This window comes from Marmota flaviventris, chromosome 4, assembly GCF_047511675.1.
Source record: "Marmota flaviventris isolate mMarFla1 chromosome 4, mMarFla1.hap1, whole genome shotgun sequence".
Taxonomy (NCBI): domain Eukaryota; kingdom Metazoa; phylum Chordata; class Mammalia; order Rodentia; family Sciuridae; genus Marmota; species Marmota flaviventris.
The window spans coordinates 121,581,794-121,725,972 of NC_092501.1; the positions used below are offsets into that span (position 1 = coordinate 121,581,794).

At 37.9% G+C, this 144,179-nt stretch overlaps 2 protein-coding genes and 1 long non-coding RNA gene across 10 annotated transcripts; all 3 read left to right on the top strand.

Moving 5' to 3' along the window:
* The first annotated feature begins 4,325 nt into the window (after positions 1 to 4,325).
* On the top strand, positions 4,326 to 61,800 carry Naa16 (N-alpha-acetyltransferase 16, NatA auxiliary subunit). 6 transcript variants are annotated; one of them, XM_027928807.2, is made up of 20 exons: positions 4,326 to 4,621; positions 9,539 to 9,623; positions 11,261 to 11,365; positions 13,977 to 14,134; positions 16,210 to 16,344; positions 22,170 to 22,323; positions 24,895 to 25,014; positions 28,278 to 28,373; positions 32,978 to 33,084; positions 37,957 to 38,029; positions 40,539 to 40,708; positions 41,036 to 41,188; positions 45,821 to 45,949; positions 53,583 to 53,796; positions 54,791 to 54,984; positions 55,615 to 55,723; positions 56,441 to 56,539; positions 57,036 to 57,179; positions 59,786 to 59,883; positions 60,465 to 61,800. In XM_027928807.2, exons 1-20 carry the CDS (start codon positions 4,568 to 4,570, stop codon positions 60,660 to 60,662), a joined length of 2,595 nt encoding a protein of 864 aa, XP_027784608.2. In that variant the 5' UTR covers positions 4,326 to 4,567; the 3' UTR covers positions 60,663 to 61,800. The 6 variants fall into 6 exon arrangements, 5 of the variants coding, with proteins under 5 accessions (XP_027784608.2, XP_071467571.1, XP_071467570.1 ...); XM_071611470.1 differs by having other exon boundaries at positions 11,261 to 11,361; positions 14,105 to 14,134; XM_071611469.1 differs by lacking the exon at positions 56,441 to 56,539.
* A 29,301-nt stretch (positions 61,801 to 91,101) lies between these two features.
* Positions 91,102 to 103,868, top strand: Rgcc (regulator of cell cycle). The gene is made up of 5 exons (XM_027928933.2): positions 91,102 to 91,335; positions 91,890 to 92,075; positions 100,089 to 100,196; positions 101,987 to 102,049; positions 103,470 to 103,868. The coding sequence occupies exons 1-5, from the start codon at positions 91,293 to 91,295 to the stop codon at positions 103,475 to 103,477; spliced, it is 408 nt and encodes a 135-aa protein (XP_027784734.1). The 5' UTR covers positions 91,102 to 91,292; the 3' UTR covers positions 103,478 to 103,868.
* Positions 103,869 to 108,146: 4,278 nt separating this feature from the next.
* Positions 108,147 to 137,840, top strand: LOC114087434 (uncharacterized). Of its 3 annotated transcripts, XR_003581822.2 has the most exons (4): positions 108,147 to 108,273; positions 124,027 to 124,133; positions 124,951 to 125,063; positions 137,781 to 137,840. It is a non-coding gene; the product is annotated as an uncharacterized lncRNA (long non-coding RNA). The 3 variants fall into 3 exon arrangements; XR_003581820.2 differs by lacking the exon at positions 137,781 to 137,840 and having other exon boundaries at positions 124,951 to 126,758; XR_003581821.1 differs by lacking the exons at positions 124,951 to 125,063; positions 137,781 to 137,840 and having other exon boundaries at positions 124,027 to 124,182.
* Positions 137,841 to 144,179: the final 6,339 nt, after the last annotated feature.

A 144,179-nucleotide genomic window follows, 5' to 3' on the forward strand; every position in this document is an offset into this window, starting at 1 on the left:
ATTGTTTAGACAACCTATATTTAGGAGAAGAGGAGTTGATCCAGGACTTAGCAGATAACTAGGAAGTAAGTCAGAAGGAAACCCAGGGTACAATAGAGCTTTGGTGACCTAATGAAGAGAAATTCCTGAATGAGAGAGTGGCCCACTGTGCTACTTCAAGGTAAAGGATACTGTGGACTAAAAAAAATCTTTGAAACTGACCAATCTTAAAATGTATGCTCCATGAGGGAAGATTTTTTAAATTTATTTTTTAGTTATAGTTGGACACATACTTTTATTTTATGTATTTATTTATATGTGGTGCTGAGGATTGAACCCAGGGCCTCCCACATGCTAGGGGAGCACTCTACCCCTGAGCCATAACCCCAGCACCAGGGCAGATATTTTTGACTTGTTGTAAATACTCAATGATAAAAACTGAACAAATGAACTGATGATATTTCAGAAAATACTTTAAGAACACTGTTGGATGAAGAAGCTAAATCTTAAGAAACAAAGTTTTGCCACTTTGCATTTTCTCGTCTATTTTCCCCGGGGTATTCAGAGTGATCTTTTTTAAAAATAAATTCAATCACGTCACTCTCTTGCTGACATGCTTCATTGGATTCCCATTGAACTTACAATATGGTATGGTTTGGATATGGTTTGTCCCCCAAACATTCACGTACCAGAAGTTTGGTCCTCAATGTAATTAATGGTGTTGAAAGGTGTTAGGACCTTTACAAGGTATGACCTAATGGAAGGTGACTGGGTCATGACTCCAGAGTGGATTTCTTCCCCAGAACAAGCAAGTGGATTATTACAGAAGAGCAAAAGAACAAAACTCACTCCTCCCCAGTCTTTTGCTTCCTCTCCCATCCTGTTGACACTTCTCTTATACTAGAGTTCCTGTCGTGTGATACTATCTACCACGAGGCCCTTGCTAGAAGCTGATGCCAGAGCTATGTTTTCGAGCCTGCAGAGTTCTGAGTTAAATAAACCTTTTCCTTTATAAAGTCTCAGGGGTTTTGTTATAGCAACAAAAATGGACTAAATCAGAACAAAAAAACAAAACAAATTAACAACAACAACAACAAAAAACCCCAAACAACTTTGCCTGAAATGACAAACCTGGTTTACATTTTTAACCAAACTGCATGTCACTTCCCTTCTCATGCACTATATTCTAGCCACTCTTTGAATGTGAGAATAGAGACAAGTTCTCACCTGCCCCTTTGGTTCCTTGATCATGCCAATCTTGTTCCTACATTAGGGCATTTGCACATGGTTCAATTGGCCTAGAATATGCTGTCCCAGCTTTTTACCTTGATAGCTCTATTCTCATGCTCAGATTTCTGTTCAGTTATTACCACCTTCCCAGAGGGTACTTATTCCTGAGAACTTGATTTAAGGAGTCCCTTCCTTGGCCCCCATTGCCCTCACATGACTTCAATTTATTCCCCTCATAGGACTACTCACTGTCTGGTGTTATCTTGTTTTCTCATTTATGTGTTTATTGTCTATTTCCTCCCACAATATGCAAATTATGAAACAGTAACTGATGAATAAAAGTTCAGGAAGAGCAAAAAGGGAATGGAATGGATAACTCAAGGGAGGAATGAGAGTGCCATTTTTTTCCCCTCAGAAACAAGAGCAAGGAGAGAAGAAGGGAGCAGAAACATCAGAGAATTTGAGTGGAATTTAGTATGAAATCCAGTAAATTGTTTTCCCATCAGTCTTTACATGGCTAAATTGGTTGTGGGAATAGCAGCAAACTTCTTAATTTTACCCTGCCAGCAGATTCTGCAAGATATGTTATGTGCATAGAATGAAGAAAATCCTTTTCCTATTTTTTTTTTTTTTCTCTTTGGATCTACTAGGCTAAGCAAATAGAAGAACTGGCCCATATCATGTATGCCAAAATTGCTTTGGGAACTGTGAAGATTTTTTTAAAATTGTTGATGGACTTTTACTTTATTTATTAATTAATTTATATGTGGTGCTGAGAATTGAACCCAGTGCCTCACACATGCCAGGCAAGCACTCTACCACTGAGCCACAACCCCAGCCCTGTGAGGGTTTTTATAGAAACTATTGCAGCTATAATTTAATGCTGATTCGAATTGAGGTACACCCTGTCTGAAATACCAGGAACGAACAATTGGTGGAAGTCCATGATACCTTCAAAGAGGCTTTAGCTTTCTTTTTGAGAAACATCGAATTCATATTTACACAGCATTTTAAAAAAATCATAAGCTTTGAATGACTAAGCATTGAATTCACATAACCTTGTTGTGAAAGAGATTATAATAATGTTATAACTCCATTTTCTGTTGAAAGGTGGAAATAAGATTTTTCTCCAGAGTAAACAGGAAGTCAGTAATAAAATTACAGCAACTGGTTAATCTAGGCCTTCTGATTGTGCATACATTACATCTTTTATATACTCTAAGGTTTGGGGCTCACAACTACCAGCAGCACAACTGGTGTTTTATTTTTCATTATCTGACCGCCCTCCTTACCCTCACTCTATATAAGCTACCAAGGTATGCATGCATAGTGCGTGAAAGTGAGGAAAATATTCATTATGAATAATTTATAATTACTCACTTCCCAGTGTTTAGGATTGTAGGTTTCTTTTGTGCTACTGTGCTTCCCTGGAAGATGTGGAGGCGGGATGTTGGGGATCCATCATGGGAAATGGGAGAAGTTGGTAGTGGTAGAAGGCAGCAAAGTACAAATGATGAACCAGCATGAGCTGGCCGATTTAGAGAAGAGGGAGAGTCACAATGAATAAGGGTGAAGATTTGGCAGGTACCACAGTAAATGGAAACAATGATTTGTAGTGACTAAGGCTGGATGAGGCCCACAGAAAATTTTCATAACAGATAAATATTCCTTGTCTCTAAGATATTTACAGTTAGTACTATGCTTTTCTCCATTTTGTTTAAAATTTTTGTTGTCATTTTGAAACTGGCCTTGAGGAAAGGCACAGTGGCTTTGAGCTGGCTGATGTATATTATAGAAAAATGTCCTATAAGGTCTGGGGATGACGTGACTAGAGCACTGGAGCTTTAGCTTGTCTCAGTTTTAACCCTTTATTAATAATTAGATTATTACAGAGGATGTAGATAAATTGAGAGCCAGAGAATTTTCAGAAATTAACAATGCCACAGTAATAGGTACTGTGGGTAGGTACTGTGGAAGTGGTTGGGTTTGAGGATACTGTGAGCAAGGACTTCTTTGTATTTGCTGGCTGTTAGGCAGTCCTCAGGTACAACTCAGTCATATTCCCTAAAAGTCCTTCTTGACTTCTTCCTCTCTAATAGCTGGAGTGCCTATTTTCAGTAGAGAAGACATAGGCCTTCTGGATTCTACTTTTTATAATAGTCTCTTCCCTATTTTAAAAGACTCCTATGATGCCTACTTTCTCCCATTTCCAACCAACTCAGATGAGAGAGAAGAAAAATCAAATACCAGCTCAGCACTCATTACGACCTATTAAATGCAATTAAGCATCAATCACTCTATAGTTTCATAAATATGCACAAGTTACCATCCAAGATATGTATTTATGTATTTAATATTTAGATATGCCTTAATACTAAAGTAACGTTGTAGATGCAGTTATTCGTGTTACAAATGTATATCTGTATTTGTCTAGACACAAACATTACTATCATTATGCTCTTTTATTTATTGTAGAAAGTATCCCTGAATTCGAAGATCCTGAGTTTGAATCCTGTTTCTATTATTATAATTATGTTATTATTATTCACATGGCTTGTAAGAAGGGAACCTAGGGAAAAGAAGAGGTAGATCTGGAAGATTCATGGCCCCATAAAACCATCATAATTCCCACTGAAAATGGTAGGTGCTCTAAATGGCTGGGAATATTTTTCTGAAGTTTCTTTCACATCAAGTTGCTCACTTCAAGGCCTGCCCATGTGTCCTCACATAGGCGTGACCATTTTCTAGATCTGCACTGAAAAGAGAAGGCCCCTCTTAAGAGTCTAAATAGGGCAGGGAAGGGAAGGAAAACAAATTTGTCCTACATGCAGGTTCTATTATGTGAAGAGCACGGTTTAAGTTGCTGAGAGAGGAGAAATGTAAAAATATCTGACTCGGGAATAGCCTACGTTATCTTGGGCCAGAAGCGCAATTCAAGCCAGTGTTTTAGGGTTTATGGTGCATGATAAGCCCTAGGCACTCAGTTCTGGTGACAGCAGCCCCAGTCCTTTGCCCTCTCGCCCCCGCCTCCCAGAGCGCTTCGGGATGCTGCGCTCTGCGCGTGCGCCCAGCCCCCGGCGTCCCCGCCCGCTTCAGCTCCAGGGGGGCGGGCCCTAGCTGCCATCTTGCAGCGCGCGGGAGCGCTCGTCAGAAACTGTGGCCAGAGTTAGCAAAAGCGTGTCCTGCATAGATTCTTTCCTTTGCCAGTCTGCCAAGCAGCCCCGCCCTGGCTGCCCAGCCCCGAGTCTAGGCTAATGCAGTAACCCGTCTCTTGCGGCCCTACTCAAAGCAGCGACTAGTTCTAGTGCCTACCCCTGGGGAAAGAGACGCCGGACAGCCAGTCTCACCGCCGGCCGCGATGCCAAACGTGCAGCTGCCGCCCAAGGAGAGCAACCTCTTCAAACGCATTTTGGTGAGCGGCCAGAGGGCCCAAGGGCTCCTGCGGTGGGCGGGCGGTGGCGGCGGTGGTGCGGGCCGGGCTCGGTCTCCGCTGCGCTCTTTGTTTACCTCAGAACCCTCGGAGCCCGACTTCCCCGCCCCGCGGGCGACGAGGCCGCCAGGGCCGCTCCGCGCTCCGGCCCTCCTTCTGCAGCGGTGCGGCTCGCCTCGCCTCGCCCCTGCCGCGCGCTTTCCAGAAACTTCCCGCAGTCCGGGGACAGCGTTGGTCCCCGGGTCCTCTGCGGCGCCTGGATCCTCCCCTGTTTGTTTCCCTGGTCTCCCCCCCCTCCCGGGATTGTTCCTGGGTGCTTAGTATTTACTTGATGACACTGCACCCCAATACCTGTCAAAGTGGGAGCGGTCAGCTGGTGGGTGGGGACCCTGATTGATTAAGGTTATGGGAAAATTAAGCCCAACTCTCTTTGGGAGAGTGTTTTCTTGTTTGTAATGTACTGTACTTACCCTTGTTGAGAAGTGAATAGGTGACTCGAACTGCACTTTTAAGTTGTCAGAAACTGGAACAGCTGTTTGCTTTTAACTCGTAAAACCAACTGGTTTTGCACTTGAGAGCATTTATTTTTGTTTCCGAGCAGAAACTTGAACAATGACTCGATAATGACACCGCTGCTAAGCCGACAAGGGGTTTTCCTTGGGCTGTGTGCCCGCGTCCCTGGGTCCTTCACAGTTTTGCAGGTTGCGTCCTTACAGGGAGGAGGGGAGCCTTTGCTTTTCTCAATAGACCCTGGAGAGACAGTACCTGAAACTAATGTTGTTAATTGATAGCTGTCTTTCGTAGTCTTGTCTTTTTATCTGAAATCAAGTTGTGTAGTTGCGGAACAAGCGTTTAGATTTTAAGGGTGAATATGTATTGAAAGCATGTGTTGGCTAAATAGCGGTTAAGCTGTTGCTTGACTTGACTATAAATAAAATACTAATTATAGAATATTTCCACATATTATCACCGACTGATAAAAATTCATAGATATTCAAAGCCAATAAAAACAACAGTCTTTAAAATGTTAAGAATGATATATAATAGATGGGAAGAAAATTTTAAATCTTAATTTTATATGAGCTTAGTGTTGAGCAAACCATCAGAGACAAGTGTAAAAACATAAAAATACTAATGATTAAAGCATGACTGATTGCTTCATTGGGCTTCGTATGTTTATTACTTTTGTTTTTCTTATACCCTTCTATTTTATTCATTGTGAAATTGGAGGAATGAATTTCTTTGCCCCTTCAGGTTTTAAAAATTTTTTGTCCAGGAGATCTGAAGCATTAATAAGAGATCATCTTGGATTTAAGGCCATTTGGCATTGTTTCTAAAAGAGGATACTTCTTTTCTCTCTGTATAAGTATTTTCTAGTTCAAATCATGTATCAGCATACAGAAGAAAACATTTCCATAAGTTATTACACTTAGGTTACAAAAAGATAATGATGCTACTGAAGTAACTTTATCCCCAATAAATTGGGAAATGTTGGGGAAAACATTTTCTTAACTGGGCATATAAAATGTTTACTATAAAGTTGCATGAATTGGGGAGGATGCTGAAAAGTGAATGATTTTATCATTGCAATTGCAATAAATGTGGGTAAAATTTTGCTACAACAAATTCCATGGCAAACAAAAATTCCTATTAAGAAATTATTTTTATAAGTTTTGTTAATGTAAGCACTAACAAAGTGCTTTGCCACCAACAGTAATTTTTTTCTATTAATTATCACTATACTTAAACACGTTCATATAAATTACTCAAATGGCTTATTACATACTCTCTTTGGCTTATATCTGTCTTATTCCCTAGACTGGCTCTCAGCATTGCATTGTATTAACTTTGGAGCTATTTCATGCTCTCTTTTATGATAAGACAAATCAAACTCAGGAATGGTAAATGACCAAGTGTCTAAGGTTCTGAGTCAGGTTAATAATAAAGTTGGACCCAGAATCTGTCTTTTTTTTTTTTTCTTCTATTAAGTGTGCAATAAATAGTTCCTTAATGAACTTAGACTCCTTTACTAGAATACTTGGACTCCAGAGCCAAACTACCTGTATAAGAATTGTGATTTTGACCCTAGCTTGGTAAGCTCAATAACTATCTCAGATTCTTCATCTAAAATGGAGTATCATGTATCTCATAGGCTTTCAGGAACTTAAATAAAGATTAATTGAGAACTGTGCCTGACACACAGTAAATGTTCCCAGTAAAAGTGTTACTTAACACTTGGTAAGTCAGAAAAAAATATATAATATTTTTCTTTCCTTCTTCCCCAGTGGTTCCTTCTGTGTTTCCCCTCCCCACATTCTTGTCATTTGTCAGGTGAACTCCAAGTCCAACTCAGATTGTTTTTCTACAGTATTTTTAGAATAAGTAATATATTCACATGGTTGAAAATTTAGGTTTCTTTACTATCATTATATTACAGACATTTAGTTTCCTTCCTCAGAGGCAATCAAACTCAATTTAAACATTCTTTTCTATGATAACTTTTAAAATTCACCCTACATTGAACCACTGTTGCAATGATTTAACCATGTCCTTATCTTTTGTATTTTTTAATGTGTGTTTGGGTCTTGGTTTCATTCTTGAAATAGCAAAGACTTTTAATGGAGTGTTCTAATATTTTTCTGTTATCACACGTTTTGCTTTTGAATTTTCAGTTAAATTCTGTGGCAGTGTTGGTTGATAAGTTTCCTATTTGCTAAATGTCTTTTTTCTTTATCTCCTATTAAAGTAAAAATACTCAGATTCTAGAACAGTTTGGCAAAAGATTAGGTAACAAAAGTACACTTATGTTTTAAGTGATATAAATTGCCATTTTGCTTTGATTTAGGAGGTTGTATTTATCGAACATTCCAATTTGTCTAGGTCATGAAAGTGCTATGACAGATGTTTTTATGCTAGACAAGACCACTTCTTTCTTCGAATTTAGGCGATAGTGGGAAACAGATAATAAATAGGCAATGAATAAAGAAAATTTTGAAATAATATAGCACTATAAAGAAAAATATATGTAGTGGTGGAAGGATAGGAGGGTAGCAAATTAGCTAGCATGATCATGTCAATGTGTAAGACTTGTATAATAAGAAATCAGCCATGGGAATATCCCAGAAAGAACATTTCAGGGGAAGGAACACAGTGTAGAAGCCTTAAAGTGGGGTTAAGCTCAACATCCTGAGTGATAGAACATCCAGTCTTTCTGAATAGCATAAGTGAGGAAGAGTGAAAGAGATGACAGGTTCTCTTGATCAGTGCATTGATCACTTAGCCTGAACTGGTAGCATTTAGGAATAAAGATGTTGCTTATGCTTGTGTTGGGCTAGTGATGGTCTTTGGAGCTAGACCAGAGTTTTCAGCTAAGTTGAACTACTTATAAACAAGTTTTTGCATTCTCAAGTTTCAGTTTCCACATTTGCAAAGTAGAAGTAATGATATCTACCTTAAGGAATTGTTATAAGAACTAAGATGGCAGAAAGACTAAAGATAAGTGCTGACGAGGATATGGAGAAGAGTAAGTACCCTTGGACATTGTTGGTGGGGATGTAAATTAGTACAGCCATCTTGGAAAACAGTATGGAGGCTCCTCACAAAATATCCAAAGGAAATGAAATTGGTGTGTCAAAGAGATATTTATCTTCGTATGCTCATTGCAGCCTTGTTCACAACAGCTAGTGAAAACAACCTAAGTGTCCATGAACTAATGAATGGATAAATAAAATGTGGTACATATTCACAATAGAGTATTATTCAGTCATTAAAAAAAAGAACAAAATCCTGACATTTTCAGCAGCATGGGTAGAAGTGGAGATAATCATTAAGTGAAATAAGCCAGACACAGAAAGACATATTACTTATGTGAATAATATTGAAAAAGTTGATCTCATACAAGTTGAGTAGAATGGTAGTTACCAGAGGTCAGTGGGAATTGTGGGGGCAGGGGATGAGGAATGGCTGAACAGTGGGTACCAAGTTATAATTAGAGAAGAGCAGGAAATTCTGGTATGCTGCTGTAGAGTAGGTTGACTGTAAATAATAATAATATACTGTGGATTTCAAAAAGCTAGAAGAACGGATTTTCATTCATAAGGAAATGATAAATGTTTGAGTAAGTAAATGTTTAGCCTAATTTAAGCATTTTGCAATGTATGTAGTATTTAAACATTTGATGGTATCCCATTACTATATATAATCTTTATGTATGACTTAAAATACAAATAAAGCTGGGTGTGGTAATGCATGCCTGTAATCCCAGTGGCTCAGGAGGCTAAGGCAGGAAGATCTTGAGTTCAAAGCCAGCCTTAGCAATTTAGCAAGGCCCTAAACAACTTAGCAAGACTCTGTCTCAAAATAAAATATAAAAAGGGCTGAGGATATAGCTTAATGATTAAGTGTCCCTGGATTCAATCTCTTGTACCAACAAAAAAAAAAAAAAAAAGAGAGAAAGCATTAAGATATGCCAAGTTTTGTACAGATACATAGTAATAATTCAGTAAATGTCATTTTTTAATGTGTGTTTTGGGTCTTAGTTTCATTCTTGAAATAGCAAAGACTTTTAATGGAGTGTTCTAATATTTTTCTGTTATCACACATGTTTTGCTTTTGAATTTTCAGTTAAATTCTGTGGCAGTATTGGTTGATAAATTTCCTAGTTACTAAATGTCTTTTTTCTTTATCTCCTATTAAAGTAAAAATACTCAGATTCTAGAACAGTTTGGCAAAGAGTAGGTAACAAAAGTACACTTCATGTTTTAAGTGATATAAATTGATTACAAGTCTTGTTTTAGACCTTATTTTGGATCTTGAATTTAGAATTTATATGATGCAGTGAAAAGGTGCTTCATTACGCATTCATTTTATAAAATAATTTTTGTTCATATTTCTTTGCAGAAATGTTATGAACAGAAGCAGTACAAAAATTGCCTCAAGTTTTGCAAGATGATTCTTTCGAACCCCAAATTTGCTGAACATGGAGGTATTGTCTGTTCAGAGATTGCCCTAGAGAAATTTGATTCCAAAATCAGATAGGATACTTAAAAATGAAAGAGTACTTCCATATTCCAAGACCTTGCAGTTCTCTATTGAGTTCATTTTTAGCTATGCTTCATATAAGTCTTATTCTAGACTACTTTATTATGCTTCAGTGTTTGTAGTATCTTTAGGTGAGATGTATTGGGAAAATTGGATGAGGTAATTAACAGGCTGAATATCCCTTATCTGAAATGCTTGAGACCAGACTATTTTAGATTTCAGAGTTTTTGAGAGTTTGGAATTTTGCATAGACTACAAGTGAATATACCTTATCCAAAAATCTGAAATCTAAAAGTTGTAGAATACATGTTGAACCTATGGGTGCTCAGAAAACTTTGACTTTTGAGTTTTTTGTATTAGGGATGCTCAACCTGTTCAAGTTATAGGCCTGATTTTTGAATAGAATTTGTTTAGACCTTGATTTTCTGTATATAAAACTAGGACAATATTTATAATACAGAAGTAGTGTGAAGATAGTCATATGTGTTTTATTCTTTGGCAGATGTGCTTTTATACATCTGCTGACCTTTTATATAAATATGGTACTGTTGATCTACCATTAGATTGTGTATATTGTATTGTTTTTCTAGCACTGGTGTTTGCTTCATCCATTTTCAGTGTTTTTCAAAGGATCTGGGTAGTCAAAAAAATAGGATTCTGTGTCATAGCAAAACTAGTTGAGGTCTCTGAACAACAGAAGGAATTCTTGAAAACACTTTATTGGGAAAATAAGCTGACCCTTGCTTACTTTTGTAGTAATGTTGAAGGAAATGAATCTTCCATTTCATGGAATTTTTGAAATTTAAAACTTAGTTTCAAGCTTTTTAGCTATGGAACCTTTATCAAAATGGAGTCTCTGGAAAATATGTAAGAGAGATAAGAGATGTTTGGTTATTGGGGTCTGGGCAGCTGGATCACTGAGTTCTGAAAATTCCAAAGTCTATGGCACTCAGTTTGAAAACCGCTGTTTTTGTCTATTCCCTTCTGTGGATTATTGAGAGATTATTTTATTCTAAACAATCCTTATTTATTAACTTGCTAACTTATTCACTCCTGTAGTCCCTATGTTCTTGAAATTCAAGCTGATGTTAATTAGCTAAGAATTAGTTGAAATTCTGTTCCAATATTGAATATATTATTTAAGTTCTGTCTCTCTCTTTATTAGGTAGATTCATTGTTTTTGTGAGATGTAAATTGGATGATGATTGGCTAGAATTGATCTCAGGGAAAGCTGTGGAATAGTGAGTTGTAATACATTTAATTCAGTAGGACCTAAGAGTCTGCTTTGTTAATTTTTTCTGTAGGATATCAACATTTTTTATAGTTTTGAAAGGACAGAAAGCATTTGAACAACTTAATTATAACCTAAGGAGTTTTTAGAAAAGGATTTGGATTAAACTTTAAGAAAATACTTAAGTGTAGTTTTATTTTTTTGTATTTGTAGAAAAGTTCTGAGATTAAAAAGATGACTAGTGTAAGCATTGAAGCAGTATCAATCCTTCAGTTTTCAAATATTAAAATAGTGCCAAGAGAATAATTTGAATATTTCATGTGTAAATAGAGGTTAACATTATTTTTCAGAGACTTTGGCTATGAAAGGATTAACATTGAACTGTTTAGGAAAAAAAGAAGAAGCATATGAATTTGTTCGTAAAGGACTTCGTAATGATGTCAAGAGTCATGTCTGTATCCTTTTATAGTAATATAGTTTATTTTACTTATTTACTATTTTTTCTCTTAATTCAAACTAAAAAACCTTTTGTATGAAAACTTTTAAATCTACATAGAAGAGAATCCAGTGAAGTCTTTGTAACCATTACTCATCTCTAATAATTACTGACATTTTGTAATTTCTAGTTTCATCAGTTTCCTACCCCTTGTTTGTTTATTGGTGTATTTTAAAGAATCCCTATAAAGTGTGTATGTGCATATTTACTTTTTAAAACAGGTTTGGCTTTGGGTGTGACTTAGTAGTAGAATACTTGTATAGCATGCATCTCCATGTGCTTAGTCTACCTAGTATCCTAAAATCATTTATGTCCAGAATGAAATTCTCACTTTCTTGTATGAGGGAACCACCATTTCTTTTTTTTAGTTGTTGATGGACCTTTATTTTATTTATTTATACGGTGCTGAGAATGCAACCCAGTGCCTCACACATGCTCTACTGCTGAGCCCGAGACCCAGCCCCAGGGACTACCAACTCTTAACAGTTCTTTTTATAACATTTAAACATTTTTTTCTTTGTAGTTGTAGATGGACAGAATGCCTTTATTTTATTTATTTTTTTTTATGTGGTGCTGAGGATCGAACCCAGTGTCTTATGCATGCTAGGCAAGTGCTGTGCTGCTGAGCCCCAACCCCAGCCCTTAACAGTTCGTTTTAAATAAATTCTTCATTTACTTCTTTCTTTTGCCCTCCTACTGCCATATAACACTTACACCCTACACCTAGATTTTTGCAGCAGTTGCAAGGACTCTGTTGAAATTGATAATGCACATTCTTTAAGATGTGTGTATAGGCGTGTTTTTTAAAATTTTTTTTTTTTGTAGTTGTAGATGGACAGAATGCCTTTATTTTATTTGTTTATTTCCATGTAGTGCTGAGGATTGAACCCAGTGCCTCACGCATGCTAGGCAAGCACTCTGCCACTGAGCTACAGCCCCAGCCCCAGGTGTGTTTTTTTTTCAGCTGGGTGTTGTAGGAGTTAAATCAGTTATCTTTAGGAGTAAGGCATAAAATTTAAGAGTACTGGAAAATAAACAAGCACCCACCCCTTCCTTCAGTGTTATTTATTTAATATCAAGAAAGACACTATATTGATTATTTGCTTGGTTTCTGTTGACGCACAGGGACATAGCTGTTACTTTACTGAAATATTTTTGTTTTAATTTTTTGGTACTGGGGATGGAACCCAGGGGTGCTCCACTACTGAGTTATAATCCTACCCCCCATTTAATGTTGATATTCTACATATTTTATTACTTAAATTTTTAGCTATCTTGAAAAATGTATATTTTCACTGATCTAAGAAAAGAGAATGTAAATTAGGAAATTCACAAGTATCAAGGACACATGTATAGTATTTTATGATTTAAAATTATACAGAAATGTGTAGTTTTTTAAATATTCATTTATTTTAATTAGGTATATATGAAAGCGGAATGCATTTTGATTCATTGTACACAATTGCAGCACAACTTTTCATTTCTCTGATTGCCTACCCCTTTTTATTTATTATTTTGAGGCAGGATCTCTCTAAGTTGCCCTTGCTGGCTTTGATGTTGTGATTCTCTTAACTTCAGCCTCTTGAGTAGCTGGAATGATAAGCTTGTTTCACAATGCCTGGCTACTTCACTGAATCTTTACAATTGTAGTTTTCTTTAGATAGTATTCCAATATATTTTTTAAAAAAGTATTTTTAAAAAATGGATCATTGAAAATGATTTTCATTTCTTTTGCCTATGTATATTTTTATTCACAGTCTTTTTACTTAGTGCTCTTATATCTTAAATTTTGCATTACAATCTCACTTAGCAACTAATATTGAACATGAATAGACTTACTAGTGTTTTCACATATTTAGCTTAGTGTTCTTCCAAAATACTAAGTACTTATTTTCTATCCCAGTGCCTACCCCAGAGTGAAGAGAGAGGGCATGTAAGTATGATAGTTGTTGGTTTTTTTTGGCTCCAAGATCTGTTAAGACTTTAATTTGTGGTCTTTATTATCACTAGTGAACTTAGTGATATTTTAGATATTTTGCATATTTTAGAATTCATTGAATGTAAACTTGTTTTAAAAGATAATTGCATTCTGGGGCCATCACTCAGTGGTAGAATGCATGTCTAGTATGTGTGAGGCATCCCTAGAACCATAAATAAATACATAAAATAAAATAAAAATTAAGCCTTTTTGAAAAAAAGATAATTGTGATTTTTGGGTAAGTAAATTTTGAGGCCACTGGGATAAAAAAAAAAAAAGTGAGGGAATAGAGGTAGAAAAATGTAAACAACTTTTGCTAAGAAGTTTCTAAAGTTAGGTAAAAGTTGTAGAAAGTTTCAAGCACATCGAAAAATGAAGAGAATTGAATAATGATCTTCTGTGTGCCTGTCACTCAGTTTCAACAATTTAACAATTGTCAGTCAAGTTTCATCTGGTTTCATCTTCATCACCCCTCATTGTTCCCTTTACTCTGATCCTAGATCATTCTGAAACAAATCTTAGATAAAATATCATTTTGTTAACATTTTATATTCTGGTTTCTGTGAATGTCTCTATTTCCTTAACTTAATAGGTTGGCATGTATATGGGCTCCTGCAGCGTTCTGATAAGAAATATGATGAAGCTATTAAGTGTTACCGAAATGCCCTCAAGTTAGATAAAGATAATTTGCAAATTTTGAGGGATCTTTCTCTGTTGCAGATCCAAATGAGAGATCTTGAAGGTTACCGAGTAAGTACTTTAGTTTTAAATGTACGTTTTTTTAAAACCACAGATTAAATTTAAAAGGATGAGAATTCAGAATGTGGTGAGCCTAAGCCAATATTGTGTATGTTTGATTGATTAGAATCTGCAGCAGAAGGGGAAGTCAGTTGGGACCTTCCAGCAATAGTAATTATGAAACTTTATACCTGAGCATCAAATAAGGATAAATGATTTATTCATTTAATGCTTTTTTAAAAGAATGTCTCATATGTGCAAATGCTACACTTTTGTGAGTTTGACATTCAACTTTTGTAATTGAAATTAAATGTATAGATTTGTTAGCTTTATTATATGTTAGTACATATAAAATAACTTGAGAAGGATTGCTATAAGTCAGTCTTCCTGTAGTTTAGACCTCTTCAGACAATCTTCAGCTCTGCTGGGCATCTCCACATGCTTACACCACATAGTATCCTAAAATCAGTATGTCCAGAATGAAATTCTCACTTTATTATATGAAGGAACCACCAACTCTTAACAGTTCTTTTTAAATAAATTCATATACTTCTTTCTTTTGCCCTCCAACTGCTATGTAAAGCTCAGACCCAAACCTAGATTTTTGCAGCAGTTGCAAGGACTCTGTTGAATTTCATAATGCACCATTCTTTAAGGTGTGTGTATAGGTGTGTTTTTCTTCAGTTTGTAACCTGGGTGTGGTGGGAGTTAAATCAGTTATCTTTAGGAATTTAAGAATATTGGCAAGGCAGTGGTTGTTAAACTAAATTGTGAAATAATTTAAGAGAGTTATCGTGAAATAAGTTAAAAAGGAACTGGTGGTGAAAGCGAAAGATGTGGGAAACTTTAGTGGTATTAAATAACAAAGGTAGAAATGTCACCAAGGTAGAGCATTGGCAGGATAGGAACTGTGGTTAGAGTTTGATAGGTGGATTTATGATTTCTGAGTGGCATATGAATGTTTAGGGTGTGGTTGTGAAAGTGGTTCCCTAAAGCAGGGTGGAGAAGGAGATGATTAAAGATGAGGAAATCTTGGAACTAAAATGATAGGTTATTGGGTAGGTGACCCACATTAGTGTTGCATTTTCCCAGGCTAATGGCAGAATTTGACAGAGAATAAAACCACCCAGACTTAAGAAATGAGAGTGACAGAGAAGTAACAGTGAAAATAAGGGATAGAGTGATATAACTTAATGTCATATGTTAAAGGCAACAAGACACATATGAGGGCAGAGTCTGAGGAGTTTTGTCAAATTTCTTTTTAAGGGGCTGGGGTTGTGGCTCAGAGGTAGAGTACTCGCCTAGTATGTGTGAGGCACTGGGTTCGTTCCTCAGCACCACATAAAAATAAACAAAGATATTGTGTCCACCTATAATAAAAAATAAATATTTAAAAAAAAATTTCTTTTTAAAATAAAGGATCTGAAGGGGATCTCTCTGTGGATGGATTCACTTGGCACTCTTTTCAACCATCTAACAACAGAGTTGTGGAAACTAAATGTGGCATTTTTCCTATTCCTTTGCAGTTAGTGTTCTTCATGTGACCTGTTTCTCCAAGCAGTGGCATTTGTCTAAAACTTGGAGAAGTGAGCTTGGAGTTATGGGTTTGTGTAGGGAGACTGAATTTCTGCTAGGGTAGATACCTCTTCTGGGCCAAACATGGTGGAATTTCTGGTGTTTTGTCCTGAAATAGTATAGGACTTGAGCTGTATTACAGTAGCATTGGATGTATTTCTGTTGTGAGAGTCCGGTCAGTGATTGTTTCTCTGGCTTTATCCATCCTATTTTTGGACTCAAATTTAACAATGTAAATATATTGTAATTTCAGATGTTTTAAAAATATCTGTTATAATAAACTACCTTGGTTTCTCTTAGAAAATGTTTAGTCAGAGGAAAATTTTGTCATATAAAGGTAAGAAAGTTTTCAGTGACAGCTTTACTCTTATTCTGGAACTGGCATTTGTTGATTCAATTCATTAGAAAGGTGTTAAAAGTATTAGATCTTTTCTTAAAGCTCTGATGAAATATAAACATTTTAGAGAAGGTTAAAAAGAGCTAAAACAACAACAACAAATTTTTTTTTGAAGGAGACAAGATACCAGCTTCTTCAGTTGCGCCCAACACAGCGTGCTTCCTGGATTGGATATGCCATTGCATACCATTTACTGAAAGATTATGATATGGCACTAAAACTACTGGAAGAATTTAGACAAACTCAGCAAGTAAGAGCTTCATTTTAATATATTTTCATACCTTCCACAACTGAAAAAGAGACTTCTAAATTGCCCTGCTCCCAAATTTGAAACCTATGGAAAAACTTGAAAAATTTTCTGACATAGTTGGAAAAATTTTAAATGTAAAATTCTTAAAACAAATAATATAAAAAGTCTTATGCTATAATGCCAACGTATCCAAATGGTAAATAAAATATGTAAAAATGAAAATAGTTGTAGAATTGTTACTCTGTTATATATTATTTATGTGGAAAGATTTGTAGCTCAGTGGTTGAGTGCCTGCTTAGTGGGCTCAAAGCCCTGGGTTTGATCTCCAACAACCCAAACCCCAAAGCATGCATATATATGTGTATATATATGTGTGTGTATGTATATATATATGCACATATTTACATACATACAGTCATGCATTTTTTGTTTTATATATAAATGCATCCTAATATATTTATATATAAATTAGAAAAATACAAAAGCATGTACTATATATCATTAGAGAAACGAAATGTTAACATTTTGCATAATTGCTCCAGATTTCATTAAAAAAGAAGTTACAGAAATAGGTAAATGCCTTTCATATGCTTCTCCAGTGGTAACCACTATTCTGAAATTGTTCTACATCATTCTTTGTCATGTTTATTTTATACATAAATCTATAAAAGATACAAACTAGCCATGTGTGGGTGGCATGGGAGGGCCTCTGGAGACTGAAGCAAGAGGATGAGAGTTCAAAGCCAGCCCCTGCAACTCATCAAGGCCCTAAGCAACTCAGTGAGACCCTGTCTCTAAATAAAATATAAAATAGGGCTGGAGATGTGGCTCAGTGGTTCAGTGCCCCTGAGTTCAATCCTTGGTACCAAAAAACCCCCCAAAAAACAAAAAACCAAAACTTTTTTTTTATGTATTTAAAATGTAGGGCTGGAGTTGTAGCTCAGTGGTAGAGTGCTTGCATAGCACCTGTGAGGCACTGGTACAATCCTAAGCACTGCATAAAAATAAATGAATAAAATAAAGACATTGTGTCCATCCACAACTAAAAAATTATTTCAAAAATATGTGAATAATGCAGTTTTTTTCATTCAACATTTTTAAAGACATATCCATGTTAATACATGTAGGCCTACTTTATCCACTTTTAATTACTGTTTGGTATTCCATTAGATAAATAGTGCTATGGTGAATATCCCTTGTCTACTGTTTCATTGGCCATATTTGTAAGTTTGTCATTAGTGTAAAACTGAAGCTGGAATTGAAGAGTTTTAGCTCTTTGCATATCTTCAGCTTTGCTAGACCTTGTTTTGTCACACTCTGAAGTAGCTCTGTTTATTAATTTTGCTATTCTGGGAGAGCTGTACCACTGAGTTATGTCCCTTGCCCTTTTGATTTTTATTTTGAGATAGGGTCTTGCTAAGTTACTGAGGCTCCTGGCTCAGCTTCCTTGTAGCTGGGATTAAGGGTATGTGCCACAGCCCTTGCCAGCTTTACTAATTTAAATGCCCACTAACAGTGTTTTATGGTTTTTGTTTTCCTGCATCTTTATTGACACTTGGTATCAGCTTTATTAGTCTTTACCAATCTTGTGGGAATGAAGTTTATTTCCCATTTTTCTTTTGTGTTATCTTGATTATTAATAAGGTTAAAGGATATTAGGGCAAGGGATACTGGTCTATAGTTTTCTTTTGATGACTGTCTGGTTTTGGTATTAGTATGTACTGGCCTTATGGGATAAGTTGGTAAGTATTCCCTCCTGTTTTATTTTTTGAATGTATTTGTAAGGATTGTTGTTAATTCTTCTGTAAACATTTGGTAGAATTCATCTGTGATACTCTCTAGTTCTGACCTTTTCTTTGAGGAAAGTTAATTGATTACTTATTCTTTACTTGTTATGTGTCTATTCACATTTTTTAAAATTTCTTCTTGAATCAGTTTTGGTGATTTATGCTTTTCTAGAATTTAGTCCATTTTATCTAGGTATCTAATTTGTTACCATGAAATTTTTATTGTATATATATTTCATAGTGGTAACATCCTTTCTTTCATTCCTTATTTTAGTAATTAGTCTTCTCTCTTTTTTTTTCTTGGTCATTCTAGCTAAAGTTTATTGATTTTGTTGATCTTGTCAAAGAACCAACTTGTACTTTTGTTGATTTTTCTCTGTGGTTATGTTGGGGCATTTCTTCAACATTCAACTTGGAGAGTTTACAACATTGCCTTAGCTTTCACTTCCTGCTTGTGCAGAATCTAAAGATCAGGAAGAGGTGAGCACTTCAGGACTTCTCAGCTCTTTCCTAAGCATATGCACATGCCATGTGTGTATATGATTCTTGGAGATATTACAGAGTCTTTCAGATTCCCTATGGTCGACACCTCAGTCCTAGCTTGTCCTTCAAGGTTTTCGGATACCATCTTTTTTTTTGTCTGTTATTCATTGCTTCAGATACTATAAAGGTGAAACACTTATCCATAATTGTTTTTAACAAACATCTCCCCCCTTCCCGAGGTTTTTGCTCTGATCAAGCTTTGAATGTGTGGTCTTCTAGGGAATCATTGGATCTTTGTGATTCTTTGGGGATGAGGCTTTGAAAGAGATCCAGCTTCTTCTCTCTTTTTGCTCTAGGGGCTGCCAAACTGCTTCAGAAATGCAGGCTCTTATTTTTTAATGCTATTTAAGAGAACATGGAATATGACTAGGTCAAGTTAAAATGCTACAAAGCTCAGTGTTGTTATTGAGCCTTTGATTAATTTCCAGAGTTGTGAAAAAAATTGATTCAAACAGGTTTTTCCAGTTCTTTGAATTGCTTTTATGGAGGAGTGAAGTTTTGGAGGTCTAAACTCTTACCATTTTTTTTTTTTTAGCATTTATTTTTTAGTTGTAGGTGGACATAATACCTTTATTTTATTTTTACGCAGTGCTGAGGATCGAACCCAGTGGCTCACGCATGTCAGGCGAGCACTCTACCTCTGAGCCACAACCCCAGCCCTAAACTCTTATGTTTTTGTTGATGTCCTTCTCTTTGTATTTTCTTGAAGAAAACTTTTACTTTTAGCAAATTACTATAAAGGTAAGGGGTGTGTGTGTGTGTGTGTGTGTGTGTGTGTATGTATGTATGTGTGTGTGTGTTTGGAATGATATCCAAGCTAATTTTATCTGCTAGAATCATTTTTATCTTTTACTAAGTAATTCTCAGTACAGAGCCCATATATAGTCCTTTATGTCTCCATTCCTGTTTTCAGTATTATTTTCCAGTTTTTGTTGTGCTAGATAGATTAGGATATAGCCCTCTTTTATCACCTTACCATCTCTTCACTATTCTCATGTAATTATTTGTGTAGTTATATGAATATTTTGGTTCTTTAAGTAGTTATCTTTAATCAATTAGGGAATATATTTACACCTCTGACTGATGCCAGCAACTATTTGCAGTATCTCTTTGTTCTCCACATTGTAACTTGAGGATACTGAGGCATGTATCCTTCATTTGTGCTTCTTGCCTGTCTCTTAACTTCTGTTGTCTCTGATCTACTTTAAAAAATTTTTTTTTAGTTGTTGATAGACCTTGATTTTATTTATTTTATACATGGTGCTAAGAATTGAACCCAATGCCTCACACATCCTAGGCAGCTACTCTATCACTAAGCTACAGCCCCAGTCTTTGATAACATTTAATATCTGTTTTGTAACAATAAATTTTTATACTCTTTGTCTATAGGTTGATTTTTTAAAAATCTTTTTATAATAGTCTTGAATTCACAAGAATTTGCAAAAATAGTACAGAGTTATCTTTTATCCAATTATACCTAAAAGATAATTATTATATAACTATAGCACATTGTCAAATGATAACCATAGCAAATTATAAATTTATGTCATTTTTGGAGACTCAGGATTTTTCCCAGCATTATATGAGGATTCCAGTTTGTTTATATCCCCAAGATTTTATTGTTCAATTTTTGATGAAGGCATTTTTAGTATGTAGTACTGTCTTTGTTTTAATTTACATTTCTGTGTTGACTAATGATATTGCATAGTTTTATTCATGATCTTATTTGCCGGTTGTATTTTTTTGAGGTGTCAAATCACATTTTTTGTTTGTTTTTTAAAAACTTGGGTTGTTTGTTTTATAGTTGACTTGTACGAATTTTTACATACTCTGAATACAGTTTCCTTATCAAATACATCATTAGCAAATATTTTCTTCTGGTCTGTAACTTTTTCTTTCATTATTTTAATAATGCGTTTTTTAAAGGAAAAGTCTTAAATTTTGATAAAGCCCAGTGTTTTCTTTTATACATGTGTTCAGAAAGATTTTCTCCAGTTCTTCTAAAATTCTTTGTAGCACTCACATTTAGGTCTCTGATCCATTTTTAATCAATTAATTAATTAATTTTGGTTGTAGATGGACACAGTATTTTATTGTTTTTATGTGGTGTTGAGGATCGAACACATGCTAGGCAAGTGCTCCACCACACCTCTGATCCATTTGAGTTAATTTTTGTGCATGTTAATTAGGTGTGTGGGGTAGTTTCTGTATATGGATATTTAATACTCCCAACATTCTTTCTTTCTTTAAAATTTTTTTTTTCTTTTTTCGGTACCGGGGATTAAATTTGGATACTTGGCACTGAGCCACATCCCCAGCCTTATTTTTTGTATTTTATTCAGAGACAGGGTCTCACTGAGTTGCTTAGTGCCTCACTTTTGCTGAGTTTGGCTTTGAATTCGAGATCCTCTTGCCTCAGCCTCCCAAGCTTCTGGGATTACAGGCATTCACCACTGTGCCTGGCCCTTTTTAAAAAAATATTTTTAGGGCTGAGGTTATATCTCAGTGATAAAGTGATTGCCTAGCATGTGTGAAGCACTGGCTTCTTTTCTCAGCACCACATTTTAATAAATAAAATACAGGTCCATGGACAACTAAGAGAATATAAAAAAAATTAAAATAATATTTTTAGTTATAGATGGACAGTACCTTTATTTTATTTATTTATATGTGGTGCTAAGGATCAAACTCACTGTCTCACACATGCTAGGCAGTTGCTCTAACACTGAGCTATAAATCCAGCCCAACATTATTTAAACATTACCTGTTCCCCATTACATTGCCTTGGGGAAAATTAGTGGACTGGAATAAAAGAGTTTATTTCTGGATCTTTATATGTATGTCTGTCTTTATACCAGTGCCACACTGTCTTTATTACTGTAAGTTATAGTAAGTTTGATATTTGAAACACTTGTCCTTTTGACTTTTTTTCTTTTTTACTGAGATTATTTGGCACAGTTTAAAATGTGCTTTGCATTTTGTTATGAATTTCAGGATCAACTTGTCAATATCTGTGAAAAAGCTTGCTGAGATTTTGATAGAGATTGCATTAAATTTATAGATGAATTTGGGGGAGAGTTGCCATCCTGACAATAGTTTTTAGTATTTAGACTATGTTTCTTATATTTATTTCTAAATACTTTGTTCTTTTTGATGCTACTGTGGATTAAATTGTTTTACTGGGTTGTTCATTGACTCTACTAAACTCCTTCATTGGTTCTACTAGTTTTTTTGGTAGATTCCTTAGGATTTGAGCCATTTTTAATACCTGAGTATAGGATTTGCTGACCACTTGACCATAGACAGACATCACATGCCTTTATTTGTTTTGAAGACTGTATTAATTATCTATGCACTTAATCACTCTTTATTTGTAACTGCTATGGGGTGCTTTTTAAATCTGTAGAAAAGATTCTGAGGAAACAATTTTATAAAAGATCTGTAATTACTTCATGTAATTGTGCAAATTAAGATAATTTGGTCATTTTTTTTTAGGTCCCTCCCAACAAAGTAGACTATGAGTATAGTGAACTGATACTATATCAGAATCAAGTGATGAGAGAGGCAGATCTATTTCAGGAATCTTTGGAACATATAGAAACATATGAGAAACAAATATGTGATAAACTTTTAGTGGAAGAAATTAAGGGTGAGTCAAATTTTTAAATTTTTCTTAATGGCCTCAATTAAAGAAAGGAATAAAAAAATGTATATTTTATTCTGTCCTACACTTAAATAACACTTCCTATGTATTAGGTAATATTCTAAACATTTTATTATTAAGTCATTATTAAATAATTTAATCCTCATATCAGCCATATGATGTCATTGTTGATAGATTTTAGAGATAAGGGGATTAATGAACATGACTCCTTTTAACTACTGTACTCTGCTCCTACTTGCTAATGTATAGCCCTTGAATCATTTAGTTTTATTGTGATTAGTATTAGTGCCAATATAACTATTGAAAAAATGTGATTTAAATGACATGCTCAAATCACAGTGCTTGATAAGGTGGGTAGTGTTGAATTTGGGTCTAAATTTCATTTTCTTAAGCAGAATGTTATGCTGCCTTCATATCAAATATGTATATCCGTATATAGTAGAATACACTGAGGAAAATAAATGATGATACTGGGATTATCACTAAAGTATTATTTTCATTATAGACTGATTATGAAAGCATGATCCTTATAAATAGTTTTAACGTTCATCAGTAGATGGTCTAACAGAGGTTTTCAGAAGCTTTGTTACCTGTTCTTCAGTAATACTGTATTAAATAGAATGTCCAACTAAGTTTCATAAAGTTGTAGCACCTCTAAAACCTGCTAAAAACAATGGCTAATAGCTCATACTTTTTTTTTCTATTTCTGTGTTTCATAGTATGGCATTAATTAAACTATTTTCTTTAATATTTTAGCATATTTATGATGAGTATTATTTATTTTTCCCATTTTATAGTTGAGGAAACTGAGGCTTTGAGAGGTTGAGGACTTGCCCGAAGTTACCCAGCCTTTAAGTGGTAGAATTAGTTTCCAAACACATCACCACATCTTTCTGACTCCAGAGCCCTTACTTAAAACAAAACAAAACAAAAGTAGACTTTTTGGTGTTGGGTTTACTCGCCCAACATCATGAAAACGAATAGATCTTATTATTCAAAACAGTTTTAGATTTATAGCAAGATTGAGCTGATGGTATTGAGGATTCCCATGTATCCCCTGTCCCTACAGAGCTCAGCCTCTCCCATTCACTTTGTATGGGTTTTGACAAATATATAATGACACATATCCACTGTTATGGTATCATACAGTGTGCTTTCATTGCCCTAAAATTCCTTTGTGTTCACCTGTTCATCTCCTTCTCCCCTAACCCTTGGAAACCGCTGATCTTTTTATTTATCCATAGTTTTTGCTTTATTATATGTTTTGAATCATACAGTATGTAGCCTTTCTAGATTGGTTTCTTTGACTTAGTTATATTCATTTAAAAGTTTTCCACGTTTTCCCCATATGTATATATTAGTACATGACCCCTTATTTTTAAATGGTATACTCTTCTCTTGTTAATATTATAGCATGTGAGTATAGTTTTTATTGTGATTAATGCTAATACCATTATTGTTGATAGTACTATTTTTCAGACTCTTGGTAAAACATGGATAAATAATTAAATATTATGATCTCTTTCTTATTCCATTATCTGCAGTTGATGGGAGCAAAGAAAAAAAGACATTTTTTTTCTGATATATTTTTGCTGTGTCATGATTAAATCTCAGCATTCACAGGTTGCTGTTCTTTCTCTCTCCTATAACATCAATAGGGAATGTATAAAAAGTAAATATGATATGGTGAGATCATTTATAGTTTTAAAACTTCTGCAAATTGTTGCATAACCACATTCATCCATATATTAGGATAATTTGGGAGCCGATAATCTGGAATATATAGCTAGTTTTCTGTATGACTTACACAGGCAGGTTATGTTATTAATTTTTATTTTTCAGTGTTGTTTGAAATTGATTGGGAATGGAAACTGTTGGGGACAGGAATTTGAGGTGTATTCATTTTTAAGAATCTTTCTTTCATCTTGGATTAGGTATGCTTTGCATTTCCCAAATCCACATCCAATTTTTGTGACTTAGTAAAAAGATTTGAATCTTAGAGGTGACTTGCATATGGACTTGGCTTATGTGGTTTGTTGCTATGAAGTGTGTAGTGTTATAATTTTACTAAGTTAACATTTCCAATTTTAGTGACCTAGAAAGGAAACTAAGAATTGAATGGAGAATTGTTTAATATATGAACTGAGCAGGAAAGATACATTTAAATCTTGCATTGTGAAGGTAGACATATTTCATGAGAATTATTTGCCAACCTAATTTTGCTGTTAGAGGATCTTTATTTAAAGCCCATATAAAAACGTGTGTGATGCAAAGATTTTTTTTAACTAATTTAATATACAAGTATGTTTAGGGAGTAGGAGGAGTCAAAAGCTAATGTTAGTATGGTAGAATGTGTAAACGAAGGTTTATTTTTGAAGGCAAGCTGTGAATTCATCTGTGTGTTGTTAATATAAACTGTAACATGCTTCAAGGATGGGTTTGTAGAGTTCTATCTTTCATAAACATCTATTCACTAATAGTGAATGCTTAGAAAATGGCATCAGAAAAGTTTAAACATTAAAGTTTAAGTAAAATGAATGTGACTTTTAATTTTAGGGGAAATTCTGTTGAAATTGGGAAGATTAAAAGATGCTAGTGAAGTATTCAAAAACTTGATCGACCGGAATGCTGAAAACTGGTATTATTATGAAGGTTTGGAAAAAGCTCTACAACCTAGTATGTAATGATTTTTCTCTTCTACCATTTCTTAACTAGTGTTTGAAGTATAAGATGTAAAGGACAAATTATTTCAACATCAGCATTGTTTTTCCATTTGTTAAAATTATAGGTTAAATGTGGAGGTAAAAACTAACTCGAATATTTACACTTAAATGATAATGCTTATAGATAATTTTAGGTTCCCTTTAAAATCTTACTAATTAGGGTTGGGGTTGTGGCTCAGTAGCAGAGTGCTTGCCTCGCACATACAAGGCACTGGGCTTGATCCACAGCACCACATAAAAAAAATAAAGATATTGGGTCCATATATAACTAAAAAATATCTTTTAAAAAAATCTTACTAATTAATACTAACTAGATGGATGGAAAAGAAAATGGGCATTCTCTTTCTGGGAAAAGTCATAATTACTTAAAATCATTAGAGGTTTGTTACCCTCCACTTTTAAATTTGAGAAGTGGGCCAAAGAAATCTTGCTGAGAGTATGAAATGTATTTTCCTAGCTGAGTGCAGTGGTACATGCCTGCAATCCCAGTGACTCTGGAGACTGAAGCAGGAGGTTCACAAGTTTGATGTTAGCTTCAGCAGCTTAGCCCCTGTATCAACATAAAAAGGCTGGAAATGTAGGGCAGTATTAAAACTTTCCTGGGTTCAATCACCAGTACCGTGTCCGCCCAATAAAGGTTATTGGGTAATTTTTTTAAAAAAGTAGTTGTCATATTTATTCCTAATCTAGAGAATAATAAGCCATATTTTAAAGAATTTTTATTCTCCACTATTCCTGATATAACAAGTCTTATAAATGTAGTTAAATTAAGACAATGAGACCATTTGAATTTCAAGGACACAATACCTTTATTTTATTTATTTATTTTTATGTGGTGCTGAGGATCGAACCCAGGGCCTCTCACATGCTAGGAGAGCGCTGTACCGCTGAGCCACAACTTCAGCCCCAGCAATTCCTATTTCTAAAATTATATTTGCTTATAGATAAATACATGTCTGAAATAATTATGAAACTTTATTTCCTTTAATAGTTGTTTTTAGAGAAGTTGCTAGAATTGAAATATTATTAGATCCATAATCTGGAAAAAAAAAACAAGGTAAAAGTTATGTCTGAAGGTTAGAAATATGAAATTCCTGTGGTTTTTCTTTTAACTACTAGTTCCTGACACTGTAATTTAATGAAAAAATATTTAAATGCAGTAAAATAAATGCACATGTTTCTATATCAAGATCTTTGGTTACTATAAAATGTATTGATTACAAAACTAATTGCACTACTTCATCTTTTTAAGTTCCTTAGGACCTTTTTTCCTCATGGTAAGGTCTGGAGCTCCAACTTGTGACTTCAAATAGGGCATTGAAATGGTCTCATTGTCTTTTTTTATTTTTAATATTTATTTCTTTAGTTTTTAGGTGGATACAGTATCTTTATTTCACATTTATGTGGTGCTGAGAATTGAACCCAGTGCCTCACGCATGCTAGGCGAGCACACTACCACTTGAGCCACATCCCCAGCCCAAATATGTCTTAGCCAAACTTTTTTTTTTGTGGTGGTGCTGGGAATTGAACCCAGGGTCTTGTGCAGCTGCTGGGCAAGCACTCTACCAACTGAGCTACATCCTTAGCCTTATTGTCTTAATTTAACTACGTTTATAAGACTTGTTTTATCAGGAAAATGGAGAAATTTTTTTTTAAAATACAGCTTATTATTTTCTAAATTAGGAATAAATATGACAACTACTTTAAAAAAATAACCAATAACCTTTATTGTGAGTTTTAGTGTGAGGATCCTTCATATTTTGTGAAATCTCCAAATTGTTAATAGAACGTGAAAAATTAGTTTTCAGTTATTCTACTTTTAAAAATTCAACCATAATCGAGCTCCAAAACAAATTACTGAGGGAAGGAATGAGTCTACACAAAGTCAAATATTATCTCTCAAAGTGAGGTGTTTTTCTTTTTTTAAAATTTGAACTCATGGGCACTGGACCACTGAGCCACATCCCTATCCCTGTTTTGTATTTTATTTAGAGACAGGGTCTCACTGAGTTGCTTAGCACCTTACTTTCGCTGGGGCTGGTTTTGAACTTGAGATCCTCCTGCCTCAGCCTCCTGAGCTTTTGGGATTACAGGCATGTGGTACCATGACCAGCAAGATGTTTTTCTTGATATTAAACACTGCCTTTACTGTGAAGATACTTATTTGCTAGCACAAGGTTTATTCTTACATTTCTGTGGTCTGGATTAAAATCTTAGGTTTAAAAGAGGTTTGTTTGCTTTTTCTTAAGATTCTGTAAGTTGTCTTATTGCTTGTATAAAATAATCTCCCTTTGTAAATTATGCAAGGTATTGTTTTAAGATAATGAGAGATACTTAGGTCTTACTCTGGATATTGCTGTTGCACAATAATACATAGTTGACATAGATCTTCTATGTGGTACTAGAAAATTAGATGATTCTTTGAAGGGAATACAGTTTCTCTAAGAAGTATGTTTTATATCAGGGAGAAATAGTTGCCACTTTTCTGGATAATGGGTTCTTTATAATGGAGTTTCATTGAAGATTTTAAGTGTCAAAGCAACCGTGGAAATTTACTCATCTTTTAAACTATAAACATTCATGACTATGATCCTAAAAATTTTGTTTTTTTAAGCCTAATCAAACTAGTCAGTTACTTTTAGGGAGATGTATTTAGTCTTCATAGGTTTAGAGTGTTTGCCTAAGATATATTTTAAAGGATGTGTTATAAAAGCTTTCTTTTTTTTTTCAAAGAGAGAGAGAGAGGGAATTTTTTAATATTTATATTTTAGTTTTCGATGGACACAACATATTTATTTTATTTTTATGTGGTGCTGAGGATCGAACCCAGCGCCCCACGCATGCCAGGCGAGCGCGTTACCGCTTGAGCCATATCCCTAGCCCTAAAAGCTTTCTTTTTATGGATTAGATGCTAAGGAATGTAAGAACAGTACAACTTATCTTTGTATGATTTGAATGTATGTGATTTGAAGTAGATGTAGGCTAATCTGTTGTGATGAAACAAGTGTTGGTTTTCTCCAGAGATTGAGTTTAAAATGGTGATTTACTGATTATAGTGTTTCAGCACCAAAGAATTTTAAATATCATTCTTGACAAAATTGAGAGCAGGTGTAATATTGATAACATACTTTTATAACATTATTTTAAAAGTTTGTTAGGTATTTTATTGTAGGTAAGAGTTATGTTGAAATAAATCTCATACATATTTACTTATAGGCACTTGGGAAGAAAGGCTTCAGATTTATGAAGAAATTAGTAAACAACACCCCAGAGCAATATCACCTAGAAGATTACCTTTGAATCTCATCCCAGGTAATATTAGGATATCTTTTGTAACACTAATAATTATTTGTCAAAAATTACTAAACACCATTCATTTTTTTAAAAAACTTTTTTCTGATATACAATTTATGTCTGTACCAATCTCGTGAGTGGGAATAATCGGTTATGAATTTTATTATGCATATGTTAATAAGAATGCTATACTTTAGTGTGTAGCTACATGTTTTAAGTATCTGAAGTTATCTATACAAAACTGTTTGTTTTTAAACCTTTATTTTATTTATTTATTTTTATGTGGTGCTGAGGCTTGAACCCAGCGCCTCGCACATGCTAGGCGTGTGCTTTACTGCTGAGCCACAACTCCAGCTCCCAAAACTGTTTTTCTTATGTGACTTAATAAAACACCATGATATTCTCTAGAATTGATGACAGATTATGTGATATTATGGTTTAACTGGTAAAATTTTGAAGTTTTCTAATAAGCATATATTCAAAGAAAGAATTGTAAGCTCTTTGTGCCCACCAGTGTTTATGAGAATATTACCGTTCTTTTGAAGATTTCTCTTTTCAGAGTTAACCATTTTCCTGAATTTTGCTTGTTACCATGACTTTGAAAATTATCATGTTATTTATAGGGTTCCATGTATTTTATATCCTTAAAAACAAGAATGTTGTACTTTATGTGAATTGATTTCTCATTTTATGTGAGTTGGAGTACTAAGATATGTAGTCTATGACTTGCTTTTATCACACAATAGTATATATTCATGATCTTGAACAGAAATATTGCATGTAGTTGGGCTTGCATTTACTTTTGGGCTGTATGGGAGGTAGAGGGTATATTAGCTCATCTTTGTTGATGATTTTATTTAATGGATTGTGGTTTTGTTAAAGTCTTTGTTTTTATGTAAGCACTTTAGTTAATGAATTATGGAGACTTTTGGCTTTTTGATTTTTGGTATAAATCAAACTCTAGAAAGATAATACAACTTTAAAAAAATCACTGTTTTGGGGTACTGGTAGTAGGTAGAGTATATTTTCTAATGAATTATCATTTATAGTAGATTCATTTGTTTAATTGGGTTATAATTTTATTTTTATCAAAAGATTCATGAAAATTAATTTTTTTGTCTACTCAATTGGAAAGTATCTAAAATACCTCTTAGAAACATATTGAATTAGATAGGAAATAGGACTTATTTAAAAAAATCATTTTCCACTAGTGCATTTTCACAGATGATGAATAGTACTCAAATTGTCCCCCTTTTTGTATTTTGGTTTTGTAGAATACTGAAAGCAGATTTTCCTAGGAACATTGAGTCTAAGTGGATGTTGGTAGCCCTGGGGAGGTTACTAATGTGCTGGGATATTCTTCAGCTTAAGTTTGGGCAATTCTGAATCAAACTCAGCAGTCAGGTTTCTGTAGGACTGCTCCGAACTTTTAAGTACATTCATGTGAATTTCTGAGATGGGAATATACTATGCAGATAGAAGCATTTTCTTAATTTTTTCATGGAAGTTGCTTAGGCTCACATTTCTATATCTTGTCCTTCTTTTCCCTTTCCTCTACCTTTTTAAAAAATAACTTTTTGAAATATGATTCAGATGCCACACAATTTACCTTTTCAGAATGTGTAACTTATTGTTTTCGTATATTCATAAGATGGTACAATCATCATCACTATGTGGTTTCAGAAGTTTTCATCACAGCAAAAGAAGCCACTTACCCATTAAAAGTTATAGTCATCCCCCCTCACTCTCTGGCAATAACTAATGTACTTTCTGTACCTGTGGATTTTTCTGTTTTTGACATTCCATGTAAATGGAATCATACCATATGTGGCCTTTTGAATCTGGCTTCTCCTGTTATTATTCTTAATATTCTTTTAGTCAGGAACTTTAAAATACATTCATGTGCCTCTTAAGAAAAAAAAAAAACACCTTTATTTAGCTCTAAGTTTATAAGGAAGACTTCTTTGTTTTATTTTTCCTATTTGAAACATGGGGCTTCAAATTTACACTGTGAAGATTTATTTCCTCTTCAGAGAAGTTTGTTAAGAGCTCTCAGTAAATGGCAGTACATTGTAGGAAGTATATTTTTATTCAAAGATCCTGGAACCAACTATTAATTATAAAGTGCTGTTTAGGTTAAAGTGAAACCACTGTTGACACTCTGAGACATTTTCTCTTTGAAATATTAGAAGTATATTTTATAAGATTTAGGGTTAAGAGAAATGATGGCATCACTTTCAGCATGAATATCACTATGAGGTTCTGAAAATATACATATTTACAAAGCTCTGGTAAATCTACATATATATGTATAAATAGATATATAGATGTAGGTATAATTACACAAATGTATAATTATATCTGCCAAAACTGGGTATTTCATGAATTTTTTTGCCCATTTAACAATTTTTTTTCAGTTTTTTAAAAATTTGTTTTAATTAGTTACATATGACAGTAGTAATATTTTTATGTATAGTAATAAAGGCATTTTGACATTATCAAAGGTAGCAAGAAGCAGTAAGATTTTTTTCAAAAACATTTGGAACTTGAGAACACAAGATTAATTGTTTTTGTTTATTTGTTTTTTTGAGATTGGCTCTAGTTTTGTTGCCTAGACTGGAGTCGATCTCCTAGGTTTAGTGATTATCTCATATCAGCTTCTGTAGCTGGAACTATAGGTGCATACCACCATGCCTGGTTAAGGTGAAAGTTTTGATTAGGGCTTTCCGCAGTAAACATAGCAGAAATCCTGGGAAATTCTTCTATACTTGCCAGTATTAAATTCTGTGAAAATAATGTAGGGATAAAGCCACTTTTCAAAATAGCTAGTTTAATTCATCTTGTTCTATTATTCTTCAGTGACTGAGGGATAGAGAGAGGGAAGGTAATGATCCAGAGTTTGAAACAGAATATTCATTAAATTTTGCTCCATTGTTTAGAATAAATTTCCAGTGAATCACACAGCCTGATCTTGCTGTCTGTGCTAACTATTTGGGCAATGGTTTTGGGGGCATCAATTTTTATGTGGGTCTATGCTACAAATCTAGAGAATTAAACATAGTACCTGTGTAGTCAGATAAACTGTTGTGCGAACTGTAATGATATACAGGCATGTAATGGTTAATGATCTGTTCTCCCTAAAGTAAAACTATGGAGGTACTAAAGAATTATTACAGAATAACTAGGAAGAAAGGAGATAATTTGTTTTAGGGGAAAGCTTTTTTTTTTTTGTACAAAAAGAAAAAAAGACATTTTGCAGAAAAGAAACTGAAGATTTTAGTGAACAAATTATTTGTTCATAATACACAAAATAAGGAGAGAAGAACATTCTCTAAGCTATAGCATTTCGTACTATTTGTCATAATATTAACTTTGTCTTTGTACCAGAGGAGGTGTTGGAAGGATTTGATCTCTGAAACTACTCTTGGTTTTTAAGAAAGTAATGATGTAGATTTAGCTTAGGGCAAAGGTTTGTATTTTCTTGATATTTTGTGGTCTTTAAAAGACTAGTATTTTGTGAATGAGCTAACTAGAGTAGAAGTTATCTGAAAATAATCTTTATAATAGATTTAAATTTTTCTTTCAAATTTTTATGGCATCTGATTATACTGGGTATGCATGTTTTCTTCAGTCAAATTCAACAAAATAACAACAGAATAACTGCTGCAAGTTAAAGTTTTGTTGTACAGTGTTGTGACTTATAAAGAAACTTAGAAGATTTTTTTTCAGTAGTCTTTAATTATAGATCATTCATGATGTGGTTTTTAAATGATTGAGTAAATCCATGTCATTTTATATTGATTTTTTACTGTCATGTTTGTATATATTTGTATTTATAATTAAAATTATTTTAATATTTTCAAAAAGTGACACCAAAATTTTTTGATAGGTTTTATCAATATTAGGGCAATTATTTACTTGATGTTACAAATAGGGTATTTATTTTAATTTTTATGTTTGAATGCCTCAGAGCTCAGTCTAAACATATATTTATCGTTCTTTTATTGTCAGTCTCATGCTAGAATAAGTTCTATTTCTTAAAAAAATTTAAAATCTTTGCTGTATCACTTGTACCTGAAAGAGTGCTTGGTATATGGTAGGTGCTTGACATGTGATTGTGGATTGGATAAATATTTACGCTAATCACCGTCATGATTTGGGAGAACATTTGTAAATACTTTATAGTGACTAGAAAGAATTTTGGCTTCTACTTGACTATTGTTCTGGTTATCTGCTGCAGAATGCTTTAGATATTATTTGCAGGTTTTTGAGCTATAGACAGTAGACAGTATATGCTACTCAGAAAATACAGTTGCCATTGTGGTTATATTTAGGATGATTAGTAGGTTGTGTTTATTCTCTACTTGAAACTGCATAAGCCTTTTGTTTACTCATCTTTGAAGTATTCCTTGATTATTTTGAACTTAGATCCAGGGAAAATATAGTTGCCAACTGAAGTATTGATGTTAGGCTTTTGATGTAGCAAAAATAATGCTGACTTTTTAGGCTTTAAAATTGAACCAGGGGAACACTGTTTCTGAGGAAGCTTTATTTTTATTTGTAAAATCATTTAAAGAGTTGATTACATCAATCAAATATAACAAAGTATGTTTTATTTTTAGGTGAAAAATTTAGAGAACTAATGGATAAGTTCCTGAGGGCGAACTTCAGTAAAGGCTGCCCACCCTTGTTTACTACTTTGAAATCTTTATACTGTAATACAGAAAAGGTAAAATTTGGTATTCAGTTTTTATAATGTGTTTTCACTAATTATAGGATGGTTTCTATGTAGTATGCTATATTTTAGTTATTCTCTCTATTCTAGTAATGTTATTCACATTTAGTCTAATAGTAGATGTATTGAAAATTCTGTGTATACATTGTATAAGTAATATCAAAGGAAATGTTAATCTGATATTCTGAGAAAGTAAAAGCTTTGTAAAAACTAAGATTATTACAAAGGTTATTTTTTAATGGGTATATTTTTCTAATAGGATTTAAGATTTGACATTATTACTAGAAGTCTGTGTTTGACTGTTCCATGATTCATTGTCTGTTATTTTATAGTTATGATTATAGATTTTTCAGTTTGTAATGTGTGCTTTTAAAGTTAGAGCATGGATAATAGAATTAAGTGTGACAGTAAAATGCCATTTGATCAATAAGAGTACAAATGACTAATTTTAACAAAAAAGCTACATTTAATAAGTATAATTTTAGTTAGTTCTTGAGTAAAGTACTTTTCCACTTTTTAAATTAGAAAATAGGCACTTTAATCTTGGTTGTGAATTGGAAACATTATTAGAAGACAAATTATACTTTTTATTTTCAAGCTTTTTTTTTTTTTTTTATTAACTAAGGTCTAAAACTTTATAGTCTTTTCTGTGCTTAGAGGTTTTTTTTTTTTTTTTTGTGATGCTGAGAATTGAACTCAGGGCTTCTTGCCTGCTAAGCCAGACCTCTACCATTGAGCTTTGCCCTGTAGTTAAAATTTTTTAAAGTTGGATAAAGAAAATATTTTATTTAAGCCTTTTATCTGTTCATTTAGCTTTGACTCATAATTTGTAAATTTGCAATAATTGTGAATAATAAAATGTCAAAAACTAGGCCTGTGATTAGTATAATTAATTTTTACATGAAGTTTTGAGGGACACATCAAACTGTATGCATAACATAGCAGTTAGTGAGATAATGATAATCATATTGTATTCCACCGTATTGCATTACTCTCAGAGAAATTCTGGTGTAGTGCAGAGAGCCTTGCTTTAGAATCATACCTGGTTTTGAACTCTTGACTTCATCACCTACTTGCTTGAATTGTAAAATTGGGAAAGATAATAAAGGGTTGATGGGTGTTTTAATTGGATGATATTAAATGATTGATTCAGAAATGTTCAAGAAATGGTAATTCCCTTTCTCTGTCACCACCTGCAGCCCTCACACCTCATTTCTGAAAGTAGTTACCGTCACTTTATTGTTGTTGTTCTTAAACAGATTACCTTTGTAACTAGCCCTTTCAAAGCCAAAAATTATCACTACTAATTAAGCATTAAGCAGAAATAAACCCAGCAATTTGGTATTTAGTTTTCTAATTTGGATGAAGAAAAAGAGGATGGTTTCAGTGGGCTTCATGTTGCAGTAATACTTTAAACTTGTAATTTGTATATGTGGTATAAAAAATTGTGTATCAGATGTGATTTTGTGGAACTTTGTCTCATTATAAGGTAATAAAGAAGTCTTTTAATGCTTACAAAGGAAAGCTGGCTAGGCACAGTGATATCCTAGCAGTTTGGGAGACTGAGGCAGGATGATCACAAGTTTGAACCACCCTGGGCAACTTAGATTGTGTCTCAAAATTAAAAAATAAGAAGAGGGTGTAGCTCAGTGGTAGAGTACCCCTGGGTTCAATCCCCATTACTACACCCATCAAGGAAAAGAAAAAAGAAAAGCTGCTCAATCATTTAGGAAATGATCTTTAATAGCTATAGTATTTTTCCAGGTGAGATTTTAATAAGGATAAAGCTTCTTTATCTCTATCACATATATCTGTTAGAAGAAAATATTTCAATTAAGGGAATGTGGTCAAATTTGGGAAGTTTTTCAGTTTGTAAATGGGGAATCGTGTTAGTTTTCTGTTTTCACAAAATAGCCAAGAAAAACAAAAGAAAGAAAGATTTGGTTTGGCTCATGATTTCAGAAGTTTCCATCCATGTTTGGTTGGCCCTGTGGCAAGGCTAAATATCATGCTGGGGAGTGCATGGTAGAGCAAAGCTACTCATATCAAGGGCAACCAGTGTGGAAAGAGAGAAAGAAAAACGGATGGGGAACCCAGTATTACCTTCAAGGACACACCTCCACTGACCTAACTTCCTTCAACTATGCCCTACCTCCCAGCAGCATCCTTAGCCTTTGAGACATGAGCTTTCAGGGGACTTTAAGATCCAGATCATAACAGGGATATCATTTAAGTTGTCCGTTTTGCGTCATTAAGGGTTTTTTTTTTTTTTTTTGGTAGTTGTTGATGAATATGCCTTTATGTGGTGCTGAGGATCCAACCGGGTGCCTCACAAGTGCTAGGCAAGTGCTGTGCCTCTGAGCTACAGACCTAGCCCTTGAGGCTTCAAGTTTTATTGTGGTCTTAGATAACCTAATTTAAGTGAATTGACCTTTCTGGAAGCAAAGTGCTATTTTCGAGAATAGCCATTACATAATAATTTTTTCCATATTATATACTACCTAATTGAGTTATAAATGGTAAGAATACTTGAATGAAGTGGATTCTTATTCTTTAGTAATACTCCTGTTCATGGGAAATTAATTGGAAAACTACATTTTAATTATTGGATTAGAAATGACTATAACATAAATCTTTGAGATTTGAGAAATATGCCTAATTACCAAGAAGTTCAGCACTCAGGTTTTTTTATTTAGATTTATGTGAACTTTCAATTATCTTGATTTTTTTTGTTAATTATATCCTTTGAGGTTCTGAAACTGATGTTTTATTCAGTAGTGTTTATATTTCTTTATTAAATATTATGTGTAACTTCAATATATGTTTTGTTTCTAAAAATTTTTTAATGTTGTATTTTTTAATTATTAAAATTGACTAACAGTATGTTTTACTCTGAAGATACTATATAAAACCTGTTCTGAGTGCAGTTTTTACAAACTGCCAGGAGATGGCACTAGAGATTCATGAAAAAAATAATTGCCTCCAAAAGTTGAACAACTTGAGTATTACATTTCTGTGCTTGTAAAAAGTTTTTTAAGTTATATTTATTCTAAGTGAGATTGGTGGTGTGGTTATGATAGGTTAAAAGATATTACTTTTTTTTTTTTTGGTACTGGGGATTGAACCCAGTAGCGCTTAATCACTGGGCTGTATCCCCAGCCCTTTTTCTTATTGTTAGTTTTGAGACAAGGTCTTGATATGTTGCTTAGGGCCTCACCAAGTTTCTGAGGCTAGCTTTGAACTCGACATTCTCATGTTTCAGCCTCTAGAGCCTTTAGGATTACAGGCGTGGGCTACCATGCCCAGCAAAAGATATTACCTTTAATTTTGTTTTCTAATAAAAATCTTTGTAACATTTTTATTAGTGGTTCTCAAGCTTTTTATTGTGATCAGAATTAACTAGTGGGCTTATTAAACATGGATTATACCGAATCAAAGTTTCTGATTCTGTCAGTCTTGGGTGTGGTCCAAAAATGTACATCTCTAACAAGTTAGTATGTGATGCTAAATCTTGATGACACTTTCAGAAATAGTTAAGAATAATTCCTTTAATTTCCAAATCATGAGTTATTTAATCTTCAAATTTTAGTGAAAGAAATTATGATAAAATGAAGCTCTCATTTGTTCATTTTGTTGATATAAAAATCACATATTTATGTGGCGTAATGTGGAAAATTTAATATGTATATATACGTGTGTATACATAAACATACAATGTATAATGACCAATTAGGGCAGTTAAGATTTCCAGCTTCTTTTATTTTTGTTTATTTTTTTAGTTGTAGATGGACATAATACCTTTATTTTGTTTATTTATTTTTTTATGTGGTGCTGAGGATTGAACCTAGTGCCTAACATGTGCAAGGCAGGTGCTCTACCAGTAAGCCACAACCCCAGCCTGATTTCCAACTTCTTAAATATGTATCATTTCTTTATGTTGGAAAACTTTGAACTCCTCTAGTTCTTTATAAAGTACATAATAAATGGTCATGAACTATAGTCACCTTGCTTTACCTTACTCTGCTGTACAGCATTATAACTTATTCCTCCTAATTGTATTTTAGTACGGTATTTACTTTCCCTCTGTCCCCCTCCCCTCTACCCATCCCAGCCTCTAGTGATCACTGTTCTATTATGTACTTCTGTGAAGTCAACAGTGAGAACCATGTTTTTAAATTAAGCAATCTTTGTGTTTTTTTAAGACTGTATCTACTTTATACCACTTTGATCATTCATTCCTTGATGTTTCACTAAAAATATGGTGTATCTAGTTTTCTCACATCCTGTTTGTTTCACATTTTCTCCACTGATATATAAGTTCCATCTTATATCTTATTTCCCCATTGCCTATACTAATCTTACTAGTGAACTTTAGACATTTTTATTTTCATTTCACTTGATTTTTTTTCTAGGAGTGACATTTTAGAAAATTCGTATATTTATATGATGGCTTTTAGCTTTACAAAACAGAAAGCTAAAAAGCTAAAAAGTAAACAAATTAATAAAATTATACAAATGTATTTGTTGGCACAAAGTAGGTATTATAGTGATAATTTGACCTTCAAAACCTCAAACAGCTTCTTGAGATAAGAATTTATTGAGGTTTGCTGTTTTACTTTTCATAAAGACAGCAGTGTATTTTCTTTTTTCTCACTCTCTCCCTGAAGTCTTATTGGGAAAGGGGAAGAAGCAGTTAGTTTGTAGTTCTGAATAAACTGTATATTATTCTCCAAATCGAATTTAATCTAGTGATTAAAAATACCTTAACTAAAAGATATATATACATACACATATACATATATATAAAATCATGCATGGTACTCTTGATACTCAATAAAATAAATTTTAAAAATGTTTCTTTAACAGGTTTCTATAATCCAAGAACTTGTTACTAATTACGAAGCTTCTCTTAAAACGTGTGACTTTTTTAGTCCTTATGGTAAGTTTAAATTAGATTGAATTGGAATTTAATTTCTCATTTCAGTCCATTTTTAATCATAGTAATACCATTTTATGTTTATTATGTGTGCGCTACATAATAGCTACTTACTAAATAGTTTTTGAATTAGTGAATGAATGAAATGAGAGTACTTTCAATCTTATTTAATTTAAATTTTCCATAATCCTGTGAATGAGAGTTAGTTCTGTTTTAACACAAGGAAACAGACTTGAGAGGTCCAAGATTGTGTAGTCAGTTTAATTGAAATATAGTTTCCTCAAATCTCTAAATTCTCTACTTTTTCTACTTTGTATTACTTTTAAGTATGTATAATGTCCTTTTTCCCCTCTTTTTTAGGGGTATATGTAAATCAAAGTAATTTAATTTAGAGAACCTCCCTAGCATGTTTTCAGTCACATAGATGGTAAATAACGTTAGTTTGGGTTCTTTATGTGACTTTTTCATGTCATTATTCTTTGAATATATTTAAAGCAAGTTCCATACATATTGTTGCACCTATAAATACCTTGTGTCTGTTTAAAACTCAGGATTATCTGTTTTGGTTGGTGCATCCGTAATCCTACTGACCTGGGAGGCTGAGGCAGAAGGATCTTGAATTCAGGCCAGCCTGGGCAATGAATAGAGATCTTGTCTTAATTTTTGTGGTGCTGGAGATCGAACTCAGGGCTTCATGCATGCTAGCAAGCGTTTTACCACTGAGCTACATCCCCAGCCCTAGAGAGACGTTGGCTTTAAAAATAAATAAATAAATAAGTACATACATAAACAAACCATACAAAGTTGACTTCATACCATAATATCTAATACTTAGTTAACATTCAGATTTCCTCCATTATCCAAAATGAAATCTTTGTATAATTGGTTTATTGAGTCCAGATCCAGTTACTGTCTACATTTTGCATTCAGTTATATTCTTAAATTCTTTTAATATAGAGTAATAATTTCCCCTCCCCTTAAAAAATGCCTTTTGTTAAAAGGTCATTTGTTTATAGAATATCCTGTATTCTAGATTTGGCTGACTTTCTTATGTTATCATTTAATATATTTTACTGCCATTCATATTTCTTGTTATATAGATGGTTAAATTTATAGGCTTGCTTGAATTTGAGTTTTATTTGAATACTTTACAGGTGGTTTTTTTGTGCTTGATGTATGACATCGGGAGTCATGAGGCATTCTGGTTGTCTCTCTTTTGATGTTAAGATTGATCAGAATTACTTGTCAGCCTAATGTGCCTAAAAGGTTCCAGATGAACCTCTGACCTGAGGATTTTAGCAGCCATTGAAGAGTATTGCCTAGATTCCTTATTTCATTCTTCTGGTCATTTTTTCTTTATTTATTAGCTGGATTTTTTTTTTTTTTTTTTGGCAGGGTGGCGGTGCTGGGGATTGAACTTAGGGCCTCAGGCTTGCTAGGCAGGGGTTCTACATTGAAGTACACCCCCAACCCTGGAATTCTATAAATAATTTTATTTTATCATATATTTAGTTCCCTTGAAATACATTTATGTAAGAGGAACAGGTTAATTGCTTGACTGTTTACTTTTGTTATTTGTGTTTTAATTAATTTAATAGTGTGTTTGCTCTATTGTCTTGTCATTTTATTAGTTAAGTATACTAGGAGACCTTCTGTTTGTTCTCATGTAGTATGGATGATTGAACTCTTTTTACCTCATGTTAGACTGATATATTTTTCTCTTCTGAAATCCATTTTGAGACCTTCTTTATCTGGTCTTCTATAGCTTGAGGGTATAGGATGCTGGGTGGAGCAGGATAGAGCTCAGCTAATTGTAGGTATCTGACAGCTTTTGATAGAGGGCCTAACCTGTGTATTCGCTTGTTATATTTTTGTCACATGGCAGGGATATTCCACCTTGTTAGGGGTGTATCCTCTTCTGGTGAAGCCTACCCTTCAATTTTGTGTTTCTCTCATTTGGTGTTAAAGCATAGAAAATACTAAGCCCTGGCAGTTTGGGTGAAGTCTTGCAGTGGTTGTCTCTTCTACAAGTTACCTTTTTTGACTTTTCCTGAACTTGTTGCATTTTGCTTTGAGCCTGAGAATTCACAGAATGAGATTGATATTTTATTCTTTTCCCAGTACCATTTCTTCTTTTTTTTTAATGTTCAGAATTTTTTTATAACTTTGTTTCTTTTTTTTAATGTGTTACTGAGGATTGAACCCAGTACCTCATATGTGGTAGGTGAGCGCTCTACCCGAGCCATAACCCCTATGCACTGTTTCTTAAGAGGGAGGTTGAGATTAGAAGGCTGTCAAACTAGAATTTTGTTTCTCTCCTTGACTGTCTGACACCTTTTGAATATTATGGGATGAAGTCATACCTCTTTTTGATGAAGTTGGTAACTTTTGCTGAGTTTTTACTCTTTATTATAATACCTACTAATTTTATTATGAATTAGGGGAGAGAAGTATGTGATTTGCTTTACTTAACATTCTTCCTCACAATAATGTAGTATTTATTTGATTGCAGAGAATGGGGAGAAGGAGCCCCCGACAACTCTACTCTGGGTTCAGTATTTCCTGGCACAGCACTTTGATAAACTTGGGCAATATTCTTTGGCTCTGGATTATATCAATGCTGCAATTGCTAGTACTCCAACTCTAATAGAATTATTCTATATGAAAGCAAAAATTTACAAGGTAAAGTTTTACGTTTTTTGAATAGTTGATGATTCAGCAATTTTAAGAACATTTGGAGTTGTTTCTATACAGTAATAACTTCTAGGGCACCCTGATACTTTTTAAAAATACTTTAATAATTCTCTAAGAAGTTTTATGTTATATACTTTATGTAATCAGTGCTAGTCATTTTTGTTTAGTTTTTGGTAAATGTGAATTATAATTATCTAGATTTATAGATAAATTATACAGAAATGGTGACAAATTTCTAGTTTATAATTTTTTCCTGCTTATACCTGTATTTTCTTGATCATAGCTATGACTTTTAACTGCTTTAATCTCTTACAGCATATGGGTAATCTCAAGGAAGCTGCAAAGTGGATGGATGAAGCCCAGTCTTTGGACACAGCTGATAGATTCATCAATTCCAAATGTGCAAAATACATGCTTCGAGCAAATATGATAAAAGAAGCAGAGGAGATGTGCTCCAAGTTCACAAGGGTAGGAAATAGCATTTATGAGCATGTAACTATCTGAATTAGTAAAATTGAACTTAAGTTTTTTATGATGATTTATGATGTTTTAAAAATCTTATTTAGCTTATATCCTAAATATGGCACGTGGTTGTAAGTTTCTATGTGTTTCTGGCAGGGGATGGTTAAAAAGCAATAGCAAGATTAAAAATACCCTTTAAAAATACAGACAATATATTATACTCTTGAATGTGTAAAACTTGGTTTATATCTCAAGTTCTTTGTCTCCCTAGTAATTTGTGACTGCTTTTTAATTCTCTTTCATTGTCTAGCTTCAGAACTGCTCAGAGAGTCCATTCTCTGTGAAACTATTTTTTTTTTCTCCTTTGGTGCGGGGATTGAACCCAGGGCCTTGTGCATGCGAGGCAAACACTCTACCAACTAAGCTATATCCCAGTCCCTGTGAAACTAATTTTTGTGCACTACTAGTCTCTGTTACATTCAGAAATTTAAGTTCTCTCAAATTGTTGGGCTTGGGCTGGGGATGTAGCTCAGTGATAGAGTGTGTGCCTAGCATGTGCAAGGCCCTGGGTTCAGTTACTGATCTCTCCCCTTTACCACCAAAAGTTGAGCTCAATGTCCATTCCTTTGTTTGCTTCTCTATCCTTTCATACTCTTTTCTATATAGATTTTATTATTATTATTTATTTTTGCAGTGCCAGGGATCAAATCCAAGGCCTTGCTCATGTTGGGCAAGCACTATACTTTTAAGCTATAACCCCAATCCCCTATGTAGACTTTATTTTAAGTTATGAAAGTATTATATGTTTATAGTAACAAGATAAGTAGATTAAAAAACAGAAAGCCCAGAAACAGATTCACATGTATTTGGAAACCTGTTTTAGCCAGAAGTAGTTTTAAAATTGTAGATGAAAAGATAATGCTGGGGCATTTAGTTACCTATGTTGAAAAAAAATTAAATGACATCCTTGTCTTATATTGCACACAGATTAATTCCAGTGGATTAAAGATCTAAATAAGGAAAACAAATCTTTCAAACTTTTGGAAGAAAATATAGGAGTCTGTCTTTAGACTAAAGAAATATTCTTTATGCTTTAAGTAGGAAGTGTTTTCTTTTTCATTCTTTTAAAAGGAGCAAGGAGGATTAGATCTATTTATTTACTTATGTTAACAAGTAATAATTGTGCATATTAATGGTGTACAGTATACTACCTCCATATATGCATTCTGTGTGCACTGATCAAATACAATCACTCAGGAGCATTTCTTAAAATACCAAAAGCGTAAAATTGATATTCTTGACTATATTAAATTTTAAATGTTATAACAAAAAATAACTATAAGCAAAATGAGAAAATAAACAGGGAAAATTGAAGAATGGCAAAGTGTTATAAAGAACTCCAAAGAATTCACTGAAATAATTGCCCAGTGCACATTAAATGTGATATTGAGAATAATGAGGGAACCATGTTTGGTAAGTTTGATTTCCATTTGGAATAAATAACTTGTATCTCCAGATAATCATATTATGTATAAAATTGAAATCACATTATGTACAAAATTGAAAGGTTTTAGTGTTGGTGTTTGTCAGTATGTTCTTAGGATGAAAATAAGTTAATGCTGTGACCTGTGATGCTAAGGTATCACAGATATAGCAGCACCAGTATACCACCTAAATGTTATAACTTCATTAAATGTTAACTAGGTTCTAATTTTGTCTATATGTTTAAGAAATAATCTCATATAATTTAGGAGTACAGAATAGCTTGATCTTCTGTTGTAAAAATTAAACTACTTGGAAAAATGATGTCATGGAACTATATCATAAAAATAAAAACTCAGAAAGAAAAAGAAAAAAACACTATGAATTTGGGTAAAGTATATGAGTAATTAGTTCAAAGAGGTAGAAAATAGAATGGCCAAAAAAGATGACTTCACCAGCCATCAACAAATGCAAATTATAACAATAAGTAGCATTTGTACCCATTAACTACGCTGAAGTCTGAAATTACTAGATATTGACAAATGATTTGTACACACACACAGACACACACACACATACATTCACATATGTACTTATGTCCTCACTTTATCTGCCTCCTTTTCTCTCATTTTTACTAAAGTCTATACCTATAGAACATTTATCATTTGTTTCTTATAAAAAGAATCTTTGTTCATATAACCTAGCCTAACATCCAATATTTACAGTAATGCTAATAATTTGTTTACCATTTGTAAAGGGAAATGTAAAAGTAGCTTTAATATTCTTTTAACTACTGAGTTAAGTACTTTGTATACATGATCTCATTTAATCCTATATTACAGTAAAGAAAATGTTTAGAGAGATCAAGTATCACACTGACTGTCAACACAGCTAATTATTCATTTGGAGTGAGGATTCTATTTCAAATGTCTTTGATTTTAAAACTTCTGTTATATGTCAAATCAGCAAGAGTGGTGTAGCAGAAACTACAATAACTAGTGTTTCTAAAACTCAAGATGCCATAGCATTGATAGCAGGTACAAGGACAAGTCATGATGGAGAGAGGAATAGCAAGTAAGATATGTATTAGGAGAGAAAGTAAAATTAGAAAAACGGCAACATTTATATCCATATAGCACTTACTCAGGTGCCTGACACTTTACAGCAAGGTAATTGAAGTTCTGAAGAGAATACTTGAAACATGTTTGGTCACATCATAAATAGTGCTAGGACTCAAGCTCTTAAGTGAACTTTCCACTACACACTGGTGTAAAGATTAGAAGAAAATACAATGAATAGCCATAAAAGCATTTGTATTTTTAGAGAAAAGTACCACCTGAAAGTCCAAGGTAGGAATTATAAGTACAATACAGTTAAAAATTAGTATATAAAACTTAAGTTAAATAAGTCTAGGGACTTAAAAAATAACAACAACCATGATATGTCTTCATAGGCATAGGAGAATGAGAAAGAAGGTTGAAAGGAATTGGTTAAGGATAGTAGTCACCAAACCTGTTGCTGACCTTTCTTAACATAATTGCCTCTGGTCATCCACTTTGGACAAATTGTCTAGCTATACAGAGAGCTTGTTCAGTTTATTGATGTTGACTCATTGGTTAGGTGAATCTATAACGTGTAGTGGATAACACATTGAGCCAGGGGAAGGGTATTGCTAATGACCCTGAATAATTAGCTTATATTTGCTTGCTAATGAATGGGTGAAGTTTTCTTAATTCCTTCTTAAAAGATTTTTTCACAGTTTAGAATTGTAGAGAATTGCTCATGCGTGTTTGGTAATTCTTTTTGGTGAACTTTCTGAAGTGAAAGTAATGCATTTTTCTTATAAAAACATGCAATCATCAAGAAAAGGAAAATATACAGTCAAAAAGAAGAAATAATATATATCTATAATTCTATTCACAGTTTTGAGACTTTTAATGAATCATAAGAATTGAACTGATAACCTGAAATGGGGTTTAAAAGAACTGAAGACTGAAATTATTTTTGTTTGCACCTTTGCCATCTTTCCTGGGGTCATGCACATGTATTTAAAGTAAATCTCTTCTAGTTAGGCACAGTGGCACATGCCTCTCATTTTAGCTACTTTTGAGACTGAGGCAGGAGAATCACAAGTTTGAGGCCAGCCTGAGCAGCTTTAGTTGAGACCCTGCCTCAGGATAAAGTAATAAAAGACCTGGGGAGTGTAGTGCAGTGGTAGAGTGCTTACCTAGCATGTATGAGGTCCTGGGTTCAACCCATAATAGTACCAAAAACGTCAAATCAAATTCAAATATATTCTTCTGAATTGACAAAATCCCAGTGCTTTGGCACTGAAACTAGGTATTTCATGTCTGATACTTCTCTCAGAATTACTACTGAGCCTGAATTAACAAATTATCTTCCTTTCTCCTTCCTTCTTTTCTTCATTCCAGTACTAGGGGTTGTACCTAGGTGTGCTCTACCACCAAGCAATATCCTAAACCTTTTAATTTTTTATTTTGAGATAGGGTCTTGTTAACTCGCTGAGGTTTGCCTTGAACTTGTGATTCAATAGCCTCAGCCTCCTGAGTTGCTGGGATTATGAACATGTGCAAGCCTAACTGAATTAACAAATATTCTTAACGAATTTGGTTAGTTTTGTTTGTACACTGCAGAGAAGAGACAGTGCTGTTAGAAGCAGATATGCAGGGACAGAGAGAGACAACATGTAGCAGCCTAACTTGGAGGAAGGAGATTGGGAAACTGAAAAGCTTCATTGCAACTATTACTAAGATATTCAACAATTTTCATATGTATAATAGTCATCTCGAGTTAGCAGGGAAGGATTAAATAACAGGAAAAAAAGAAAAAGAAAGGCAGAAGATAGGTAAAACTTTAGGATTGCCTTAAACAGTTTAAACAAAAGCTTGGCATTTAAATGCTAAACTTTAGTGATCTAGAATTTTTTATAAAGCAAAGTATTGAATACCCAAACAAAACTGAAAAAATAAGACATTATATAATTTAAAACCAATAGGAGCCTTTGGAAGCACATTTAATATGTTTTCTAATTGCTACTATTGTCTTAATGATACTTGTAGCCATAGTTTAAAAAAAATGAGAATTTCAGGTTCTGTTATTGCTTGTCCCCTATAGTTATCAATGCTTCCATTTCAGGAAGGAACATCTGCTATGGAAAATCTAAATGAAATGCAGTGTATGTGGTTTCAGACAGAATGCATTTCAGCTTATCAGCGACTAAAGAGATATGGGGATGCCTTGAAAAAATGCCATGAAGTAGAGAGGGTAAGTTGTTACAATTTTGACCTCAGTTTTCTCCTGTCAGGTGGCAAGAAAAGCAGGTAGATTTCTACATGTGATCATCTGCCTCTTCTACTTCAGCTTCATTGTGAAAACAGTTCTCAATCTTTAATATTCCAAACATTCAGAAGTTGTGAAAAATGATTCCTTTTTTTGATCCTGAAATGGTTATGCCTTTGACATGTCTAAATTTTTTTGTCTGAAGGAAGAAGAGAAATTAATAAATTATCATTGCTATTATTAACATAGGTCAAAATTTCTATTTCCTAATCGGGCCATTTTTTGATTTTCGTCACTAGCCTATGAGGACACACAGTTGATGGCAACTTCTTTTCCCTTTTAAATGTCAGGATCTGGTCCGCAGTCAGCCTCTCTCCAGTTCGTCTTCCCAGGACATTTGTTCTTGCGTTCAGTACTCTGTACAGCAATCTATGGCCGGTTTGCAGGCTTATTTTATTACTTGCTTTTAGAATTGTGTGTGTGATGTGCCTTAGAGAGGGGACTTTTCTTTTCCTTTGTGTGAATTTTTGTTTTCCTGTTCTTTGTCATCTCTGAAGCACTCTCCTTCCACATGGACCACAGGAGGAAAAGAGCCGCAAACGCACCCCTGAGGCAGTCCTCAGCAGCCCTCAGTTGTGGGGGCGCTCGGCACCACTCTTCCACTCTTCCCCTGCTGACGCAGTATAAAACCACAGGCATCGTAGTCAGGTGAGCCTGATGTCTGCACCATGGCAGTCACTTTGGCCTTCTTCCCATGTGAAATTTCTGCTGTTACCCAAAAGGAAGGCTGTATCTTAAGGGGTGGCTTTTGATGGGAATCGGACTAGGATTATACCAGAGGCTTTATACAAATACTGTTATTTTGGGGTTTTTTTGTTTGTTTTTCCTGCCCTTTTAAACCTTGATGGCTATATCTCTAGGGAAAATCTTTCTCATTTTCTCCTTGAAAAATGTAAAAACACTTGAAAGATATGTGAAGTAGCCAGGCATTTTAGTTTAAATTAGGCCTCATTTCTATAAAACTATGTTTAGGCACTCCTTAAGATGTCCTCATTTTAAAAGTGTCCTGTTTGTTATTAAGGAAAGCTACATTTTTATTAACCAGGACATTTTCAGAGAGAAGTAAATTGTTTTCTGAAAGAAGAGGCTGTTAGGCATTTATGGATTAGTAATTTCACAAAACTGTAACTAGGAACCTACCAAATTTTCTGTTTAAGTGAAATTTGAATATCCTTAGGATCATTTATAATTGTGAACATTTCAAATTTAAATCCCATTTTCCTCCTATGAATTCCTATATTGCTTTGTTCTTTCTACTGTTTTTTGAGAATTGCTAGAATATAAGTAGGTCTTCTATTGCTGTGTTTTATTTGGATTATTTTTCCTTAATTTGTAGTGATTTTGGTTAAGTAGCATGGAATGAAAATTCTGTAATATCCGGTAAACTTCCTCAATAAATGATTTAATTAGTAGAAAACATTTTTGAAGAAAAAAGTTATAAGAAATTCTTGGTTACCAAAGGTTAAAACATGGCAGAAATCACTCTTTCATAATTATACTTATGTCATCTCTTAATTACGGTTATGTCATGTTACATAATTGTAATTGCTCTACACTTAACTGTCTTTTCAGAGTTTACTGTTGGCATTTGAAAATAGGAAGGTCTAAAAACAGATAAGAAAAGAGCCAACTTTTTCACCTGTAACCTAATCTTTTATAATGAACATATCCATACTATAAATAAATAATGGAGAATGATATTGGCCAAATTATATTGTTACATCATGTGCATGTATGAACAACAAATCCCACCATTATATGTAATTATAATACATCAGTTAAAAATGAGGAAAAAAATGACTTAACTCTTATGATTAATATGTGATGTGTATTTTACATATGTGGTTATATGTAGAAGTGTGGTTAGTGCAAATAGGATCATTAAATATTTATTGACTGAAAACTTAATGCTGCCTAATTTCTAATAAAATTGATGTAATCTAAAAGAAAATTCTTAATGATGTTATTGAAAGGATTTAGAAGTAATTACAAATTTCAAAGATTTATTATAAATATCTGCAAGTTACTTTATGGTTGGGTTTTAAATATTTAATAAGGAAATGAACATCTTTCAAAAAATAAAATTGCGATATACCTTTAAAATAGAAGTAAATGAGAAACAAGGTGGAATAAGGACTGACTAGTCTTTATTTCGCCTTCAAGAATTCATTCAAGTGTGGCATGGTTGCATACTTCTGTAATCCCAACTCCTCAGGAAGATTGCACGTTGAGACCAACTTGGGCAATTTAGCAAGAAACTGCTCAATATAAAATTTTAAAAAATGGGTTGGAATGTACAGTGGTAGAACACTAGGATTCTCAGGACCCTGGTTTTAATCCCAGTACTGCCAAATAAACAACAAAAAACCAAACAGAAACCAAATTCTTTCAAGCCAGGTGTGGTAGCACACACTTGTAATGCCACCTACTAGGGACTGAGGCAGGAGAACCACAAGTTCCAGCCAGCCTGTGCAACTTAGTGAGACCTGTTTCAAATAAAAAAATAATAATAATTTAAGTTAAAAAAAAAAAAAGAATGTATTCAATAATTCTTCCATTGAAGGCACTTTCAACAAGGATATATATTGCTATGAGTTTTTAGTAATGTAATTTGAAATATTAGAATTCTAGAAATGTTTATTTAATGATTTTTCTGGCTTTATCTTGCCCTTCTAGTAGGATTTTAAAGAGTATATATAAGGTTATGTAACCCAGCAAAACAACCTTGATGAACTTGTGTTTAGAAAAGCATTTGAACTATTTTTGCCTTTCAAGAATTATTTTCTTTCTTTTCCTTTTAAAATAATGATTGAGTTCTCATTATTACAGTATTGATTAATATGCAAAACAGGGCAAATAATATATATATATTTCTAATTCTTTGATCTAGGATTTCTGATAGATAAAAACCTGTTGCATCTTAATCTTTATCAAATTGACACATGCATTCTTTTTTTTTAATTGGATTAAATTTAAAACTCCAATGAACCTCATTTTAATTATTTGACAGTTATCTCCAAATACCTTTACATTCTGAGGTACTGGGGGTTGGGAATGCAACATGATTGGGGGGAGGGGTGGGCGGGTGGACACAGCTCATAAAAGGGATATACTCCTGGAAAGCAAAACATCTTGTATTCTTCTTTGTGTGTTGAGAATGCCTTGTGCAGTATAGATTTTGAAGACTTCTATTATTTTTTTTGGGGGGTGGTTTGCTTCCTCTTAGTTATACTTGATAATAGGATTCATTTTGACATAATGAATACAATTTGTTCTAATTTAGTCCCCAGTATTTCCCCTTCCCCTTCTCTCCTCCCTCCTTCTGGTTCCCTTCCCTCTGCTCTACTGATCTTTCTGATATTATAGTTTTTTTTTTTTTTAAATAGCGTCTTAGAGATGTACATGATGGTGAGATTCATTGTGGTACATTCATATATGTATATAGGAAAGTTAGGTCAGATTTATTCCATTGTCTTTTCCTATTTCATCCCTCCTTCCTTCCCTTCATTTCCCTTTGTCTACTCCACTAATATTGCTTCTATTCTTTTTATATTTTAACACTCCCGCCCTGCTTATTTTGGATTAGCTTCTGTATATTAGAAAAAACATTCTACCTTTGACTTTGGGGGCTGGCTTATTTCACTTAGCATGATAGTCTCCAGTTCCATCCATTTACCACAGTTGCCATAGTCATTCTTCTTTATGGCTGAGTAATACTCCAAAACACATACGTACACATTTTTTAATCCATTCATCTGTTGGCTCCATAGCTTGGCTATAAACATTGATGTGGCTGTGTCAGTGTAGTATGCTGATTTTAAGTCCTTTGGATATCTCCTGGGAAGTGGGATAGCTGGGTCATATGTGATTCCATTCCTAGTTTTTTGAGAAATCTTCATACTGCTTTCCAGAATGGTTGCAATTTTCAACAACAATTTTCAATGGTTTCCAATTTTCAGTCCCACCAACAATGTATGAATGTACCCTTTCCCCACATCTTTATCAACATTTATTGTTACTTGTATTCTTGATAATTGTCATTCTGTCTGGAGTGAGATGAATCTAATGTTTTAATTTGTATTTCTCTAATTGCTAGACTTGCTGAACATTTTTTCATATATTTGTTGATCATTTGTATTTCTTTTTTTGAGAAGTATCTATTTAGTTGCTTTAACCATTTATTGATTAATTATTGATTGGGTTGTATTTTTGGTGTTAAGTGTTTTGAGTTCTTTGTGTCTCCTGGATATTAATGGCGTGTCTGAGAAGCGGAGGATAAATATTCTGTCCCATTCTTTTGGCTCTCTCCTCACATTTTTGATTGTTTCCTTTGCTGTAAAGAAGCTTTTTAATTTGATGCCATCTTATTTATTGACTTATTTTATTTTATTTCTTGCTCTTTAGGAGTCTTATTAAGGAAGTCAGTTCCTGAGCTGACATGTTGGAGTATGGGGCCCACGTTTTCTTCTATCAGCTTCAGGGCTTCTTGTCTAATTCCTAGGTCTTTGATCCATTTTGAATTGAATTTTGTGTGGAGTAAGAGATAGCGGTTCAATTTCATTCTACTATATATGGATTTCCAATTTTCCCGGTATCATTTAAAGGCTATCTTTTCTCTAATGTGTGTTTTTGGCACCTTTGTCTAGTATCATATAAGCATACTTATGTGGGTTTGTCTCTATGTCTTTTCACATGTTTTCTAATGACAGATTCTTTATAAAAGAAAGTTGCTTATTCCTCTAGTTGTTACTACTTTTTAAGAGGATTTTTTCCTTAATATTTTTTGAGTTGTCAACGGACCTTTATTTTACTTATTTATATGTGGTGCTGAGAATCAAACCCAGTGCCTCATACATGCTAGGCAAGTGGTCTCCCACTGAGCTACAATCCTCCAGAGGATTTGGTTGCTTTTCTACATATAAGCTCTTAATAGTCTTATCTGGGAATGCTGAGAAGTGATGGACAGGAGAATCTGGGCTAAAAGAGAGGGCCCAATGTAAAACTCCTAAAGTAAATACACTCTAAAGCTGTGAATGACCTCTTAATTCTTTGCTGACTTAATTTGATTCAAGCCTATTTTGACAGTTTCATTAGTTTCTGCCAGCAACCCCCCAAAAAGAATGGGGGCAGGGGAGAAAGAATACTAGTATATAAGATGAAGGGGAAAGAGTTCAGGGCATGAGTTGTATATTAAGGTTTGGATATCCTAGTTTTCTGTAGTGAGCTGATAGATGACCTTATCATACCCTTGGTGTTTGGCCTAGAAGTGCAGTGAAACTAATTTCATCTGTTTTCATTATCTAGCAAATGTTTATGTTTTACAAATTTAGAGACTAAAAAAATCAGTCCAAGATATAGTACAAAGGAAACTTTGTGGTGATGGAGTAGTTACTGATTGTGGTAGGGTTTTATGAGTCTATACATGATAAAAATTCACATAGAACTGTATACACATATTGTACCAGTGTCAGTTTCTTGTTTTCATATTGAACTGTGTTTTGTAAGCTGTAACCTTTGAGGGAGACTGAGGGGAGGCTATATAGGTCCTCAGTTCTATGTTTGTAACTTCTGTGTCTATATTCCAAAAAAAGATCAACTCAAGGTAATTTATTTGTTTTATATAATATTTTGCACTACTGTCTTTTCTTCCAAAGCAAAAGTATAAATAAGCTATAGATGTGATATTCTGCTTTTTCTGATATAATCCAGCAGTATTCTTTTTACCACCATTAGCTTACTCTATATAGTGATTGACTACTCACATTTGCCAGTGGGTGAATGGTTCCAAGACACAGTGCTTTCAGTGGAAAACTGCAAAAGCTTCCTGGCAAACTGGGATAAACTTGTTACCCTGTTTATGGAAGACATTAACTGGAGAGAGGCAGCCTATGGGCTGTTACTGATAAAGAGGCGGCTTAAATGTTTGTGATTTCATATGTTCCCTCCAAGACTCGCCCTAAAATCTATGTCTACTTAAGCTGCTAGGAATATTTCTTGAAGCTTGTCATCTACCTTTTTATATGTTTCTCAGCTTAAAAATGCCCTGAAATCTTTTTAAGTTTTTTCATCTCATTGTGTGTTCCATGACTTTTAGTACTGCCATTTTTCCTCAGTCAGTATTATAATGGTGTTAGATATAACTTACATTAAGTAAAACTACTAACAGTTTTCTGAAATATGTAACCCTTTGATTTAAAAAACCAGTAAAACCAAGTTAGAATTATTATCATGAATTTATTTTTCTTATTGCTGGGATGAATAGTTTTCAAAATAACACCCTTAAAGCATGAATTTTCAGTAATAAGTATAAACTAATGTGAAATGTTTACTTTCTATTTCTTGTCCTCCACACTGTACCTCTATTCTTGTTATCTTAGAATACTTGTCTTATAGTCTCAGGTACTTAATGTAATATGTATAGTGTGTTTCTAATTACCTGGATGACTAAAATGGTTATGGATAATTACTAACATGTCCTGCACAGCAAGTTACTAGACCCTCATGATGGAGGGAACATGAAGTAGTATAAACAACTTGATTTACATTGGTGTTTTGAATCATTTACTTTTCTGTATGATTTTAGAGAAGCTAAAGTGGGGAAAGAAAGAAAGAATGAGAGGTAGAAATGCATGCAGGAGAGAGAACTATAAAATTGTTTTGTAGGTCTAGGTGAGTAATTTTCTCTTTTCATTGGAAGGAATTAGTTTTTAATCTTTTGGGGAGCCATGGAAAATTGAATAAAATCTTTGAACTCTATCGTTAGGAAGAAGTTACTATCCTTGTTTATATGTAGACTTGAGATTAAGAACTTCCAAAAAATGAAACATGGGTAGATGTGGTTACTTATTGAGTAAGAGAACCAAAATGATCTGTATATAACTTTACTATTGAGAGTGAACTTTAAAAAAGGTTCTTGATCCTTTAGCAACCTCGAGAAATTGGCTGTGTAGATTTCTTTATTCCTACTAGATTAAATAATTAAGGGAATTAATTAGGGAATTAAAAGACTCATTTAAGTTCACATGCCTGATAAGCAGCTTATCTCTTGAGAGTTAGCAGATATTGTGCTTATTGAATGTCTGCTATGTGTTAGGCCTTGTGCCACAGAGGGGGATAGAGATAATAAGCCTTGCCTAAGCTCAGGATTGAGTAGAGCAGTTAGATTTGTAACATTTAGTTTGAACCTAAATATATATATTTAGTCTTCATTTGGAGTTCTCTTTAACTCAGTCTTGTTGGTTTTTAGTGAATACAAAAGAAATATTAAGACTAAAATATCAATATGTACTAGTATCTGGATTTTAAACAATAACCTGATCATTTGATTTATTAGCATAGAAGCTGAGTATCATCCTAAAACATGATTTATAGGGAGTGGGGATGAATTCTAGGAAGAGAAATTTCAAATTGAATTCCTTTATAACGTTAAAGTGGGAGAAAGCAATCAAGTGAAATTGTGATTCTTAAAATTGTTTTTTGGGTTTTTAATAATTTTCTTTCAAAAGGCAGAAGTTATTGACATAAATCTAAGGTATAATTTTGTGGTTTTGTTTTTAAGCATTTTTTTGAGATAACGGATGATCAATTTGACTTCCATACATACTGCATGAGAAAGATGACCCTTCGTGCTTATGTTGACCTTTTGAGATTAGAAGATATTCTCAGAAGACATGCCTTTTATTTCAAAGCTGCTAGATCAGCAATTGAAATATACTTGAAATTATATGATAATCCTCTAACCAATGAAAGCAAACAACAAGAAATAAATTCAGGTAACTGAAAAAGAACTTGCTTTAAAAAGATTTGAAAGGAGCATCAAATTTCAGAATGTCATAAATAAAGTACTTAGAAAAATGTATTGTCACATGTTTAAGGTATGATTAGTATACAATGTGTGTATGTGTGTGTATCTAATTATCTCATTCTTCCCAATATATTTGTATAATTAAAAGAACAGTTAATTAAGAAAAAAAATGTATCGTCAAGTGGATGTAAGGACAATATTAGATAACTGATACATAAAGTGAGTGAGGGGCTGGGTTTATGGCTCAACAGAGTGCTCGCCTAGCATGGGCGGGACCCGGGTTTGATTCTCAGCACCACATAAAAATAAAGGCATTGTGTTGTATCCATCTACAAAAAAAAAAAAAAAAAAGATTCTCTCTCTCTCTCTCTCTCTCTCTCAAAAAAAAAAAAGTGAGTTGATACTCTGTAGCTGGTGCTTCTCAGTCACCCTAATAAAATGATTTGTAGTCTTATTTTTATCTTCAGCAAGATCAGTTTGGGAAAAATAGAAATATCTATGAGTTGCTTTCTTTAAAATTATAACTGAAAATAGATTTGAGCCACTTAGGGAAAAATACATATTCCTAAAATTTCTTGCACCTACTTTATTGAAAGAAAGAATGCCTGAGCAGGATACTTTGGTTTCATGCCTATAATCCCAGCTACTTTGGAGGCTGAGGTAGGAGGATCACCAGTTCAATGCCAGTCTGGGTAGCTTAGTGAGATCCTTTCTGCAAATAAAAAGTAAAAAGGGCTGGAAATACAGCTCAGTGGTAAAAGTGCATCTTGACTCTGTCCCCAGCACTACAAAGAAGAAAGGAATGAAGGTGCTAGTGAGAAGACTATCTGTACAACTTTTTATTCACTGGAATGTTAATATCTAGGAATGTTTGAAAAATAACAATAGGGAAGCAAATTTCTAAGATTTCATTTCTATATTCATATAGCATTTAGAAGTTTTTGTTCATTGACTATTTACAGAAAACCTTTCAACTAAAGAATTGAAGAAAATGCTTAGCAAGCAGAGAAGAGCTCAGAAAAAGGCTAAATTAGAAGAAGAGAGAAAACATGCAGAAAGGGAACGTCAGCCAAAAAGTCAGAAGAAAAAAAGAGATGATGAAGAAGAAGAAACTAGTGGCCTTAAGGAAGAACTTATACCTGAAAAATTAGAAAGGGTAAGATAAGCTTACTTTTATTTGGTAAAATTTATGCTGTTTGGTTCTGCTCTGGTTATAAACATAATTTGTTTAAATCTATAAATCAGAAGCCATTATATAAAACTAATATTAAGTATTTAAAATTTGCCATTAATTTTTTTCAATTATAAAATGTTGTTATATTTGTCTCCTTACTTTAAGTATTTATAGTATATATAAGGAACTGTAAGTACTTGGTATATCATTTCCTAGTCTGTGGAATAATTTTAACTAGGCTTTTTAAAAAATCTTTATAAAGTTACCTTGGTTTTATAGTCATGGAAACAATATAGTTTGTATCTGTTTTGAAAGTTATTTATTTATTAAAATCAATTTTAGTTTTTAAATACATGACAGTGATTCTGCATTACAATTTTTATTACACATATAGAGCACAATTTTTCACATCTGTATATGAAATCTGTTTTGGAAGTTATTGACTACACACTGAGTTAATTTGTAGGTAATAGTTTTTAAATGTTTTCTTGCTTATTTGTATGAAAAACACCGAATTATTTTAGATGTATATTAATGTAAAATTTTAGGGGTCATTTGAATTGTATTGATGTTCTTAAATATAAAAATTTTTCTTTCTGCTTCTTAAAATAGGTAGAAAATCCATTAGAAGAAGCCATCAAATTCCTTATACCTCTTAAGAATCTTGTTGCTGATAACATTGACACTCATCTATTAGCATTTGAAATATATTTTAGAAAAGGTAATAAATAAGGGGTTTTTTTGTTTGTTTTGTTTTGCTGTGCTAGTGATCAAACTTAGGGCCTTCCACACTCTACCACTGAGCCACACCCCTAGTCTTGAGTTCAATTTTTTAATCCTTAATTATATTGGTGACTGTATTCAGTTTAATCTTTGTTATATCTATTTTTGTTTAGGAGTTCCATTTTGGTCTTCTACAAAGGCTGTTTATCTCCTTTTCCTTTGCTATTCAAAATTTTCTGGGGCCAGGTGCAGTGGTACACACCTATAATCCCACTGGCTCCAAAGGCTGAGACAAGAAGGCTGAGACAAAAGGATTGCAAGGCCAGCCTCAGCAATTTATTGAGGTCCTAGGCAACTTAGTGAGACCCTGTTTCAACATGAAAAACAAAAGGGCTGGGGATATAGCTCAGTGGTAAAGCACACCTGGATTAAATCCCCAGTATCAAAACAAAATAAAAACTTACTGGATAATATATATTAGAACATAATAATCAAATCCAAACAAGAAGAGTTTGAATAATAATGCAGATTATTTACCTGAAGCAGTTTTTCATGATTTTTCAAGCTTTCCTTTGGAGTATTTGATAACCCAAATCAACTTTGAATTTTGCTTTCAAATGTTATAAAAAAAATTAACATTTTGTTATTGAGTTTAAGTAATGTTAAAGTGAAGAAAAAAACAAATATTGATGCTATTTTTGTTTTCCTGATACAGGAAAGTTTCTGTTAATGCTGCAGTCTGTCAAACGAGCTTTTGCTATCAACAGTAATAACCCTTGGTTACATGAATGTCTAATTAAGTTTTCTAAATCTGGTAAGTTTAAAAAAGTAATGTTCATTGAGAAACAAATATGACCTGTCTTCCATTTATCTGGATATTAAAGAAACTTGAAATAATGTAAAAACAATAAAGAGGTAATGCTTATCATATTTAAATGAAGATATCTATAAATTAAACTAGCTGAAAAAATGCTAGAAATTAATGTGTGTTTTGAAATATGTTTTTAAGTTGTAGATGGACACAATATCTTTATTTTTATTTATTTATTTTTATGTGGTGCTGAGGATCGAACCCAGGGCCTCACGTCTGTGAGGCAGGTGTTCTACCACTGAGCTACAACCCTAGCCCTAGAAATTAGTGTTTTTGAGGCCAGAATGTATTTATTTATATTCCAAAGGAGTGATATGTTGACTTGTGACTTTACTTTATAAAATATATAAAACTTAACACTAAATACAAAGGTTTTATAACTGATTTTTTTCAAAGCACAGATGAAAAACAAAAAAATCAAATGTTTTTGTTTTTGTAGTGTCTGATCATAGTAATCTTCCAGACATTGTGAGCAAGGTTTTATCTCAAGAAATGCAGAAAATATTTGTCAACAAGGATTTAGAAAATTTTAATGAGGATTTTCTCAAACATAACGCTACCTCTCTTCAGCATCTGCTTTCAGGTTTGTATTCAGAAACTGTCATGGTTAACATGTTTATGGAAAAAAGAATGTGGTAAAAAACAAACATTTGGTAAGATATCTAACCTCACTGATTATCAGAAAACAAAGAAATGAACACAATACCATTGTGTCTTTCAGAGTAGTAGAATTTTTTTTTTGTTAAAAAGGAGAATATGGTGAGGATGTGGCCAGTGAAACACTCTTAAAATTTTGCTGTTTTGTGTGAAAATTGGCCCAGCCACTTAGTAATTTGTTATTGTTATCAAGAGCTGCACATTACTTGTGACTTTATACACACACACACACACATACATACATATATATATAGTTATACATGGACACAATATCCTTATTTTGTTTATTTATTTTTTTGTGGTGCTGAGGATTGAACCCAGTGCCTCACATGTGCAAGGCAGGCGCTCTGCCACTGAGCCACAACCCCAGCCCTACTTATGAATTTTGATTTATTAGTCACACTTTTGTAAATAACTTTAGAAAATCAAAGCAAGAAAGAGCTTTTTAAGTACAAGATAGTTATGAAACACTATTTGTAAGTATGGGGAAAAGAAGAATGGGAACAAATGTCGTGAATGTCCTGTAATAGGGGAAACAGTGATAGTTTGGTAGAAAGCAAAATACTGCGTTTTCCTAGAACATCATTTTAAGTAATGTTTATTCAAAGGGTTTGTAGTAACAGTGGTATATGCTTTTATAATGTGTATGCAGAATTGAACATATAATCTCAATTATGTAAAAATACGTTTGACAAAAAAACTGAAAGGAAGTACATAAGAAAGTTCTAATGTTACCATTGTGTATTATGGTTATAGTAATTTATTTTTTCTTGAAATTTTATCGGTTTCTGTGTTTTCTATCTTGAGGATTTATTTATGTCCTGTTATAGGAAGGATTTTAGGCTACATTCACAAGATGACAATATGTCGTAACATAATTATGCAACAAGCCATATAGTTAAATATTTTAACTTAAGCTTTTTTGATAAAGAGAAGCTTCTTATTTCTGGTATCTGTGAAAAGACAAATTCTTGAAAATTTTTATTTCTTTGTAATAAGAGCAGAGGGGAATTTCTCTTCAAGAAAAGATGTATAATGGATATTAGCATTTCTTTTTTTGTTTTGTTTTTTATTATTAGTTGTTCAAAACATTATATAGTTCTTGACATATCATATTTCATACATTTGATTCAAGTGGGTTATGAACTCCCATTTTTACCCCATACACAGATTGCAGAATCACATCGGTTACAATCCGTTTTTACATACTGCCATACTAGTGTCTATTGTATTCTGCTGCCTTTCCTATCCTCTACTATCCCCCCTCCCCTCCCCTCCCATCTTCTCTCTCTACCCCATCTACTGTAATTCATTTTTCCCCCTTGTTTTTTTCCCCTTTCCCCTCACTTCCTCTTATATGTAATTTTGTATAACAATGAGGGTCTCCTTCCATTTCCATGCAATTTCCCTTCTCTCTCCCTTTCCATCCCACCTCTCGTCCCTGTTTAATGTTAATCATCTTCTCATGCTCTTCCTCCCTGTTCTGTTCTTAGTTACTCTCCTTATATCAAAGAAGACATTTGGCATTTGTTTTTTAGGGTTTGGCTAGCTTCACTTAGCATAATCTGCTCTAATGCCATCCATTTCCCTGCAAATTCCATGATTTTGTCATTTTTTAGTGCAGAGTAATACTCCATTGTGTATAAATGCCACATTTTTTTTATCCATTCATCTATTGAAGGGCATCTAGGTTGGTTCCACAGTCTAGCTATTGTGAATTGTGCTGCTATGAACATCGATGTTAGCATTTCTTTTTTAATTGTGGGAAATACTTTTCTAAACACTTTATGAAATTCTAAGGAAGAGAAAAATTTCACCATATAAAAGTAAAACATCATAAAGAAAGAAAAAAGACCAGTTGAGAAAAAATAGATATGTAACAGACAAAAAAGAAAGGAAAAAACCCCTCTAATATACAAAGAACTGTTATAAATCAACAATAATATAAAATTAATAATTCAATAGAAAAATGAATATAGAAAGTATACCATGTAATTTACAGGAGAAATATAAATTGGATTTTATTTATAAATAGTTATTAAAAATTATTTTATTAATGGGTATGCAAACATTTTCCCTCTTTCCCCAACCAGACTCCTCTATATGACAATAAATTTTAGTTTTGGGTATCATCTTCTTATGCTTTTGGCTGAAAGGGTGATTGATGCCACAGAATACTTTTTTTTAAATTTACATTTTGAATAACAATCTCTAAAGGAGAGGAAGTTAGTAAACCAGTGTTGTTGTGGTAAAATTTTTATTTCTTTGTAATAAGAGCAGAGGAAATTTGAAGGAAAAAATTTCTGATTCATTGTGTTTTGTCATCAGTACTCTCATTGTATTCCCAGGCTTTCAATGGGATGTCACTGAAGGTTTTAAAGATATGTCACAATTTGAACTGCTGGGGAGTCAGTTTCAGCCCCCACTTGGTTAACAATTGAAACCATGTTTGAAGTTGCTGGTCAGTATAAGTCAGATTGAAATATAAGCCTTATTAGCGTTTACTCATCTTGAAATGTCATGGAATTTCAGGTGCTAAAATGATGTATTTTCTGGACAAGTCAAGGCAAGAGAAAGCAATTGCTATAGCCACTAGACTGGATGAAACTATAAAAGATAAAAATGTAAAGGTAAGAATTTTCATAGGCTGATTTATTGTTGCTGAATTATCTAACAAAATGTGTCTTTACAATGTAAATTCTTAAGTAGGTTTTTTGAGTTATGTCTTGATATAAATCTCAACTTCACTAATTATTAGCTGTGTGACTTTATGTAAGTTATCTTTTTAGCTTTCTTTTCTTTATTTTGAAGTTAAAAATGAAAGTAGACTTCTACCTGTCTCAGAGTCAGTATAAGAGTTAACTGGTATAACAAAGCATGAAGGTACTTAGTGTTTGAAATACAGTAAGCACTCATTAAATGTACATTATTATTTTCAATTATCACAGTTTTAGTTTTTTTTTTTTTTTAAGTATTAGATTTACTGCCTTTTTTAAGGCCTTGAAGAGTTGGTTTTAAAAATTCTTTTTTTGAGGGGATTACTTACTATAGGTAGTAAGAAGTTATTACTTACTGTAGGTAATAAGAAGTTATTTTAGAGTGAGACCTTGTCTTTCTCTTGGTTTAATTAAAAAATTGCATCTTTTGATTAAAGTTATTATTAGCTTTTAATTTCTCTTTAAATAATTTTATTTTCCCCTTGTTTCATTAGACTTTAATGAAGGTTTCTGAGGCACTGCTTGATGGCAGCTTTGGAAACTGTAATTCCCAGTATGAAGAATATAGGATGGCCTGTCATAACCTGTTTCCTTTTACACCTGCTTTCCTGCCTGCTGTGAATGAAGTCCACAGTCCCGGTGCAGCACAGAACCATACAGCTAACTATGATGTCTTGGCAAACGAAATTTGAAATCTCATAGAAAGTTGATTCCAACAGACTCAATTCTGAATTCACATCAGGGTTTCTTTTTCAGGGTGCATTTTAATATAGATATGAAAGAAATATTTGGATAGAACTTTTAAATGGAGTATTCTGTAAGCTTCTTTTATTGTTTATCAAACTCTTCCAGTTTACACGAACGTCTCCTAAAAGTACTTGTTGTATAGGTTTCTTCAGTTCCCAAATCATCAGCACTGTGATAGTTGCTGTCATTTCTCTATCATACTTAGGATAATTTCTTATTAGATTCATATATAATTTTCCTGTATTATTTTCTTTAGATCCTGGTCTCAGGATCTGTGGTTGATCCCCTTTCTTATTGGTTTGTTTTATTGTTTATTTGCTTGCATTTTTTTGGGGGGGGGGATGGTTTAAAGTGTTAACTATATTTTAAAATATGAAATTCCTCTTGGCAGATATTGAGGTTTGCTTTAAAATATAATTTACCCTTTTTTTCATCTTTTCATGATTTACCATTTTGTTTTTAATACATATAATTAAACTTTTTAATTGAATAAGAGTATTCCACTTTTATGTAGATGATTGAGAATAAGAAAGTTAGTTTGTTTCTTAATCATGAAAATTCACTGATAAATTTGTTGCTTATCTCTTAAAGATCCACATGCAAGAATTATACTTTCTTGACTGGGTTTGCTTTGAGTGTTAACAAGTGAGAAGTGTTGATTCAAGGGAATATGATAGGGTAGAATACAAATAAAAATGAAGCACTGTTACTCTTACAGCAATGCAATAACTGTTAAGAGCATTTTTATATCTCTAAGTAAAATGAGAATTTAAGCTATCATCAGCTTAATTCTTAAATCATTATTGAACAGTATTTGGGGGTGGGTAGCTTTTTGTTGTATCTTATATAGAAAACAGTAATGGAATTACTCAGTATGTCTCAGAACTATGTAAATGTATCTGTAATGTTACTTCTTAAAGCAAATATAAACTCAAAAGGGAGATTTTACTTAGAGAAACAGTCCTAATTAAAATAATTTTCCTTTACCCTCATTTCTTTACATTCATAATTGCTGAGAGTGGAAAAACTCACTGTAAAATAATGCCAACCTAGATAATGCTATAATAAATTATTTTGTACACAGTTGTTTATTGATATTTGTGTTTATGCTTCATACTGTCAAAATACGTTTTTGTAAAATATTCTTTGACAGAGTAGAAACTTAAATTTTCTTAATCTTTTCAAATTCATAAAAATGGTAATTCTCAGTAACCACCTACCACATATATTCTGATGCCACAGCAGTTTAATTTCTTTAGTGTTTTAACAATTTTGATACTAGTTAGTAGTTTGTCATGAAATATCTTGGCAAATACATTCTTCATGTTACATTAAGCAGAATGCCACTGTGTAAAGATGCCAGTTAATAAAAATTAATGTGGAAATTGTGTTTACCAGCAACTTTTAAAAAGTATTCTATTGGGATCATTTAGAGTTTCTGATAGTTCTGAGGCAGTTACAGTTGAGGTATGAGGAGTTAGGTTTGAATTACACACTGAAAGGTTTGGAAGGCAAGGTAAGGGACACTGGGATTAGAGAAATCCAGTCAGTGGATAGAGGTTGTATGTATTCTATCCCTGTTCTGCTTTGAGATAACATGAATGTCATAAATTTGGAACTTGAGTAGTGATCATTTTTAGGATAAGGCTGGGTCATGTCCCTCACCCTCCTTCATTCATTTTTGAGAGAAGCCTAAAAACTTCAGGGAAGTTGAAGGAGAATAAGGTTAAGCTGAAAAGAGGCATTTGAGATCCAGATACTTCAGAAAGAATCTAGTCTCAAGAGAAAAGCAAAAGATCTGTTGTTCTGGGACAAGATGCAAAGATTTAAAGCGTACTGTGATTGACTAAATAGGCAAAAACCTACATGATAAAGAACCACAATAGGTTTTTAGATTCCATTATTAGCTAGAACAAGGGTCAGCAAAGTTTTTCAATAAGGGACAGGTAGTAAATATTTTAAACTTTGACAGTTTTATTGGTCTCTCACAACAATTTAATTATGATGTTGTATGAAGTAGCCATAGCTAGTAGATAAATTGGTGGATGTGGTTGTTTTTTTTTTTTTTAAAAAAAAAAAAAAACAACCCAAAACTATTTGCATTAATAAGCCTTGGGCCAGATTTGATCTTCAGGTCAGACTGTAGTTTGTGGACTTGCTAGAACAATGTATGTCATGTGAAATAATAAAGATAAATTTGTGAATTCCATTGTTTTTCCTGCCTGAAGCCAGGGTGAATTTTATTTATATTTTAATGTAGGCATTTTGAAAGTTTGTGTAGATTAAGGAACTTTGGTTACTGGGGATTGAACCCAGGCCTGCTTTACTACCAAGCTTCATTTCTAGCCCTTTTTATTTTTGATTTTTGAGACAAAGTCTCCTTGACTTGGCTGAGACTGGCCTCAAACTAGTAATACTCCTGCCTCAGTTTCTTGAGTTGCTGAGATACAGATGTGCTCTCTTAACGCCTGTTGGCATTTCCCTTTATTTTATTTTTTTGAGAAAAAGGAAAGAGAAGAAGTTTTATTGATTTCATAGCAAAGTAGAAACAGAGAGTACTTCTGTCCCAGAAATTGTAATTCCTGCCCATCATGGGGAACAGAGGGTTTTTGAAGAGATGATCCAAAGGAATCCTGTTTGCCCCAAGATCAGGGAGGACAGATTAAAAAAAAAAAAAAAGTGTCAGTTTTAGAGCAGCAAGGGCTATACTCAAAGCATAAAGTGGATCACTGTTACATTTCCCCCACTGTCAATTTCTACATTTCTGTGGAGAAATGGGTGATGACATCTCCCAACTACTTCCTGCTGAAAGAGGGCAAAATGGGGAGAAGTGACCAAAATCCTTGTGGAACTTACCTTTTAAAGCAAATTCTTCTAACATAGTATCTTCTGTGTACCAGGTACTTTCCTGTAGGTTAAGGATTATGAATATTTTGTTGAGTGTTGTTTGTATATTGAACAGTTTCCTATGTGGAGGATAACAGAGAAAAATTGACAAAATCATTGGAATTGCACACATTTTAAAATTGTGATGGAGAAAGAAGAAAAGAATTATTCAGCCTATCCTTCCTTCCTTCCTCCTCCTCTCTCCTCCCCTCCCCTCCTCTCCCATCTCTTCCCCCACTCCTCTCCCCTCCCCTCCCTTCCACTGCCCGCCCTCCCTTCCTCCCTCCCTCCCTCCCTCCTTCCTCCTTTATTGAAGTTGGGGGTATTCATCCACTAAGCTACATCCCCAGCCTTTTTAAAAATTTTTTATTTTGAGACAGGGTCTTAGTAAGTTGCTGAAGCTGCCTTTGAACTTGCAGTCCTCCTGCCTTAGCTTCCCAAGCTGCTGAGATTGTTAGGGGATAGATGAGAGTGGTAGGAACATGAGGTAAAGAGAACAATTCTATTAAATGGGTCCATTGTGCTGACCACCTCTGTGCCCCATGCTTTCTTTGCTAAAAAGCAGTTCCTCGGCAAACTGAGGCAGGGGTAAGGGTCAGGCAGGCAGTGTAGGTATGAAGGATGGGGTCAAGAGAGGATGACTACTGGTTATCAAAGAGAGCAAGGGATTGCTAAGGGTTAACCTCTGAGATTGTGTTCTTCTGTACTCTGGGTTGCTAACAGTTAACCTCTGTGCCCCTGCCCCTTCCTGCTCTCAGTCACGTATATATGGGGAAGAAAGAAGCAGTAATTAAAAGGGAGGTGTCTGGGGTCCAAAAAAACGATGCTGCACCTCTTCCCATGGGCTCTTGGCTCCAAGGCCCCACTTTTCTTCAGAGAAGTCTGTCTATCGCTTTCTTAAAACTTGGTCTCTGTGCTTGCCTCAGCATCTCTCTGGTGTTTAATCTTCATCATCAGGGAACAAGAACCCTACCTCATCTCCAACAGACCAGTATCAAGATTACAGGTGTGTACCACCACACCTGGCCAGTCTATATTTCTTTTCTTTTTTCCAAGCCAAACTATCCAACTTTATTAAAGATACTTTTCATAAACAATCATGGTATTTCAGGCAGGACATGGGCAGACAATCATTAGAAGTATACAACAATTTTCAAACTCCCTTCTTGGATTGACTACCAAACTCAGAAAGCCACTATAAAACCCAATGAAATCTTCGTTTGATTCTCTGAATAGGGAAAGTTTAGAGTGAGGGTTGACATTTCACATTTAGCATGTTGTTTAACAACTTTTCACAAGCTGACCCTGACTTTCAGGAAATGAAATGAAAATGGCAAAAATTATTAATCTGAAGATCCACAATCTAGAAAAGGAACTGCTGCTCTTCTGAGGGACACTATTCTCAATGATGTCACTGGAAAGTCCAGATTGCCCCACACACTGGTAAAACCAATTGTTGGGAATCAGGTCCCAACAGGTCTGAGTTTAGGGGAGTTAAGTCTATGCCGATGGCAGAGAGGGACAGGAGGACATACAGATGAGTTTGAGTTTTTCCATACCACAAGGCATTTGTGCCAAGGTGGCTATGTGTGCCAACATCAGGGAATCCCTTCCTCTTGGGAATAAAGAGGAAGTCTCTCAAAACTAGAAGGGAAAGGTGTTTTCCCCCACAGCATTCCAGCTTTGGAGACATTCTACTAGTGACATATGCTCCTTCCCACAAAAACAACAATGAAGTGTTCTGGGTGCTAACAACATAGATTAAAAAAAATTATGCATTTTTATAAAACTTGATAAAAAAAATAGTATTTCAAACTGTACAGTCACCAGAAGTACACAGTTATCAAAAACGCACACACTTCACTTGGCATCTCCAGCACCTTCAGCTTTCTGTGCTTTGGTCTGTTTTGGCATCTCCATTTTCTGCAGGGTTATTCCCATCCTTGCCAGCGTCAGCTTTTCCCTTTTTTTCCTTTGGGTACCTTCTCTCCCTTCTTTGCAGGGGCCTTTTTAGGCTTGGACTCTGGCTTTGGGGGAGCAGGTTTGGCAGACAACCTTGCAGATATTCTCTGTGGTTGTCTTTCACCTTGGCTTTATCTCCTTTAGTATCCCCTTCAGCCTTTCTCTTGAGCCTGGTGGCGATGGCGGCGGGACGCAGGCGCTGGACGCTGGGATGCAGCGGGGATGCAGCGGGGATGCAGCGGGGATGCAGCGGGGATGCAGCGGGGATGCAGCGGCGCGCGGCTTTGGTCCCCAGGGGGTCGTTCTCGCCTCTTCTTCTTCACGCTCCAGTCTATTTCTTAAGCACCAATTATGTTTCAGATTCTTCGAGTATGACGAATGCAATCGTGAATAAAATTATTCTCATGGAGTTTATATCAGTTGTGGGTGTAACATTTCCCTGTGACCAAGATAACCTGAAAAGAACAATTTAGCGAAGAAAAGGTTTATTTTGGCTCAGGGTTCTGGAGATTCAGTTCATCTTCAGCTGAGTTCATTGCTCTGGGCCCAAGATGAGGCTGAACATCATGGGAGAGGGGTGTGGTAGAGGAGCTCTGCTCCATTCATGGCAACTAGGAAGGAGGGGGGGGGGGAGAGGGAGGGGGAGGGAGAGAGGTGGTGGTGGGGGAAGGGATCACAGGGAAAGTGAACCCTTCAGGTCATATCCCCAGGGACATCTCTTCCACTGGCCCCCTTGGCCCACTCCACCACCTACAGTTCCCACTTAGTCCATTTAAACTAGGATGGACTAATTAGGTCATAAGTCTCATAATTGAATCATTTTACCTCTGAACATTCCTGCATTAACACAAGAGCTTTTGGGGGACACTTCATATCCAAACCATAACAGGGAGAGAAAGAAACATGAGGCAAAGTTAATTGCTTGGAAGAAAAATCAAAACTGAGTGTAGAAAGTGGTTTTAGTGAAATTTGAGAATATCCAAGAAAGCCAGGCATGGTGGCATATGCCTGTAGTTCCAGTGACTCAGAAGGCGGAGGCAGGAGGATCACTTGGTGAGATCATGTCTCAAAAAATACAAAGGGCTGAGGATGTAGCTCAGTGGTAAAGGATCTCTGGGTTCAAGCCCCAGCACTCCCCTGCACCCAAAAAAAGATAAAAAAATTTAAAAAAGAATAATAAAAGCCCACAGTGAAAAAGATTAGTCTCAGAAAAGCAAATCAGATTTTTCCTAAGCATTATTGAATGTATGAAAATGGAAGTTTTAAAAAATGATTGAATAAAATAGCTTAAATTTCATATCTAGTCAAATATGACAACATGGTAAAGATATACATATAAATCTCAAAAGATCCTCAAATGCTTTTGGAACAATACTGAGAGAAAATTTGGTAGATACTATAAGAGATGTGAGAAGAAGGATGATCAAATATTTCTTTTTATTGTTGTCTTAGAGACACCTCAAAATTCTAGGCATTATCATGATTAGTAGTGGGAGGAATAAAGTAACTAAGAATGAAAGTACCTGTCTTGTTAAGAGGAAGTTTGTAGACATTGAAAAGTTTTAAGAGTTTGAGTAGACAAACTTGAGCATGCTTATGAAGATTATCATAACAAAATAGAAAAAGTGAAAAGTGAACTTGGTTTTCATTTAGTGGAAGAACAAGGAGAGTATAATAAATGAAAATCAGATGAATCAGTTCTACTGGCATACATCTTTAATCCCAGCTACTCAGGAGGCTGAGGCAGGAGAATAGTAAATTTGAGGCCAAATTGGGCAATTTACTGAGACCCTGTCTGAAGACTTAATTGGTTAGGGAAACCAATTAGAAGACTCAGATTCTTGAATTGAATTAAAAATTGTTTATAGGAGACACATTTGAAGGTAAAAATGAAATAGAATCATGAAAATAGATCAAACAGGCTAAGATGAGCCAGAATAAAGCTAGGGTAGTAGTCCAAATATAATTAAATGCAAAACGTGACAGAGATTATTATTACAGCAAAAAAGATATAATCATAGTTACCTCTTTTGCACCTACTGTACCGCCTTAAAGAATATCCTTGTTGAACTTCTGGAGAGCAAAGTTGGTTGGTTCTGCAGTCTACCCGCCCTCCACTGAACCAGCTCTTGAAAAGTTACTGTGTAGTCTCCATATTGCTAAATATTTTTTAAAAATATATTTTTTAGTTGTCAATGGATCTTTTATTTTATTATTCTATTGAGATTAAAAATTCCCAATTCAGCTTTTGCTAAGTGTAAATTCCATCGTCTGGCCAGTTTATAAGAGTGGGAATTTGCGAAAAAGGGCCCTGATCTGAGAGTGGGAAGGGGGCTAGTTTCAGATAGGTCTCACCCTTCCAGGGATTCCTATTTTTTGTTTGTAAAATAAGGAGGATTTTCTAGGTGACCCGTATCCCATACTCTATTCTCAAACTGGACTATCCATTTTGATTACCCCACAGATACCTTTTCTATCTTGAATAAATCCTTGAGAAAACTGTTTCTCAGCAGTGTGTGTTTTTCCACATGGACAAATTCTCTAACACCAGCTTGGCATCCTGGGATTCAATTCAATTCTGATCCTGTCTTAGGTCCCACAGGTTAAGGTCTCAGTCCTGTAAGACTGCTCCCCATTCAGATGCTAATTGCAAGTCAAGGCCTAAGGTACTTTTGACCAACTGGCTATAGATCAGAACTCCCATGATTCTCTCCTAGAATGGCTCATAAAACTCAGAGAAATATTTTTTATTTATAGGTTTATTATAAAGGATACTACAAGGATACAGATGAATAGCCAGATAAGAAGAGGTTGTATGAGTCAGGTCCAGCACACTACTGGGACATGTACCTAGAAGAATTTTAAGAACACTCACTACCTTCATATAAGGAATTAGTAGCAACAGCAACAAAAAACTCTCGGCAAGTTCCATGTTGATAGTTTTTAACAGTACAAAGTAGTGTAACAGACTTATAAGTGCTGCCTTTGCAATAAGTGGTGGTAGGCCTGTAGGTGCCTTATGGGTAACTGAAAGCAGGATAAAGCTTGGCATCTGCCTTCATTTTGTATTTGTCTTCAGGTCCCCGCTCAGCTCTGCATGTAGGTATGTTAATCATTTAAGGAGTGTTCATCTAAAAACTGGTAATACAAGGTTTATTAGCGCTAAATTTAAACATCCTGAGCAATGGGTGTTGGACATCCTGAGCAAACAAGTGGAAATTGCTCCGTCAAGTGTAAAGAACTTCTCCGGAGCCACCTCACAGAACCAGAACTGAGAGAATGATCAACCAGAAGCCAGTGTGATGAAGACAATTTAATTACGCATTCTTTTTACCCCCATCCCAATTCCTCCTCTATTTAAAACTAAACCTCCTGTGAACACACCAAAGACAAGGCTGAGATGCTGGATCTCATTTTGTCTTCCCAGTATGGCCATGTTAATTACAAATCTTGTCCTGATTTTCACCGGTACCTTTTCTTCTTAGATTTTGGGGTGAACAGCTAGAGTTGCTTCCTTGGGACCCTTGGAATCAGGCTTTTGTCCTAGGACTCTGGTAACAATAGGAGTTCAACAGACAGATTCTAAAAGGAAAAAGGGTCTTAATCATTTCCGAAAGGAAAAAGGAAGGAATAGCAGGAAATACTAATAATGGTGAACACCTACTTTTAGAATATAAATGAAAACTCATGTTTGAAATTAGGTAGCTAGGGAATTTGGTAAAGGGCTAGGGAGTCATCCATCTTCAGATCACTGCTTCACACCCTTGGGGAATGTCAGTAACCCAGAAGGAGGAGCCTGAGTGACATGGAGTGTGCGGGGGTTGAGGTAGAGGTGAAAATGACTTGATGCAGGGAGCTGGCTTTAGGAAGAAAATCAGAGATGGAAGAGCAAGAATTAGTGTTTTAGGATTGGACAGGTCAGTGTCTTCTACCTGGAGATTTGGAGCTGTGTGGCCATGGCCTCAGAGACCAAATCTTTGTTTTAGCAGCATGGCTGACGTCTGGCTGTCCATTTGTTCATCCATCTATCCATCCATCCAAATTTTCATCAACCCAACTGACGTCTATATAATGTATCTTGTGCACCCAGATGAACCCCAGAAGCTAGCCAGAGAGCAAGATGCTTTTCTTCCTGCCAGTATTACTTCTCTGTTTGGTATGTGTACATGTGTGTGTGCGTGTGTATGAGGGGGGTGGGGGATATTAGGCATTGGTGTGTGATTCTAGTTTGCCACATCCAAGATGGACAGACTTTGGTTTACCCTCAATAGAAGAGTGCATTGCCACCAGCTATTTTTATTTTCTCAGTTTTAAGATTATCTTGAGATATCCAGACCCATTGATCCCTCTCCTATGCATTTTATCTTAAAGAAATAATTTATCAGAAGCAAAGAGGCTAGCTTATTTTACCTATCATGTTCTCAAAGTTCATTTGTATTATTGCTTATTTATTGCACAATTTCCTCCTTTATTAAGGCTAATATTCCATTATATGTATATTTTCTTTATCCATTCATCCGTTTATAAACATCAAAGTTGTTTATGTATCGTGACTATTGTGAATGTGTGGCTGTGAACATGGAGATGTAAATAGCTCTTCAAGATCCTGATTTCAATTCTTTCAATTCAAATATGTTTGTTCAATATATTGCACAAATACCCAGATGTGTAATTGCTGGATCATATGGTAGATCTTATTATTTGAAGAACTGCCATACTATTTCTCATAGCAACTATACCCTTTTACACTTCCACCAATAGTGCACAAGGGTCCAAATTTGTCTACAACTTTGCCAACACTTCTCGCTTATGTTTCTGATAATAGCCTTGATGACAGTTTCGGAGTGTTAATACACCAATTAGAAGTCAAATACTGCATGGTTTCACTTATGAGTTTTCTGCAATAATCAACTTCATAGGATCGAAGAGCAGAAAGTTTGACCAGAGACTGGGGGAAGAGAGAAATGAAGAGTTACTCATCAATGGGCACATCCATTAAGCAGGATGGATAAATTCTAGAGATCTGCTTAAAGTACACTGTTCCTACAATCAGAAATACTGTATTGTATACTTAAGATCTCAGGTTGTGTTTTAACCACAATAGAATACAATTAATAAGATAAAATAATTAACAAAGTAACAGCAAAAAAGAAGCAAAGAGCTATATAAGTTTATTTTTATAAAATCAAAGAAAAATAGAAACAACTTTAATATAAATCAATAAGGAATTGGTGTGATAAATTGTGTATGCAATAGAGTATTATGTAGTCATTAAAAATAACAGTTGAAAATTATAGGGGCTGAGGGTGTACTGCAATGGTAGTGTTTACTTAATTTGTACAAAATCCTGGGTTCAATTTTCAATCCCCCCACAAAAAAGGAAAAAAAAATACACTAACAAGGAAAGAAGAGTTCTACACCAACTACATAATAGCACATGTAATATCTCATTTATGCCACATTGCATATTTTATACATTTCTGCGTATATAAATGTATTATGTGTGGTAGCACTGGGTGTTTTACTTAGTTTTTTTTTTTGTCGCTGTAACCAAAAGATTCCACAGGAGCAAGGAGAGGAGGAAAAGTTTATTTTAGCTCAAGTTTTCAGAGGCTCAGTCCATGGTTAGCCAACTCCATTGGTCTGAGCCCATACCATGGTGGTAGGGCATGGCAGAGAAAAGCAGCTCAGGACATGGCAATCAGGAAACAGAGAGCAAGCTCTGCTCACCAGGAACAAAATGTAAACCCCCAAAGTCATGCCCCCAGTGACCTACTTTTTCCAGCTAGACCCTACTTGCCTACAGTTTAATCCACTGAATTGGTTACAGCTCTCATCATCCATTTCACCTCTGAAAATTCTTGGTTTGTCTCACACTGAGCTTGTGGGGGACGATTTATATCTTAATTATAACACTGGGTAATATTTACTTTTCTGTATTATTTTGTTTGTTTACAGTGAACATACATTATTACAAAAATAATAAAGTGTATAAAATTCTATTCCTAAAGATATTTACTATGACATTCTCTATGATAAAAAATATTACAAAGCACTATATGCCAACAGTGCTAAATGTTTTTCATAATACCTGTATAATAGCCAAAGCAACAATAAAAAACCAAACTCAAAACCAAATTTGAAAACAACCTACAATATTTGACAGGAATATTGTCAAAATTATAGGAATATCGTTTAAAAAGTGATGATGTATTCATAGGATAGAATCTTATGCCATTGTTAAAATTCTGATTTTGAAGTTGCCTTTAAAAAATGCTATTGAATGTTGTTATGGTTTGGATGTGAGGTGTCACCCAAAAGCCCACTGTGAGACAATGCAAGAAGGTTTGGAGGAGAAATGATTGGGCTATAACCCTAATCTAATCAGTGAATCAATCCCTGATGGGATTAACTGAGTGATGACTGGAGGCAGGTGGGGCGTGGCTACGAGGTATATATTTTGTATCTGGAGAGTGGCATCTCTCTCTGTTTTCTGATCACAATGTGAGCTGCTTCCCTCTGCCATGCTTTTCCACCATGATGTCCTGCCTCATCTTGAGCCCTGAGGAATGGAGCCAGCTGTCTGTGGATGGAGACCTCTAAAACTGTGAGCCCCCAAATAAATGTTCCCTCCTCTACAATTGTGCTGGTCGGGTCATTTAGTCACAGCAGAAAAAAAAAAAAAAGCTGACTAAAACAAATATTATATCATATTTCTATTTAAAAGATCAGTTTATTTTGGCAAATTTACAAATTTAGAAATTCAGCCTGACTCCCACATTCTGCCCCAACCTTCTTACCTTATCTTACCTGTACACACACTGCCTTTTGGTTCTCTGCTCCAACATGTTACAGTAAAATGATCTCTCTGCTCATTCCTTCTGACAAGGAATTGACTGTAATCTTCAACACATTAATCTTTTTTTTTTCAGTAGTGGGTTAAACCTAGGTTGTTTTTTTTAACTGCAGGACTATTTATAGTAGCAGCATGCATAAAACAACCTCATATTCAGAAGGGGGAAAATTAGGCATTATAATTTATTATTTAAAAAATTTTTTAAAAGTTGTTGATGGACCTTTATTTTATATATTTTTATGTGGGGTTGAGGATCAAACCCAGTGCCTACATGCTAGGCAAGCACTCTACCACTGTGCTACAACCACAGACCAGATATTATAATTATTGATATCAACTTAGTGGAATACTGCAAACCATTAAAAAGGAGAATGTAAGAGCTATGAAGAAAAACAGAAGCATTCCCTGGCTGCTTTGGTGGCTGTTCCTGTGGGAGACCTGGGAGAGCAGACTATATCAGGAGTGGGCAGGTGGCTGGTCAGAGGATACCCTACTTCATTGACATTACCTTCAATTACTTCTGAACTTATTGAGGCACATCTTGATCTATTTACAACTTCCTTCACAAAGGTCTCTGTGTCAGAAATGCAAGATGGTTGATCCAAAGCCACTTCATGTCCCCAGACAGTTTTGAGACAGGGTCTCACTAAGTTTCCCAGGCTGGCTTTGAACTTGTGATCCTCCTACTTCAGCCTCTTGAGTAGCTGGGATCACAGGAATGCACCACTGTGCCTGGCCAATGCCTCTCTAAAAATATTTTACATACAATTGATACATCAAACTATATAATGAAAAAAGTAGGCAATTAAAACATTTTCATCATGGAAATTTTCAAATATACAGAAAAGTCGAATAGGAAAACAACAGCTCCCTCTCATGTACTTAAATAGGCCATCTTCAACTGAGTAAAATGAATTGGTGAGGGGTTGAGGACTGTGAATGTGGCTCACCTCTTCCCTTATTTCTGCATCCCCCCTTTCTTTCTTTAAATTAATTAATTATTTTAATTAGGTATGTATGACAGCAGAATGCATTTTGATTCATTGTACACAGTTGCAACACAACTTTTCATTTCTCTGGTTGTACACAATGTAGCGTTGCACCATAATGTGCAGTCATACATGTACCTAGGGTAATGATGTCCGTTTCATTCCACCATCTTTCTTAATGGCTCAGCTAGGAGAGTGTACAGATTCAAGGCTACAGTCAGGGGTCCGCTGGTCAATCTGAATCAGAAATGCAGAACCTAGAGGATGTTCTTAGTACGCTTTGTACTGTCATAACAGAATACCAGAGACTGGATAATTTACAAAGAACAGAGATTTATTTCTTATAGTTCTGAAGGCTGAGAAGCCAAGATCAAGGCTATGCCAGTATCTGCTGAGAGTCTTTGTGCTAGATACATCTCTTGGCAGAAGATGGAAGGGCAAGAAGGAAAGAGGGGTGGCGGGGGAGAGAAAAGGGAGAAATTGAGAGAGAGAGGAGTCCAAACTCAATCTTATAACAAACCCACAGCCACAATAATGATATTAATCCCCTCATGAAGGCAGAGTCCTTGTGACCTAATCACTTCTTAACTATCCTGCTTCTCAACACGTTTTCATTGGGATCAACTTCCCAACACATCAGCTTTGGGGGACACAATCAAACCATAGTGCAGGGGAAAGGAATTTTCTATTATTTTAAAGAAAGAACAACAAATTTATAATATTCTGCTTCCATACAGCTTTCCCCCTTTCCTTTTCCCTACCCTTCATCCCTCCATGAACCTTAGCTCTTCAATTGCCTCACTGTCTCTCTTCTGGTACATATTGTCCCTCTCCTTCTTCATAAATGCACCAGCCACTCTTTCTCCATCCTTCCCCTGAGCTCATCCTAGATGACAGGACCCCTCCTGTGCAGATGTTTAACTTGAGTTTGGTTCATCCTGCAGCCCCAGGCATTGTGTGTCTCTGTGCCTGACATGTGGCTTTGGAAGAGGCTCAGTATTTCCCCATGGTGTGAATGAGCTTGTGGTTTTAAGATGCTGATTATTTTCAGTTGGGATTTTCTAATCCTTCCTTCCTGCAGCCCACAGAATGCTCTGGAACCTTGTTTCTTCTTTTTAGTATCTATCAGTGACTGAGGAAAGCAAAGGAGCAGGACAGACCTGGTGGTTGTTACTGACTTTGGGAAGATTGAGCATGTGGCAATGTGTTTGGATTTTCTGTACTTCTAGCCTTTTCCTCCTTTTATAAGATCCTTGAGAAGATCTTGGAGGTGGTTATCAGAGATGGTGTTAACATGGAATGTGTTCAGATTCTTCAAGGAGAATTCACCAAGGCCAGTCCATAAAGATAGAAGTGAAAGACATCATAGAGACCTAAGGCAGATCTATGGGAAGAAGCACCCAAATTGTGTGAAATGGAATCACTGAGTTTGGGGGGGACTGCACCCTTAGTGTATTCTGATGTAGCCAGGCTTCCAGCCACAATTTGGGAAATATTACTTGGATATTGTATTTTCTTTCTGGAAGTGGCATGAACTCCAAGAGGACCCTCACTTTTCTGTATGCCTACCCAATGTTGACCTGCCTTTCATCTACCCTAGTAGTGGATCCTCATGCCACTCATCTGGAAGAGATTATCTACCCTGGAGCAAATGCGGTTCCAATAGAGTAACTTACACAAATTCAGACAATCAGTGAGGAGCCTGGGACTCACACCCATGTTAGGCTCCTTCCCCAGCCCAGGTTCTTTCCCTTACTGTTGATGCTGGTGATAAAGAGAAGTGTTTCTCAAAGGTAGGGGCCCACACTTAGTGACAGAGACCCAGCCCTAATCCACTGATTAGTGAGTGAATTGTTTCTTTTAAAATTCTGTATTTTAATTCTTCTAACCGGAAACTTAGAACATCCTTTATGCTTCCCTTGCCTTTTGTGTTCCTTTTTAACAAAGAAGGGAGGAGGTCCTCAGCAGTTATTTGTATGTATCCCTAACTAAAATTTTATATAGTGTTTTCTATCTTATTTGTATTTATATATGCTCTTTTATGATAAATTATACTCATTTTACATTAATGATAGTGCTATAAATTTTTCTTTTAAATAATTTGTTACATACAAAGGATTAGTCAACAGTAAATTAAATACAAGTATGCATTGAACAAATAGAGCTGGGATATGCCAGAGAAGGAAGTTAGATCCCTTCCTTACACCATACATAAAAATTAACTCAAAATTAGAACAAATATTATATGCTTAACCTATACAACTCCTAGAACCAGTAGTGGCTATAATCCCAGTTACTTCTGAGGTTGAGAAAGGAGGATCATGATTTTGAGGCCAGATGGACAACATAGCAAGACCCTTTCTCAAAGAAAAGGACTGATGATTAAACTAGGTGGTAGAATGCTTATATAGCATGTACAAGGCTATGATTTAATTCCCACTATCACAAAACAAAACAAACACTGTAAACTCTTAGAAGAAAGCATAAAAGTAACTTTTGAGAACATGGGTTAGTTAATAGTTTGTTAGATATGAACCCATACATTAGATGTGGTACACATGGCAAAAATGGATATATCAAACTTTTTCAAAAGTAAAAATAACTGTGTTGCAAATGATGCTATCAAGAAAATGAAAGGGAAACTTACAGGATGGGAGAGAATATTTGCATATTTGTGAATCTAAAATTAGATGTATACCTCAAATACATAAAGAACTTTCATAACTTAGTAAATTAAAAAGTAAAAGTATATGTTCACAAATAGTGCTGGGATAACTAGATAGTCACATGTAAAAGAAGGAAATTAGATCCTATCCTCACACCATTTGCCCTGACTCTAACCCTAATAAAACGAGAAGTAACCCAATTAACAAATGGACAAAGGATCAGAATTGACATTTCTCCAAAGAAGATATACTAAAGACCAATCAAAAAGCACATGAAGGGTTGAGATTGTGGCTTAGTGATAGACTGCTTGCCTAGCATGTGTGAGGCACTGGGTTCATTTCTTAGCACTGCATATAAATAAATAAATGAAATAAAGGTCCATTGACAACTAAAAAAAAAATTTAAAAAAATAGAAGCACATGAAAATTTGCTCAACATCAGATAGGGAAAAAATGGAAGTGAAAATGAGATGCTACTTTATGTCAACTGGGATGACTATGTTAAAAAATATAGATAATTGTAGAGGAATTGAAACCCCATACATTGCTAGTGAAAATGTAAAATGATGGAGCCACTTTGGAAAACAATTTGGCAGTTTTTTTTAAAAAAATTTTTCAGTGTGGGGGATTAAACCCAAGACCAAAGTTACAAACTAATTTGTAGCCTTAAACTAATTTACCACTGAACTGCACCTGGGTCCTCTCTAAATCTTAATTATAGAGCTTTCTTTTGATCCAGCAACTTTATTCCTAGAGAAGTTAAAACATATGTTCACACCAAAGCTTGTACACAAGTATTCATAGAAATATTATTCATAATAACCAGAAAGTATAAACAATATGCATTTTCAAAAACTGATGAATGGATAAATAAAATGTGGTATATCCATAAAATGGAATATTATTTGGCAATAAAAAGAAATACTAACACATGTGTTGTGGTTTAGATGTGGTATCCCCCAAAAGCTCATGTGTGAGACAACGCAAGAAGGTTTAGAGGAGAAATGATTGGATTGTAACCTTAAACTAATCAGTTAATTCATCCCTGATGGGATTAACTGGGTGGTGACTGGAGACAGGTAGGGTGTGGCTGGAGGAAGTGGTTCATTGCGGGTGTAGCTATGGGGTATATATTCTGTATCTGGAGAGTGGAATTTTTCTCTCTCTGCTTCCTGTCACTTGAGCTGCTTCCCTCTGCTACATTCTTCTGCCATAATGTTCTGCCTCACCTGGAGACCTGGGGACTAAAGCTGGCTGTCTGTGGATTGAGCCCTCAAATAATCGTTTCCTCCTTAACAGTTGTTCTGGTTGGGTTAGCCAGAGCAGCGAAAAAGCTGACTAAAACAACATACTACAATATGGATGAACCTTGAACACTTTATTTAAGGGAAGGAAGTCAGTCACACATTGTATGATTCCATGTATATGAAATGTCCAGAGTAGGAAATCTCTGGAGACAAAGTAGATGAATGGCTCCTTAGGGCTGAGGGATGTGTGACTGTGTGGGGAGGGAGATGGGGAGAGGCTGCTCATGGATACGAACTTTCTTCATGGGGAATGAAAATGTCCTTGAGTTAGATTTTGGTGATGGTTGCACATCTCTGAATATACTAAAAAAAAATTGTGTTAAAGGTATGAATTATTTTTCAAGACAGCTGTTTGAAAAAAGAAGTAGTAAGCATGTATAACAAATTTCATGAAGAAAAAACCGAAATGTGTGATATACTGGGAAATTCTGAAGGAGAGCCTGATGTTCCTGAGAAAAATCTTGCGTACCTCTCTGAAGACACACAGTTCTGGCTTCCTTTTTATTCTCCACTGTGTTACTCACGGTCACAAGCATATCAGTCCAATTTTGGCCTAGACCGGGAGCTGCATTGCTCAATCCAATTAAAAATATACAAGCAAAATATAGGTTGGCTTGTGAAATAAGAGGAGAGATGCTGATGGACGCAGAAGAAGGAATCTAAAATACTCACTGGAACACTGCCTGGAAGGGAAGAGGAAATCCGTGTCATGAGGGAGGTTTATGTCACACTTTACTCTGAGGGTTGCCATTTGTGAACAAAGAGCCTGACCTGCTTCCCATTCTGAGGCAGAGGTGGTGATGACTGGTCCCATGGCCCACACCCTCAGCTGTCTCTGATGATCCCTGTGCCTCAGAGGGCCTTTGGAAAATAGTCACAGTCCGGTTCCTTTTAAAACAAGTCTTTTTAGCTGGACGTGGTGGCGCATGCCTGTAATCCCAGTGGCTCAGGAGGCTAAGGCCAGAGGATCACGAGTTCAAAGCCAGCCTCAGCAATGGCAAGGCACTAAGCAACTCAGTGAGACCCTGTCTCTAAATAAAACACAAAATAGGGCTGGGGATATGTGGCTCAGTGGTCAAGTGACCCTGAATTCAATCCCCAGTGCCAAAAAAAAAAAAATCTTTTTAAAAGAATGGGATTCAGCATGCAAATCAGTTCATTGGGGTTCTACATAAAAGAAACATTGGAGGCTGGTCATATAGCCCAGTGGTAGAGTGCTTGCCCAGCATGCGTGAGACAAAACAGACAAAAAGTCCCACTTAATATTCAATTAGACTTTTATGAAATGGTCAAGCATTCTTGAGGAACCCAGGACTACCTGCTCCTTCTTTGAGAACTGTTGAAGTGCACTCCTCAACACATTGTAGTGGGAACAAGACTGGTGATGCCATCTCCCCTGGCCACTACTGATTCCACTAGGGGAGATGTCTGATCAATATTGGGGCAGTCAGACCCTCTTACCTGAGACTTTGGGATGATGGTTTAAAGATTAGTTCATTTGCTCCCTAAAAGAATGTTAGGGTGGCTTATAAAATTTTCATTATAAGCCTCTAAAATTAATTGCAGATAAAATGATTTCCGGCTTCCACAAATATTTACATTTTATTTTATTTTTTTTGGTATTGGCGATTGAACTCAGGGGTGCTTACCCACTGAACCACACCCCCAGCCCATTTTATTTCTTATTTTGATATAGGGTCTTGCTAAGTTGCTTAGGGTCTTGCTAAGTTGCTGAGGTTGCCTTTGAACTTTTTATCCCCCTGCCTCAGTCTCCCTGGTTGGGATTACAGGCATGTACCAGTGCGACCAGCAATACTTATATTTTAAAATAAAATAATTTCATCATTCTTTTACCCTTATCTAATGGAATATAAATTTATAACTAAATCCATTCATCCATCATCTATTTTTGGAAAAAGATAACAAGCATTTCATTAACAGAATATTTTAAATCATTTTTTTTCCTCTTTAAAATCTCTATTTCCATTCCAAATTTTCCATTTTTTTTTATTGATTACAGTTTCACAATTTTCCAGAACAAAAATACCTATTTTAAATTTGCATTGACCATTAGGCTGTAAGTGTGTTAAAACAAGTTTAATATGCTACATATTATCAAAATATTTAAATAAAGGTAAAATATTAATGTTCTTTAGAACTCTTTGTTCATGTATCCCATGATAAATCTTATATTAATCCCATAGTTATATTACAGTAATATAATTTATTAATCTCCAAATATATGCATATATATATATATATATATAAAATCCAAATGTGCTAATTAACTTTGTATTAATCAATATGAAAACAATGGTAGCTATATGAGATGGCTGTGTTAATTTGCTTGACTGTAGTAACAACTTTATCAAAACATCATGTTGTATACCTTAAGTACCCATAGTAAATTTTTAAAGTATATACTATGTTATAAATAAAGAAATATGCAGAAGAAACTGGAAGTAATTTGTATGCCAGTACCATTAATTCTTTGGCATTCTGTTTTATGCCAAAAATCCTTAGTATTTTGGTGAACTTCCATCAAATACTGTAGTAGCTCCTTCTTCAATTTTGATATGAGCAACGAAGGGGAGACAACCTGACTTCTCCTGTAGCCGATGCTTCAGGGCCCTCCCACGTCTCCCCTGGCCTCAGCATTTTAGGACACACTGGTAGGTCTCCTACATGTGACTGGCCCCCTGAGCGCTTTCCCTTTCCCCAAGAGTGGAGACAAATTTCAGGGAGTGAATGCCCCTTGTAATAGCTTTCAGTCAATGACAAATCAGAGTCAGAGGTACCCCAGCTTCCTGGCCTCTCAGGTGGGGTAACATTGAGGTGTGCTCTAGGTGTTCTCTGGCAGCTCACAGTCTTCCCTGCTTTTTTTTTTTTTTAATGCCTTTTGTTAACCTCTACATAGAGACATAGCTTTGAAATGACAATAGGAGTCAGTTTTATTTTTATTGTTATTATACTTTTCTTGTTACAAACATCGGACAACCCTGATTTTGTAAGTTCTCAGGCTCTTTGATCCATATCAAATGGAGCAAGTATGTAAGAACACTTTGTGAACTGTAAAATCATTGAAAAATATAAGTTCATTGTACTATTAAAAGCTTGGAAATGGCATAGTCTTTAATTTATTCATAGAGATCAAAGAAATCCAGTTTTCTTTCTACCCAGACCCCTTCTACCCAAGAGAATTTCTTTGTTCATTTTTTAAATTTTTTTTTAGTTATTGATAGGCCTTTATTTATTTATATGTGGTGCTGAGAATCGAACCCAGTGCCTCACACATGCCAGGCAAGTGTGCTACCTACCGCTGAGCCACAGTCCCAGCCCTCTTTGTTCATTTTTTATTGTGGCCTAAACAGACTTGAAATATCTCAGAGTTTAGGCAGGCTGCATATTTATTAATATGCATCTTCTAATTGAGATCTGGAAAAAAAATGACAAAAGTAAGGTTGAGGAGATTTTAATTTATTACTTACACCAAGAAGGGACAAGGTCTCACTAGTTAGCCTTGAACTTGGAACCCTCCTGGTCTCTTGAATAGCTAAGATTACACCACCATGCTTAACTGTACCTAGGAACATTTTTATTTTCATTTTTTTTGTGGGTTTTTGTTGTTGTCTCTCCCAGTACTGGGGATTGAATCCAGGGCCTTGTACATGTAAGGCCAAGTGCTATATCACTGAGCTGTATCTCTCACCCTTTTCATTTTTTATTTTGACGCAAGATCTTGCTAAATTGCCCAGGCTGACCTAGAACTTGTGATCCTCTTGCCTTAGCCTCCCTGGTAACTGGATTACAGTTGTGTGTGCCACTGCTCCATTTAGTTTTCTATTACAAAGAATCATTGATATTGTTGTGGGTAACTGTGAGTCATTCATCTTCATTGGCATAGTATTTCATGGAGTGACTATTTCAATGCATCAAAATTGGTTAATCTGGCCTCCTGGACACCAGTGTTTAGGCTTTCACATTTCTATCTGCAATGAACAGTAGATATTCTCTTTTATGACTCTTCCTTGGTTACACACCTGTTGAAGTATTACTCCATTTATATCTAAGAATGGAAACCTGGGTTGGTTGTAGAGCATGTGAATTTTCAGTTTCCAAGATACTGACACACTAATTTACAAAGCAGTGGGAGAAATTTATACTTACCAGTAATATTTGGCTATATTATTCATCTATCCTCTTCAGCATTTGATATTGTAGACTCCTTAATTTTTTTTTTTTTTTGGGTACTGGGGATTGAACTCAGAGGTACTCAACCACTGAGCCACATCCTCTGCCCTATTTTGTATTTTATTTAGAGATAGGGTCTCACTGAATTGCTTAGAGCCTCACTTTTGCTGAGGCTGGCTTTGAACTTGTGATCCTCCTGCCTCAGCCTCCCACGCCACTGGGATTACAGGTGTGTGCCACCATGCTTGGGTCCTTAATTTTTAATTGAATGGATAGGAATTGGTATTTCTTTATAATCTTGATTTGCATTTCCTCAATTAATTATGAGGAATTCAATATATGGAACTGTAAAAAAATTGTATTCATATGAAAGTAACTCAGATTTGTATCTCATATAAGACATGCAGATCAACCCCAGACAGATTAAGGACTCAACACTTTAAATTTTCAGAAGAGACTGTGGGTGAACATCTTTAGACCTTGAGGATGAGGAATAAATCTTAACACCAGACACAAAAATCATCACCATAAAATAAAGATGTGAGGAATTTGACTATACTAAAATTAAAAACTTGAGTTCATTAGAAGACATGTTAAAGAAGGCAAACCAAGAGAAGATATATCACATATAAAAACAAAGAATCTATACCAAGAATGTCTTATGCAAACCAATGGAAAGGATGCAACCAATCAAAAAAATAGGCAAAGTCATAAATGGACATTTCATGAACTTTAGATAGGGCAAAAGGGAGGGGGCAAAGGGAAGGAATGATGTTGGAATGAGTTAGACATCACTACCCTAAGTACACGTATGAAGACACCAATGGTGTGAAAATACTTTGTGTACACCAGTGACTTGAAAAATCGTGCTCTATGTGTGTAATATGAAATGAATTGCATTCTGCTATTATGTATAACAAATTAGAATAAATAAATAATTTAATTTAAAAACGGACATTTCATGGAAAAGGCAGCACACAAAGCCAATGTTCATGCTGAGACTTAATTTCCCCAATTCGAAAAAGCACCTTATGAAGTAAACCAGGATTCTTTCCCCTCCCTCCCCCTCTCTCTCTTTCTCTTTATTTTGCAATATCAAGAATGGAGCTTGGGAGGACCTACCCTGAGTTATACACCAGCCCTTTTTATTTGGAGACAGGGTCTTGCTAAGTTGTCCAGGCTGGTCTGGAAGTTTTGATCCTCCTGCCTCAGCCTCCCAAGACACAGACACAGGTGGCTGAAAATAAAGTGCTCGGTCAACATTGCTGCTGTAAATCAGCCCAGAAAAGAGGCCAAGAATGCCCTCAGGCCACCGCCCACACTGATCTTGACATCAGCTGGATGTCCTTCACTAAAATGAGGGCACTGTGAAGGTGACATTTCAGAAAGAAGTTACTTATTTTGTAACTGTCTTTTATTTATGTATTCTATACTGGAAAACAGCTCATATATTAATATTTCTGAAGATTGGTCGTCAATAGGAGACTCTCTAAACAATACTGAAAAAAAACCCGATTTTGATTGTCATATTCCCTTTTGTTTTCTGTGGAAAGCTATACCAAGTTTGAACAGGTTGCATTTCACAACAACTTGGGAAGCCAAGGCAGGAGGATCACAAGTTCAAGTTCAGCCTCAGCAATTTAGTGAGATGCTGTCTCAAAATAAAAAATGGGCTGCAGTTGTAGCTCAGTGGTTACACTGTACCACTCCTGGATTCAATCACACACACACACACACACACACACACACACACAAGAATGCCATGTCACAATTTGGTAGAATCTTTTTTGTAAGCAGTGTGAAATTATTTACTCAAAAAATATTTAGACATTTATATTTTCTCCTACTCAGCAATTTAACAACTATGAATTTATTCTAAGCAAACGGTCATGAATGAAAAAGTTGAAAAATCTAAATGTTAAAAATGGGGAATTTTTCTTTTACCCATTTAATTCAAAAATATTTTTGCACATTTGAAACTTTTTAATCCATTATTTTACCCATATACCTATTAAAATGATGAGAAATAATATTTAAAGGCATGGAAACCGATCACATGATTATAGACAGAAAAGAGTATGTAAGGTATGGTCCTCTTTAAAATATGTACCCCCAGGAATGCCTGAAGAAAACAGACTGCAGAGCTATACAGCAAACAGAAGAGAAAAGGCAGAACCAAATGGCCACAGAGAACATCGAGTCACAGGGCTGGCAAGCAAAGAACTGAAAAACAAAACCAAAAACGAACAAAAAAGCTGAGGAAAATATTGATTTGAAAAAAAGAAAAAATACAAACTTCAACCAATCCTCAAAGAAGGCAAATAGTGAAGGTGACGTCTAGAATATAAAAAGCATCCATCCCAAAGCAGTAAATCCAAGGATGCAACGCCAGAATTGAAAGGCTTGGGTGACATAAAGAGCATTCTGGTGAGAATAAGTAACATCAGAAAAATGTGTTGAATCTAGGGCTTAATATTTCTGAGTATCTGTGACACCTCTCCATAAACCTGGGAAAAATGAGCTTGCAAAGGTCAGATGATGGTCAAGGTCAAGTGGCTTTGGAAAGGTGGAATTGGGATACTTAGATGGTTTGGGAAATGCTAGTGCACCATGGCAAAAAAGAAACCACTGGCAACTTTAATATCCAGAAATTCTGAACCTAAGCACTAACGATGAAGGAAAAGTCCAGTGAACTATGGTGTACTATGAATATCTTATCAATGTCTCAAAAAACAATGTGGGCTGTCTCTATAGGTTAAATTGTATGCATGAAATAAGTGAAAACAACACAATCCAAGATGGTTTGTACACCTTTATTGAGGCTCTGCCCTGTGCCTGTGTTTATACTGGTAAATAAAGACTGGAGGTGAATTTGTATTGATGCAGTATCAAATACGTAATGGAGTGTGGTTTTTATGTTTTTTTTTTTTTTTTTTGGTACTGGGGATTGAACTTTACTACTGAATTTCATCTCCAGCCCCCCTCCCCCTTTTCATATACTTTTTATTTTGAGATAGGTTCTCATTTAGTTGCTTAGGGCAACTTACTGCTAAGTTGCTAAGGCTGACCTTGAATTGCCTCAGCCTCCCAAGTCACTGGGATTACAGGTGTGTCCCCTGCATGTAGCTCATAATAGACTTTTGTGCAAGGGCCATTCCCTTCTATTGCACTTTATTTAATGAAACAATGTTTTCTTCTTTTTAAATATTCTGAACAATTAGCATTCCTTTAATCATTAATATTTATGATCCTGGAGTACTTGCCTAGCATGTGGCTTATGCAAGATGGAAATTTTATTTATTACTTATTGTTTTTAGTGGTTCTAGGGATAGAACCCAAGGCTTCACATGTGGTAATCATGTGCTCTGCTCTTAAACTACATCATGGGCCCCTAGACACTCTATTTTATTTTTCTCTTATGTAGGTGTTGGTAATTCAGGTTTGGTAGGTATAATGACTTTCACTTCATGGTGTGAAGTGTAGCTTCATGTGTGCCTTTCACCCAGCAGGAGGAAGCCCAGATGAGGGATCCTGCCTGCTTCTCTTAGGGACACATCCCAGAGTTTCACAGGGTACCTCTGCTTATGGCCTGTTGTTCAAAATTCAGTTACTTTGCCACTCCTAACTCAAAATGGGCTGGGAATATATTATTTCAGGAACCTGTGAGTCCACCTATTTATTTATTTTGTTCTTTTTAGTCATACATGGTAGTAGAATGTATTTTGGCAAATTATACATACATAGAGTGTAACTTATTCTAATTAGGATTCTATTCCTGTGGTTGTACATGATGCGGGGTTACCCTGGTCATGTATTCAAATACAAGGCTAGGAAAGTTATGTCCGATTAATTCTACTATCCTTCCTATTCCCCTTCCCTCTCCCTTCTCTTGGTTCACCTTTGTCTAATCCAATTGTCATTCATTTTTAAATCTCTTTTCTATATAAATGCTTGATGCAAAGTTTAAACCAATGCTACATTTGAAATTGGTTATTATAAATAGCAGGGTAGACTAGATCTCTTTTTTTATTTTTCTAAATTTTCTTTCAGAGGAAATATATACTTCATTTTCTGTAAATGGATGGAACTGGACACTATCATGCTAAGTGAAATAAGCCAATCCCCCAAAACCAAAGACTGAATGTTCTCTCTAATATTCAGATGCTAATGGGGGGTGGTGTGTTTTACTGGATTGGGAAGGGCAGAGTTGGGGAAGAGAGGGGAAATGGGAATGGGAAAGACAGTAGAATGAATCAGACATAACTTTCCTATGTACATACATGAACACAGGACCAGTGTACAGTGTACTCCACATCATGTACAACCACAAAAATGGGAAGTTGTACTCCATATATGTATTATTTATGTCAAAATTCATTCTACTACTTTAGATAGGGTAAAGGGGAGGGAGGGGAAAGGAGGGGGCAAGAGAGTAGAAATGATGGTGGAATGAGTTAGACATCATTACCCTAAGTATGAATGATATGAGACACGAATGATGTGAAAATACTTTGTGTACCATCAATGTCTTGAAAAATTTTGCTCTATATGTGTAATATGAAATGAATTGAATTCTGTCATCATGTATAACAAATCTGAATAAATAAATAAAATTAAAAATAAGTAAATAAATAAAATTGGAACTATACCCCAAAAACAATGCATTAGAGAATAAAAAAACAGTTACATGTAAACTAAAAAAACAACAACATTCTACTGTCATTCATAACTAAAAAGAACAAATTTTTAAAAATTAATAAAAATGAATAAAACTGTCAATAAATAAATAAATGTATGGAAATACACAGCTCCTCAAAAGTAATAGGCATGTCAATTCACAATAGCTAAACTATGGAATCAACCTAGATTCCCTTCAACAGATGAATGGGTAAAAGAAACTGTGGTATGTATACACAATGGAATATTACTCAGCCTTAAAGAAGAAAGGAATTATGGCATTTTCCAGTAAATGGATGAAACTAGAAAATATTATGCTAAACAAAATAAGCCAATCCCAAAGAACCAAAGGCCAATGTTTTCTCTGATATGCAGATGCTAATTCACAATAAGGTGGGGGGAAGGCCTGGGGTTGTGGCTCAGCGGTGGAGCGCTCCCCTAGCACATGCGGCGGGCGGGGGGGGGGTGCCCTGGGTTTGATCCTCAGCACCACGTAAAAATAAATAAACAAAATAAAGATATTGTGTCCAATTACAACTAAAAAATAAATATTAAAAAAAGGTGGGGGGAAGAATAGTGGTATTTTGGATTAGACAGAAGGGAGTGAAGGGAGGGGAGGGGACATGGGGGTAGTAATGATAGTAGAATGAATCATTATTACTCTATGTGCATATAAGATTACATGATTTGTGTAACTCTACATCATGTACAACCAGACAAATGAGAAGTTATACTCCATTTACATATAATGTGTCAATATGTATTCTACTGTCATGTATAACTAATTATAACAAATACAAATATTTAAAAATATAATGCAAAAAAATAATTGGTATAAATTGAATGCTATTCTGAGATAGTAAATGTTCTTGATGTCTGTTGACAGTGAAATTTTCATTATGTGTGGTTACTACTAATTGGTTTTGTTCTTCATGACCCTCACTCTCACCTACATTTTCCCATAATTTCCTTAGTTGTAAATAGTCAAGGTCAAAATTTCCATATTTTCTCTTTATCCCTTTTAAAAAATAAATCTTTTGTCTCTTGTTCTGGTGAAAATTGGTTGGTATATTGAAAAGTCATGTCATTTCCTTGTCTGTAATACAAACTGCCCCCAATTTTTCCTTGAAAGCTAGAGTCTCAAACTCATTCATGCAGAGCAGAAGCTCCCAAAAGATATTCTGCAAGGGAAGGAAATTAAATATTGATAATTCATTAGAAATTCTGAAGGAAAGACACTCTCACCAAGGAAGACCAGGTTTCTATAGTTCTCTAACATCACGTCCCTAAACAAATACCACTGAGCAGGCTCCAGCCTTCCCAGTCCTCTTAAGAGAAATCAGTGACCATATTCCTCAGTGATAATAGTTTCAAATGATTTTGAGGACATATCCTCGTTTTCTGTAGCCATAGGGAAGAGAGATTTTCCTTATTTATTTTTCCTTTTAGAATTTCCAACGATAGGGCTGGGGTTGTGGCTCATTTTGGTAGAGCGCCTGCCTAGCACCTGTGAGGCACTGGGTTCCATCCATTTTCTGGTGCTCAGGAGGCAGGCCTGCTGTCCAGGGATCTTTAGTTCTAGCACATCAAAGCGAGCTGGGATTCCTAAGCCTGGGAGAGAAGCCTAGAGCCAGATGGTGGGAATGGCAGACTGCAAAGGGCCCTGGCCAGATGTGGGTTCACCTATCCTATTTATTAATAATGAGGAAGGGCCCCAGTCAGATTCAAGTTTGCCTATTTATTAATAAAAAGGAAGTGAGATTCATAAACATTAGGAAACAGCCAGAAGTTTCTTCCACAAACTGTCTTTAGAGGGGCATCAAGTACAGAAATCCTTTAAGTGATTGAATATGAGACCTAAGGGGAAATAAAATTTGAAAGCTAATGAATGTGAGTTATTCTGGAGACAGTGAAGGACTAGAAGAAAGGATCAAGGGGGGCCCTTAGGGAATCAGAGTGTAGTGATTGACAGGAGGCTTCAGCAGGGCTGGGGAAGAATGACGAAGCAGTCAGATGGATGCCCAGCACCAGTTCCAAGGAAGGAATGAATGGTCAACAGTATCTCCGGGAAGAGATATTGCTATGATCTGAATGAGTCGGACCTTATGATGAAATTTGTATGTTGAAACTTAATTGCAAATGTGATCATATATAGAGGTGGGTCCTTTAGGAGGTGACTGAATCATGAGGGTTCTAGGATTAGGGCCTTCATCAAAGGGCTTGAAGAAGGGGCTTTGTCACCTTTCATTCCTTTTGCCATGAAAGGATGCCGTGTTATGGTTTGGATATGAGGTGTCCCCCCAAAGCTCCTGTGCTAATGCAAGAATGCTCAGAGTTGGAATGATAATTATGAAAGTGTAACCTAATCTGTTCATCCTAGTTGGAATGGACTGGGTGGTAACTGTAGGCTGGCAGGATGTGGCTGGAGGAGGTGGGTCATTGGGAGTGTACCCTGGAAGGGCTCATGTTCCCTGAAGCCCCTCCCCTGTTCTCTCTGCTTCCCAGTTCTGGAGAGCTGAGCAGCTTTCCTCCCACACACCCTTCTGCCATCGTGTTCGGACACATCTTGGTCCCAGAGCAATGGAGTTCACCGACCATGGACTAAACTTCCCAACCAGGAGCCCAAGTAAACTTTCCCTTCTCTAAGTTGCTCTTGTCAGGTATTTTGATCACAGTGATGAAAAACTAACACAGGCAACAAGAATCCCTCATCAGATACTGAGAGATGGTGCCTTGATCTTGGACTGCCCAGGCTCTAGAATTATGAGACATAAGTTGCTGGTGTTTTTAAGTTACAGTCTGTGGTATTTTGTTATAGCAATACAGATAAACAGAGACAGATATCAATCAAGATAAAGATAATGTTTTTTAAAAACGCAAGTTGTGGTTGTGTAGTTTCAAATCAAAGTTTGCCTCAAGTCTTTCTGGAAGCAGTTCTGTGTGACCAAATGACCTTTTGAAATTTGGAATGTGGGTAAATCTCAGTGTAAGCACATTATGGTTTAATTTAGGTCTAGGGCTGGTGAAAGAGCTCATACCTGTCCTCAGTAAGGGACAAGTTCATACCTGAACAGTGAGGTCATCATCTCAGTCACTGTGATCAAGTGACTGGGGAACATGGGTAGCCCTGGGACAGGAAATGGAACCCAAGGGAGTAGGCTCAGGGTGGGAGTAAGGGTTTAACCTTTGCCTTTTGAATGGTTTTAGAGAAGGAATCAAGATGAATAGAAATGGACTCATTAAGATGCACTAAAATGTGTACAAGGATGTTAATTGTAGCATTGCTTGTGATAGAGATTGGAAGCTACCCAAGAGTCACCAACTGCAGAGTGGACAAATAAATTGTGCTGTAGTCAATCAACAGACTTCTAAGTGGCAACTCTTTGGCTTCAGCTCCCAGACATTCACTGGTCATGCTACTCTGGGCATGACCAGTGAATGTCATGGGCAAGTCCTTTGAGGAAGAATAATAGGGAGAAAAAAAATGGATTTACAGGGGAGAGGAATGGGGAAAAGAGGAAGAAAATGATAAAATGAAAGAAGCAGGTGCCTTGCTCCATTGCCTCAAGGACCTAGGTTGTCTGCTTTCCTATTTGGAGCCTCCTCCTAGGTGCTCAGTTCTCCTCCTTACAAGCCTGCAGAGCTTCCTTCCCACTCTGGAGGGAGGGAGGATGTGGTGAAACTCAAAGTGGCTCTGAAAACAGACAGACCTGCCTTATATCACTAAGAGACTGGCAAACTTCTTTAGTTTGTCTGTCTGTCCCTTGGTTTTCTCACCTGCAAACCAGGGGAGCTAGGACTGGTGCATGACAAGTACTGGCACCTAGAAGACCCTGCAGAACTGGGATAAGATGCCTATCTTCCCTCAGGCCAGAGACCCTTGACACTGTCCAACAGAACTTTCTAGACTGATGGCTACTGAATGGCACTTGAAATGGGTCTAATGCAACTGAGACTGAAATATTCATTTTATTCAATTTTTATTTTTATGTATTTGTTTAAAAATTGCAGTACTGGGAACTGAACACAGGGCCTCAGCATCCAAGGCCTTTCAGCATGCTGGGCAAGCGTTCTGCCACGGAACTAATCCCCAGATCCTTCCTTTACTTTTTTTTTTTTAATTTAAATTTGTTATATATAACAACCCTGTTTTACTTTTAAATAACTATCTATGGCAAATGTCTACCACACTGACTGGCACAATTGCTAGGGTGTTCGCTGGGTTGGGAGTGGCACGGTCCCCTGCCAGGCCATCGAGCAGGATGGCTCATTCTTGTGCACACTGCAAGGCGCCGGGTTCACTCTGCCTTTACACTGTGATTTCTTCCCTTAATAAACCAACCCTCTCTGAGTAAAGCCGGGTCTGGCGGGACTACAGCAATTAAGAGCTCAACCTACTTGTCTTCTTGCCTCCCACTCTTTCCAACACCCGATAGAGCCTCCCAGGGTCATGGGCTCCCTGATACTTTTTTTGCAGCGAGGCGGAGCATTTCCCCATCCGTTTCACCGACAAGGAAACTGAGGCTCGGGGAGGCTGTGGCAGATGGTGGGAAGTAGTGGCGCTCCAGTCTTAGCACAAACTCTTAGGAACTCTAGCTGCTCCAAAGACTGCCCGTGGGTCGGGTTGTCAGGGTGTGTGGGGAAAGCGGAGGGTAAATATTTGGGGCTGTAACCCGGGCTCCGGCCACAATTCGTCACTGCGGTCCACAGGCGGGCGCGTGGCGAGGGCGGTGCTTCGGGGACCGGGGCGTCCCCGAGGTCGGCAGGGACCGACCCCCGCGGCTCCGGCTTCCGCGGCCTCGCCCCGCCCCGCCCCGCCTCCGCCCGCGGCTATAAGACCGCGGGGCTGGCGGTGGCGGGAGCCTGAGACCGAGCGGACGCGGGCTGGGTTGGGAGCAGCTCGGTGGGATCCGAGCCTGACGGAGGGAGAGGCAGGGCGCGAGGGTGAACCCGGCAGCCGCTCCGATCTCAGCGCACAGTCCCCGGCTGGCACCTCGCAGGGCCTCCCCGCCACGCGCGCCGTGCCGAGCCCAGCTGCCCCATGAAGCCTCCCGCAGCTCAGGGCAGCCCCGCGGCCGCCGCAGGTAAGTGTGGGGTCCTAGGCTCCCCTCAAAACCCAGCGGGGGGTGGGGGTGGGCGAGAGAAGAGGAGTCCCTTGTTGTCCCTTTACGCCCCGCTCCCTTCCTTCGTCACCCGCGGGACCCTACCCACTGGTAACCGCGCGCGCGGGCGGATGCCGCTTAGCTCCTCGCGTAGGACTAGGGATCCGAGCTCGACACGTAACGGGCACCTCCTGACTCAGTCTTCCCACTGCCACCAGATTCGCACGCGCCCGGGTGGAGCGAGCGTAGGGACAGGCGCCCGACAGCGCGTGGGAAAGACTGTGGCTGTGTCGATTAGCTGGAGGACCTTAGGCTTTCAGCCTCGCTGGTGCAGGCTCAGTTTCCTAATCTATGCAACAGGCTGGCTAGCTGGAGGCACTTTGGAGAGTGGTTGAGGATTGAAAGAACTGCATGAACGTCACCTGAAAAAAGTGCAGTAAATGTTAGTTATCCTAGGGAGTCTAGCGGTCCCCTCCTGCCCCCAAGAGTAGCTAACCGCAGCCCCCATCAACTGAGCTGACCGTCCCTGACCCCAGGCCCAGCCATGGACTCCGCGGCTGCCGCAGACCTGACCGATGCGTTGTGTGAGTTTGACGCGGTGCTGGCTGACTTCACGTCGCCCTTCCACGAGCGCCACTTCCACTACGAGGAGCACCTGGAGCATATGAAGAGGCGCAGTAGCGCCAGCGTTAGTGACAGCAGCGGCTTCAGCGACTCAGAGAGTAAGTGTGACCCCTTGCTAGGACAGTGTCCCCGTGACTTCACTGCTCAGGCTTTAGCCTCAGTTTGCTTTATCTGTAAATAGACATGAGGGGGTCAGGGAACCGAGACCTAAGTTCCAGGAGTCCTGGAAAGTTGAGTCTTCAGGACTTGTAAGCCCAGCAGTGGTGGGACCCATGAAGGTAGTCGCGGAAGGCTTTTGAAGGACACGTTTACCTCTTGCCTACAGGTGTGTCATGAGCCCGTGGCAGGACTCCTGGGACCTCAGCCAGGCCTTTCCACAGTTTCCTCTCCTTCTCCTCCTTTCCATTTCTGACCCTTCTGAGCTATAACTTTTTAGAGTATATGGAACAACAAGAGTCACCTGAATGGTGGTGGTGGTGGTGGTGGTGGGGGTGGTGGTGGGGTCATGGGTGGACACAGTACTGAAACATTTGTGAAACCAGAGAAGATTTCATAAGCTGCTGTTCTTGGAATTTTTGAAATAACTTCTTGCCCTTTCTTCTGGCCCCGAGCTCCCAGACTTGTTGCTCCATTGTACGCAGTTTTGAAAGAATCTCTGGCACTGCAGAATTCAAGAACAAGGGTTTTAAGAGTGTCCCTCTTCCTTAAGGCGGTGGGTCACCCAGCCTGGAGGGGGAGCTAGAGAGTAATGTCATGGAGGGGATTCCTGGTAATCTTTCTTACAAAGGGGTCTGCCTCGGGACTTCTTTGTCCCAAAAAAATCTTGTAAAGAGACAGTTTTTACTTTTTTCCCCAGGAATTCAAATGCCCTGTATGATTATGGATATCTGTTTGGATGTCAGCAGATTTGGCAACTTTTTAATATTACATGATTGTTGATTTTCAAATCCTGGATTACTTTATTGTTTTTCAAAGTGAATTTAGAATTCGTCTGTTTATTCTTGACCCCTTAATCCCTAGATGGGTTGTAAGCATGAATGCCACTACCTTTGCTGCCTTTAATTCTGAGGGTAAAAGGAATGGCCTTATGATTCTCTTGTTTTGAAATCTGAAGCTTTCTCTTGTTATTGGGCAAAAGATTCATGCAAGACTTGCTCCTGAGCTATTGTCCTGACAAGGGATGTGGATCCTTATCACCCTGGTTGGGGTCTGAGTCAGAAATCAGTTCCAGTTTCCTTGGCAGCCCTGCCAGAGAGTTAGAACAAGCTGTAACATTTGAGTAGAAAAGGGATGGAAAACTGTGCTCTTAATATTTCCTTAGAATTTTGGGGTTTTATTGCTAATGACCTGACTGCTCATTTTCAATGTCAAAGGGAAGTCTTCAAATTTTTGAACTTTTTCAATATCGATGGCCAGACTTAAACTTGTCTCCTTTTTATTGGGGCATGGAGCAAGTTCTTCAAATACAAATTCTTTCCTCCGTGGAAGAAAGCCGCGATAGTCTTGTCATTCCTGCTCTGTGGCAAAGAGCAGCTCCTTTTAAAGCCATAGCGTCATTCTGCTAGAATACAACCTGAGCATGTCCATTCATGGCTACTCATACTTTCCACTGGGTGGGATTTCAGATCTTCATGCATTTTCAGGAGTCTCGGAGAATGAACTGACACACATTCTTAACAGTTTGGGGGGAGATACTTGGGATAGAACTTGTGGTTTTTTTTTTAGGGTATATGTGTATATTTTCCTTTCTGCTTTTGTTGTTAACTGTTAACATAACCCTTAGTTTGGTGGTTAGAGAAGTAATGGGAAGGGTCTAAAGAAGGCTCAAATGACATTCATCTTTGCTATAAATGTGTAGTTTGTTTCCCACAAGACTAGTTAGAAATAATCTTGGCAGGAGTTGTGTGTATCTAAATAGTAATTTCTTAAGGAAGCATAATATGTGTATTTTAATTGCTGCCAAGAATTGAGCACAGACATTTGTTATACTCATTTGTCTGTTTGATGTTTTTCTGAAGAAGAAAATGCAGGGGAGGTAGAGCCTATTGAAAATTAGCTTTCTGGAGGGGGACAACCAGGGTAATGAGAGTAACAACAGCTCACTTTTGCCAAGCCCTTACTATCATTATTCTGATAATAATTTATTAGCTCTTGCTATTAGTGATCTCTTTTTTTTAAAAAAAAAACTTGCCCTCTTTAATGCTTAAAAAAACACTAAAATGCACATATGAGACTATATCGTACAGATCAGAATCATTGGAACCAGTGTCTTTCATGAAAACGCTATGTATGAAGCTATAACCAGTGTTACCTGGTTTGTCCTCTACCTTTTACAACTCTGTTTCTCAGAGGGTGCAATAAAGGCACAAAGGAGATCAAAACAGGATTCCTGTTTCTTTGAAGAGCACTACTTCTTCCACCCAAAGAAGTAAGTTACTTAGGAAAGAAGGATGGATATTGAATGAGGACTACTCTTCCTGTTCCCACTTTCAGGGAGACCTCCTAAGACATGAAGGGGGCAAAATAAGATTGCAGAATAAAAATTCACATTAGGGATGGATTCAAATGGTAGTTGGTTAAAACAGGGTAGTATCTTTCCCACAGATTTGTATTCCAACATATATCACATACTTTACTGGGAGCATCTTTAACTTAAGCAGTAAAAGAGCAATCCAGCTGGGAGCTAGGGCAGTGTTTTTCAAACTTGACTCTTAGAGGTGCTTTAGAAGTTGTGAATATTTTTGTTTTAAATCTATCTATCTATCTATCTATCTATCTATCTATCTATCTATGTTGTAGTTTATGTTTTTAATGTGGTGCTGAGGATCAAACCCAGCACCCTGTACATGCTAGGTGAGCACTCTACTGCTGAGCCACAACCCCAGCCCCCATTTAAATTTATTTTTAAGAATATATATTTTTAGTATTTTAAAAATTATGAAAATACAATAGCATGATTTCTCCACTGTGTTTAATCAAAATTTTACTCATTATAGTCCACATTTTAACCAGTATGGTAATTTCTATTACCTGACTTTATAAAAAGTTTATAACATTATCCTAAACCTTAAAAGATGGTATGAATTTTTGTCCTTGAATGTTTTGGCGTTTTGCCTTTTTCCTTTGCAGGGGGTGGGGTGGGTGGTGGTGGTGGTGTGGGTGGAGATGTTTTGATACTTAATAGGGAAAGTCTGTGGTCTACTGTGTGTCCTCAGCTATAATGATATCATAGACCATATTTGGGAATAAGGAACTGGCTTCTTCAGCATGAGCAACATATACCAAATCTACATATCTTTGCCTAGACTATTCTGGTCTAGCCCTAGGTGAGGGAACATCTTGGGTTCTAGGGGACCAGAATGACAGCATATCATTTGATGTGATTTGGGAGCCACTGAGACTAGAACCTGGATTTATTGAAACCCTGAGTGGATAAAGCCAGGTAGGAAGCTTTCCGGATGTTTGGTACTGTGTTAGGAATTCTGGATGAGTGACAGATCTTACTCTGGCCAGGGTGGTGAAACTGAGTATAGGTGCTCTTTCTTATTGTATTCCACTGTAGTGAGGCTGTCAGAATCTAGATTTTGGGGAAGAGAGTCCCCACCCCACCTGTCTCTGCCATTCCCTGTGGGAACAGGGAAACAGATCCAAGGCTTTCTTTTTCTCAGTTAATTACTATAGTTTGCTTGCTGTAAACGTGTGGGATTGTTCTATATTTACAGGAGCTCTGGGCAAGGTTTACTGTCTGTGGTTTTACTTCCCTCTAGAGTAGCACATGTCAGTGCTAACCCTAAATTACCTTTCCCCCCCCGCTGCCCTCCCCAACTAAAAAAAAACACGTCTACTTTTTAAACAAGTCTCTTGTTTTTGCCTGGAGTTTCTTAAACTCTGTTGGTGTACCTAAAGTTAATTTGGTTGTATATTTAATATGCTTTTACTTCTTTTGATGCTGTCTTAGAAAACCCAACCCCAGAATTTGAGTTCCCTGGCTTCGGTGCACTAAGAGAACCTGGCAAGGATATTTCCAGTAGGAGAGTTAAGATGATTGTGAGAGAACTTCAGAGCAGATTGAAGTAGATCTTACAGGCCCTCACATATTGAGCCATAAAACCTGCCAAGTTTCCCCAAATCATCCCACTATGGGTCCATGGAGCCTCTATTAATAGCACCTCCTGATACCAGGGTGGGGCATTAATACATGAATACACTATCAGCCAGGGACACATTGCTGTCACTTTATCAGACTAACTGGTTGATGTTTTGCAAGGAATAGAGTTCCAGGAAATGGGAAGTCAGGACTTGCTTACCACAACACCTACTATGAGATTACACATTATAAGTGTGTAATAAAAGTCTGTGGAAAGAAGTTTTATTGGGTAAAGGATGAAGAGAAGTCTAGAGTTTGGGGTCCCTCTGTGTAGGGGGTTTGTTCTTGGGCCCTTCTCGAGAGAAACTTAAGAATTTTGCTACCATCTAAAAAAGAGCAGGATCCAGGGTCCAGAATATTGGTTTTCTTTTTTCTTACTTATGAGGACCTTTTCTCTCTTGGGTTTGCTATTTGCCATTTTTCTAGGAACTTTATTAAAATTACAGGCATCATATACAGGGCATCTGGCCTATAACTGCCCTTTTGCATGGTCTCTGTCCTATGAGATCTTTCCTTGGTGGCATGGCTTCGGGGCTCTTGGGGTTGCTTTTTTTCAAATGAATGGCAGATGTAGATTATTGCTATAGCTGCCATTTAGATGCAGGTTTGACTTAAGGATGCTGGGGCTTCATTTCCTCTTGATGGTTGAAGGTCGAACATCTCAGAATGTGGAGTTCGGTCAGCCCAGATGGTGTAAGGACATGGAAAGAGAGCAGGATGGCAATGAGCCAGTGAGGCGCGACCCTGCGAGTGTGTGTGTGTGTGTGTGTGTGTGTGTGTGTGTGTGTGTGTGTTGGTGGTGGTGGCAGGGGCAGGGAGAGGGGAAGCCAGCGCATGCTAAGCTGGCATGCCTGTGTGTATGTATGTTTTTATATATAGTGATACTGTAAGTAGTATTTTGTGTCTCTCCCTCCCTTGTTGTTGCCCGTGTAGCATGAGTTCATTAACAAGAAGAGACAACTTCTGACCATTATAGGAGTTTGGCTTGTGACTGAATTTATCAGTCAAGTAAAAGTCTGGGAGTAGTTTTCTGAGTTTGAGGAATGTACTTGATGAAGGCATTTAGCATGTGGGTCAGGTTCTGAAGGAGCAAAGGCAAGGGCTGTCCTCTGAGATTATGGCTCTTCTGCTGTTTCCTAAGCCAGCTGGGTTAGTTGAACTTTTCCCAAATCCTCACTGGATACCCTTTTTCCTCCCTCCCGTTTTCTTTCTTTCTCCCCGCCTTCCCTCCCTCCCCTTCCCTCCCTCTTTTCCTCCTTCCCATTTTCTCTCCCCTCCGCCTCCCACCCTCCCTTTCTCCCTTCTTTACTTACTTCTTTCCTTTTTATGATACAGGTGATTAAACTCAGGGTCACCTTATCACTGAGCTACATCCACAGCCCTTTTTATTTTGAGACAGAGTTTCCCTAAGTTGCTGAGGCTGGCCTCAAACTTGTGATTCTCTTGTCTCAGTCTCCTGAGTCTCTCAGTTGGGTGTATGTACCACTGCACCCAACTTGGATACCCATTTCCCCTACTATCCTTTTTTGCAATGTGCTTTTCTATGTTGAGATATTTTTCCTTCTACAAACATTTGCTAATGTTTGGTCTACTTGTCTGGAGAGCAGGAAAAAAAGTGATATTTTTCTCCTATCCCGAACATGAGTATATGAGGGTATAAAATTGCTGGAGATATTGGGCCTAACAGAGATGAAGTTCAAAGTCAGGGGAAGGTGCATACGGGGTGGAGTGAGGTGTGGTGATGAAGCTGACTCCCAAATGCCAGCTGTTCTGGGAGATAGAGACCAGAGAGGTGCCCTCTGAGCTCTGGGCCAGCAAGTCTTGGAGCTGGAACTTTGCCCAAGGACAGGCATGACTTGCTTGATGTCTTTCAGAGCCAAGGGCCTCATATACCTTCCTCTGGTTTGTGACCTGACTCTGGGACTCTCTCTAGTTTTCTTACATCATCTCCTCCCCACAAGTGTCTCAGGCTCTATCTGTGGTAGTTCCCCTGGTTATTGCACAGTCACAGACAGTGATCCATAGGTCCAAAGTCAGCACAACCACTTTCCTTTGTGCAAGGGACTGCTTGAGAGGTGATAAACCAAGCTGAAGGGCTTCCCAAGTCAAGTTTTGGAGAATACCAGTGCCTGAGAAATATTAAGAAGAGGGCCACAGAAATATGTCCCTGTGTCAAGTGCACTTGGGAATAAGGCCCAAACTGGCTTCTTTATCACGAGACATCTCAGGAACGTTAAAAGTGGGAATGCCAAGGGTGCTAAGTGTTTCTATAACTTAGTTGATTATGCAGCTTCTTTTCAAAGGACTAACATTTTGAGGAGTAGATTTGGGGGCATATGTAGGTATAAGGTTGGGTGTTTGGATCTTGGTGTTCATCATCAAAGCCCTGAAAAATAATTGTGGTCCTATTAGGTGACCCAGGCTGGACCCCTGGAAGGAAGAAAAGATTGTGAGCACTGGTCACAAGGATATGCTGGGCATGTTTAGAAAAGTGGACGAGATAGGCATATAGGCCAGAAATAAAGAGAAGATAAGATGGCACCTGGGACTGGGAGAAGGTAGGAGAAGAGGGAGCCACATATCTGGGAAGGTGTAGCAGCCTTTTAGGGCTGAAGCTGAACTCTCTCAGAACCAGAAACCTCTTTCTGCAACCTGATTCTTTTAAACTTGGATATCCTTTTTAATGTAGTCAAGTTCATATTTTAGTTAAAGGAACCAAAAGGCAAGATGTTTTTGCCTCCCCCTGAGCTGGAGGGAACTGGCTTCAAGTGAAGGAAGCCCAAGGAGGAGTAGGAGCCTGCCAGACCCTTGTTATTCAGCTGCCCTGACTCACCTGAAGAACTTTCCAGAGCTCATCTCTCCTACCACCTCGGCTGGCTTTGTGTGCTCTTTTACCCAGAAAGGCTGTTCCATCGCCACCTCAGCAGCCACATCCTGCTTCCGCTGGCGGCTCTGCCTTTGAGCCCTTTGCCTTGGTGCTGCTCCCTTTCTCTTCACCACCCCACAGCTGGGCTAGCTATGGTTTGATTTCCTCTACCTTGGGTAGGACTCAGAGACGAAGAATCTCAGAACTTCAGAGCAGGGAGGGTCTTTAAGGATTCTTTAGCCCACATTTCTGTTTTATTGCTGGGTACACTGAGGCCCAGAGATACTGCCTTGCTCAAGGGAACTTGAGTGCTCAGTAGCTAAGCTGCTTTGAGTCCTTCTGCAGTCCAGCCCTGGCTCTGGGTCCTTGCCTTGCTGTTGTGCTAGTCTCTGGGGTTATAAGAATAGAAGGAGCTATGAAATCCCTTGCATGTCTGTAGTAGGTAGCCCACCAGGAATAGAAGCCTCCTCTTCTTCTTTTTTATTGTTATAGTGCATTATAATTATACATAGTAATAGAATTTGTTGTTTCCTGTTTACAGATGCCCCCTATATTAACAACATAATTTGGCCAATTTCACAGGAACAGAAATCTGTATCTTTGACTCTACTTGTTTCTAGAGTGCAGAATCTTGGGGAAATCCACAACAAAGACTCTCAAGAGCAGTGCAGAGGATTATTAAGCCATAGGATCCACCTTTGTTTGTATCTTAGGGGGTTCCGAGAGCAGGGGGACATTTTTCATGGAAGATGATTCCTTATTTCTAACATGCCAAACCAACCCCCCCCCCCCCCCACCCATCAGTCAAGCACTGGCTTGACCACTGGGTCTGACACCTGTTCAATAGGCTCTTGGGTGCTAGCCAAGGTCTGGTCCTACTGATCCCCTTACACTTTGGTCTGTTTGACTAGAAACACACACATACACTCACCTGCCCCAAATCATTTCAGGGCATGAATGTAAGATCTCAAAATCTACCTGATTTTTTTTACTAGCTTTGCAACTTTCAGAGCTAAACGATTGTTTATGAGTAATTAACAGACTAATGGGTCTACAGCTGAGTGCTATTTCTAATGAGTATGTTTTCTTTTCTGGAAGGTGCAGATTCACTTTATAGGAATAGTTTCAGCTTCAGTGATGAAAAGCTGAATTCTCCAACAGAGGCCACCCCAGCTCTGCTCTCATCCACTGTTGCTCCTCGGAAAGGTAAGCTCACTGGTTGGAGTGTGAGCTTTTCTGCTTTTAATTTTCCTTCCCTTCCCAATCCTTCTCTTTTCCTCTTGTTCCTAACCAATCTTTTCCAAATATGAAAAACAAATAGATAAGACTAATATCAGTATGGTAGAGTGTGAACTGGAATTTGTAATTCCTCAGGGTTTTGATCTGTGTGAGGACAAGAGTAAATAATTTGGGGTAGACAACCTGCATTCATGGGGGAAAAGATGACTTGTAGATTCCAGACTGTTCTTTCTCATTGTAAACATGACTGTGCCAAGATGATAGTGCTTCTTTCTGTTCTCCTCCCAAGCTACTTGGTTCTAGAATTTAAAAATAAGCAATTTGGCTTTGCAGAAAGGATTTTTTTTTAGTGTATTAACTATTTAACCAAAGCTTTCACATGACCAATTTAGTAATTAATTTATGTCATCATTATGAGACAAGAAGTGGCCTAACATGATCCAGAATAGCAGCTCCAGCCTGTCTCTACTGTGATATTAATAGATCTAAACAGTTTTTAAAGATGCATGAGCAGTTTCTTAATTTTGGGAATTGACAGAGTGTCTCCAACTGGAGAGCTGAATGTTCTGTTGTACTGGACAAGCGCCCTTTTGAAAACAAAAGAAGTTTTCTTCCCCCCACTAAGGAAAGTTATACTTGCTGAAAATAGTTGCAGAATGTAATAAAAATGAAACATATTTTAAAAGAAATATGAAGATTCCATCACTTTTCTCAATCTGGCACTGGCCGAACTTCTCTTTTTTCTGAAGGAGATATTTTTAAAATTCCCTTCTCAACACCGCAATCCTAGCAGCCACTGGGGATTCGGCCACGGTTCAGCTCTCTGTCTATAATGGATCTGTGGAATTCAGAGACAGAGCAGTCTAGAAAGTAGCTTAAACAGTGTCCAGATTTTGCTACCTGATCCTCTAGAGATAGGAATTAAAGCTGGGGAGGGGGAGCCTCTATTGGCAAACGGAATTGAAAAGTGAAAAACAATAAGCCGGTTGTAGCCAGTGGAGGATGAATAATAAAAATACCCAGTAATGCATTTTAGGGAAAGCACCAAGGGTAAATTCCACAGAAAAAATTAAAACATACAGAGAAAATACACATCTCAGGTTATTGAGAGATCAAAATCTAGATAAAGACTGTTACTTCTTGCTGGCACCACCATAGGACAAGGCTTCCTGGGCCCAGTCGCCTCACATCTCCTTCCCTGTGCCACTTAGAGGAGGAGCAGTGTAGTTCTTTATTCATTTTGTGCTGGAGGGGCTCTGAGGGCTACAGTACTGCCCTGGGGTGATAGGACAAGCAAGAATGCATCTGAAGGCGGGAGCCACAGGAATTACAGAATGTGGGGCTCCATTCCACACAGTGCCATGCTTGCTATTTTTGATCCATAACTCAGATCCTTATCAAGCAAAAAGTCAAAATATTTTGTTTTTCTTCCTTTCCCTCCTTTTCCTCCAAACTTTTAAGACAACAAAAGTGAGAGTCTTCTTCCAGCTTTAGGAGGGTGCAGGATGAGGGTGGTGGGAGAGCAGGTGATGAACTAAAAAGGAAATATTGAGGCTAGTCTTTAGCATTGGTTTCTGAGTTTACCATGAGTAAAGGTTGGAGCAGACACTTAGGACTGGTGACAGGACATGCTTCAGTAAAGTCTCTGAAGATACATGTAAAATGGAAATAATCCCTCACATAATGCTGGAAAACTCCAATGTGGGGTCATCAGCTGTCTCTGATGGGGAAACTGAACTCTCTCTCTTATTTTACAGCCAAATTAGGAGACACAAAAGAGCTAGAAGACTTTATTGCTGATCTTGACAGAACATTAGCAAGTAAGTACATGTCTGGCAATAAAAAAAAAAAAATCAGAAAACTAGCCGACCCCTTTGATAAAGTGCTGTAATGTCAACCAGCTTGCCTCGGGGCATGAGATTACATCATAAGGCTTCTTTAGGTTTCGAAATAGGACCCTAGTGGCTTGGAAAGAAATTCTGAGGATAAGCTTGTATTAAAGTAGACCACATTCCTTTCTAAACTGTGAGGACAGGTCCCTGGCGAACAATGGTGTTTTGTTTGGGGAAATAGAGGGTAAGCAAGACTGGAGTTTTACCTTCCTGATGGCTTGTCAGGTTCCTTAGAGAAGGAGAGCTGGTGGATCACATAAGCATTAAGCAGCAAACCAGAGAGTTCCATCCCAGGGAACCCTCTGGCTAATTTTCCCAGGTTAGATCCAGGAAACTTGGTGAGATCTGACTTTTAAGACTTAGGTGCCAAAGAAAGAATTGACGGTGTGAGGGGACCCATACCAATTACTGAATAACCTGGATTAAGGATACAGTACTTGTTTCCCATTTTGGAATCATACTAGTGGTAACCCAATTTGTGTGACCAAAGTTATTGGCAACTGAAGATATTAGATCATTAACAACAGTGGTGGTTGTGGGCTCTAGGGGAAGAATCCTTATAATCTATCCATATACCCTACTTAAAAAGGACAAGATTGGCCAGGCATCTTGGTGCATGCCTGTAATCCCAGCAGCTTGGGAGGCTGAGGCAGGAGGATCGAGAATTCAAAGCCAGCCTCAGCAAAAGTGAGTTGCTAAGCAACTCAGTGAGACCCTGTCTCTAAATAAAATACAAAAGAGGGCTGGGGATGTGGCTTAGTGGTCGAGTGCCCCTGAGTTCAATCCCCAGTAAACCACCCCACACCGAAAAGGGGGACAAGATTGTAAGACTCAGGAGGACCAACTCCAGCCTCCAGGATGAAATTTGTCCCAGCTCCTCCATTTTTTGGTGAAAGGGTTACTTTTCCATAAAAAGAATTCTGTGCAACCAAGTAAAATGTGAAAAATTAGATCCCAAACTATTTTAAAATAGCTCTGTTCTTAATACTCTTTTAGAAAGATGGAAACATCAGGTAGAAGGTCTTTGCATCATCTCTATTTACTTGAAGATTTTATTGCTCCTTTTCTTACATGCTGCTACACCCTATATCAGAAGACCTAGGCCTGTTTTGACAAGAGACTATTCTAACTGCAGCACAATTTGTATGAGACCTATGTAACAGGCCTGTCTACCTCATGGAAATTGCAGTTGGCCGCCCAGTCATTCCAGTTAATCAGACACACATTACGTGGGAAGCCTGCCATTAAGTTTGATGCTTTGATGCCTGTCTGAGACTGTGTGATGTGGTTAAGCATAGGAATCATGAACTTCTGTGAGTGACTGACCTTCTTTATATCCTGTTTACAGGTATGTGAAACGAGGAGTTCCAGGTCCTTTTATTACAAGAGAGAAGCTTCAGAAAGCTCCGAGGACTTGGTAAAATCAGCTACTAGAATATGCTGCCGGAGGCGATAGAGATGGACGCTCACCTACCACCAGGCCATTCTTAGACTCACTTTCAAATTAGCCCGTGGGCCCGTCTCTGGGCAATTTAGACAGTGAAACTGACTTTGTTGACCTGCCTGCAGCTTATTAGAACAGGTGATCTATGCTAATGTATTTTTCTCTTAAAACACAGCTTTCTTGTAATTTAAAGTGCTTTTATGAAAATATTTGTAATTAATTATATATAGTTGAAAATAGTAAAATGCTCTCCCCATTATAATATATTTTTGTATGCAAATAAAATTTGAACTGGAGTCTATAGTTTGTAAGCTTCCCTTCTCTTTATTTCTCTCCCTGTGTTTCCATTCAGTAATACTCTAGCAGGAACAAAAAAAATCAGCACATAAGATTATATATACCACATACTATGCTATTCTTTTTGGGGGGTGGTACCGAGAATTAAACTCAGGGGTATTCCTCAGACCTATTTTGTATTATATTTAGAGACAGGATCTCACTGAGTTGCTTAGTTCCTTGCCATTGCTGAGGCTGGCTTTGAATTCGAGATCTTCCTGCCTCAGCTGAGCTGCTAGGATTACTGTCATGTGCTGCTGCGCCCAGCTATAAATTGCACTCTCTTTAGCCTCTTTCTTCTCCTCAAGCTTCTGGGAAAGGTTTTATGTTGAAAGCAAATATTTATTTCTTTTTGAAGTTGAGATATTTTTATGGTTTGGGTATGAGGTGTCCCCTAAAAGATCGTGTTTTAATGCAGGAGTATTCAGAGGTGAAGTGCTTAGACTATGAGAGCTGTAACCTAATCTGTCCATCCTAGTTTGAATGGATTAACTGGGTGGTAACTGTAGGCAGGTGGGACATGGCTGGAGGAGGTGGGTCACTGGAGGCATGCCCTGCATCCCTTTCCCCTTCCCTCTCTGTGCTTCTGCTGCTGCTGTCCTTGCTCCACGATGTTCTGCCTCACCTTGGGCCCAGAGCAGGGGAGGTACTGACCATGGACTAAACCTTTGAAACTGTGAGCCCCTAATAAACTTTTCCTCCTTTAAGTTGTTCTTATCAGTTGTTCTTATCATTTTGGTCACAGTGACACAGTGCTGACTAACACAGAGATAATTCCCATTTTGTAACATGCAATTCAATGGATTTCAGTATATTCAAAGATATTGTAAACATCACCACTATCTAAATCTCTGCCTCTATGGATTTATATAGTCTGGAATTTCATATAAATGAAATATATGATGTTTTGTATCTAGTTTCTTTCACTTAGCATAAAATTTTTAAAGTTCATCTATGTTGTCGCATGAATCAGTACTTTAATCCCTTCTATGGTCCAGTAATATGTTCTTGTGTGGATATGCCACCTTTTGTTTATGAATCCATTGGTTAACGGACATTTGAATTAGTTCTACTTTTTGGCTAATGCATATACATGTGAAAGTATTTGTATGAATGTATGTTGTCATTTCTCTTTATTTTTTCATTTCACTAGGGGTTGAACCCAGGGACATTTAACCACTGAGCTTCATTCCCAGCCCTTTTAAAATTTTTTATTTCAAGACAGAGTCTTGCTAAGTTGTGTAGGCCCTTCACTAAATTGTTGAGGCTGGCCTTGAGCTTGTGATCCTCCTGCCTCAGCCTCCTGAGTCACTGGGAATACAGGCATGCACCACCATGCCTGGCCTTGTCATTTCTCTTGAGTGTATCACTAGAAGTGGAATTCCTGGGTCATGTGTTAACTGTATGTTTAACTTCTTGAGAAATTACCAAACGTTTTCAAAGCAGCTGCACATTCCCATTGGGTTGCATGCAGGTTTCAACTTCTCCACGTTCTCATCAACACTTGTAATTCTCTCTTTTTGAATATTGCCATCCTAGTGAGTGTGAAGTAGTACCTCATTATAGCTTTGTTTTGTATTTACTTTGTTTTACATTTTTCATGACAAAAGATGTCTTTATGTGTTTATTGGCCATTGTCATATCTCTTTGGAGACATATCTATTCAAATCCTTTGTCTGTTTTTAAAAATTGGACTCTGTTTTTTATGTCAAGTTACAGGAATTTCAATGTATTCTGGATACAAGCTCCTTATTGGGTATATGATTTACAGATATTTTCTTCAATTTTGTGTATTGTCTATTCACTTTTTTGTCCTTTGAAGCTTAAAAGTTTTATATTTTGAAGAAACCCATTTTATTTTTTTTCTGTTTGTTTCTTGTGGTATTGATGTCATAGCTAAGACATTGTTGTCTAATCTAAGATCACAGTTACCAGTATGCTTTCTTTTTAATAATTTTACTCCTGAAAGAATAGTTTTAGCTTTTAACATTTATGTCAGTGACATACTTTGAGTTAATTTTAGTATGTGATGTAGGACATAGGAGTCCAACTTCATTCTTTTGTGTGTGAATATCCAGTTGTCACAAAATAGCACTATTATTGAAAAGTCAATTTTTTTTCCCGTTGAATCATGTTGGTACCCTTGTGGAAAATCAAGTAGCCATAAATATATAGTTTTTTTAAAATGTATCTTCAATTCCATTCCACTGTTCTACATAACTATCCTTATTGTATTACTACATAGTCTTGATTATTATAGCTTTATAGTAAGTTTGAAATTCAAATGTGTGAATTGTATCCTTCTTTTGGTTGGTATGGGTCCCTTGCATTCCTTTAAAAATTTAGTATTACCTTGTTAATTTCTGCAAAAAAAGGCAGATGGGAGTTTTGTAGATTGTATTGAATTTATAGATTACTCGGTGGAGAGTTGACCTCTTAATGACGTTAGTCTCCTTTGCAGTTTTTAAACATAAAATATCTTTAAATTTGTTTTCTTTAATTTCTTTTGATCCTGTTTTGTAGTTTTCACAGTACAAATTTTGCCTGCCTTTCACTAAATTTCTTTATAAGTATTTTATTCATTTTGATGCTATTGTAAATAGAATGTTTTTCTTATTTTATTTCTAGGTTTCATTGCTAGCATATCGAAATACCATTGATTTTTGATATTGATCTTGTGTCTTGAAACCTTGCTATACTTGTTAATTATATCTAATAGTTTATGTGTGTGTAATTCTATATTACTTGCAAATAGAAATGTTTTACTTCTTCTTGCATATGCTGAATGCTAACCTCTTGTTTAGAACTTCCAGTATAATGTTGAAAAGAAATGGTGAGAGGACACCATCCTCATTTTGTCCCTGGTCTAAGAGAATAAGTTTCTTTCAGTATTTTTCATTAAGTATAATATTAGTTGTGGGATCTTTTTAAAAAAATCGAATGAACCCTTGAGTTGTTTTCTAAGCTTGATTTTTCCATTACCTGGATCTGGCACTTGTTCATGCATCAGAGCCTTGATTCCCTTTGGATAATTTTTTTTTTTTTTTCAATCAGGACACAAGTGGCTATTATTTTCACTGTAACTTTTATTACTGGCCTCTTTTGGAATTGAAGATCTAACTTAATTTGGCAGCTCTTTCTGTATGGGCTCCTGGGATCTGGATTCCCAAAGTTAGAAATGTAGTATGTGAAGTTTTATAAGGAAAGGAAATGGATTCTTTTTATAAGTGTGTGGGAAGGGCAGTTTGTGCTCCATAAACCCCTGTTGGATAATGACTTAGGGACAAGTGGCCTGTGGACTGAGTCACAACTTGGGGTTCTGGGAATGCCAAAAAAAAAAGTGTTTTAGAATTTCTCAAGATGTGTTTCAAGGATTATAGTCCTAACCTGTTTTGAAAAATAAGGATTAAGTTATTAAGGTATTAAGGTCATATACTTGAAAATGCTGTATGCTACATATTCCACTTAAATTTATTATGCATATTATTGTATAAGTTACTTAGGAGTCAGTCTAAGTTGCTGGATCAGAGAACCAAACAGTGTGGCTTGAAAAAGAGGGAAGTTTCTTTCTCCTTAGCATTCCCGAAATGAGTGGTACAGTGTTGGGAGGGTGGCTTTCTTATCCAAAGTGACTGCTCCTGATCTTATCACATTTACAGCCCAGCAATCAGAAAGGAGGAAAATCAAGTCAAGCTCAGGCCTGTTTCTTTCAACGACATGAGTAGAAGGCACAGTCACTTCTGCTCACTTCCCTGTGTTCAAGTCTTAATCAAATGGTCATTCCAAGCTGTGGGGGAGGCTGGGGAAGAGTTTCAGCTGAGCAGTTATTTGCTTAGCTAAAATTCGAGAATTCCATTATTTAAGAAAGATGAAGAGAATGGGTATTGGAGGGCATCTAGTCATCTTTTCTGTGGCACATTGAAACTTGGAAGTATCCTGCAGCTAAGAGACCTAGCTTTTGTCTTCTTTTTCTTTCTTTCTTTTTTTTTTTTTTGAAAAGCTGTCAATAATCCACAGCATTTTGGTGTTCCTTGGAACACCCCATGGGAAGTGCTATCACAGGTAACCTCATTCTTATGGGATCTATTGTACCCCACCTTCTCCAAGAGGATGGCTCTTGCAAACAGTTCAATTGCTACCTGGAGAATGTCAGCCAGCAGGCTTTTGGGAACAGAACGAGACTGGATATTACGAGGACAAAGCTGACATGTTTTTGACTGGGAATTTTCTAACTTCTAGGAGGAATAGCTAAAGCAAAACAAAAAACACTTCACACAAGTAAGAGGATCTAGTGTAGCCCAAAGAATCACAGGCCTGCCAGCCTCTGGACTGAGGCAGAGGAACCAACAGGAACCACCCACTTCATGTTGAGGTGAGCTACATCCTGCCTACCCCCAGGTGTGAGAAGGCTCATCTGAGTGGAGGGGCCAGAAGTGGTGATGGTCATCAGTCAAGATTGGGGACACTGAGGAAGTTTCTCCACAGAAATATCCCTCTAGGTGTGGGATGGGGGAGGGGGAGACATGGAGAACCCATTGTTCCTTGTCTGATGGGCCTTCACGCCAGATCAGTTTCAAATCTCAGCTTGACCACACACAGTACCTTGGACAGGATTTAAAACGATTTTTTTTTTTTTTTTAAAAGATGTGGATGGACACAATGCCTTTCATATATTTATTTATGTGGTGCTGAGCCTTGAACCCAGTGCCTCACACATGGTAGGCAAGCACAAAACCACTAAGCCACAACCCCAGCCCCTGGACAGGATTTTTAAACCTCTTAGCAGCTCTGCTTTTTCATTTGTAAAGTGGGGGTGTGAGTCCCTATCTTCCAAGATCATAGCCAAAATGAAATATAGAATATGAAAAGTGTTTGGTGCTCTTTCTCTTCTTCAAATCACAAGAACACTGGGCTGGGCTCTTGCACCCAAGGTAAAAGGAAGCTCTACTTACTGTGGTTGCTGAGGGCAGTTCTAACCCCACTGCTCCTTGTCTGATAGAAGAAAGCAGCAAATCTGGTCTAATGAGACCAGAGAACACAGACAAAGGCCAGGAGACTGGTTGAAGTCCCAACCCCACCAGTGACAAATCCCTTCTCCTCTCTGGGCCTCACATTCCTCTGGGTAAGCACAGGAGTGAGGCTAATCCTCCCTTCCTCAAACTTGCCTCTCTCTCCTGAAAAACAGATGGAATTTTTCTTGTTTTTTTGGTTGTGTGTTCCTTCCACACCCATATCCAAAATGTTTTCCTGTGTTAATTTATTTGGCTAAGAATGCTGGTAGTGAGAGACACTGAACAGGAAATGGCTGTCATAGCTGCTGTCTGCAAGTTTTGTTTTTTTTAAGGTTTTCTCCTGCACAGCTCACCTTCTCTGGGCGGCTTGGTATTACGTGCAAGAGTAAGTGGAAGGGGAAAGGGAAAGGGAAGCACATTTTTAGAAGAGAACATTTTCCTTCAAGTTCAAAGTTTACTGAAGGTCAAGGAATATGACTATCCACAATGGCAATAAAGGTGGCTGCTTTCCACCATAGGGCCTTTGTACTCGCAGTTCCCTTTGCCTAGAATGCCTTCTCTGTTCTGTTTTTCTAGTTAATTCTACTTCCCTGGAATCAGCTCAAGTACCACTTGTTTGAAAAGGCTTTCTCACCCCTGACCCCCCAATCTAGGTTGGCTCATCAATGCTATGTACTTGAGGAACTTTCCTTAAGTGTACTTGTCTCGGTTTGGAATGAAATGCTTGTGTAGTTTGCAATAAAATGTCCATTAGCATAATTTTTTGGGTAACGTCTCCCCAGCTTCCTGTAATTGGATCATAAGCTTCACAAGAGCGACGATCTTAGCTTCTCTGGCTTGTCTGGCCACCAAATCCCAAGTGACTACTGTTGTGCTGGGCACATGTTCACACTCAGTCCATACCCACTGAATGAATGACCAAGATTCCCACCTTTTCCGCAGCCCCAGCAGGCTGGCATGCCACAGTGCCTGTGGGGTGCTTGTTGGCCTTGTCCCAACCTCACTGGCCCACGCTTCTCATGTAGATCTTTACTGCTTTGCCTTTCCCATCCTGCCACAGCATATGAAATTGACCAAGGGCCAACACTGGTGCTGAGGTCCACCACAATCCCTTTTCCAGCTACTTACCATTGACAGGAGAAGACTAAGAGAATTTCAGGGCCACAAGGAATGCATCCCTAATGGTAGAACTTTAGATATCCTGAGTGGTAGTGGGGAAAGAGATGGACCTTGATCCTAGTGAAATTTTAATGTCCTTTTCTAGGACTCAAAGACACCAGAGTCAGAAAATTTTTCTTAGTCTCACTGTAGACAAATACTGTATAAGCACTTGTGTGTATGTGTATGTGCACCTGGTTTTACATGCACAGGTGTGCCCACATGTGCATGCATGTGTGTGTGTGTGTGTGCACGCGCGCGCATGCATGTGTGTACATGTGATGCAGTAGAAGTAAGTAATAGGAGACAAAATCATGGGCGCTGATTTAGATGACCATAGAAGAAGTCAGGGTCCTGATCGTCTGGTATTGGGCAACTCACCAGACTCTCCTGTGAGTAATGTGACAGTCCATTCTGCCCCTAGGGCCTGGCTCTGCCCTCCTGCTGCTGGGCTTGCCTTTGCTTGTCAATGTTACAGAGCAAGATTATATTCCTACTTGGGGTTTCATACATCTCATGGAAAGGGCCCAGTCCCATGTGCTCCCAAGAGGTGTGTGACCTGTTGTCCTAGGCTCACAGCCAAAGCCTATTCTGGAACCAGAAGAATCAGGGCTTGGCTGTAAATCTGAGCCAAAGGAAGCCCCCACCTAGCCAAGAACAGGCCTAGGAGGGGCAGGACCAGAATGTGACTGCTGTTTGTCAAGGGTGTCTTGAGGGTGAGCCATGTAGCTGCAGGAGGGAGGACCTGGAGCCCTGGGTGGGGAAGGGAGCAGCAGAGAGTTACCAGCCATTTGGGAAGGGATTCTGAGCGAGGAGCTTGCCCCTGTTTAGGAAAGTGGGAGTGTAAAGAAGTTCCTGGGATAACTCCGCATCTAGAGGGAATTTGGGAAACAGGATGAGTTACCCAGTGAGGTTTCAGGGAGGTAAGTAGATTTGAAGAAAAGGAAATTGTCAACCTAAAGGGGAATGGGGAAGAGTGTCAGTCTCCAAAGAATACTGATATTTATTTGGGAAATAGCAGAGCTTCCAATGGGAATATGCATGTCACAATAAACTATGTGCATATTCTAGAAAGTTGAGGCAAGGGAAAGTTGTTTTTTTTTTTAATTTACTAGTTATGGTTGCACACAATACCTTTATTTATATGTGGTGCTGAGGATCGAACCCAGGGCCCCGCACATGCTAGGTGAGTGTTCTACCACTGCGCCACAACCCCAGCCCCAAGGGGAAGTTTTTAAAGACAAAAATAAGAAGAATTCTGTCAGATACTTTGACACAATAATCCTTGACTACAGTGATTAATAGCAAGAAGGACATCAGTCTGAGGCTAGATAGCTACTAGGCAGATGTCCCTGGAGAGGTACTTTTTGTATAAGGTGTGTTGGTCTCTGCAAGCTTGTGGTCTGACAATTTTTTGTGAGAGTTACTATCAGGTAATCATAAGTGACAACCCTTCCTTCATAACCTCCTGGCCTTATTTACTTTTTTGGGGAGGTAAGGTTGACACGAGAACTTTTTGATTTTGATTTTGACAACATTCATATTTCTTTTCCCAAACTTAAAGCAAAATGAAGTTGAGGGTCATTCTGGAAGTTGGTTTGGAAGCACCTTTTCCAAATGCAAGAGTTGCTGTCATCTGATCCTCCTCTGACTGGCTATATTTCCTTGAGCTGGTCCATAAAAAAAAGTTCATCTAGTCAAGCTGCCTCACTTTAGAGACAAGAAAACTGACACCGTGGGGCCCAAAGGATTAAATGACCAAACAGTATGTCCCTTAGGGGGGGGAAGAATTCAGGAAGGTGAAATCAGGGATATAAATGTGTCACAGGAGAAATGAGCTCCACAGACCCAAAATATAATTGATGAGAACAATCTCCATGATCTAGGACTGACAGAGTGGTTAGCTGTGTCCAGAAGGACATTTGCTTGCCAGTGGCTTGGGAGCAGATAAGAGGGGTTGGGTAAGGCGGGTGGCAGGGGAGTGCCAATCCACAGACAAGAAAAACATTGGGGGAGGGAGGTCACCTTGATCCAAGGAAGCCCATTGTGCTAAGATTAGAGCCGCCCTAGAGGGGTTACAAAACAGGTCAGGGCCATGACCTTTGGGTCCCAAAGTACAAGGGAAAATGAAATCTAGATCTCCTTGGCAGGTTGCTCAGTAGAGTTTTCCAAACCCAGCCAAACTGCTCACAATGGCATAATCTGTGATCCTGAGATTCTAAGGCAGGAAACTCTCCTGCATGTGAACACTGCCTTTTCAATCCACCTTGTCCTGAGATCTAGAATTTGTCTCCTGCTGTATCAAGACCTATTTTTAAAGACAAAACTCTTCCCCTGGGAGAAAAAAAAAGAGACAGATGCCTTAAGTCCGGAAGGTCAGATTAGCATTTCCTCCTGATAAGTGAGACTCTGCAATTGACAATCACTACTTTATTTCTCTTAAGATGACAGACACCTGACCTGTTTCTTTCCTTGGAGCGCAGATACTTGCTTTCTGAGTCTTCTGAACAATGCAGGAGACCTAGGGAATGTGCAAAGAGCTGGGTTTATATAGTCTGAGGAATAAAAGACCTAATGGCAATTTAATGCAACTCAATGTCACCTGCTTTCCTCATTGCCAGGGGTGGAGCAAGGGATCCCATGGTTAAATGACAGCACAAGACGTCTCAGTTGTACACTCTTGTCTGGTGGGGAGTACACAGAGGGTCTGAAGTTTTCTTTCTCCTGCAGCTTTTTCATTTTTAAAGGATAAGGTATTATTTGCCTAAGTGGTATCAGGAAGACCCTTTCTGAGGGCAGGGGTTGGGCCTGTAACACCATAAGCCTTTTTCCTGTGGTTGATCTTCCTGGTCTCTGTTCTTCCCTGTGGGCTTTTCAAGCTGTTGCATTTCAGTGAATCAAATGCCTCTTGCACAGCAAACAGTGCACAGAGTCTGCAGGGCAGGCTGAAGAGGAGCACATGGCCAGGGCACACCAAAGTCACTATTTCAACAACATCCTTCCATACTGTAGGATGAAGTGATTCTCACATGACATGCGCCCTTTCTAGGGCATCACGGAAGCCTCAGAAGTCATTCTGGAGTTTCTGAGGGCAAAGACATCCTGTTTGGGGATTTAAGTCTAGCAGTTAAAGAGCATGAAGTCATCTTCCGTGCACAGTTTAAAAAGGATGTTTCTGTGAATGTGACACGGAGGCAATCCACTGCAGGGCTTTGACAGGGCAGCTCTGGGAGATCTCCTTATGGTGGGAATGTGATTCCAGTAGGCATTGTTGTCCCCAAGCTACAAGGAAGATAAGGCTTTGAGGCAGCAGAGCTGGTCCTCTGAAGCTCCTGTGGGTTAGGCTCATACTCCATCATACAAGATGACCCCCCAGTGAAAGATCTGGGTCAGCTGACCTCCTGCCACTCAAGACTCAGAGGCTGGCCTTCTTGGATTTTGATCAGGCAGAAATCTTGTCAACTTTACCTCTCGTCAATGAAACTCTGTGTTCTCACTCGCCTTCTAACTGATGCAGGACAGTCTCAGAAGCAACCAGCGTTGGTTTGTAGCTAAGTGAGTTAAGAGATGCTTTTGGGAGTTGTCTTGGCACAAACTGTGACCTTACAGTTCTACAGTTAGAGCTGTAAAAAATAAATAAATAAATGAATAAATAAATAAATAAAAATAACACACACATATTTTTATTTTTTGCAGTACTGTGATTTGAACCCAGGGTCTTACATGTGCTAGGCAAGTATAGCTCCCTATTTTTAAACCACTTTAGAATAATAAGAATAAAGCTAAAGAACTGCTTCAAATCCTGTTAGTTTTCTATTTGGGTGATTTGGGACAAGTTATTTAATCCATTTGAGCTTGAGTTTTGGGCATAAACAATATGTTCTAATTAATCAAAGTCTTATTAAGAAAAATAAGTGAGATCACACAGATGAAACTCTTGTACATAGGAAATACAAGGTGGAGCATTTTTGTGCTCTTGAAAAAATTATAAAAAATAAGCCTAGTTATCATAGTAGGCCTAGGATTTTGTTTTAATTTTTAAACATACTAGCACCCTAAGAAGCTCCTTTTGGGGACCTTCACAGTCCCTATGCTGGAATTTCCTGTTCTCCAGCCTGGGGATTTTACCTGAAGTCTACCTAGTCTAGGCTGTTTCTGATATCCTGGCTCCCACTTCAGCAGGGCCTATTGGGATTTCCCTCCTAGGAAAAGTTACACCACGATACAAGGTCAGCCCCAAGTCCTCCAGACCCTGCAGCAAGTCCAGATGGGAGGCCTCTTCCCCACCCCCGGCTGGATGCAAAGTGCCTGCCTCTCATTGCATTTCTATAGGTTTACACTCAGCTGCTTCTTACTTATTCTCTCCCACAAGCCTGTGAATTTCTTAAGAACAGGGACTGTATTCCTACCCATTCTGTATATCTAGGCCCTGGCCTGCAGTAAGGGATAGCAAAACTCAGTTGAGTTGTAGAGTTTGGTATAGGACAGGACTTCAAATTTGGCAAGTGATCTACTGATTCACAAAACATCACCTTCTGCTTCAGTGGGAGACATTCCAAGGATATGAAAATGGCTTTCCAATGTGCACACTTATTTATTAACATTTTTAAAAAAATGACCCAAAGTCAGGGAGGCCCAAAGCCAGCAACCAGCAGCCAGCAGCCAGCACTGTGTAAGCCAGATTGGCAGGGCTGGCCCTGTGCTGCTGTGATGGGAGGGAGAACTTGGGAAATTGGTGCTGATTCCCCTGGAGGGGAATCCCAGAGCCAGCAGCACGGCCCATCTCACAGCTCCTCAATGGCATGAAATCGAATTAGAAGCAGGCCTGGAACTTGTGCAGCTTAGTATATGTGGTGTTGCAGGCAGAGTGGCTAAACTGGTTCTGTGCCTTCAACATTTTTTCCATCCTTTGACCCAGTGTTAACTCACCTGGAGATTTTTTCCCTTCAGCCACTTTCCAGCTCAATTCAACACTTATTTGAAACAATCACCACTTGCAGCCATCACCAAATCATTCCTGGGTCCCCTTGCCGCCACCTTGTGCTCATCTCTAAGTCCACCCTTCTATCCATCCCAGCTGCCACTGCTTTGGTTCAGCTCTTGGTTATGTCTCGTTGAGGTGACCAGTCCCCTCTTCTGATTTCTAACTTTTTCCACCCAGGTTCCTGCTCAAAGAGCCCTTCTGTGCTTTCTCACTGGCTTTAGGATAGACTTTCATATGACAGCTTCATACGCACATACCACAAAGTTGTCATTTTTGTTCTATTCACAGAGTTGTGCAGCTATCTAATTACAGAACATTTCCATCATCCCCACCCTCCAAAGTAATCCGTATCCAGCGGCACTCACTTCTTCCCACAACCCCTAGCAACCATTAAGCTACTTCTTCTATGGATTTGCCTACTCTTCACATTTTATATAAATGTAAGCATGCAATATGTGACCTTTGGTGTCTGGTTTCTTGTACTAGCATAATGTTCCCGCGATTCCTTCATGTTGTAGTGTGTATTAGTACTTTATTCCTTTTTGTGGCTGAATAGTATCTCATTGTGTGGATTTTGTTTATCAAATGTCCATTCATTGATGGACATTTCAGTGGTTTCCACAAATAGTACATTTGGGTTCAGATTTTGTAGGGCATATGCTTTTATTTGTTTTGTGGAAGAGTGAATTTTGGGGTTTTGTGATATGTCAAGATTGGGTTCAACTCCTTATGGTGAGGAGAGTCCTGCCTGTTCTGGGCCTGCATTTGAGCTCCTGACGTGCCTTGGCCCTGCCTCATTTCCTCTCTCCTGTCAGAGCAGACTTGAGTAGCTCTCAGAGCAGATCACACCCGACACTTCCTGCCACCCACCCCTGGCATGACCTGCTTCTCTCTAAGCTCTGAACCTACATAATGCCTTCAAAGCTCAGCTCAGACGTCATAACAACTGGGGATTCTCCAGTGGAGGGGGGAAAGCCCTGCTTTTATGGAGCTTGTATTAGAGTGGGAGAAAATCGGTAAAGAGCAATAATAAGATTACCATGTTAGTAATCATACATGCACGTAGCTAGCTCTCAACCAGAAATTTGCTTCCTTCTCCACAGTGTGGAATTACGCCTGTCCCAACAGGAACAAGGTTTATATTTTCCAGCCTTCTTTTAATCTGTCCAGATGTGACCATGTTATCACAGGAAAGCAGGGAGATGAAACTCCAAACCTCCATTCTTGTGTTCATATATAAAAGAAAATTTCAAGCCAGACACCAAAAGTCATGCAAGAGAGCTTTGTTATAAATGATACCAGAGTGGCAGTGAGATGAAAATAAAGTAAAAATAAAGTAAGACTCGAGCAGAGACAGAGTGAGACATCTCCAAGCAGAAAACAACAAAGGAACATGCTGTCTCCAAATTTACGGCTGTTTTGAAGTTGTCTTGAGGATTTGGATCCTCCTTCAGCACCCCTCCTGCACACCGGGCAGTGGAGTTTTTGACCCTAATTGGTTCTCTCTGGAACTGCCATGGTGTCCACCCTGTTAGGGTGGTGGCTTCCTCTACAAGTCAAGCCTATGTTAATGTGGGTACTGGGGTCAGTGACTGGTCACCTTACTGAGCCTGAACCTCTAAAGAATCTCCCCTTCTAAGTTAGTAAGCGACACCTGGTGCTATAACTTCTAGTTTGATCTTGACTTTATTAGTCCCATAAATCCTTCTCTCTTGAGGTATCCTGCCCCCCCTTTATCTCTTCTACTTTTGTTTGTTTATCCTCCAGGTTTGTGTACCAATATTTTTTCCTGGGTTATCTGCTACAAATTGTTTACTCATCGACCTTGGCAGTAACTTCAAGAAAACTTTTTAAGAGTAACTTAAAGTAAACCTGTGACCTCTCTATGCATTTCAGGGCTCATCACTAACTACTATCAAACAATGTAACTAATTCTTGTCAGTGGAGTGCAAGTAGAAGAACTGTGCACTTCTGCAAGGGGGCTTTTAAGAAGTGGGTCAGCGTTCTTTGTATATCCTGGAGATTAATGCTCTATCTGAGGTGCAGGTGGTAAAGATTCTCTCCCATTCTGTAGGCTCTCTCTTCATGTTCTTGTTACATTTTCTGTATGAAGCTTTTTAGTTTGATGCCACCCCATTTATTGATTCTTGATTTTACTTCTTATGCTTTAGGAGTCTTATTGAGGAAGTCTTTTCCTGAGCCAATATAATGGACAGTTGAGCTTGCTTTTACTTCTAGTATGTGTAGGGTCTCTGGTTTAATGACTACTAGGACCTTGATCCACTTTGAATTGAGTTTTGGGCAGGGTGAGATATTAGGGGTTCAATTTCAATCTACTACATATGTATTTCCAGTTTTCCCAGCACCATTTATTGAAGAGGCTACCTTTTCTCCAATGTATGTTTATGGTGCCTTTGTCTAGTATTAGATGACTGTATTTTTTTGGGAATGTCTCTGTATCTTGCATTCTGTTTCATTGGTCTTCAATTCCATTTTTGTGCCAAATACCATGCTGTTTCTGTGACTATAGCTCTGTAGTATAATTTAAGGTCTGGTATTGTGATGCCTTCTGCTTCATTTTTCTCCACAAAGATTGCTTTGGCTATTCTGGGTCTCTTATTTTTCCAAATAAATTTCAGGACTGCTTTTTCTATTTCTATGAAGAATGTAATTGGAATTTTAATGGGAATTGAATTAAATCTGTATAGTGCTTTTGGTAGTATGGCCATTTTGACAATGTTAATTCTGCCTATCCGAGAACTTGGGAGGTCTTTCCATTTTCTAACATCTTCTTCAATTTGTTTCTTTAGTGTTGTATAATTTGCATTGTAGAGGTCTTTCACCTCTTTTGTTAGATTGATTCTTAAGTATTTTATTTTTTTGTTTGAGGCTATTGTGAATGGAATAGTTTTCCTGATTTCTCTTTCACTTGATTTGTCATTGGTGTATAGGAATGTGTTTGATTTATGGGTGTTAATTTTATTTCTTGCTATTTTGCTGAATTTGTTTATGAGTTAAAAAAAGCTTTTTGGTGGAGTTTTTGGGTCTTCTAAATATAGAATCATGTTTTTGGAAAACAGGGATAGTTTGAGTTCTTCTTTTCCTATTTATATCCCTTTAATTTCTTTCTTTTGTCTAATTATTCTGGCTAAGGTTTCTAGGACTATGTTGAATAGAAGTGATGAAAGAGGGCATCCTTGTCTTTTTCCAGTTAGTAGAGGGAATACTTTCATTTTTTCTCCATTTAGAATGATGTAGGCCTTACATTTAGAATATACAGCTTTTATAATGTTGAGGTCTGTTCCTACTATTCCTAGTTTTTCTAGTGTTTTGAACATGAATAGATGTTGAATTTTGTCAAATGCTTTTTCTGCACCTATTGAAATAATCATGTGGTTCTTGTTTTTAAGTTTATTGATATGATGAATTACATTTATTGATTTCTATATGTTGAACCAACCTTGTATACACGGAATGAACCCCACTTGATCATGTGCTATATTTTAAATGTTTTTGATGTGATTTGCATCTATGTTCATGAAGGACATTGATCTGAAGTTTTTTTTCCTTGATGTGTCTTTGTCTGGTTTTGGTATCAGGATGATACTAGCTTCATAGAATGAGTTCAGAAGGGTTCTTCCCTTTTCTATTTCATGAAATAATTTGAGGAGTATTGGTTTCAGTTCTATTTTGAAGGCCTGGTACAACTCAGCTCAGAATACATCTTGTCCCGGGCTTTTCTTTCTTTCTTTATTTTTTCTTTTTCTTTTCTTTTCTTTTTTTTAGGCTTTTGATGGCATCTTCAATTTCATTGCTTGAAATCAATCTATTTATATTTTCTATGTCTTTTGTTTCAATTTGGGTAGGTCTGTATATCTCTAGAAATTTGTTGATTTCATCATGATTCTCTATTTTATTGGAGTATAGGTTTTCAAAATAGTTTCTGATATTTACTTTTTCATCATGAATTTTAGTGATTTGAGTTTTTCTCTTCATTAGCTTGGCTAAAGGTTTATCAATCTTATTTATTTTTTCAAAGAATCAACATATTGTTTTGTCTATTTTAATTTTTTTGTTTCAATTTCATTGATTTCAGCACTGATTTTAATTATTTCCTGTCTTGTACTTTTAGTGTTGATTTGTTCTTCTTTTTCTAGGTCTTTGAGATGTAATGTTAGGTTATTTATTTGGTGACTTTCTATTCTTTTAAAGAATGTGATCAGTGCAATGAACTTTCCTCTTAGACCTGCCTTCATAGTGTCCCAGAAATTTTGAAAAGTTTTGTCATGATTTTTGTTACTTCTAAATATTTTTTAAATTTAATTCCTGATTTCTTCTACTATCCATTGGTAATTCAATAGTATATGATATGTTTTTTTCCCATCCTTTTACCTTCAATCTGTGGGTGTTTTTGCTTATGAGGTGAGTCTCTTGGAGACAGTATTATTTTGTCTCTAGGTGTTAGAGTAATTGCTATTTTTTATTTTATTGTTTATTTCTAATTTCATTCCATTGTGATAAGATAGAATGCAAGGTAGTATCTCTATTTTTTTGTATTTGCTAAGAATTGCGTTGTGACCTAAAATGTGGTCTATTGTATTCCTTCCTGTGTGCTGCTGAGAAGAAAGTGTATTCCTTCCTTGATGGATGAAATATTGTATATAAGTCTGTTAAGTCTAAATTATTAATTGTATTCATTAATTTGATAGCTTCTTTACTGAGTTTTTGTTTGGAGGATCTATCTAGTGATAAGAGAGGCATGTTAAAGTCACCCAGTATTATTGTGTTGTGGTCTATTTGATTCTTAAAATTGATAAGAGTTCATTTGATGTGCGTAGGTGCTCTACTGTTTGGGTATAAATATTTACAATTGTTATGTCTTGTTGATGTATAATTACCTTAAGAAGTATGAAATGACCTTTTTGGTCCCTTCTGATTAACTTTGACTTGAGGTTCACTTTATCTGATATGAGAATAGAAACCCCTGCTTGTTTATGAGGTCCATGTGAATGATATATTTTTTCCCATCCTTTGACCTTCAGTCTGTGGATGTCTTTGCTTATGAGGTGAGTCTTTTGGAAACAGCATATTGTTGGGTCTTGTTTATTTATTTATTTTTTAGTTCTCGATGGACACAACATCTTTTTTTTATTTATTTTTTAATTTTTTATGTGGTGCTGAGGATCGAACCCAGCGCCCCACGCATGCCAGGCGAGTGCGCTACCGCTTGAGCTACATCACCAGCCTGGGTCTTGTTATTTAATCCAATCTGCAAGCCTATGTCTTTTGATGATGGGTTTAAGCCATTTACACTCAATGTTATTATTGAGAAATGATTTTTATTCCCTGTCATTTGATTTATTTCTCATTTTTAATTTAAATTACTTTTTCCTATGATTGATTATTCTTCTAGTGTAGTTCCTCCCTTTGCTTGTTTTCACTTTTAGTTTTCATTTCTTCTTCTTGAAATATTTTAGTATGCTTTGTAGTGTGGGCTTGCTGTTTGTGAATTTTTAAAACTTTTCTCTAACATGGAAGGTTTTTATTTCATCATCAATTCTTAAGCTTAATTTTGCTGTGTGTATTATTGACTGGTATCCATTTTCTTTCAGAGCTTGGTATATATTATTCCAAGACCTCCTAGCTTTGAGGGTCTGGGTTGAGAAATCAGCTGAGATCTGGATTATTTTATTGTTGATTTCCCTCTAAATGTTACCTGTAGTTTTTTTTTCTGGCAGACTTTAAAGTTCTATTCTTATTCTGTATAAACAAATAACCCAGTGAACAAATGGGCAAAGGAACTGAATAGGTACTTCACAGAAGAAGAAATATGAATGGTCAAAAAATGTATGAAAAAATATTCAACATTTCTAGCAAATAGAGAAGTGCAAATTAAAACTACACTGAAATTCCATCTCACTCCAGTTAGACTAATAATTATCAAGAATACAAGTAACAATAAATATTGGTGAGGATGTCAGAAAAATTGTGCACTATTACATCGCTGATGGGACTGAAAATTGGTGCAACTACTCTGGAAAGCAGTATGGAGATTCCTTAGAAAAACTTAGAAAGGAACTATCATTTGACCCAGTCATCCCACACCTCAGCATATACCCAAAGGACTTAAAATCAACATGTGACAGTGACACAGCTATATCAAATGTTTATAGCACAGCGTCAATTCAAGTAGCCAAACTATGGAAAAAACCTAGGTGCCCTTCAACAGATGGATGGATTAAGAAAATGTGGTATATACACATAATGTAATATTTCTCAGTCATAAAGAAGAATGCAATTATGGCATTTGTGGTGTATGGATGGAAATTGAGAATATCGTGCTAAGTGAAATACACCAGTCTCAAAAAATCAAAGGCCAAATGTTCTTTCTGATATGGAATGCTCACCCATGACAAGGGAGGGTAGGAAGGGGAGGTATAGAAGTTCATTGGATTAGACAAAGGAGAATGAAGAAAAGGGAAGGGAGATGGGAATAGGAGAGACAGAAGAATGAATCAGACATAACTTTCCCAGGCTCCTATATATGCATACATGACCAGTGTAACTCCACATCATGTTCAACTACAAGAATGGGATCAAAATTGTAATAGGGGGGCTGGGGTTGTGGCTCAGTGGTAGAGTGCTTTCCTCGCATGTGTGAGTCACTGGGTTCAATTCTCAGCACCACATATAAATAAATGAATAAAATAAAGGTCCATCAACATCTAAAAAATTTTTTAAAAAATTGTAATGGGTTGTACCCCATGTATCTATAATATGTCAAAATACACTCTGCTGTCATGTATATATAAAAACAAACAACCAAAAAAGAAGTGGGTAGATTTTCTTCATATCTTTCCCTCTGCAGTTTGGGTGCAGGGGACTTTGAGGCCATCTGGGCTGGCAGGTCCACAAGACAGAAGGAGCCTGGGGCCTGAGTCACCATGTGGAAGAAAGCAATATACTCACTAGGAGCATCACAGTAAGGCTGATGGGGGAAAAATGAATTTCTCTTGTCTAAGGCCACTGAAATGTTAGATGGTTTTATTGAAGCAGTTAGTGTTTCCCTAATAAAATTGAAAATTAAAGGATTTTCCCATCAGTTACAGTCAGATATAATTCATATTTTCCAGAAACAATTTCATGTTTGCTTCCATTTGCTTCCTGCTTGGTACGTTTTGTGTAAGGGTCCTCTAAGCCAATCCTGTAAGTTTTTCCACTCATCAAAAGTGTTCCCCAAAGTATGCTGGGCAGAATCGGCCAATTGAGAAGGAACATGGATGGCTCGGTAGTAGGGAGGGATGGGGTATTTGTGTACTGTATTATTACTCCTCTCTCATCACTTCCCAAGTCTCCCCACCCAAACACATACAATTTCTTGTCTGTTATCGGGGAGAGCACATTTTCTATTCTGGAGTTTTCTCAAATACCGTCTTGCAGAAACCTCAGTAAGTGAACCTGCATAACCTGTAACCATGGGCCACCTATTGTTTCCTTCAAAGCCCAACTCTCTGCATGGGTTACACTCAGATTCCTGAGCATGGAAAAATTATGAAGATTCCATGTGGAGACACAGGAGGCAATTGCATCTCACCAAAGAGCAGAGCTTCCCTGTTCTTACTTTCATGGGCTCTGCGCTTGGTCCCACTCTTTCTCTTTACAGCAGCTTTTCCAAGCTCTGCTCTTTATTCCCTACTTCCTCCCCTTCCCTGGCACCACCTGTTCACTTCTGCCTCCTCCCTCTTCAGCCTCCTCCCTCTTCAGCCTCCTCGCCAGATTGGGATGCTGTCTTCTGAATCTCACTCCTTTTCCTTATATGCAGCACCAGTATTTCCCATTTTACCCTCTAATCCTCATAACACATAATCTTTCCCTGGATCTACTCTCCTTAAATAAAGTAGGGTAGGGGGATTATAAATAACCATAAGGTCTTTTATTCTACCAGAAACCCAAAACAGGCTTATTTTCTTTCTCTCTCCCTTTCTTTCTAAAACATCTGCCACAGCACAAACACTCAGCACATTCTTATCAAATCAAGGGTGCCTGGAAATATACTGAAGACATTTTGAATTTATCTAAAGGAAGCATACTTTATTTTGAAAGTGCAGTTGTGAAGGCAACTAGAATCTTCACCAGTCACATAAGAGGGTTCACGTCAATTCACCCAGCGATGCAGAAGGAAAGGGCTGCTTTGTACCACGTGGCACTTCTAACAGATACTAGCAGGTGTTTCTGGCTTAGCGCTTGGTGAGCTGGGTTTCACATTTAAGTCACTGGCTACAGACACCTGCATTTTTGCACAGAATACAACAATCCTTATTATAATGCTCAAGTATTCTGATGTGGTTGATTCCAAACTGGCCTAAACATGTTCCTTATACCTCCAAAATGGGACCAGTCTTTTAAGTGTTTCAGATTCTGCAGACACGAGATTTATGGTGCAGGGTTCCTGCTCCTTAGAATTCTTCTAACTGGAATTTTATAGTTTTCCCATCAATTTATTATGATTATACTTTATTGAGCTTTTACCATGTGACAGGCAGGCAGTATAATAAGCACTTTCATGCATTATCTCACAATATCCACACAATAGTCAAGAGGTAGCTACTATCGTTGTTCCTTATTTACGTAGGAAGAAACAGAGAGGTTAAGCAATTTGCTTAAGACCACCAAAGAGATGGGTGACAGGTTTACATCCAGGTCTGTCGAACTCCAAAGTCATACTCTCTTGATCATGTTTCACAGCAGAAGGTGAAACTCCTGACTTTGATGAGTGATACAGTATAGTGTCAGAGTGCAAATGATTACTATGCTGCATCTCTGGGGCCCCTTGCATGTGGTGGGCTGGTTCAGGGCCCTTGTTGAAGGTTCAGGTCTGTTTTACAAGTGGGTTTGGGAAGAAAACTGAGGATTGTCAAACTGCATAGAGGATTTTCTAATGCCATTAATGAATGCTCTTTTTGTATTTCAGATGAACATTGGTCTCTGCAATGATAATGGAATGCCTGCATCTCCCATTCAGAAGGAACCTAACATCATGTGGCTCAGGCTATGTCTCTAAGAAAGAAATGACCCTCGGTACTTTTTTCTTTTGCACCTAATCCAAGATCATGAATATTTACACCTAGGTTTTTTTTTTTTTCTTAAGAGCTTCATAGTTTCAACTCTTACATTTAGGTCTTTGATCTCTTTTGAGTTAATTTTTGTGGTAGGTAGAGGAAATAAGTTCTTTACCTTGAGAATGTGGATGGTTCCACTGGCTTATCAAATAACAAATATAAGTATGTGCAAGTAATTGTGTGACAATGATAACTTAAAAATTAGCTTATAAGAGCATACTACTACATATTTATAGCAGAAACTTCAGAAAAAATAGAAAGGTAGAGGTAGTAAAGAAAGCTTAATTTGTAATTCCATTATTAACTATTAGCATTTTGCTGCTTTTCTATTTTATTTCAGTGTTTCATCAGTTTTTTTAACCTTATTATATTTTTATTTGTTCTATTAGATACACATTACAGTAGAAAGTATTTTGACATATTATGCATACATGGAGTATAACTTATTCTAATTAAGATCACATTCTTGTGGTTGTATATGATGTAGAGTTTCATTAGTTGTGTGTTCATATATTAACATAGGAGAGTTAAGTCAGATTCATTCTACCATCTTTCCTATCCCCATCCCTTCTCCCTTCCCTTCATTCCCCTTTGTCTAATCCACTGAACTTCTGTTCTTCCCCTCCCCCTCCTTGTTGTGTTTAGCATCCACATATCAGAGAGAACATTTGGCTTTTGGGGATTGGCTTATTTCACCTAGCATGATAATCTCCAGATGCATCCATATTTGTCAGTTCTATTTTTAAAAAATTTATCATGTTTTTATATTTCTTAAGAATATAGCCAGGTGCAGTGGTGCACATCTACAATCCCAGTCACTTGGGAGGCTCAGGCAGGCACCATCAAATGGCATTGCAAATGAGAAGAGATCAGACCAGCAATGGCAGTGGTGAGCATGAGTTGGCCTGGGGCTGGTTCTGATTAAATAAGTAATGCTTATTGATTGCTTATGTACTCGAATCCATCCCGAGTGCTTCACATAGATGGGCGGGGGCAAGGAAATCCATCATTACGCTCCATGATTACATGGGGAAACTGAGGAACAGAAGGGGTAAGTAACTCACCTAACATGCAGCCAGGAGCCTGTCCAGAATTTGCACTCAAGTTACTTGGTGCTATCGGCCTCTCAGTGATGCAATGGAAGATGATGATGGTGTCCACCTGTTTAATATTTATCGTGCTGCAGCTTGATACTCTACTCATAATGGATGACACAGAGTGTTGTTCTGGGTTCTGGAGTTTCAGCTGTATGTGAGCAAGACCAATAAAGTCCTACTCTCAAAGGGCTAATGTTCAAGTGTAGAAATAGATAAGAATAAACAAAGAAATAAAAAATGATTTCAGAGAATGACAAGTGCTAGGAAAAAAAGTAAAATGGGAGGATGTGACGAAGAATGAGGAGGAAAGGAGGTCAGTGAATGAATGACTGCATGGAGGAGCCGTTGTGGTGAGGAGGGTGGTGGGAACCTGAGCACCTGCCATTCAAAATGTTTGCACCTTGAGGACCCTTCCCTTGGCTCCACAGATGCTGTGAGGCCAGCCACATTGAATTTCTCCAGGCAGTTTTTATTTCTAGAAACAGAGGAGCCACGGCAAAGTTGTGACATCCTAGAATTTAATGTTTGTAGCCTGGTGCAGTGGCATACACATGTAATCAGCAGCTGGGGAGGCTGAGGCAGGAGGACCACAAGTTCAAGGTCAGCCTCAGCAAATTAGTGAGGCCCTAAGTAACTTGGCATGACCTTGTCTCAAAAATAAATAATAATAGTAATACTAATACTACTAATAGTAAATAAAATAAAAAATATAGTGTTTTAAAAAATTTGTTTCTCCATTTGTTCAGTGCCATCAGACTTTTAGTTGGGCTAGTCATTATGCATTTATTTTAATATTAAATGTGTTACTACTTATACTTGAAAAGAGATCCCTCAGGAACAAAGACATAATGTTTGAATTATAGACTTTTCTCTGTTGATCATTCTAAAGCTACTGCTTTTATTGAAGTGTTTATCCTTCTGAGACATGCTGAGAACAGAAAGGGAAAATACCACAATTCTAATGCAATTCAAAGTAAATATCAGAGAAAGGTCAATGCTATTGCACCGGACCTTCCTTTTCAAAAGTAAACACTTGGAGCATAAAAAGCTCTTTGGGAGTTTTATGGGACCAGTGCCACTGGCTCTCACCTTGGCCCAGTGAATTGTATAATGTCACCCCTTGGCCCCACCCATGAACCCAAGGAACCTGAAAATCTGCAGGACAACGTTCTGACATAACTCAAGGTTAACAGCGGGGCCACCTGAAGGAGGGTGGGAAATAAGGGAGGCTGAGTGGCCAAGCACAGTGAACACTACTGTGACTGTGACGGTCCCTGGTGACTAGGCGAGGGTCAGTGCATTGAGGCCTGGATGCCAGATGGGCACAGGGCTCGCTTCTTCTTTTCACTCCCCCCTGCGCCCTTTACAGGGACCTTCTTTTTGCTCCTCCACTCTCGGTCAGCCTGTTCCTCTTCCCTCCTTCCTCTTGATCTACCTTGGCTCATGCTGATTGTGGGAAGCAGGCAATTTAACTGCAGCGAGTGAGGTACAGGTACACCAGGACCCTTGGGGTAGAACAGATCTGGCCACAAGTGTGGGAACAGGAAGCCCAAAGGCCAGCGGCACTGGCAGTCAGCAAAACCACGAAGTTACTTTGGGTCCTGGCTGGTGCACTTCCTGGCCAGCGGAATGGTGGTGGTGGTGCTCAGGGGATGTATACAAATGCCCAGGTGAGGAAGCCTGTTTGGACTTCCTCAGGGAGCAGGTGACCAGGTATGGAGAGCAGACAGTGGTGCTAAGGCAGAAAGTTGGGTGATCTTAGGCAAAGGATTGAAATCTCTTTGGGTCTCAGTTTTCTCATCTGTCAAAAAGGATAACTCCAAATCCCAGCAGCTCCGGAGGCTGAGGCAGGAGGATCATGAATTCAGAGCCAGCCTCAAGCAAAAGTGAGATGCTAAGCCACTCAGGGAAACCCCATCTCTAAATAAAATATAAAATAGGGCTGAGGATGTGGCTCAGTGGTCGAGCCTGAGTTCAATCTCCAGTGCCCTCTCCCCCAGAAAAAAAGGATGAATTAGTTCTTCCTCACATGATAAACCTTGTGACTTAAAGAGGCAATAAATAGAATAATGGAGACTGGGGCTCCAGGCAGGTTGTTAATACAGCACAATTAAGATCCAGTTCTCAGACTGAGCTGCCAGGTGTGGCTTGAGGCTGGAAGGTTCTGTGGTCATATCTAAGTCTCTGGGTGAGTCTGGAAAAACAGCAGAAGCTGATGCAGAGGACCTAAGAATCAGGCAAGGGGTCAAGACGCCCCGTGGGGTGGGTGGAACTAGTTCTGCAAAGCAACTTGGTAAGAAAGGTACTTAATTAAAAGGTTTTGGGGAAACACATCATGATTTAGCCCCTGGCTGGAAAGTTATAAAACATTGATCCTATTGGTAGTTTTGAAAGCTTTTGCCACTAAGAAACCGAATCCTGGGCTAGGGATGTGGCTCAAGCGGTAGCGCGCTCGCCTGGAATGCGCGGGGAGCTGGGTTCGATCCTCAACACCTCATACAAATAAAGATGTTGTGTCCACTGAAAACTAAAAAATAAATATTAAAAAATTCTCTCTCTAAAGAAAGAAAGAAACCGAATCCTACTGCTTCTTTTTCTCAATTTCCCCCCTTTTCTGAATACTTATTAACACCCCCAGGAACTGCATGTGTCTGAAACTTCTGGGTTATAAATCTCTTCACAGCCCTTCTTCCTCTTGTTAGGTTGGGGCCAGAGCAGAGGGTTCTTAAGTGACTCCAGCCCCAGGCAGTGATGAGGGAGCAGTGGGACCCTGGCAAGAAGGGCCTCAAATGGTTTTCTTTCCTCTCTGTTTTAAAAATTATTTTGGAATAATTGTAGATTTATAGGAATGTTGCAAAGATGGAACAGAGAATTTCCATGCACCCTTCACCAGCTTCTCCTAAGTTAGCCTGTTACATAACCAGAGCCATTTGTCAAAGCGGAGAAATGAACCCTGGGACAATAGTGACGGTGCCAGACTTGATGGAGAGGTCATTTTCCTTTGTCCTTCCTTATCCCTCTCACTCCGAGTTTGTTTTCCTGCATTACTTTCTCTTCTCTCACCTCATGGGTGGGACAGCAGAGTGAGGTGAGGGGGCAGAGAGGGAGTACAGGTGTCCTGGGAACTGGGCACAGACTCTGTGATGCCCTCATGAGACAGGAGACGCCCCAGTGTGGCCCAATGGAGAGGGGCCTCTGTATGATCACCCACCAAGAGCAGGCTGAGGAAGCTGAGGGCTGAGATAGCAACTGCGTGTTCTGGGGGAATAATGGGATGGGCCAGTGAGAAGTCCATGAAGCCCAAGGGGGCTGCCATACTTATAGCCACTTTCTGAGGAAAGTAGCCCAGCTGTTCCCCACCTCGAATGAGGGTGGCAGAAGTTGGGAAGTGGAGCCCAGCCCTGAGACCCAGATGGCTCCGTCAGGCTGTACACTGTGGGTCAAGGCAATGGGCCAGGTGAGGGAGAGCTCACACATCAAGGTGGCTTGGCAGGACTGCCACTCACAGGCGCACTTCATGGTGATTGATGCAACTAACCAGTCCTCTCCCTCTTACATGAAGGGTGGGCTACCTAAGCTCCAGAGCTATGTGATGCAGGAGGGAGAGACAGTCTGGGGTCTCTGTGAAGCCCAGTCCTGCACCCGTGGGCAGACACGTTGGGATGCATATGCAACATGGATTTACCTCTTTCTTTGCTAAAACAGTTCAATGAATTCTGGTCTCCACCCTCTCTGCCCAATAGCCAAATGCTTCAGGGAAGCTGATTTCTGAAGGCAGGTTCTCATTCATCTAAACGCATCAAAGTGCTTCCATTTTGCTTTCCAATTATTGGTTTAAGCATGGACACGTGGCATAATTCTGTCCCGTGAGGTAGATGGGAGGAGAGATCCTCCTACCTGGGGAGTGAATAGAGGAACAAGAATGAGTGTTCTGAGAAAGCTTTCCTCATTCTCAACAAGAAACTCAAGAGAGCTGGTGGTGGATGTCTGTAATCCCAGTGAAGTGGGAGGCTGAGGCAGAAGGATCACAAGTCTAAAGCCAGCTTTAGCAACTTAGTGAGGCTGGAAGCAACCTAGTAAGACCCTGTCTCTAAATAGAACACAAAAAGGGCTGGGGATGTGGCTCACTAGTTAAGTGCCCTGGGTTCAATCCCCAGTATTTGAAAGAAAGAAAGAAAAAAACCTCAAAAGAGGAAATGGTTTCTTTCCTGAGCCTGAGCAATGGGTACCTGGATGTGATATCTGGAACTTTGGCAGCCATCTTGTGACAGCAGTGAGATTAGTAAAAGGGGATGATGTGAAGACCCAAGTTCTCAGTGACATCACTGAGTCACCCAGCCAATCAAGTGTGGAGACTTTGAACTTTTTGTGTACTAGCCAACTGATTTGTTTTTTTCCATTACTTGAGGTCAGTAAGTTACCTAGTGCTAGTGACTGTGCACCCCATGGGGACACTCCCAGTTCTCCCTCTTGGTTGTGTAAATCTTCACCCAAGATTTCTGTATTAATTTTCTGTTGCTGCTGCAACCATTTACCAAAAATTTAGCGGCTTAAAGCAAAACACATTTACCCTCTTGCTATTCAGAGATCAGAAGTTTATAAAGCTAGGTGTTGGCAGGGCCACATCCTTTCTGAGGCTTCTGGAGAATCTGGTTCCTTGACTTTTACAACTCCTAGAGGCCCTTCTGTATTCCTTTGCCCTCTTCTAAGGACACTTGTGATTGCTTTGGGTTCACCCAGAGAGTGCAGTGTAATCCCCTTCTCTGAAAATCTAACTCAGTCCTTCAGAGTACCTGTTACCATAGTTGCAGCCTTGGGGTTTAGGGTGTGGAGTTCTTCTGAGGGCATTATTCAGCCTCACATCTCCCCCACCTAAAGTGATCTGTGTGTCCCCTTCTTGGTTTTGCACAGACTGATGTTTCTCATGGTGTCCCTTCAGGGCACAATTTGTAAGGACCCCAGCCTGACACAGCTTACCTGTCATTTTCCACCAAGCAGCTATGGAGGCTGTGTTCCCTGTGGGAAAGGAGAGCTTAAGGGTCAGAGAAAGATGAGGATTTTGGATGTAGAATGAACTGTAGCCACTTCAAAGTGTAAAGAAATAGGGGCCTTGTGTTTTCTCAGTAGAAGGAAAGCTGCAAAAGATGTTGTCTACAGAGGTCTACCAGATGGTTCAAATGGGGTTCAGATTTCCCTTACAAATTCTGCTTTTGAAGACCCTTATGGATATCAGAGCCCAGCAATTCTGAGTAGATCAAGGTGCTTGGGCGTCTCTTAGGGAGGATGAGCATTGCAGTTGAGCTCCAAGACCAATAGGTCACTGATCCGTTTCTCATCCATTCTGGATACTTGGCTAGTTTTGTCCTGGGGAGAATTCAGAATCACAAGGTCAGCCATTTTCCTCTTTGTGTCACATGCTGGGCTTTGTGCTGAACCACAGAGTCTCATATACAAATCCTGAGTGTATTCTCCATCTGTGGAACATATCTCTGTTTGATTTTCTGACTTCTTTGCATAAGGTGTGAAACAGGGTCACCTTGACTGTGAAATGAGGGATTGAGACCAGTCTCTCTACCCCTGCAGCTTTCAAATGTCACATCTTGTGGTTGGGATAAGGACACAGAAAAGAAATTTTTGGAGTCAGAAACAATGGGGTCCAAACATTCAGAAATTCCCAATCAACCAGAGCAGGATATGGTGGAAGGGTGAGCTATGTTGACTCTGGGTCTCCATCTCCCATACCCAGCTAGGTCTGTGTTGCCTGGCCTCTGAGGTGTCAGAAGACGAGGCTTCATGTTGACTCTGCCTTGCTCAAGCTCCCTAGCCACCCTCTCTTCCAGCCTCCTTTAGAGCTGCCCCAGGGGTAGGAAGATGTCCAAGGTCCACCAGCAGAGGCAGATCTGTGACCCAGGAGATGAGGAGCACAGCAACACAAACCTTGTTAGGAGAATAAGCCACTTTTAGAAGGCAAGGCTACAACCTCCATCTGTTGGTCTCAATTTCAGTGATCATAATGTCTCACGCTTTGCCTTGGTGAATCCGTAGAGAACTTTACGCTTTCAAAGAATTCTTCATTTAATGACTCAAAGAGGAAGAACTGAAGGAAGACACATGGGAACCTCTCTCCACAAAAGAGTAAGCCAAATGGATGATGACATCAGCAGCTGACGTGATCACATCATCAAAGCTGATGTCAGCAGCCCTGACTGGCCACAACTCTGGCTTCTTGTGAGCCACCTGCCACATTGGAAGTCCCTTGTGTCCTTTCTAGCCCTCAATTTTTGCATCTAGGTTACAAAAATCTGTGTCTTCTTCCTCCTCAAAGGAACTTACAGCACTTAATGGAAGAGGCATGGGACAAAAGAGCTTCTTGGAGAAGACAAGAATGTGGAGCTGAGAACTTTTTGCTCTCAGAAGCGTGTCCAGCTCAATCTCTTGTTGTGTAGCACTCACTGCCGCCAACCTTGGAAGTCAGCGAGTCTCCTCAGTGGACCACACATGTAGGTGCATGTGTGTGGAGTTTCCATTCTGGGAAGGTATCAGGATTTTAAGACACAGCCAACATGAAGGAAAAGACATGCAATCCGGAGACCCAGGGGACTGAGGAGATGATCCTGACACATGGTTTGGACAACTGTCAATGTCATACTTAGAAATCAATCCAGGGCTTTTTTGTCAGTTGCATTGGTGTCTGTGTTAAGTGTGGCTGAGAAGACTGCTGATGATCCCCCAGACCTGCAGGGTCTTATTCATCCAATGTCATCCCAGGGCAATGATAGATCGGTCTGATTTTAGGCAGAGAACAGCAAACCAGTATGAACCCTAGACAAGCCTTCTAGAAACTTCAGGAAACTTTCAACATCATATTCTTCCTTTCTCTTTATCTCCTTTGCCACACTCAACAGCAAAAAGCTAGAAAACCACAGGCTCCAAGCAATCCCTGGAGAGAGGGGCCATGCTAGGGGGGAGCTGGTCTTTCACAGAGCCAAGGTAAAGTGGGGAGCAGGGAATGCATCCACAGTGGATTTATCAGTCATGATAGCTAAAGAGATGGCCAATTTTTCAGGACCTGAAAAGGGTTACTGGAAATATCAGGTATCAGGGCTCAGAGTATGACCACTGGGAGACCATTTTGTCCACAATGGCCATTGGCCAAGGACATTGGATACTTGATGTACTTGCAAAAGGCAGAATATAGCATATGGAGACATAAAGGAATCTCCTTTGTAGCCAAGAAATGAAAGATGCTTTTATTAGTCAGGGTTTATAGTTGAAAGCAACAGCAGCTGACTCTGGCTAATGAAGTAAAGGAGACTTTATTAACAAGACATGGGGCAGCTCACAGCTTCCTGAATGCTGTGAGACACCACGTTTGGAAGTTGCATAGCCAGGTGGAACAACCAACTCCTGCCATAGAACACATTTGCTCTGCTGCAGGGCCCACTGTGACACCCCAACATTGGGTACTGAGCACTGGCTGGAAACAGAGCCTCTATAGAAGCTGGATGAAGTGCTGCCGTAACTGTGATTGTCTGCCGTAACTGTGATTGTCTTTTGCCAGATTAGTCATTTTATGCAGGGAGACCTGCTTTTGTTTGTAAGGGCCAGAGAGGCCAATCCACTCTCCTTCCGTGTCAAGGGAGGTGGAGAAGCCAGAGACTAGCACTTTTAGATTCCATGGTGAAAGGTGGTCCTCACAAGTGTGTATGTGTGGGAGCATAAGCACAGAAAGAGATACAGGTCTTTGATGACCAAACAGTTGACATTTGTCCCCTACAAAGCATGAGGTTATATGAACTGACTACGGGAACCTGACTCCAATTTTCCTTGGACAGGGCCTCTGTCTGATGCCCTGTCTCTTCTGGGGGTGGGGGACATGGTCCTGATTGTCTCTCAGATATTTTACCCTTATGGTCATTCATCTGTTCCTGAGCATTGGAACTTCTGTGTAAAAATAATGCTAGCCAGGAAACAATTTATAATTTAATTTAATAATTTCCAGATTTATTGAGGAATAATTAAACATGCAGTAGATACAATTGAATATATAAAATAAATAATTATCTATTACATGTATGTAATATGATAATTCATATATTTGCATCTGTTGTGAAATGGCTGCTACAATCGTATTAGTTAACATTCACCACCACTTCACTCAGTTCCTGGTCAAGTGTGTGTGTGTATGTGTGTGTGTGTTGAAGACACTTAAGATCTATTTTTTTAATCTTTATTTTATTTATTCATTTTTATGTGGTGCTGAGAATTGAACCCAGTGCCTCACACATGCTAGGCAAGTGCTCTACCACTGAGCCACAACCCCAGCCCAAGATCTATTCTTTAAGCAAATCTCAAGTAAACAGTGTATTGTTAACTATAGTCACCATGCTGTAGGTTAGAATCTAATGTTTCTGTTAACATAACATTCTTGTTAAAATAATAATCCTGTTATTCTAAATAAAAGTTTATAGTGTACACACTCAGTAATCAAATTCCTAAATATAATAAAAATGATAAAACATCTTTATATAATTAGTAACTACTGTATTAGTATATAAAGTGCTTTAAATACAGATTAAAATACCAATAATCAATGTGGTGGCAGGCTTTACAAAACCTTTTCATGAATTTCTGATGTTTTATTAATTATAATTGCAATGTTTTTTCAAGACTTTATTGGCATGTTGTTTTGTTTAAAACGTAGTATGTTATGTTTCAGGGGTGTAAATATCAATGTACCCTAGACAATTCTGGCTAAAGACATTACTGGAAGAGATGTATGTTCCCTGAAGTTTAGATATTAAAAACTGAGAGGCATCCTGCAGGGGGGATGTTAACCAGGAAGATGTTTTGTGGGGCAATTTTTGATTTGAAGAATATCTTCCAGGAGTCAAGGGCTTTCCACAGACCTGATACTAATGTTAACCATGGCCCTAATTCTACTTTCCAGGTTGGAGTATCAGGGGCCTCCGTAGGACTGGGACTTAAACCCAGGTCTGTCTGGCTTCATGGTCTTCCTACAATACAGTTTCACTTCTTATTGCTCCCTCTTAGCACAGCTGGACCAAACTGAAATATTAAGAAGAGCTTTACAAAAGTAAGAGATATAGATAAAAATTGAAGTGAATAAAATTAGTCAAAGGTATGAGGCATAGATTTTTTTCAATCTTATATTTCTATTGCTAATCAATACTACTTTGAACATTCCATTCCATATTCTGTCTAGGATGGTTAGGTGGAAAGGGTGTGAGCAAACCCCTGTGAGTGTGAATCCTCTGTATCAGTGATTAGCAGTGTGACCTTGGCCACATTATCCCCTGGCCTAAAATTGTGGTGAGAATTTCATGACATAGTAGATTAAGTAGCTTAGATATCTGGTTCAAGATGGCGGACTAAGGACACTTGCGTGGTTCTCCTTCTTCCCAGAATCCCATAGAAATTACAGAAAAGCTGTTAAAAATAATAAAATAAAAATAATAAAAATTAACAGTAATAAATTCATGATGGTGCTGGAAGACCAAGATATTGAGGAAGTCACTGGAAGATAGTTAGTAGATAGTGTTGGTGTGGCATAGAAATTGGTCTCTGTTTCCTTTTTTTTTTTCACAACCACATTTCTTGAGAATACTTATGTTCATGCGTCTTTGCCTTGTGTTGACTCTGGGAACCACTACTTCTGGTTTCTTTCACTATGAGTCCATTGGAATTGGTCTTGTTAAGTTCTCCCGGGATCTCCACTTTGCTAAATCCAGCTTTATCTCTTCATTGTTCAACATTTGTTGTGAGTTAGCCCCTCCTTGAAACATCAGCCTTTCTTTGTTTCCATGACATCTCATCACTCTGGCTTTCTTCCACATCTCTAGTGGCTCTTGCTCTGTCTTCTTGGCTGGCTGTACTTCCTCTGCCTAATCCCAGAACATCACCACCTCCCCCAGCATGTATCCTGGCCCCTTCTCTTCATCTCCGGCATTCCCCAGTAACTCATTCATTCTCATGACTTAATGACATCTGTGTCCTGATGGCCCCTACATTTCTGTCTCCAGTCTAGGGCTCTTCTTGGAGCTCCAGACTTGTATGCTCAATACATCTTTTTATTTTAAAAAAATATATAAATATAAATATATATATATATATATATATATATATATATATATATATATATATATATTAGTTGTATTTGGACACAATACCTTCATTTTATTATTTATTTTTCTGTGGTGCTGAGGATCAAACCCAGCACCCGGCATGTGCTAGGCAAGTGCTCTACTGCTGAGCCACAACCCATCCCCTGCTCAATACATTTTTAGAAACCATTTTTATTTAGAGACAATATCAAACTTACAGGTAGTTTTGCAAAAATAAAAACAGCACAAAAATACCTGTATGCACTTTACCTAGATTCATCCATTATTAACATTTTGCTCTATTTGTTTTTTTCTCTCTCTCCTTTTCGTTGTGTATTACATACCTGTAATATGTAATATTATGTACATGTGTTCATGTACAGATGTTTTGAAGTATTTGAGGATAAATTACACTTGGACTTTATTCCTAAACATTCAGTGTTTTCAGAGGTGGAGAGTATTCTTTTATATAACCACAACATTACCAACCGCAATAAATTTGACATTGCTACAAACCTTTAATCTATCATTCATATTTCAATTGTCAGTTAACTCAAATGTGTCTTTTTTTTTCTCCTCAGCATAAGTATCAGTTAGGGTTAGATATTGTATTTAATGGTCATATCTTTTTGGTTTCCTTTAATCTACAGCATTTCCGCAGCTTTTCTTTATCATTTATGACATTGACATTTTTGAAGAATACTATCTCCCCTCACCCCACTTAAATAAGAACTTGCTATTGTAGACTTTTCGATGTCTTTTCTTGATTAAGGTCAGACTATCTTCAGTCTACTAGACACAACCAAGGTTGGGTTGTGTCCTTCTCACAGTGTCACATCAGAGGCCCACAAAAATCCATTGTGCCTCAGTGGTACTATTAGTTATGATCACCGTGTTGATGTGCTGTTTGATTTCTCTGCTGCATAATTACTGCTTTTCCCCCTTCTCCTCTTCCTTGCAACTAACACGTGATCTGTGGGAAGACACTTGAAGACTATGCGATATCCTGCTCCTTACTATCAGTGATTTATGCCTGATGCAGCCTTTTCCAGGTGGTTGGAAAGGGAAGCTTTTCTGACTCCAGCATTCCCTCCAGGCTGACCTGTCCCCTAGGTGCTGTGCTGTAGAGAAGAGCCCAACCTCTCCTCATCTGCCTCCTTATTGGCTGATATATCTATATATCTCTATGTATTTCTTGATATGCTTCTCATGGCTGGCACCTCACCTCTGTACTTGTTTGGGTGCTCAGACTGCATTATTGCTGTCCTCAGATGACTTACAGATGGTTCAAACTTAACTTGTTCAAAATAGAAGCCTCAATTTCTCACCCCAAACTCATCTTCAATCATCTTAGTCTTTCTCATCCTGGAAAAGGTTGTTACCTCCACTCAGTTGCTCAAACCAGAAATCTAGAGGTCACCCTGGATTCCTCCCCGCTTTCATGTCCTATTCCTAATTCCTAAGTGACTTCTGTTCCTCCACAACACGTGTCAAACCTTCTTGCCTCTCTTCATGTCTTCCCCATGATCTGCATCCTAACTGCTGTCGTCTCTCACCTGCACCATGATGCATCCTTTCCTAGTCTCCTGCTCCCTCCGTTGCCTCTTTCTGAACAAACAGAACTATACTTGAGTTGTCTTTCCCTTATTTAAAGCTTTCTAATGGGTATAAGTGGGCTCTTCCATTATACCTGGCTATTGAAAGAAACAAAAGAAGGCTTGTTAAAGATGTAAGTACATATTCTGTTTCTAGTTAGGATTATCACAAAGAGGGAAATTCTCCATGAGCAAATCCATAAATTTAACACAATCTTAGTAAACATACCAACAGAGAAATTTTGGAACTATAATTCTATGGAAAAACAGATATGAAATAAGAGCCTGGACTTTTCTGGAAAAGAGAGACACATAATAGGGGAGTAGATGAAGATGCACAGAATAGTTTTACCATAATTGAAAATTATCTTTAAATTTATGGTAATTGAACAGTGTCATAATGGGCATGAAGAAGCAAATTAATGGAATAGAATGAAGAGTCTAAAAAAATAGACACAAACATCTAAAATATATAAAACAGCATCAAATATTAATGAAGGAAGCCAGGCTATTAGAAATAATGTTCTGGGAAAGTGCTATGGACCATTCAATCCTTGTGTCCCCCCAGGTTCCCACATTGAAATCCTAACTCCCAGTGTGATGGTGTTGGGAGGTGAAGCCTCTGGCAGGTGATTAGACCATTAGAGGGAAGGCTCATGAATGGCATTAGTGTCCTTATAAGAAGAGATGGGAGAGAGCTTGCTCTCTTTCTCACTCTCTCTCTCTCTCTCTCTTTCTACCCTTTTCCATATGAGGATTCAATAAGAATATGGCTGTCTTCTGTTTGTAGGCCAGAAAGAGGACACTCAACGAACACCCGATGTGCTAGCACCTTGATTTTGGACTTCCTGCCTGTAAAATTGTGAAAAATAAATGTCAGTTGTTTAAGCCACCATTTAGCAGCCCAAACTAACTAAGACCGACAAAAGACTTGTACCGTTCCCTACTTACATGAGTAAATTCTAGATTGATCCAAGATTTAACCTTACAAAATGAAACCAGGAAAGCATAAAATTCCAGAGAACTTAAATAATGTGAGTAAGGAAACCTTTCTAAGTATGACACAAAACTCAGAAGCTGTGGAAAACATTAGGAAATTTAACAAAATACAAATAAATTCTGCATAGTAATCAGACAAAAACCCCACTATAAACAAAGTTAAAGACAAATGACAAACTAAGGAAAATATTTGCAAGAGCAATTAAATTATTGAATATAAAAATCTGCTCTCTCAAGTCAATAAAAAGACCAATGATCAAAGAAAAAAGCACAAAGGACAAGAACAGATAATCTGTTGAAAAGAAAATACAAATGTCCTTACAGCACTTCAAATTTCAAATGGACACAAACCCCAGCCCTGCCCAGGTTGGAGCTTGGGGATGCTCTTGTTGCAGCATCAGAGAGGGAAAAGATTTCCTTTAGAGAGTATGTCATTCTAAATCTTTAGAGTGAAGTGACAAGATACTATGCACAACATTAAATGTGAAAGAACAAATTGGAAAAACAGTTGCAATATAAATGATCCAGTATTAATATTACAAAGGTGTTTATTCTTTCAGCAGCAGAATTTATACAGAGTTCAATCCTGACTGCTGTTTTCTGGGCCATAATTATTCATTGCATTATTATTGATAATGATATCATGCTATGAGGATGTGAAAGGTGATCTGCTCTAGAGTCAGGATGGTAAGTTTGCACACATTGTTTGTTCCCTAGTCTTCTCAACTGGGCATGTTGTCCTTAAGCTGCAAGGGCAGGGAACGGGTGTGGTTGTGAGGAAGACCCAGGATGCCTAGCAACACTTGCTGGTTGCTTATCACTCAACCTGCCACTCAGCACAGGGCAGTTCTGCAGAGGTAATCCTTGGTGATGTCTCTGCACACTTCTTTTCCCGCCTTTCCCCCTCCAGTGCTGAGGATTGAACCCAGGGCCTTGTGCATGCTACACAAGGGCACTGCCATTGCACTTAATTCCCAGCCTCTCCCTATCCTGCTTCACTAAGCCTGTCTGGATTTTGGTGACAATCTATGGAATAAAAGGAGGTGTACTCTGGAAGCTGACCCACCTGGCCCTGCTTGCCACTTGCTTTTAGTTCTAAACTTGTCACTTTACTAGTGATGTTGGGCTGGGTGGACTGGCTTCCTTCTCCAGTTCTACAGTCCAGAGCCATCAGTGTGGTCTCTCTCTGCAGTAACCTAGTGTGAAAATTTCCTCCTACTGCCCTTGACCTCACAGAAGCATGAGGTACAGTGGTCCTTGAGCCATGTGATATTGACGGCTTTTCTGAAGATTCATTGGGACCAAGTGGAAGAAGAGCAGCAATCTTATCCTGCCCCACAGAGCTGCTGAAATATTTTGTCAGAACATGAGCACCTCCACCTGAGGAGTAAGTGGGAGAGAGAGCATTGAGTCATAAACCTCACTTAGTCTGTCAATGATTTCAGGAAGTCTGTCCCAGGTCATTATCCCTGCCAAAGCCTTGTGCCTCCTGGAGGAGGCTGAGGACCTGCCCACTTCTGGAAAGGACTCACTTTTTCTGGAGCCAATCACTAAGATGCTTGAAGTCAATGGCAATATATTTCTATTTTGTATTTTCTATATAGTGGCTGTTTTTGGGGGATAGCTGGTTCTTTTAGTCCCCACAGCAATTCTAGAGGTTTCCTTCCTCAAATGGACACATCACAAAGTAACTCAACATTTACCTTAAAGTAGGACAGAGGTCTGAGCACTACCTTGTGGGGAACAGCATTGGCTCTCAGCACACACAGCCAGCCATGCACATGAGGCCTCCTGCACACAGCCTCCCCAGTGACTCTGGGGAGAGCAAAGTAATAAATACTAACACATGCAGTGCAGAAGTCGTAGGGTGATGAGGAAGGAAATCAGCCACGAGTGTTTTCCTATGTCCAATCACAGAGGCAGTATTTCTAATGTTGCAAGGAAAACCACTTGTGTTTTGGTACATGTGCCACATGACATTTGAACCTCTGCTGTGGGTAACACAGACCCACGTCTACCTCTGTGGATGCTCAGGGATATGGTCAAGTAGGTCTTGAGAGAGCTGAGCCCAGTGGCTGGGCAGGCCAGGGAGGCCTGGGCAGGCCAGGGAGGCCTAGGCAGGCACATGACTTGATGATTCTGAATGATTGCAAGGGGATCAGACTGGAGGGTGCCTTTGAGATGCTAACCAGTCCTGAGCCCTACTTCCTCCTCGCTGTGGACTGCATAGACCAGTAGGTAATACTGCCCTGCTTTAATCATCCCAGGACCAGATACCAGGCAACTAGACACCACTCCTATAGCTCCAAGTTGTTGAGTGGCCCATTCAAGATCCATGTAATACTCTGCACAACCTGTTCCTGTGATGATGGTTAGGTCACTACTGAAGTGATTGGGCTGACAAATGGATTCTCTCATTAATATGAATCCTTCTTGGCACAATTTTGATGTCATATAATAATGATGATAATATCAACAAGTCTCCTTCTGCACCAGAGAGACTTATAGGAAACACTTGAGTAAGGACAGAAAGCCATCCTGGTCCAGGATAGTTTTTTTCTAAGCAAAGGTCTATTGAATGAAGACTTGTCTCTTGGATCCTAACTGGGTGTCAGATTTTGTGTGTGTGTGTGTGTGTGTGTGTGTGTGTGTGTGTGTGTGTCTGAGAGAGAGAGAGAGAGAAAGAGAGAGACAGGACCCTCGCCCCCCACCCATGCATGATCCTCTCTACACATGTTGTTGCCATTGGAATTAGGCAATGAGGACCCTTGCTTGGGGTCTTGTTTTTTGAGAAGGGTACTTCGCATCTCCTCTAACTGAACCCAGTCTTATGGGAAGAGGATGCCAGGGGGCCAAGGAAATGTGCTTATTGGAAATAGGCTGCCCTTCAAGGCCTTATTCCTGGCTTTGGGCCCTTTATACACCTGCTCAGCCATCCCTGAGCCCGTGTCCAGAGCTTGCTTGGGTCTTTTCCCTGGGTTCTGGTTTCTCTGGGTCTGTCTGACTGAGAGGGACTTTCTCTTGTTGGTGTGTGCACCCTAGACCTGGGGATGGCTGCTCTGGAGGTAGGGATGGGAGAGCAGCATGCAAGGACAGAACCAAGGTGTTAAGGTAAGGAATTGAAGATCAGAAGCCTCCACCTGCAGCCTTGCCCAGGCCCTGCAAATTGAGAGCGGGGACCTGCACATGTACTCCTATTCCAGGTACGTGGGGCAGCTTGCTCCCATTTCCTTGCCACGTGAATGGCTCCTGGGATTCTTACTCAACAGAAGTCCAGATTCTGAGGATATTTTTTCATGGGCTTTCCTCATTGAGCAACTGCTGCTGCCAAGGGATCATCACCCAGCCCTGGGATCCTAAAGTGGTTTGAGAGGATGACTCACTGGGGGCTTCATGGCTAAGAAGGCCATGGTTCACAGCTTGATTTTGTCTGACAAACAAAGAACATGAGAGACATAAGAAAATGTCTTATCAAAGTATCTAAAGAACACTGGGCTGAGACCCCCACCTGTACCTCATCTTGATGGAGGAGAGGCTGCTCCACAGACCCCTGGGCCAAGCGGAGCTTCACAGCCCTCCCAGGTGAGTTAGCAACAGCCGCAGCAGCCCCCTACCCCGCTTTCTGTTCCCTTCCATCTTTTCTTTATTTTTAATAGTTATTGTCCTTGTTGGTATGTTGGACTATGGGTTTTTTGGGCCCTGAACTTAGGGTTGGTTTTTTTGAGATGTTGGATCATCATTCTCTTCTAACCTCACTTGTCTAACAAGCAAATCCAAACGATGACTTTCTCCTCTGGATTAAAATGGAACATCTGTTCAACACTCTGTCTGTCCCTCTGACACCCACTTACCCTCCAGGCTGGGGAGCTGCCTCCCATGACAGAGTTCCAGCCCTCAGCACCGACTGTCACATTCTCTGACTGCCTGTTTAGGGTGTCCTACCCTCCAGGTTGGAAACCTGGTGTCGTCCTTGGTTCCCCTCCCATTTTATCAGTGACACCAAGTGGCTCAATCAACTTTATGCAGTGGTGGGAAGATCCAGGGTCAGGCTGTTTGACTTGCTGTCCAAGCTTTTTGCTGGACCTGGGGCACTGGCTGGCCACACAGTGGCTATCCTGCCTCAGTTGCTTCTTGAAGGACCAGGTTAGAGTAGTCCTTCCTGGCAAGGAGACACTGTTTACTGGACCCTTAGGACCCTCTCCCAGGAGGACAGGGTCAGAGGACCCCAGATGGGGCAATGGGAGGATGGAAACTGGGGTTGCAGATTGCCTATCCCTGAGCCTGGCTTAAACTTTGGCAGGACCAGCAAGGTCGAGCCACTTCAGCAGAGGGATCCCTACTTCTCACCTCTGTTTGCACAAGGTTTCAGGTTCACAACCTCCCAATTCTCCTTGAAGGGTGGAAAACAGGGTGTACCCAGCTTTTGGCCCCTCACTCCTCTGAGATGAGTTGTCCTCCCAGGTCTGAGCAGTGAGCAATGACCACAACCAGTCCATAGAGAAAGCACCATTTCTTTTCTGACGGTATGAACTCTCACATTTACGTTTGTGCCAAGCTGGAAATAACAATAACATAAACACTCCTCACTTGTCCTGCCTTTCCACGAAGGGAGAGGAAAGCCCAGCCCAGTCCAGGAAACAAAGTTCTCTCTGTTAGTAGACTCGGGCTTCTGTTTAAGTCCCCAGGGCCCCCACGGCAGTGATGGAATGAGCAGGACCCAGCAAGCTGGACATACTGGACGGTCTGGGTGTCCCCCTCCCAAAGCAGACCTTGTTTATTACAGTGGGAAAGAGGCCCCTCCTGCTCAGCTGGGGCTCCCTCGAGGTGCTGATTGGCTAGCTCTGTGGGAACCTGGGGCCCTAAAGGCCTCCCTCATGTGGAAAGGTCAGTGCTTTCTAACCCCTTGCTCTGGGGCACTCTGGTCAAGGGCACATCGTGTCCCCAAAGCACAGAGTGTGTCTCGGAGTCCCCATCCTCCAGAACAGCTGTCCCTTTCACTGTGTTGCTCAGGAAGTAGGAAAGGTTAAAATTTCCATCCTCTTAAGGAGATGCCTGCTGTGACTCAGTCTCTGACAGGAGTCTTTTCTTTCCTTTCTGGACTGGTGCTCCATGCAGAGAGGCTGATGGTGCTGCTGGGAGGCCATTCCTGCCACCCCCACCTCAGTGTGGCCACAGAACTGAGAGAGGCCTCCCTGACCCGGCATCCTCCTCCTGTGGAGCCATGAAATGTTCCAAACTCCCCTCTCCCCTGCCCTGTTTCTTCATCCGTCCAGCCTATTCTCAGTTCATTACCTCATGGCTCTGCACTCTGCTTTCTAAAGTGACAATTTCTTTGTAAAAATCCCTTGCATTGTAGCCAGGGATCTGTGGGGCTTCACCCTCAGCAGGCTCTGTGGCCTCCTCAGCACCACCAATTTCCAGGAGCCTGGGTACCATGGTGAGCATTTCCATAGCAACTCAAGCCAGCCTGCCTTCTTCCTGATGATCACTAACCAGGGCACTTCTCCTGGGCACCAGCATCTGTGGGATAAAGGAAGACAGTTTAAGTTCCAACTGGAAAGTAGAGCGAAATCATGATTAACTGAAGTCATCGGCTGGAGTGGGGGAATGCAAGGTCCCTAACTCCAGGAACTTCTAAATGTTCACTGGATGTGAATCATTCTACAGATCTTATAGCTTTTGCTGCAATATGGACATCCTGAAGCACATTCTGCCCTTCTTAGAATGGAAAAAAAATGTGGGGTGTGGAATAAAAAAGTGATTGGAAGGACAAGGTCTAGAAAATTGAGACCTAAGTTCTTAGAAAGAATCCCCAGGAAGAGTGTCATGATATGTCACCAACCCTAGAGACAATCTCTTATTTTTATAACTGTAAAAATAAAAATTGAAAAACAGAAAAATAACATTTGACACAAAGGCCTCTCACTTAAATATGCTCCCCTTATTTGTTTTGATGGCTTAGTTTTACTGAGCTGCTTATGGTTTAAGTTAGTGAGACATACTTGAAGTCTTAACAGTTTGGATTGCAAAACTTCTGGCAAGTATTATCAATACACTTAAGGCAGGCAAACTTGGGGTTCATAAAGAGAACTTCCCAATTGTTCCCTCATTTCTAATTTATCTCACCTAGTAAGTAAACATTTCTTTTGTAAGGGATTAAAGACAATTAGAGGAATACATAAAGATACAA

Coding starts and splice junctions, on each gene's coding strand:
- Rgcc (XM_027928933.2), top strand. CDS start 91,293: ATGAAGCCTCCCGCAGCTCAGGGCAGCCCCGCGGCCGCCGCAG. Junction 92,076..100,088: donor CGGCTTCAGCGACTCAGAGA/GTAAGTGTGACC, acceptor CTTTTCTGGAAG/GTGCAGATTCACTTTATAGG. Junction 100,197..101,986: donor CACTGTTGCTCCTCGGAAAG/GTAAGCTCACTG, acceptor CTTATTTTACAG/CCAAATTAGGAGACACAAAA.
- Naa16 (XM_027928807.2), top strand. CDS start 4,568: ATGCCAAACGTGCAGCTGCCGCCCAAGGAGAGCAACCTCTTCAAACGC. Junction 9,624..11,260: donor CAAATTTGCTGAACATGGAG/GTATTGTCTGTT, acceptor ATTATTTTTCAG/AGACTTTGGCTATGAAAGGA. Junction 53,797..54,790: donor ACAACAAGAAATAAATTCAG/GTAACTGAAAAA, acceptor GACTATTTACAG/AAAACCTTTCAACTAAAGAA.